The sequence below is a fragment of the Miniopterus natalensis genome, chromosome 5 (genome assembly GCF_054644295.1).
Source record: "Miniopterus natalensis isolate mMinNat1 chromosome 5, mMinNat1.hap1, whole genome shotgun sequence".
NCBI lineage: Eukaryota > Metazoa > Chordata > Mammalia > Chiroptera > Miniopteridae > Miniopterus > Miniopterus natalensis.
In genome coordinates, this window is record NC_142085.1 from 76,953,051 (window position 1) to 77,097,229 (window position 144,179).

A 144,179-nucleotide genomic window follows, 5' to 3' on the forward strand; every position below is an offset into this window, starting at 1 on the left:
TATAATCCAAGACGAGATCGTTGTTTTTCTTATGGATCAAGCAGTTGCACTTTTAGCCAGAGGAAGCTTTTTCCAGTTGGCTCCTTTCTGGATTATTTCCTTTCCTTCTTCTCTGTCTCCCAATCTCCTTCTCTTCCTACTGTTCTGCTTATTATTCCTGTTGCTACTATTATTTTTATGTTCAATTTTTAAAATATGTTTTTATTGATTTCAGAGAGAGAGGAAGGGAGAGGGAGAGAGAGAGAAACATCAATGATGAGAGAGTCATTGACGGGCTGCCTCCCAAGCCCCCTGCTGGGGATCCAGCCGAAACCTGGGCATGTGCCCTGACCTAGAATCGAACCCCGATCTCCTGGATCCTAGGTAGATTCTCAACTGCTGAGCCACGCCGGAGGATTATTTTTAATACTATTTTACCTTCTGCCACTGTAAGTTATTCCAGGATCATCTTGTATTTTCCCTGCCACAGGAATTTCTCCAAGAAGCCCTGGTTCCTTTCATTGCAGAATCGTATTTAGAAATCAGATTAAGTGTGGTGTTTTCTTTGCTAGAGTAGAGGCCTCTCATAGGTTCTCTTGGGATACAAGATTAGGAAATGTATGTATGTATATTAAGCCATATATACACACATATCTATATTCATCTCTGTATCCATATATAAATATATATACATATTATAATAAAAATTCGCCCTCACTGATATCTCCAAGTTCAATCCAATACCACCTCTACCATTCTCCCTTTGCTTATTATGTACAACTCCTTCCTTTTACAGTGAGAAACTTGGCTCACATTATATATAGTATATTTAATAATTTGTTCAAAAATAATATGTTGAATTGCTAAACCTTCCAAGCATTTTTTACTGAAGCATAGTGTTTGGGTTCAATTATGCTGTCTGTTGTCTTACAGTATCAAGTCAAAACAACATTCTATGAGTTACTTAAGGCAGTTCTTTTGTCTCTCAATTGTTTTGTTATGGTTATGTCACATATTAGTAATATAGTTAGATATATTAGCTAAAGTTGCCATTTCATATTGGAGCTCCCCCTCCTGTCAATGTGGTTGATTTTTTTTCAAAAACTTGCATACATAAAATTTACTTTTTGTGGTCTACGGTTCTCTGGGTTCGACAAATGCATTGACCCATGTATCTATCACCACAAAACTGTTTCCCAAATTTCCCAAAATTTCCTTCTGCCACATCTTTCTAGTCAACTCTTCTCCCCACACCCATCCATAGCAATTATTGACACTTAGCAAAATGCATTGAAAATTTATCCATATTGTCCACCAAATCCATAGTTATTTACTTTTTATTGCTGAGTAATAGTCCACTGTGCAGTTGTATCTAAGTGTGTTTATCATCATTTGTTGAAGACTATTTTGTGTTGTTTCCAGTTTTTTTCAATTATATATGAAACTGTTATAAACCTTTGAATACAGACTTTCGAGTAAATACAATTTTTCAATTCACTGGGTAAATACCTACAGGTGAACTTACTAAGCCTAAAGGTAAGGGTATGTTTAACTTTAAAAAAAGGTAAAGAAGATTCAATTTGGCTGTAATATTTTTGCTTTCCTCTTAGAAATATATGAGAGTCCCTGTTTCTCATAATCTCCAAGGGCTCTTAATATTTCCAGGTTTGTTTTTTCTTTGCTTTTAGCCATTATAATATATGTACAGTGATATCACATTATGAATTTAATTTGCATTTTTATGAAAATTAATGATGTTGAACATCTTTTTATATGCTTGTTTGCTATCTATATATGTTGTTTTTTGAAGTGTCTGTTCAGATCTCTGCATATATATATATTTTATGGGAATTGTTTTATAATAGTGAGTTAATTTTTATATATTGTAGATATAATTCTTTCATCACACATATGGGTTGCAAATATTTCAACCCGAGCTTTGACTAGTCTTTTCATTTTTTTAACAACCTCTATCACAGAGCAAAAGTTTCTAATGTTTCTAAATCCTGACTTATTTTTCTTTTAAGAATCCTTCTTTTCATTTCATATCTAAAATATCTTTGCCAAATTCAAGATCATAAAGATTCCTTCTAATGTCAGCTTCTAACAATTTTATAGTCTTACATTTAGACCTATGACACATGTGTAATTAATTTTATATAGAAGATGAAATAAGTATTAAAGTATTTTTTCTCCACTGAATTGTCTTTAGAACTTTCTCAAAAATTAGTTGATTATATTTGTATAAGTCTGTTTTTGGACTCTATGTTTTTTACTTTTGATAATACTACTGTCTTTATTACTGTGGCTTTAATTGCTTGAAACAAGGTAATACAAAACTTTCAATTTTTTTCTTTTTTAGTAATTTTTTACATATGCCTTTACAAATAGTCTCTACATTTTGAATTTGAAATCAGAAGTCTGAAGATCTATTTTTAGTGATAGTGTTTGCTACTTGAATTCTTGAGATTAAGTTCCTTTTATTTTACTTGAACTATAAACAGAAAATGCCAACCATATAAGAAATCATATAATTTCAGTTCCAGTTATATATAATGATATGTGGTCTATTTCAGAATTAATCAGGTATGTACAAACTTTTTTTTCTTTTGTGAATGACATAAAAATATCTGCATAAGCTTATGGATGTAATTCTTTCTTTTTAAAAAATATATCTTTATTTCAGAGAGAGGAAGGGAGAGGGAGAGAGAGATATAGAAACATCAATGATGAGAGAGTCATTGATGGGCTGCCTCCTGCACGCCCCCTGCTGGAGATCGAGCCAGCAACCCGGGCACTTGCCCTGACCGGGAATCCAAAAGAGATCTCCTGGATCATAAGTCAATGCTCAACTGCTGAGCCACACTGGCTGGGCATACATATATTTCTGAATGATATATTTAGTGCCTTTGGATGTGTTCTAAAGTACTTATGAAATTTTTCAAAAGTTCTTCAAAAATTTACTTATTATTGAGATATCTGAAATAATCAAATTCAACCTACTGTACTTTAGTTACACAAATGTACCAAAAATTTAACTATTATACTTTATATTATTATCCTTTATTCTAGTAGATCATCTGGCTACTTACAATCCATGTACTAAAATAAAATATTTGAATGTAAACAAATATTTTAAATCAAAAATCCAAAATACAAGAAAGCAAAATGTTATTTTACTTAAAATAGCCGAATTTATTATTATTGTAGTAGTCCGAGAGTAACAGCTTATATCTAGTATGTCACTTTTGAATAAATTCTTGTTGTATTTTAAAAATTAATCTTACTCTTTGGAAAATACAATATTCAACTTATATCTTTGACTATGAAAATTATTTCCCTAAGTTTGTTATCTTTCAACAGTTTGATTTAATAACTGTTGTTTAATGTCTCCTAGGAGTGCTGTTAGAGAGTAACAGGAATTAAAAACAAATCATCTTCAGCATAGAATATTCATACAAATAACATTAGCATACTTCATATTTTAATTTTTCCTGCTAGATTTTGGTGATCTGTGCCACTGAATCTGAATCTAGGTCACAGTCTAATAAACTCTGGATATAAAAGCCAGAGGTGGAAATCATTGAACTAATGTTTATTTAGATATCCCAAACTTTCAATTCTGTATATAATAAATGAGTTATCCAAAAGGGAGCAATTACTGATATAAAGATAATCCAACCTGGTTTATGTTTTCCTTCATGACTGATAACCCCCACCACTAACACAGTATACCCTATATTTTGTATTGCCTTTAAAAAAGAAGGCTTAATATTATTATGCTATGTTTTTATACTAACTACCAACAGTTTAGGCTGATTGGCAGGTATGGTAATACAAATGAGAATACTCTGCACAGTCCACAGAACATTCTTTGCAAAGTACACTAACCTGTTTTTGGAGCAATAGCTTTAGGCTAATTTTTTCCAAGTTGAAGTTCATTTTCAATCCGTCTATTCTCCTGGGTGCATTTAAATAATATAATACTACAGATACTACTACTACTACTAATAATAATAATAAATTTAATAACCCTCAGATTAAAAACAAATCCTTAGCCCCAAACAATAAACCTTCACTGATGCAATTGCATATATCTTGCAATATAGAGATATCTGAAAGAGGAGTCTCTACAGAGATGATGGCTCTACCTCTAGTCAGTGGCATTGGAGCTATGTTAATCCTGGACTACCACAGAACACCTGTGAAGTCATTTCAAATTAGCTTAGAACACAGAAGTTGTGACAACCAAAACAACCCATGTTTTAACACCTTGTAGATATCTGCCTACAAAAGAGTTTATTTAAACAAAAACATATGTGTTGACACATACATGTATACAGTTTGAGTCAAAAATGATGAAAACATAGTATAGAAGTATTGAAACCTTGGCATAGCAAACTAGTGAAGTCCATTGGGTACATTGTAGGGCTTTAAAAAAGTAGTATCAGAATAATAATTTTTTAAAAGCAACGTTTTTCCAGCAAAAATGAATAATAATTATAATTAACATTTGTCATCTGTGTTTGTCAGAACTTCAGGTAAGACTGAGCTGATCTCTGAACAACAACAACAACACACACATACATACACACACACAACTGGACAGGCCTTCAGCAGATGAGTAATAGATGGAAGAGAATGGCACTGATAATACAGAAGGGGATGCTGTTCTAAATCCAAAGTATCTGTGTCCTGATCTGAATGCAGAGATCAGAGCCGTACTACAGTTGACCAAAGGCACTCAACGCCATCAGCGTGTAAGTCATTGTTCTGGGCGCTGGGAGAGAGGGATGGAGAAGACAGACAGCAAACTTGCTTTTAATGAACTTGCATCCTACTGGCAAAAGACTGAAAATTATCACAGAAACCATTCAGTTAGTCATTCTAGGTACAGTGGACTATGATAGACAAAAAGAATAATATGTTAGAATGAATGGGAGGCGGCTTTGGTCAGGAATAGAAAACCTTTCAGGAGTCGATACTTGAGTTGATCTAAAGATGATCTAAAAATTTAAAGGAGAAAGCACCCATGAGATGAGTGGAAGGAGCGTTCTGAGCATAAAGAAGGAAAGTGAAAATATAAAATAATTCCCTTATCACTACATGTTCATGTGAACATATTTGCCAAGTGAAGATATCAGGTGTTACCTTGGCTTAGTTTAAAGCTTGATATTTATGTCCTTAGAAACATCTAAGGATTTGTCACAGAAATATTTTCTTATGCAAATAATTGATTATCATTAATAGCTCCATAACCTAGTGAACTCTAACTCTGTCGGGGGAACCTAGACTTAAAATGTCCGTGCTTACTTCTACCATGAAATCAGCATTGCTTTTCAGCTTAATCTCCCCGGATCTTATACAGTGAGTGACATTCATAATTCAGCTTGACTGATTTTTCTACTGACCCATGCTTTACTTTACTCTCTACATATATTCCTAAATGTATCCAGCACTATATGCTTGATTGATATTTTCCACTAACCAAAATGTACCTTCTCTACAAGGTAAAATCTGGGTGGCTATTTTTGCAGAGAAATCTTGGAGAGTTACTCATGAAGATCTTATAGATTCCACTCCAGTATTGTCTTTGTCCATTTGTTTGATAAGTATTTTTGTCCCCTGAGTTACCAATAAATTTAGATTTGGGGGTAGTAAAGTCAAGATAAACTCTAATTTCAAATACACAACTCTATATTCCTAGAGAAAATATAATTAGTCAGTAGGAACAGAGTTTTTAAATGACACCATGAAATCCTTCATAATAAATAGACACAGAATAAGAAAGTACCTAGAATAGTATTTTTTTCATTCTATCACCATTTAATTTCTTTAGATATCTGGTGAGAATATTAATAAAAGCCAACTGTAAATGAATCATCTAAAAGTATTATTTTTGTCAATAAGTTCCTTATATATTTACTAACAAAGACCAATTTATTTTCATTGACATCAGCTCCACCTGTCCTTCAACTCCTTCAGAACGTTAATACGTGACCACTTACTTTTGCTGGTAACATGGATATAGCCATATTTTATACAAGAAATAGATGAAATTTAGCTTTGCTACTGGGATAATTCTACTCATTCCTGTCAAGATTTTAACACCATTATTTTACATTAATATTTTATTTTCAAGAATATATCTGTGAAATATGATTATATTATGAGTAAAATAATAATCATTATCAAGAGTGCCTTTGAGGTTTAGTCTTTGTTTGGTGACTTGTTCCCACACCATTATTATAAATTTCTAGCCTGAAATTCTGACCAAAATTAGTAATCACCAATATAAAGCAAAAGACCCTTTTTCTTGAGCTTCAAATAAAATTTCACCATATTTCATGATCTTAACAGTTGAAGAGTAAACATTACCTGGCCAGCCATAATGGCCTTATGCCTTATTTGTTAAATCCATATGGTTGACTAGTTATCAAATTTTCCTGGATTCAATCTATGTATTAATAATGGTCATAACTGCATCAGTTTTTTCTAAAAGCCTTCAAGGGCTTCAGATGTGTTACACCATTCATTCTATGTGGCAACCCACTCTTTGATGGTTTTCTTATGAGGTATAATATCTGTATTTTAAGTTTCAGTAGTTGACAAGAGTTCAGTTTATGTAGATTCACAGTAAAATGCCAATGGAAATTAAGGAGCCTTGCTTTCCAGTCTATCATTGTTTCTCTATGTTACCTAAAGCAATTTTTTTTCTGGACTTTTTCCAACACTGTAATAGCTTGCCCTCTTATCATTGTGGCTAGTAGATGGTCATCCAAGTTTCTACCTAAGTCTGCTATGCAGCAATTTGATTACTATGCAGATGACAGTTTAAAGGTCTTAGCCAGAGGAATGGGATTTAGTAATTATTTGCTCAGGGGTTTCCAGTGTTTATAGCACTTTTCACCTATTTCTTCAAGAAATATTTGTCATATCAAGATAATATTCCAATCATATTCTCTGTTATCAGGGCCACCAACTTACAGTCATCATTTGAAAAGACATTTAAAAATAAATTTGTGAGCCACATTTCATCATATGTCTCCTGAGGAAAAATAAGCAGCTAAGATAGCTAAATTGAATAACTTCATTAACTAAACTCACCACTGTTGACATTAAATAATAGTTTATGTCTCCATCCACATGTACTAAGGCTCTATTTTTATAACATGTTTTTCATAGCTATGACTTTTCATATATGTGAAGATCTATTAACAGAGGCATCTTACGAGTTATTCTGATGGAAGCCATAGCCAAACCTATACAATAAACTATTCTAAAGCAAATTTAAAAGCCACTCCATATACTAAGTCTGGTGAAATATTACAATATTAAAATTAAGAAACTTTCTTACCAAAGGCTCTTGAGGAAAGTAAAAAGACAAATCATGCACGGAGAAGATATGTTTTCATTGTATACCAAATAAAAAAGTTTAGTATAGAGAATATATTATAATAACACATTGGTGAAAAACATGAAGAGAAAACAGTTCTACATAAAAAAATGGAACAATCAATAGCCTCTAAGCAAATAAAAGCTGCTTGTTCTCATTAGCACTGAAAGGCATCTAAATTCTGTGATTTTCACAAATAAAAAACTGATAATACTAAGTATGGGGAAGAAGAAATAACTTTTCATACACTATGAATAGGACTATAAATTGGTTAAGCCACATTTGAAAGTACTTGTCATGATTTAATAAAGTTAAAGGTATGTACATATCCTATGACCTAGCTATCTTACTTTGTATATTTAGAAAAATTACAAGAATATTCACAGCATAACATCTATATAGATAATCCAAAAGTATCAGAAAAAATAATAAGAAGAAAAACCTCCTGGAACCAAGAAGTGATTATAACAAGTTTGTAGGACACAAGGTTGATATACAAAAGTCAATCACTTTTCTTTATTCCAAAAATGAACAAGTGGAATTTGAAATTAAAACAATGAAATACCACCACACACCTATTAGAATGACCAAAGCCTGGAACACTGAAAACACCAATGCTGGAAAGAATATGGAAAAAGAAAACTCTCAATCATTGTGGGTAGAAATGAAAAATGGTACAGCAACTTTATAAGCCAGTTTGGAAGTAAAACTAATATACTCTTATTATGTAAGTCAGCAATCATTCTCCTTAATATTTATCCAAACGAGTTTAAAACTAATGTCCACACAACATTCTGCACACAGACACTTAGCAGCATCTCACTGATGACATATGACATGGAGAATTTTTTTATATGCTAATTTGACATTTCTATATCTTCTTTGGCAAGGTGTCTGTTAATTCATTGGCCAGATTTTTAATCAGGCTGTTTTCTCATTGTTGAGTTATAAGAGTTCTATGGATGCATTGGGTAACATTCCTTTATTTGGTGTATCTTTTGCATATATTTTATCCCAGTTGGCTTGTTTTCTTATTCTCTTGATAATGTCTTTTGCAGAGCAGAAGCTTTGAATTTTAATAAAGTCCAGTTTACCAATTGTTTCTTTCATGAATTGTACCTTTAGTATTGTGCCTTAAAAAGCTATTGCCATGGGTTTTCTATGTTATATTTCTAAGAGTTTTATAGTTTTGTATTTTAAATTTATTTCTATGACCCATTTTACATCAGTTTTCATTAGGAGTCAAGATCTCTGTCTAAATTTTTTTTGTTTTGTTTTGCTTGAGATGCTTGGTTGTTCCAGCACCATTTGTTGAAGAAATAGTATCTACTCCATTGCATTACCTTTGCACCTTTGTCCAAAATCAGTTGACTATATTTATGGGGGTCTGTTTCTAGGCTCTCTATTATGTTCCATTGATCTATTTGTCTATTTTTTTCCACTAATACCATACTGTCTTGGTTGTTGTAATTTTATAATAAGTCTTAAAGTTGGGTAGCATCAGTCATCCAATTTTGTTCCTGTCCTGCAATGTTGTGTTGGATATTCTGGGTCTTTCACTTGTCCATATATACTTTAGAATCAGTTTACTAATATCCATAAAATAGCTTGCTGAGATTTTGATTTGGAGTGAACTAAATCTATAGGTCTAGTTGGAAACCACCAATATCTTGGCAATATTGAATCTTTCTATCCATGAATATGGAATATCTAATTATTTAGTTCTTTGATTTCATTTACCTGAAATTTTTAATTTTTCTCATAGAAATTTTCTACATATTTTGTTAGATTTTGTATCTAGGTATTTTTTAGAGTACTAATATGTTATTATGTTATTAATTTCAAATTCCATTTGTTCATTGCTGGAATATAGAAAAGTGATTGACTTTTGTATGTTAACTTTGTATCCTGCAAACTTGCTATAATTACTTCTTGGTTCCAGGAGGTGTTTTTGTTGTTGTTGTTGTTGTTTTCTAATACTTTTGGATTATCTCTATAGATGATCATATCATCTGCAAACAAAGAATTTTGTTGTGTTCCTTTCTAATTTATATACCCTTTATTTTCTTCTCTTGTCTTATTGCATTAGCTAGAACTTTCAGCATAATGTTGAAAAGGAGTAATGAGAGGACATCCTTGCTTTGTATCTTAGTAAAAAAGCTCTGAGTTTCTCACTATTAAGCATTAATGGTAGGGTTTTTGAAGATATTTTTTATTAAGTTGAAAAAGTTCCCCCTCTATAATAGTTTACTGACCGTTTTTATGACAAAAGGGTGTTGGATTTTGTCACGTGCTATTTTTTGCATTTATTGATACGATCATATGATTTTATTTTCTAGCCTGTTGTTATGATGGATAACACTAGCTGGTTTTTGAAAGTTAAATCAGCCTTGGATACCTGGGATAAACCCCTTTTGGTTGTGCCTAATAATCCCTTTCATAAAATGTTAATTTGATTTTCTAATATTTTGTTGATGATTTTTGCATCTATGTTCATGAGAGATATTGGTCTATAGTTTTCTTTTGTTGTATTGTCTTTGTCTGGCTTTGGTATTAGCATAATGCTGGCCTTATAAGGTGAGTTAGGAAATATTCCCTCTTTTTCTATCCTCTGACAGCAATGTAGAGACTATACATCTAAAAGTGGTTAAGATGGTAAATTTATGTTATGTGTATTTTATCTTAATTCAAAAAAATAAGATAGAATTTTAAAATGTGTGGTATTGGTATTCATTTTTATTATTTGTAATCTAACAAAATATATAAATAAGTCACAAAGTAGGAAATAATAGCATATCTGTCCTATAAAATAACATAGTCCTATAAAAATGATGTCAAGAAATGTTGCTTATGTAAACAAAAAGGTAAATTGTATTCAGTTGTTTTTGTTTAATGTTAGATCATTTTAAATTCAACTTTCTAGTTGGTAATTGTTTTTATGTGACATTAACTGACTTTAATTAACATCTAATTACATATTATATACCCGACAATGAGATGTAAATTGACTATCTTTTGAGGTGAAATGTTCTGTATAAAATTCACAACAGTAAAATCAGCAGAAAGATTAAATTAAGATGTTGATTTTAAGAGTTTATGGTTTTTTTAAAATTAATTATTTTTTTTACTTAGAGAATTATTTAGAATGGAATGAAAGCATTTCAATTATTTTCTAATGGAAAGATTTTTGCCTCATAGTTGATAAAAATGTGGATTTAGAAGATTGACTCACAGGCAATTAGAAAAAAAAATCTCTATTTTAATAATATGTAATTTCTAATTATGAGGGAAATTGCATTAAATTATATTATGTTATGAAAGTTTATTATGTTAGTATATGAAAAGTGATTACAATGACCATTTTGAGTATCATAAGCACTCTTTTTCTGACCTTATTTCTCATCAGAGACAGGATTCTCAATGGGAGTCTCAGCAGATTAATTAGTTGCATTTGTGCTCAGGATATTAATGAGGATTTGAGGCTGTTGAAAGTGAAACTGATATTGTAGAAATAAATGGGGCAAGGCATAACATTTTTCTATGTTATAAATGTAAATTAAATTTACTATTAGGTTTATTTCTCTTTTTGTGACTTCTAGAACATGCAGATTTTATGTTAACTGTTGGTATTTTCAATGAAACTACAAATTCAAATACATTATTATTTTCTTTCTTTTTTTTTTTTTTTTTTGGTTAAGCCTCACCTGAGGATATTTTTTCCATTGATTTTTAGAGCAGGTGGAAAGGAGGAAGGGGGAGAGAGAAACAGAGAGAAAGAGAAAGAGAGAGGAACATCAGTGTGAGAGAGACACACCAACTGAGCACTGGACCAGGGCCTGGGATCTAACCCGCAGCCCAGGCACGTGCCTTTGTTTTCCCTCTGCCTCTCCTTCCTTTTCTTCTTTTCCTTCTTCCTTCCCTCCTTCTTTCTATCATTATCTAATATTTAACAGCAACTCACTCAAATATTATGTTAAAAGCTGGAAAAATATAGATAGGTTACCACGCTCATTCTTTTTTATTTATTCTAAGCTTGAGCTTTTGCAGACTTTCAAATCCAAAAGTCAGCCTCCACTAACATATTTTGGAAAGGGAGAGTTTTATTACGTGTCTTCTTGAGTTAGCAACATCACAGTTTCTCTTAGCTCCCAACTTTTTCAGGGGGCAGTGACCACATGGCCTGCCCAGCCGTAGCTCTGTACCACAGACCCGGGGGCCAAGTCCAGCGCTGCACGCTCCAGCCTCAGGCAGCGACACAGCATCCTCCCAGGTGCGCTGTGTGAATGCAAGTCCTGTCCCCAGACGGGCTGCGAGGACACATCTACTAACTACTGTTGGTCGGTAATAAGCAACGCTTGCATCAAACAACAACTACACACACACACACTCATGCACACTCAAAACCCCTGAGAACAAACACAAATTACTAGGTGGCGAAGTCTAACTCTGCGTGTGAAGAGAAGAGGCGATGGAACTACATCAAAATCAGCACCGTGGCCGTGACCAGGGAGGAAGTGCCCACCACCCTGCGCAGCAGCTGCCATGCGTGGGACCCTTAATGCTTTCACATCATGGTTTGGTTCTTTGGTGGACCCACTGGAAAGTCACACGTACCTGGAGGATTATTTACTTCATAACTTGGAGCCAAGAGAAGATGTAAAATGGAAGCTTACTTTTATTTTTCAGGTCAGGTGACTCATATGTACTGATAATGTATAAACTACCACTAATTCACACATGTTAATTATGTAGCACAGTGCTGCAACCACGAGGAACAATGCCCTTTCCACCACAGAGGAGATAAAATGAGCTCTTCCCGAAAGAGACATTTCGGGGATTACATGTCGACCTGGAAAGAAGGGTAGAAACTTAACTGCCTCTAAAATGGGAGAGGAGAACATATCATGGGGCAGAGTATGAATCGAGGCACAGAGATAGCATCTTTGGGGACAAGCAAGGAGTCAACAACAGTGGCTCAAATACAAGCTTAGGGGCAGGGGGCAGTGATAATAGCATAGCAGCCCCCCCTTAGTCGCAGCTTTGCTTTGCGTGGTTTCGGTTCCGGTGATCAACCACAGTCTAAAAATATTAAATGGAAAATTACAGATATGTTGGTATATATAGAGATACTACATTCACGTAATTTTGATTACAGTATACTGTTATAATTATTTTATTTTACTATTAGTTATTATTAATCTCTTACTGTGCCTAATTTATAAGTTAAACTTTATCATAGATATCAATGTATAAAAAATAGTATCTATAGGGTTCTGTACTACCTGTGGTTTCAGGCATCCACTGGGGGTCTTAAGAAGGCATCCCCCATGGATAAGGGGGACCAATATACTAAGAGATTAAGTTGTAAGGATAGAGTGTGACCTCTTCCAAATTAGGAGTTTTCTCTTTTAATGATTAGCATTCATATTGGTCAAAATAAATTCACCATTATCTATAGCTTTCCAATAATTTAGTCATACAGAGCTTGATATCTTTTTAAATGACTTGTTGTGAACATATAACTACATTTTTCTTGCACTTTAGAGAAGACATCATTGACAACAGGTTTATATTTTTCTTACTTTATATCTTCATTTGCATTTGCTTTCTTTAAATTCGTCTTTCAGAAGAAATAGAAATAACTTACTGAGCTGCAGTTGAATTCCATAACAGACTACCTCAAAGGAATTTCTCTTATTACACAAAATTGCTTTGGGTAAAATGGTGCAAAGGTCTCATTTATTTCAATGAGCTTTTGCTTATTAAAAATAATATGCATTTATAATATGAACTTTTGCCTTTTTACACAAGAAGCTTTTCAACTAAAATTTCCAGAAATTATAACACTTATGTGCAAATTACATTTACTATTCTTAAACAACCTTACTTTCCTCTTTTACTTTAAATTCAAATGTTACTTTGAATTTTATTTACTAAATTTTCTCCTTCAATAAGTGTAATGAAGAGGTTGATGAATCACTTGTACATTACACCACAATTTTTTCAGAAACAAATTATCCTGATCAGTGTCAAATCAAGGGTGCATGAGCAGGACCACGTGGATAGTGCTACCTTGTTTGCAGGGAATAAGGGGGTGCATTTTAGGGAGAAAATGTAAAAACAGTAATAAAACTGGCTAAAAATGGGTTTGTTTATGTTAATACATTGTACTGCTAATTCAAAATGCTGTCCATGATAAAAATACTGCCCTCCCAAATCTTGTTGTTCTAGGTTAATATATTTGCTTTTATTATTGAATTTAAAGAAAGTAAAGAAGAGAAGATTTGTAAAAGGTAGGAAATACTTGAAGAAATAATGACTGAGAATTTCTAAAAATTGAAGAAATATGGCCATCCTCAGGTTGTAAAGACCCAGAAGATGCTAAACAGAAAAGACTGGAATAACAGATTTAAACAGATCAGTGAAATTGAAAAATCAAAGGCAAAGTGAAGTTTATAAATGTCTAGAGAGGACAAGCAGAAAACCTTCAAAGAGAAATATTTGATTGAATAAATTTAGAATTTCCAATTGCAACAATAACTGCAAAAAGGCATGGATGGACTTATCTATTTTATATGGAGTAAATTATAAATTTTATATCCAGAAAGAATAGAATTTAATGTAAATGAAAATATTCATAGCTGTATTTTCACACATTGACTTTTCTCTGAAAGACCATGTGAATGACTGACTCCAGTCAAAAGAATATTGAAGATTTATCAGATAATTTAATAAGAAATAATAGTGATTATATAGAAATTATTCTATTTATTGCTAGTATTACTGAGTGTTTATTATGTGCAAGATAGAGGTCAAAATAATATATGACATAGGTACATTCTAACCTCACAACACCCCTGTGAGATAAATACTATTATCATTTCCACATCAATTATGCAATCTGGAATTAAAATTCCAGATTACATAATATAGGTTAAAATGAAAGGGGAAAAAGAAGGATAAATTATTATTTGGCATTTTACAAAGGTATGTGTTTGTCTGAGAATAAGATATAGATATTGTTCACTTTTAGGCACCAATGAGAAAATTAAGCATAAAGATAGATAAAATATTAAAGAAAGAAATACAGGAAAATATAGAATTATAACTCTAAAACAATAGGGAAAATTTATTTCCCAAGCGAAGTTAAGAAAAGAGACATTCAAGGAAAAAGGAAGACTTAAAAACAGTTGTAAGTTAGGAGACATATGTCTTGATAGAAAAGTAATTGCAATCATTTTAAATGGGCTAAACTTACTAGCCAAAAGAGATTTATGCAGATCAGCAACTCCTCCCTGCACAAATTCAGCAGCGTATTTTCTACAAGGTGTACTTAAGAAATAATGATGCAGAAATAAAAGGAGAGAAAAAAGTTATGTGATGCATGTGCAAACCAACAAATGCTCGACTGGCAAGAACATCAGGTAAAATAGGTTTTATAGGAAAAAATCAATAAACATTGAAATTGCATACCACCAATGGAACAATAGATCAATTCTTATTATAACAGTGACATTATATAGCCTTAATCTAGCCTTGAAATCGACAAAGTGATGAAAAGAAGAAATAGATAAATCAACAACTGAAGTCATAAATTTTAATATACCATTCTTGAAATAGACCAATAGAGCAAATTTACAGAAAATAAACACAAGTGTGAGCTGTGAACATGGGATTAATAAACCTGATGTAATACATACAACTTTATATACCGAAAAAAGACACTATCTTTTTAAGCATACAGGTAATGTTTGCCCCCCAAAAATCACATCATCTCCTAGCTCCCAAGAGAATCATCAATAAGTTCAGAAGAATCCATTTCTTAAAGGCTATGTTCTAAATTAAATTTCTATATGTGTTACCTTTTTAAATGTGACATTTAGAATGTCATTGATTAAATAATTGAAAGAGATGACTGAGGGAGTCTGCTACCTCACATGTTGCAAAACAAAGCATGCCCTTCGAAGCTCTTTCTTCCTCTATTCTTAAAATACAGTAAGAAAAAAAACACCTGCAATTGTATCTAGCTGAGAATTTATATATTAGCCATTGTTTACAGACTGTGTAAGAAAAAATATATATTTACAGATGCACATAATTAGATTGTATTGTCTACGCAAACTCATCTATTTATTAAATGCTTTATGAGCACACAAAGCTTTCTTTTCATTCATAATTGATTAAATTTGTTAGTTGGAGACAGATTATTTCTGAAGTTACTACTGGCATTTTATAAAGCTCCAAAGGAGCATTCACATATCTTTTTATTAAGAAAATCTATACTTTACGCAATATCAATCTTTAAAAGGCAACAACAGTAAGGATTCCAGGGTTATTATTTCTTGCTTATTTGTCTGAAGCGTCTGAGTCCCATATGAAAATGAACAGGGCCATAAAGCATATCTTTTCCTTACTTTTCACTCCCTTCAATATCTAACACACCGTGCAGTGAAAATGCTGCCTCTCTGTAAACAGAATATGGGATTCTTTTGTGAGTAGCGCTTCGGCTCTGTGTAGTACTAGTGATAGAAACATTTGGTTTGAAGCCAAAAGATACTATTTTAGGCTGAGTACAATTTTCCAGCTGTTGTTGGGGAAAGCATGTTACAGTTCCCCACTCATTACACTGACACACTCATCTATACATTTATATTTTGCTGCTCTTTCAAATCAGTGATGCAGCTGCCGCGATAGGCCTCCTCCTTCCAGCAGGTGGTAAATGATTCTCTGCATAAAATGACATCATTCCCTATTTTGCAGAAAACATGCCCTATGAGCTGAGGAAAGGGCAGAGTCATTATGGAAAACAAAATTTAGATACATTTAACATATTGTATTTATTAAAACTACATCATATTTTTCAACATTTAACCACTAAAGGCAATCAAATCAACTGATTAATAACATTTGAAAAAGAATCAGTAAAATATTTTGCCTTCTTTGGAATCAGTGCTAGGGTAAACATAACGTGTTTGTGTGGGCTTACGCCTGTCCTATCTTTCCCCCAAAGGAAAGAAAGTCATTTGTATTATACTTAACATAATTTCTCTGATTATGAGGTTACATTTTACTGATGATTTTACAAAATGTTCTATTAAGCAAAACCATAATAAAGATTTCCACTGGAGTTACACTGGCTTAAAACATTTTCCTCTCAAAAAGAAATCTTTTTAGTAGCTAGTAAAAAAAAAGTGGTTTTGGGCTGACATTCAATTTTAAAATGAATAGGTAGTATTTTGGTTCTTTCCAACCAAGATAGAGTAGGAAATGATGTCAGAATATCAGAACCAATTGGACTATCCGGTAACTGACTACAGAGATGTGAATTTATAAATAAGCAAGTGACATCATAATATTTAACATAAATTGATAATTGCTTTAGTAGATATTTTACATTATCTGATGTAGATGAATCATTATATTTATACATTATATTTAATATCTTTTATAAATACCCACAAATAAAATCATGTTAGGTATACTTATCAGTATTTTCCTTCATAAATATGCTCATCTCTTAGTTATCTTTTAACGTCATAAAAAGCATAGAATAAGAGCTCAGTAGTTCTAGCCTTTACTTTTGGAAAGGCTACCTCATAATACTTTTGTAGGTTTTAGAAGGAGCTGGGCTTTCAACAAAGTTTGGTGATCGCCTGTATGCATTACTTCATATACAAGAGAAGTATACATGTGTTAGGAAAAAATACATTTTTTCAGAGGCAAAGAGATCAGTTTCAAAATCATACAGTGTTAGGAGAAACCAAATGTCCCTAATAATAAACATCAATGAAGATGACTGGCAAGCCCACTAAAGCTAAGAAACATTCTATGTTCAGGGTCTATAGATTACTCAATAACGTTGAGGTTGTTATAGTAACGCATAATATAACACTGAAGCCTAAACCTTACCAATAGTGTATCTAATTTGAATTTCTAGGGAAAAACAATTTATAAAATATTTCAAGGAGCTAGAATTTTAATTTAGATGAATATTGTTCAACAAGATAAATCAAACTTATCTCTCTGGCTAATTTGATTTTAATTGCTTTTTAGTTACCATTTTCTGTCTTTGGTTCATCAAGAAGATCTATACCTGCACTCAATTTTTTGTAAAATCATTATTACTTGCATAAAAACATTTCTAAATTATGATCATGTTATATTACCATTTAAATATATTTTAGGTAAAATGTTAATGAGGTGAACATGCTTACCACTGTGCTACCGAATGAAAAAATTTAAACATAAAGTGCTATATCCAAGATTAGAGAGAAGGAAACCGTATCATTAATAAATTTCAGAAATTATTCAAGATAGAAACTCACACTAAAATTGGCATAAAAAGAAATATCTTTACCCAGATAAAAGTAGCTAAAAAAAACACTCAGTAAATTATTTATTTGATAGTAAGTCAGAAGCAATTCAGAAATAAATGTCCAGTTTTAAAACATTGATTCCACCTATTATGAGAGGTGTTAGCTTTTATATTTACACAAGGAAAAAAATAACTGTAATGATTAGAAAAAACTATCAGTATTTACAAATAATGACTGTCTTCATAGAAATTTAACAGAAAATGTCACCTAGATTTCTATGCAATGACAAACATAATTTTGAAGATCGCATTTATGACAGAACCAATAGGAGGTAATTATGACTAAACGTTTAAAAAAAGATGCATATAAGCTTTATGGAAAATGTTTTTTAAATATATTGAAAGGTATTAAGAAAGTTCTAAACACATGAAAGAAAAAATGCTCAGGGATAGAAGCTCACTTCATAAGGATATTTATTCTGTTCAAATTAATCTATAGATTTAACAGAATTCCAAACAAAATACCAAAACAAAAAGTACAAATAGACAAGCAGATTTTAAAATGAAGGAGAGACGAATCAACGATAGTTAAGGCATAAGAAAGAAGAATGACAAGATTGGGGCGGGGGTCGTTTTTATATGGGGACATATTATAAAAATCATAATAACAGAGGATCTGCTTTGGGTCAGGGACAGATAAACAGAACAGCAGAAAGGAATGGAGAGGTAATAAACAGACCTACCCACCCACACGGCGATTTGATTGATAATTAATGTGATACTGTTTATTAGTCAGAATATTTTGAGCATCTCAACTAATGGTGCTGTGAATTTTAGTAATTCACATTTTTAGAAAAGAAAATTTTATATTCATAATGCCTAAAGTCAAGTCCAGAGGAGTGTTAGAATGTAGAATATCTGTATTCTCTCAGATAGGAATTTCTCAAAAAATTCCCAAAACACAAAAAATGTCTTAAGGGAGTTTAATGAACTTGCCAACTGCAATAAAATTAAGATGTGTATAAAAAAAAGATACAATAAAAGATAAGCTACACACTAGCAGAAGATATTTGCAATATAGAGCACAGAAAAAATATTATTTTCTAAACTATATAAGCATTTATAGACCAATAAGAAAAAGACCTAACCAATAAAAAATGAACATATATGTAAATAGAAAGGGAAATATCTGCAGATATGTTTCATTTTATTTCTTACAGGAAAATGCAAATTAAACTCATAATGAGATATATTACAAAACTAGATGGGCAAAAATTAAAATAAGACTGATGACACTAAATGTTTCCGTGGATACAGAATAGCAGGAACTCTAATAAAGTGCTGGTGGGTTTGTAAATTATTATAAATATTCTGAAAAACCATTTGACAATATCTAATGGAAGTAAAGATATGTACATTTTAAGGCAAAATAATTGTATCCTTAGGTGTGTACTATAAATAAAAACTTTCATATGTAATACAGAATATATCTATCTTCTATCTCCATAGAGCAACTCTTGTAATATTTAAAATGGATAGAAATCTGAATATCTTTGGACAATATAATGAACAGACATATTGTGATATATTCATACAACGGAATATCAAAATTGATGCATTCCAACATAATAAAGGGTGAAAAAAGCATGTCTAGGAAGGCATGCATAGTGTGATTTATATAATTTTAAGAAAAAATGTTGAGTAATATATTATTTAGTGATAAGACAGGTAATAAACTATGCTTTTATTAAATAATATTATTGAGAGGTAAATTGCAATTTGTCACTGCTCAGTAACTAGTAAAAATATTTTTGATAAAGGGAATTATAAAAGCTATACGCTATATTTTTAAAAAAAATTTTCCCATCCTTTGTTCATTTGGCTGAAACTAGAAGAGAGGACAATCTCTCTTCTATCTTTTATATTAGAAATCTGAGATGTATGGAGCTGTTTGCTAGGGGAAAAAGATAAAGGTAGGTTAATGACTTTTGTATTGGGGTTTTTGAAGCTGAGATAATAGAGATTTCCACAGGCTCAGCGGGAAAGTTTGGCTTAAAGTTTAAGAGCTACTGTGATCTACACCCTCCCTCTTCCTGAACTGTGGAATTGGAGTTGGGGCTTCGGGGACGAATGACTGTAATGACTGTAATGTCAAATAGGAAGACAGAGCCTTGGGCACCGAGGACCCCAGTCTGTAACAGAATGCAAAGCCTCAACGTTGAACCTCAGCGTTCCCTGCCTGCAGGGTGCCCCTGGGCTAGGATAACACGTGCCTGCAGCTACTCACCTGGGCTAAGCACCAAGCCCCCGAGTGCCCTCTCCTCTCTGTACCCCAAACTCAGAACTTTGTTCAAGTCTTGGTCATTGTAGAAGAAATACTAGTAATGGTAAAATTGACTTTCCTTCCAATTGAATGGGAAAATAGGATCTTAAATTCAAATTTAATATTATGTTGGAAATATGAATCATTTCTTACACGTCTGAATTTGAGCATGTGTACTTAGAGTTATATCCGTGTACTTAGAATTATGTTTATTTTACTAAATCATGCTCCCCTATTTGCATTATAGAAATATTTAAAAATTTTTTTCAAATTTGTTGTGTATTTACCTTCCTTCTCTTAATTTCATTTACAAGAAGCAAGGCCCACTTCATATTCAGTATAACATGAAAGAAAACTGTTAGGAACAGTAATTTGGCATCATGGATATAACTCTTGGACTAACACCAACTTTTCCCTCCTCTGTTACTAAATTCAGTGATTCCAATCTCTTTCAGACACTGCTTGCAGCTTTTTGGAAGGAAGATACATGTTCTCATATGTTTTATATAATTTTCATTCAGAGAAGATTAAAAAAGTAATTGAGTACAGCTTCATGAAAAAGTTTATATATATATATATATATATATATATATATATAAAAGTATAGTCAGAGAAAGTGTCTCTCTGCTAGCAATTTAGAGAAAATCATGTGAGTTATGCTTTTAAAACCGAATTTAATGAAACTGTGCTAGGATATGTTTTATCTAAAGTATTCTGCATAATTTTAAGCCCATGAATACATAAACACAATGATGATTCCAAGTTAAAATGTTCTAGTGTCAAACTTGGTGCTACTGCCAAAATATTAACGGAAAACAGAATACTTGGCACACAGAATCTATCAGTATTTTTGAATAATGCTGAAAATTATGGGAAATAGACAATATTTCTCATCGTGTAGTAATGTTGATATGCAGTTGTTGAGATAACAGAGAATTATAAAATGAAAATGAGTTATCATAAGCTTTTCTTTGCTGACATTTTAGTAAAAAGAACACAGAGAGAATACCCCATATCAAAAGTACTCCGAAAGCCTCAGTTCTTTAACACACTGCTTAACTCAGAAATAAAATGTCTGGCACAGAGACCTTGACTTTTTAAGAGATTTCTTGGTTTCTTTTATAAATTCTACTGACTCACATTTAAAACATTAAGTTCACACATTTTACTTTTTGTTTTTGTTTTTCAGAACCAAGTTTATAATTACAGTAGAAGAAGAAACTAAAAAGTAGAATTAGTTGACTTTTTTTGCTATAACTGTGGACTCTAACTGCAAATGACAATGAGAAATGAGAAGTGACAAACAGCTGTGAAGGATTAAAAAAAAGAAAAGGCAAACACCGATGTAGGGTTACAAATGCACAATAACATTTTTTATTTAAAGTAAAAAGAAATGACTTAATTCTTTGCAAGAACACACATTAACATATCACCTTATAATAGTGTAAAATAAATAATCTTCATAACCCTAATTTATGTCATGTAGACAATTTTAGGAAAAGTTGACATTTCCAAGGAAAATAACACATGAACCTTCAAAATCGCAATTAAAGAACATACATACTCTTCTGATTTTGGGGAATCATATTTTTTCAGAGTCAAATGTGACGTGTTTACTTATACTATGAAAAGGTTTTGGACTTGCATTCTATTATATATCTCTTAATAGGAACTTTACGATGCCCAATGATTTTTTTGTGTGTGTTTTCATTTAAAGATCAAAAAAGAACAAAGCCCAATAGAGATGCTGATGTTGGAGATAATGCTGGAGGCTCATTCACTAGATAATTGACCCATTCCCATTTATAGAGTTCTTTCCATTAATTTTATATATATTACGTTTTATGGGACATTACTTAAAAATCAAGAATATATGGAAACTTTACTACATTTTGAAGGATAGTGAACAAAAGCCATGTGGTAAGCAGAAGGGCCTTCATAAACTATCCACACCATACTTCCTGGAATCTGTGACTTATAATAGGTTAAATGGCAAAAGATTTTGAAAAAGCATTTGGGGTTATACGCTGAAAAATAGGGAGATTATCCTGGATTATTCTGTTACAATCTAATCACATAAGCTTTTAAAAGTAGACAGTTTCTTGAGCTGTGGTAAGAGAGATAGGGCAGGAAAAGTCAGAGAGAGTCAAAGCAAGACAGACTGCACCACCACTGAGAGAGAGAGATGATAGGGGGGCAGTAAGACCGAGAACACAGGTGGCCTTACATTGCTGAGAGTGGCTTCTGGCTGACAGCCAGCTAGGAAATGGGGACATCAGTCCTACAACCAAAACAAACAATTCTGCCAAAGACCCGAATGAGTTTGGAAGCTGAATATCCCCTGAGCCACCAGTTAACAGCCCAGGCCAACGTACACATTGATTTTGGCCATGAGTGACCTAAAGCAGAGGAGCTAGTTGAGTCTACCTCAACCTCTGACCGACGGGACTATGAGAGAACATTAAATTTTGGTTGTTTAAAGCCACTGAATTTGTGGTAATCAGTTAGAGCAGCAATAGAAAACAAAGGCAAACTGTTAACTATTTATAGGTTCTTAAATTTTTTTATTTTCAGGCAGTTACGTGTCATTTTTCTGGAAACTTAAACTATTTGCAGTGTTTAATTCCTTCATAATGTCAGAAAAATCACTTTGCTCATCATATTGTGGGACTTAAGGACTTGATAGGGGTTTTTTCAGAGATTCTGTATTGCATCTATTTCTATAAATGAGAAGAAGTGAAATATTTGCCACAATAAATACCTTGTAGGTAAACTCAGGGAAGATAAAGAAGACACAAAGAAAACCATAAGTTAATATTTAGAGAGCTACTGGGTTAAATATCTGCAGGTATTATATTGACATAACCCTGTATTTATAGTTGAGGATATTGTTATCAAATGATAGAAGATAAAAGAAATACTTTAGTTTAGACTTAAAAATTCTGGCGAATGTGAATATTAATAAAAATGAAGTCTTAAAAGAAAACAATTAAATAAATTGTATTTTAGAATACATGTGAGTAAAACACACATTCCTCCTGAATTTCCAAAGGCATATATTTATTTACATATCTCTCTGTAGTGTTCTCTTCCTCTCCCTCACATACACACAATCACTAGATTTGCCTTTCAATTTTATTCAGGCCTGTGTAGAAAGGAACATTCATATACTTTGAAAAAATATGCATAAACTGAAATCCCTTATTTCTTAGAAAAAAATACGCTTTTTCATGGATCATGGAAAAGATAATTTTCGTTTTGATTCCCTTATTCATTCTAGTCTAGATAAAGTTTTAAAAAATACTAGATAAATTATATCTATTATATTTTCTAGATCCTTCAGTCATATTCATTCATATCAAAATATGGGATTAAATTGTGTATTGTGGGACTGTTTCCATATTTTTCCTACTATTAATTGCTCATTCCATGTCAAACACTGTGCTCTTTTCACTTTGTTACATTTAATCATCATAACAATAATATATAAATGGCTTTATTACATGCTTCCTACAGATGATGAAAAAGTTTAAAAATTTTAAGACACTTGCATGGGGTCTGTATTTAATAAGTGGCTACATTCACATTGCACCCAAGATTTTCTTATTTCAGGATATACACCTTCTTATCTATGTCTTTTATATGTCTCATAGGGTAGTCTTAGGTAATTCAAGTTATATTATGCTTCACCTTTATAATGTTAAATTTTCAAAGCAATGCAAGTTGTTTTGTGTATTAATTCTAGTCAACTGAATAGAAAACTATGGGAATACATCACCTGATGTTATTTATGGTAAATGAGTTATGTTGCCTTTTCTAGAACCCTGAAAAATAAAATAATCTCATTAGTACTTAGGTCATTTAAAATCCTGGTAAATAAATCCATTAAGGCATTATAAAATCTCTATAAATAAATATTAATGAGTCTGCATAACTTTAACATCTTCATAATCCAATTTATCTTTATATGTACAGTCATGCTCTGGCTTAAAGATCAGAATGCATTCTGAGAATTGCATCATTAGGAGAATTCCTCGTTGTGCAAACAACATAGAGTGCATTTACCAAAACCTGGGTGGTATAGCCCACTACACACCTATACTACATGGCATAGTCTATTGCTCATAGGCTACGAATCTGTACAGCATGTTACTGTATAAAACAGTGGGAGATTATATCACGCACAAGAGAAAATGATGCAATCAAGAGAGGAGGTAAACAGGAAATGTATGAGGCTGCTGCAGGCACACTCTTTTATAGCAAATTTTTTATAAGTAGAAAGAGTACATTCTAAAATAATGATAAAATGTATAGTATAGTAAACACATAAACCAGCAACAAAGCACTTGTTATTATCAAGTATTATGACTTTACATAATTGTATGTGCTATACTTTTATAAGACTCGCAGGGCAGGAGGTTTGCTTACACCAGCATCACCGCAGACATGTGAGTAATATGTTGTGCTACAATGTTAGGGCAGCTAACACACTAGGCAACAGGAATTTTCAATGTTATTCTAATCTTATGGGACCACCATGGTATAAACTGTCTGTCACTGCCTGAAACATTATTATGTACCATATGACTGTGTTAAGTGAAAGGAGAGAGTAAAAATTTGTTTCAGGATTTACTGATCCATTTTTAATATTTTTGTGGAAAACTTACGACGAACCAGTTGTTGACATGCTAGAACTAAAGTATAATTAAGCAATGGATTCTATTTAGATATACAGTATTTCCACATCTAGATTTAGCTATTTTTCTTAAAATCTGTTTTCCATAAAGAGGAACCAGCAAAACACTCAGAGTGAAACTCAAAACAAAAACTCAGAGCAAAGAAATAATGTTTTCTATAAAAAGAAATGAGCAAAAACTCAGGGCAAAAGAACTCAGAGCAAAAATCAGAGTGAAACAGTGCTGTTCTGGAAGCAAAGAAACCAACTACATCAAAGAGAAAGGTGTTGTCAACATTTCAAGTGTCATTAACATCGCAGATAACAAGGTCAAAGAAACAGTCATTATAGTGAGCTACCTGGTGCTCATAGGTTGCTTTGACAAACCAACAATGAAGGATACTGAGAGATGTATATTTATAGTACATTTAAACCTAAGAAGATAACACTACAGTAATTCAAGCCTTACTCACAATGTTCACAATGTAAACACCACCTCCCATACAACTTAATGCAAATTTTTACATAATTGAAACAAATTTGAATTATATAGTTATATGTGTGTGTGTGTGTGTGTGTGTGTGTACACATTTTTTCAGCCCAAGCCTCCAGTATACGACTTTCCTGATTATAACAGGTCTAAATCATCAAAAAACTCAGAGCAAAAAAAATGTTTTCTATTTCATTTTAGTTAGGGGATAAATTTAGTACATAGTAATTGCAATGTTGGTAAAAATATTAAAAGTGCTTTGGGGTAAAAGTGAATGTTTTTAGTCCAAACTAATAAACTGAAGGGGATGTTATCTGTTTTCTTATCTGAATGCTGAAAGTATAAGATTTCAAAATGCTGAGATGAGCAAAGACAACACAGTAAAGAACATGGTAAGTGAAAGTTCAGGAGTTCATTGAAACTACAATGTGTTTATAGACTACTTACAATTTGGTTTGAGCATTTGTTGGAAAGGAATAGAAAATAAAATTAGAAAAAGAAGCTGGGAATAATACTGTGGAAGAGCTTGACTGTCAAAGTGATTCATTGCGTAACACTTTTCTAAGTACCAATGGATAGAGTTAATATATTTCCAACATATTAATCAAAATTTACATTTGTTAAATGTTCACTGAAAAGAAATGTTATTCTCTGTATTAATGTATTCATATCAGAGTTTATATCCATTATTTTATTATGTACTATATCTTAGTATACTATATGTCAGATTTATCTTATTTCTAGGTTCAGAAAGATATCTTTTTTAAGTAAAATATTTTATCCCCTGCTTAGCTAAAATAATATTTGGATCACAGACTTCATCTTCTTTTTTTTCTTCTACATCATGGCTTTTATTCAAGCTTTTGCCCAGAGAAGGAAAGAATAAATTATAACTCAATCCAGCTCTTGAAATTTTCTCTACTTCTTTAACAACATAAAAATTATGACACAAGAGTTCTTCTCTTTGAAATATAAGTTAGCTAGTTGTTCTGCTGCTGTTGTCTTATCATATCACATCCACCCACCACAGTCTTTACAGAAACAAAATCTGAAATACTGTATGCTTAATTCTCCTTCAAACTAAGGAAAAACACTTTGGCTTTAAATTTACAGAGCACTCTACTGAATTATAAACATTTTTCCTTTCGATGCATAACTCCAAAAAATGGAAGTAAATGTGATTCAGAATCAAAACTATCTTTTAAGTGATGTTATATAAATAAATATTTCTTCAAAAGTATAAAAAATATTAAACAATCTGAAAATTCTGAGAGTAATTTTAACACATAAATGAAATCAGTATTTTTCCATAAAAACATGATATGCAAAATTAAAGCAAAACTGGAATAGAATAATAAAACAACACTTTTAAAAATGAATGAATTGGTTGCCAAAATGCCCACTTCTTAATCTTCCTACCATCAAAATTCCTGGACAAGACAGATTTTTTAGATTAGTTTTACCAACCTTTAAGTACAGCACCTGGATTTTATTCAGGATGCTTCAGAGAACAGAAAGAAGAGAGAAATCTCTCCATATCATTTGTAAAACCATTGTAATGTAACACATTTGAACTGTTTACACCCATGAAATAGTCAAGCTAATGAACAAGCCCATCGGCCCAAAGCACACTTGTCCACCTTGTCATTTCTCCTTGTATCCACTTTCTGATCTGTCTCTAGGCAACTACTGATGTTCCTTCTGACAATAAGATTAGGTTTAATTTACAAAGTTTAAAATAAATGAAATCATGTAGTAGGCACTCTTTTTTGAGTCTGACTTCTGAAATGCTGTACAACATTTTTTTTTTAGATTCCTCTCTGTTGTAGTCTTATAGTTAATTAAGTTTATTGCTGAGGAGCATTCTAATGTAAGGATAGCCCACAATTGTGTTTTGTTTTCAATTCATTCATCTGTTGATGGACATTTGGGGCTGTTTCCAGTTAGGGAAAATCAAGCATAAGCCTCTTTATGGACATAGGTTATCTTTCTTCCAGTAAAATCCTAGAAGAGGAATTGCTGTGTATTCTGGTACATGTCTGTTTAATTTTTAAAGAAATTGCCAAACTGCTTTCCAAAATGGTTTTCCCATTTTGCATTCTCATCAGGAGTGTATAAAAATTCAAGTCTTCCCACATATTTCATAACATTTGATAGGGTTAGACTTTTAGGTTTTAGTTTGAAGCCTAGTTTATCATTTTGATATATTCTGTTTCTTTTAATTTAAATGAAATAACTTTAACTTGCCTTTTAAAACTTCTTTAATTTATGAGTTCTTTAGTTTACAAATATTGGGGGAATTTCTAGAGATCTTTCTGTTTTTGATCTCTTCACATATTTCCATTCAAATAAGAACACATCTTTTGCCTGATTTTCTTCTTCCCAGTTTTTTGAGAAATGTTTTATGACCCAGGATTTGTTCTATCTTAATAAATGCTCTGTGTGCTTTTGAAATGAGTGTGTATTCTGATGTTGTGTGGAGTGTTCTATAAATGTCAATTAAGTCAGATTGGTTAATAGTGCTGTACAAATCTTCTGTATCATTTCTGATTTTCTGCTACTTGTATTATTATTTAGATGATGTAGTGATATGTCATAAAATAATTCTGTGTTGGTCTATTTGTCCCTGAAGTTCTAGCAATTTTACTTCATATGATTTGAATTTCTATCTTTAGGCACATAAATATTTGAGATTGTTATGTCCCATTCATAAACTATTTTATCATTATGAAAAAAACTCAATGTTTTTTGCTCTGAAATCCACTTTTGTGACATTAATAGAATCACTCTAGCATTATTTTAATTAATGTTGGCATAGTATATATTTTTACATTATTTATCTTAATTTGTTTTTACATTTAAAGAGTGTTTCATATAGGTAGAATATAATTAGGTTTTACTCTTTTATCGAATCCAATATTGATTTTTTTTCTCATTATTTATTATCAGTTCTATTTTTCTGCTTTCTTGCATGTCTGATAATTATTTCTTGGGTGCCAAGTATTATTAATTTTAACTTGTTGACGGCTGGAAATTTGTATATTTATACAATATTCTTGAGCTTTGTTCTGGAGTATAGTTAATTCATTTAGAAAGAGTTAGATCCTTTCTGATCTTGCTTTAAAGACTTCAGTTTAGGGGACCTGGAAGAGTCTTTGCTTAGGGCAAATTATTCACCCACCAAAAAAATAATTTAGTCTTATGGACTGAATTGTGTTCCCCCAAAATCCTTGTTAAAGTCCTAACCCCCAACATGACTATATTTTGAGACAGGGCCCTTAGAGAGGCAATTAAATTTACATGAGGTCATAAGGGGGGAACCCTAATCCATCAGGGCTTTGCCCTTGTAAAATAAGAAGAGACAGGAGTAGACCATGCTCAGAGAAAAGGCCACATGAGGACATCAGAAGGAGGCCATCTGCAAGCCAAAAAGAGAGATTTCACCAAACACCAGTGCTGATGGCACCTGGATCTTGGAATTGCAGCTTCAAGAACTGTGACAAAACTAATTATGTTTGTTAATCTACTTAGTCTGTGGTATTGTAATGGCAGCCTAAGCAGACTAATAACCTGATGCTCTGTAAATATGTGTGTTCCAGTCTGGGTGGTAGGAACGGGCATTACTGCCAACCCTGAGAGAGCCCCGAGCACTGTTATTTCTAATCCTTCTACGTGTTTCTTTTACCAGCCAGGGGTATTTTCCTTATGGGTATGGACTAGTTAGTATTCCACTGAAAACTCACTGGGAACTTTTTCAAATCCCTGGAGTTCTCTTTCTGTGCAAGTCTCCACCATTAGGTATTCTGTTATCCTGTGAACTCTAGCAGCTTTGATCTTCTGAACCCTCAACTTCTTAATTCAAGTGAACCATGAGGCCTCCACAGAGATTACCTTGTCTTTGTGTCTTTTAGGCACCACACTGCTTCATAGCCTGATGTCCAGTGATTTGAAAAGCATTTTTATACATTTTCTCCAATTTTAGCTGTTAGCCTGGGGAGTAAATCTATTCCCTAGAAAGGAATATTTTCCACTTGAAAGAGTGGGTGACAAAGTTTTGTGGAACATTATGTTTAAAAACAACAATATCATAAAACTAAAGATGAGGATAATGGACTTAAACAATTTTAAAATTCTTTCATTATTTAAGGATCTTACATTGTTTGATATATACTGCAATTATTAATATGCATATTGTAATATCAAGAATAATCTTATAAAGAGTAACACGAGAGATTAAAACTAAAAACTCAAACAAGAGAAAAACAAAACTGTCAATTAAGAAAAAGAAATTGAAGCAGAATGGTGGTGTGAGGATATTGGCTGATTTCATTTCCCCCAAAATAACCATTTGACTGTTGAAAAGTATCTTAAAATACAATCATTTAAGTCTCTGGAAAGAACATGCATCATATGGAGAAATATTTTAAAACACAAATAAATGCCTATGTCACCTAACGTCATGTTCAAGAATATCCACAGAAGTGTTATTTGCGGAAGCCAACATTCTGAAATTACCCAATCACTATCAAAATTGGAATGAAAATATATTTTGGTATATTCATGAAGTGAAATAACCCAAAGCAATGAAAAAACAACTTAATGCTGCATGTAATAACATGGCTGGAGCTCACAGAAATGACATTGGGTGAAAGAAGTCAGACACAAAAGCATACATACTATATGATGCCATTTATGTTAGTTCAAGAACTGGTGATATCAATTAGAGTAGGAAAATTATTGACCAGAAATGGGAATAAAGGAGCTTCTGGATGGTAGGAAATGTCCTCTATCCTGATCTGGGTTGACTATGTGGATGTTGAAATAAGATTATTGAGATTTATCCTTGAGGTGTGAGGACTTTATTTCTAATTCTTCTGTAAATAAAGAGTTAAGTTTAGTCTTTGAGTTGTTTAATCATGCTTAGCTCAGGTGAGTGGTAACTCTCGGTGAGATTCTCAAGAAAGAAAATATACAGAAAAATAGTATGAGGCTTAATACTGAATCCTACAGGACCTCAATATTTAGGGAAAGAACAGCCAACTACTACCAGATGTCACGGAGAGCTCTGGTGAAGTGAGGGCAACTATGTCTTCATCACGTTTGGCAACATGGTTGGGCAGAACCATACCTGAATGGGTGTAATAGTGATATTTTTTAATACTATACATTTCTAGGTGTATTTTATCCAAATATATATTTATTGCATATTAGAATAAAATTAAAAAGTCTAATACAATCTTACCTTTAAAAGTATCTATTTATCTTAAGAATATTAGTCATTTAAAATATTCAGGAACTATTTACCAAAGATTATGTACTTATTACAATTACTTTACAAAACTATCCTTTGAGGGTTGTATGTGTTTGTGTGTGTCTATACTTTGTAGATGAGGAATTAAGTCTCAATATATAACCCAAAACTATTCAGCTAATAAGTTAGTAAGAAGTGATTCAAACTCAGGTCTATATAACTCCAAGAAACAGCCTTCAATATTCATATTCATTAGCCAGTAAGAAGGAATTACCCAATACCTTATAATTTGCAAAGTTTAGTCAGGTCATGGTTCTGCAAGGAACGGAAGCACACCATTTGAACCACGGTTATTTTTTACTTCTGAGAGAGATTAATTTGTCACAGCTCCCAGGCTTCCCGTTATTAAACACAGCATGAAAAATATGTCAGTATTATAGTTTAAACAAAGTTTTAAGTGCAAGAAATTGTACCAAATGAATATGTCATGAAGTCCCATCATTTAGCCTCATAAACAATAGTACATTCAGAGTGAATTAAATAAAAATGACAGATGTTTACACTGTAGACATGTAAGAATAAAGAATAAATAAAAGTGAGAGACAGTATAAAAAAAGAACTACACATTTTGCATGTTTGTGTATAAAAATTTCCAACAATTTCAGGCTGCAGATTTTAATGTGACTGTAATAGATGTGTTTTACATATATATTTCTCCTAACAACATGCTACATTTCAGGTACATTTGCAATTTGGGAGTGTGAAAGATTGTGTAATTATTGAAAGAATAAAGAATAATGAAAGTGTAAACATATACATTGAGGTTTTATCTTGTTTTGTTTTACAATTACTCTATTCTTTCATTTTTGATTGTATTCTGTTTGCAGATACATTTTTTTTCTCTTTGAGTAAATATACAAAATAGAGAGACAGACCTTTTTCTGAGATAATATAGTCACCTTTCAGGACAATAGCTTTGGTCACATTGGAATAAAATAAGAAGTTTGTTTAGAAAAGACAAGAAGAAAACCTTTTAGCTCTCAAAAAATTAATCACAACTAAGGATGCTCATATAAATGAAAGAATTTAAAGAGAGTTACTAAACAGAATTTTCTCCCTGAGATTAAGTCTTGGTAGAATAAAGTACAATAAACAAATATTAGAAATCAGGGTTCAGACTTTCTCTCCAAGAATGAGAGGGGGTCAGTCAAAGTGGATAATATTAGAGACATCTGACAGCAGGGAATAGAAATTAGACTTTTGGACCATAAAAAGTTGTTAGAGGTTGGGCATAAAGCCAAACATTGACATTGATGTAAAATAAATAAATAAATAAATAAATAAATAAATAAATAAATAAATAAATAAATAAATAATAGAAAGTTTCAGAAAAAGGTCAAGAAACTGGAAAAGTACTAGTACCACAGGACATGCAAATTCCATTTCAGTGTATCCAAGGTCGGAGGCAGAAATTCAGTTCCAAGCATTTAGGGGATGAGACCACTATCCAAGGACTAGAGGCTCAAGGTCAGAGTCGGGCTAGGAGTAAACTGATCGAATATTGAATGAATGAGTGATCCTGACTTGTATTTTATCTGGCTAAAAAGAGTGACAATCCTTAGGGTTTGAATCAGCACTGAATTTCTAAGAAAAATATAATTGGGACAACTGTGAAGTATAAACACTACAGAGACAAGGGTCCAATCTGTCTATTACATGCAAAGTCCTATGCAGAATAAAAGAAGTTTTAGATATGTCTGGTGTTTCCAGGCTCAATTATTCACTGAGTCAAATAGAACTAATGCAGCTATATTGAGATGATCACACAGGTTCTGGTCTTGCACAAAATCTTCTTTACCAATTTAGATATACAGAAGTTCAACATTTGAAATTATATTGTCATATCACATCTCTAAGGATCACATTGCTTACACAAATAAGAGAATCCATGATGGAAGTCTGCATTTTGTAAGATAACTAAATAAGGAAAAGAAATAGAAAAAATACGAAGCTAGGAAATTTCCATTTTAGGTAATAAAATCTAAAAGGCTTGTAGGATTTTTTTCTCTCATATAAAGTACTAAAGGAAGGGGGAAATGGGTAGAGAGGCCAATATATACTGCATGATTTTTATGAGCCATATAGTTCAATATGCAGTTATTTCATTTGTTTCTCACAAAAGCCATGGTAAATATTGCCATTTTACAGAGGAGTGCCCTGAGGAAGGCATTAAGGTAACAAGGGATACAGATCTGTTTTAAACTGCACTGTAGCTTTCCAAAGATTGTCTTCTTTAAAATATTTCAGACTTCTTGCCTACTTATAAAATTAAATCTAATAAAATCATTTGGCCATTTATATTATTTATATAACAGGGCTTATAACAATGACTTTGAATATGTCTTTGAATGATCAGATGCAGAATGTGGTCCTACGTGTAGTTAATATGTTTATGCATCTTTAATTTAGTGCTAAGAGTTTCCTTACTACTCAGTTCTTTGCTTGATTTCTTATTAGTGGTTTTAAACAGGCTATAATTTCATTTGATTAAATATTAAGCTCTTTTATAGTAAGACTGTAGGCAATTTATTAATAGTTTACACAGCTTAAGAAATACATTTTCAGTTATATTCTTCTGAACACATTCCAGTTTCCCCTTTTCAGTATTGTTTTGCCCCTTTTCTGATTGGTATTATGAAGTGGTATTTCCCTTAATTAATGTTTTTATATAGATTGTAAAATTGGCTTCACCACAGATTAACATAGTCAATTTTATGAATAAGAAATATCAACATTAGCTATGTACATGTGACAATCTTTAATTCATGATTCCATATATATTTGTGGACACAAAGTCTCCCTAAAACACACACTCGCGTGCATGCAGAGACTAAGAAGTGACTAGCTAAAACATATACTATATTTGAGTTCAATTTAGAATAAGGAAGCTTGTGAATTTATATGACTAGTAAATTAATATTACTCTACTTCTTATGTTTTTATGAAATATGACCTAAAATTGAGGAACTAATTTCTGTTACATATTCAGTCTCATCTTGAGAGAGTCTTTGACTACTCTGTGAGGATGTTTTCTTCTTCTGCCCTTAGGTTTACAAAGGCAAGTTTGCCAACTTGTAGGGGAGAAATAGAATCATACTACTATTTAAACATGCATAAATATTTATTATTAGCAGCATTTAAAAAAGTGATTTATGTTCAAATATTCCTAATGGTAGTTTTGCTAATTAATGAGCTTGCTCATAAAAATAATGTATTGTATATGTGTGTGTATATGTTTTGCTATCTAAAACTTTACCTAAATTAGTATGTTCAAAAAACCCAAGTGTTTTCTATGTACAAAAAGCATTCTTTGCATATTAATATGGTTCCTTAAGCATTTATAACTTTGAAAGTGATATTTTTATAGTTTTTTAAAATATTAGTCTTAATTCAATTTAAAGCAAACTCTATTGTTTGCATGGTTCTAAGGCATGGAATTATTATTATTATTATTATTTAAATATATCTTTATTGATTTCAGAGAGAGGAAATGAGAGGGACAGAGAGAGACAGAAACATCAATGATGAGAGAGTCATTGATCGAGCCCGCAACCCGGGCATGTGCCCTGACCGGAAATCGAACCCCGATCGCCTGGATCCCATGACGCTCAACCGCTGAGCCACGCCTGGCTGGGTGATTTTTAAGGTAATTTTTCAACCACCATGACAACATTGACTCTTAAAAATCTACTTAAGTACCTGTGTAACTATAGAAAAAATTGATATTAAAGTCTAAAATGCATGCCTTAAAACTGATTATTTGTATTGAGAGAAAACACTAAAATGTACTTGGAGTGAAAATTACCAAAGGTGTTTTGCTATTTTAAAAATACAGTTTGTGAAAAATATAGAGGTTGAGTTCCTATGTTGATACCACAGGTAAAGCAAACGTTACATGATACCATATAAAGGAAGAACGCACTTTGTATTTCACACAAACCCCCCTTGAGATACAGTGGATCCTGAAAGACATAGAGTTTCGTCACTTAAGGGGGAAAAACTAGTCTTGAAGAATTAGCTTGTTGTAGGTGAGTTTTTGAGAGTTTGGTATGACAAACAGGAATGAGTTTAGAAGAAGTGGTTGCTGAAGACACTGAGAAAACAGATAATGCAGAAAGGTTCTGGTACCATCAAAGTTCTATGTATACACGTTTTGAACGGCAGCATATCTCTTTTATTTAAGGGCAAAGCAAAATCGCACATACTAAAATCTACAGTCCATTCATTACTGATCTCCAGGAAAATGGTTGAACCTCATTAATTTTTTGGATGGCTGCTCTGTCATAGAGATGAACTGAAAAAGGAAGACAGAAATTCTCATTAAATCCTCACAGACCAACAGAAGAGGGTACGTTTTAGTTTTGAGGCTACTTATAGATATTTTACTGGGGGGGGAAATATTCAACTTCTGAAGGTTGCCTTGTACTTGGAAAATGATAACAACGACAAATTTATTGGGTGGGTTAGTCTCCCCAAATCTCTTTTAGTATGCAATAATATCTACATAAAATTTAGAGACAAGGTTCTGTGCCTTAAATCCAGGGAGTGTAAGAGTATTTAAATATGCCAAATCTATTTTTATTGCTGAGGGTTTGATTAAAGCTACTTGCCACCTTTGCAGATATGTTCATCCTGGGAAAGTAAAGCGAGGCACTGCTCCCATTGTCTTTTTTCTTTTTCTTTTTTTAATATTACAGATATTGTTTCAAGCTCCAGTTCATTTTATCAGGCGCATTTCTTCATCGACTCAGGTGGAGATCGCAATCCCAATGCCAGCCTTAATTTTTCAAATATTCACTTGGCACTGGGAGCCGAACGCTTTCGAATCATTTTCCAGATAGATTGATCATTTTATTCTGGTGACCTAACCCATTCTAACTTGTTTGCAATGCAGCAGAGCACAGGATTTGGATTCAATACTATTTTCCAAGGAAAGTAAGAAAATCTGCTTTGCATTTAAGACTATGATGTAATGTCTCACATTTGCAGATTATTTAAAATGAAAAACAGGTTTTCACCACTTGGAAGCCTATATTTTCATTGGTGTTCATGACAGGCAGAGTACATTTGAGAATATATATATATATATATATATATATACATATATATATATATGTATATTACTTTCAACTGGTGGGCCTGATCAGAGCAAGTGACATTAAATAATTAATAAGTTATATTTCCAAACTACACTCCATGCTTCAATTAATAATGTTCCTTAAAATAAGAAGTTGTTTACCAATGCTGCTTCAAAAAAACCAAAAACTCCTCTGAGACATGAGTATGCCCAAGGGATTGCTTTCACTTCATTGTTTATAATAACTACAAACAAAGAACTGCAAAAGCTCATCTTGCCATGAGACATCCTGACAATCTGCCAGTTTAGTCACCAATACTAATGAGACTGGCACCAGCCCTCAGCTCAGTGCTAATCTAACGAGGGCCTGTTTCATTCACCCACTGATATTACAGCAGCTGCTAAGCACCCGATGTTTAGGACGCACAAACAAGAGGTGTGTCTCCAACCAGTTGAAAGATAATTATCCCCACAATATGGCCTTGATAGCACAGGGAAGCAGCAGCATTTTATTTTTGTGAGATTTCCTAGAGATAGACTATCTTGTCAAGATTACAAAATTAATGAGGTCATCTGCCTGTGCTAAGCTTGGAAAAGGCTCAGTTAGTTGTTATTGCTGCTGATGGGTTTTGCTGTTGTTTTGCTTTGCTTTTCCCCCAGTTATACATGCAGATGAGAACGCACATGTGATTTACGGACTTGTGGGTATAAGGACCATGTGATGTCACTTCCTTCACTTAGTTCCTGGGGTGAATGCAATTAGGAACAGATGGGCAAATGACATGATTCCACCGCTAATGAACTTCCCCACCGAGGAGGAGGACAGTGCATTACCCTTTTGTACTTCAGAATCTTAATTATCACTTTTTTCCCCCCAGTGTGATTATTACACATGCAAGCATCTTTGAATTTAAGTCATGTTGATGGAGCATTATGGACATCATTAACAGCCTCTGTTCTGGCTAGGAAGCAACACATGCTTATGAAGGCTGTAGAATAAGACATTTAGCACAGGCAGAACTGTCACACTGGATTCTAAATAAAGCATCTACAAAGGAGGGGAGATCTTAGCAAACATGGCATTTGTTTGTTACGAACAAATGCCAGAAAGATCTAAGAATCTGTTCAAGCTATTAAAATTTTGTGCACGCTTGAAACCATGTGTTAGAAGCTAAAGGATCCTTTTTTTTTTTTTTTTTTTTTTTGGTAAAAGAAAACACAGAGAGAAATAACTCACGGACACAGACAAAAGTGTGGTGACTGCAGGGTGTGGGGTGTGGGTGAAGGTAGAGGTGGAGGAGGGGATGGGGGGATAAATGGTGATGGATAAAATATAAAATAATAAAATTAAAATAAAATAAGAAAATAAAATAAGAAAAAAATAAAAGCTAAAGGATCTTTTAATTTAACCATAGCCATAATCTGGTACTGTTATTATTAGAAATTATCCATAATGCACTGATATACTCTCTACCAAGTATAAAATATTTTCAGTCAAGATTCATAATTTCCCTGTCAGTAGGTCCAATGCACTGATATACTCTCTACCAAGTATAAAATATTGTCAGTCAAGATTCATAATTTCCCTGTCAGTAGGTCCAGAGAACCTGGTTATTTCCATAGCAAACGGAGAGGTGTGTTACAAAAACTGGGTCATACTCTAATCCTAAACTCATAGGTCTGTTCATGAAAATTCTTGATATAACTAAGAAAATCAGAATATTGGTCCATTTTAAACAACATAGACATGAAATCCATTTGATATCAGGGTTGGATTGCCTGAATTAAAATAGAGTCAACCTCAGATCTAAAGCCTTAAATATTTGAAGCACTGGGATGAAATTCTGTGGCCCTATATCTTAGTGACAAGCTAAACTTAATGTTCCTCAGAATTAGGGCTGCCATTCATCAAAAATAATATATTAAATGCAGTTAAATTTGAATATCAGATAAACAAAAACTAATTTTAATATAAAATTTATTGTTAGTAGAATAGCTTATTTCTCTAAGTTTTAAGATTTTAGCCCGGCCAGGCGTGGCTCAGCGGTTGAGCGTCGACCTAGGATCCAGACGATCGGGGTTCGATTCCCGGTCAGGGCACATGCCCAGGTGGTGGGCTCGATCAATGACTCATCATTGATGTTTCTGTCTCTCTCTCTCCCTCTCTTTTCCTCTCTCTGAAATCAATAAAGATATATTAAAAAAAAAAAAAAAAATTTTAGTTTGTCTAAGATGGTATTTTTAATTATATTAAATCTAGCGAAACAGCATTATCTTGTACCTCTAGAGGCCAGAAATTCAAAATGAATTTCACTAGGCTAAATGCAAATATCTAAAGGGCTGGTTCTTTCCAGAGACTCTATGGGAAAACCTGTTTTCTTTCCTTTCCCAGCTCCTAGAGGCCACCTGTATCCTGTGGCTTGTGGCTTTTTCCTTCACCTTCAAATCTAGCTGTGTGGTATCTTCAAATCTCTGATTCTGACACTTGTCTCACTTATAAGGACCTCTGTGATTACATTGGGCCTACATGGATAATCCAGAACAATCTTCCCATCACAAAATTCTGAATCACATCTACAGAGCCCCTTTGGCAATATTAAGTAATATATTAACAGGTTTTGGAAATCAGAATTTAGTAATCTTGGCGGGACATTTTTCTACTTATCATGGGCATTTTTCACAAATTTAGTCACTCCATCAATTATTTATTTAATTCATAATTACTAAATCCACATTCTTTTCCAGACAATGGACTTGACCCTAGGGAGACATAGATAATGTATGCAGCCTGTGCCCTCAAGAATCTCTGTGAAAGAGACTTATAGAGAAGCTCACAAATTATAGACTATAAGGGCCAGTTAGCACATAACCACATTTAAGGGCACCTAACTCAATCAGAAAGCTGGAATGTTGAAATAAATATTTTTTATTTATTTATAAACATCTGAGATAAGTTATGAAAGATATTTAAGAGTGGGTTTGGTGGAAAAGAGAGGGATTCCATAAGAAAGAAGAGAGTGTGCCAAGGAAAGGAGACAAGGTTTCTTAAGACAACAGTAAGTCATTAGATACCGACATGTACACTGGGGAGGGGGCAGTGGGGAGGGGTGACCCATGAAGCTGACGCTGAAACAGAAGCCTAGATCATGGAGGACTTTATATGACAACTAAGGAGAAGGAAAGACAGGCATTAAGATATTTTAAACTGGAAAATTATGTGATCAAATATGCACGTAGGGAAAGGTTAATGGTATAATTATGAATGTTGTGTGAGAATGAGTCATCCTGATTTGCTAGGCTACTTGTGACTTAAATATTTCTATAGATCACATATGAGATTGTCATTATTACAAGTAGTGGTAATGAATCTGGAAAGAAGGTGGGCATCAGTGAGGCAGATAAAAATCATATTTCAGGAACAACTACCTTTGAAGATTATAAGATTTTAACTACAAGTTTTCCATATTGTCTTTTTAGGTGAAAAAGAGTTACCTTTCACTGAAATATAAAATACACAAGGAATTAATTGTGATACAAAGATGAAGGGTTTAGTTTTTGACAATAAATTTAGGATACTAGTACAATTATGTCGCACCGTTGAACATATGCTGTCTGAGGCTCCATGTAGAAGTCAGGATTACAGAGATAGATTTAAAATGTATCTAAATACCCATGACAGAAGCCATAACAATAGATGAGCTATTCCACGAAACATATCTAGAATACATCAAGAAGGCTAGGTGGAGGAACCGGATGAAAACCAGTTGTCTAAAAGGACAGACAGAGGGAAATCCCACAAAGCAGACTAGGGCCAGAGGGATAGAGGGAGCACAAATGGAAACCATGTAAGAAAGCTACAGGAGGAAAGAGTTTTAAGAATTAGATGTAGGTCAAAATTATATATGATAATAGCTATTAAAGATTTAATTTAATTTAGAAACTAGAGGTCATTATTTGCCTTATCAAAAATAAGAGCCTATAAGCCTATAACATAATAGAAGACATGATATATAAAGAAAACATTATATACAGGCACACACAAATAAATATAAAATCACACAAATTTGGATCAGCCTGTAAGCGAAATAGCTCCTTATTCCTTTCCTGATACCTTTGTCTGCCCTTTCTAGTGTCAGCTTTGTGTTTCATTTATCACGTGGCTCGGTGCACACAGACTTAACTGAGCTGTGTCTTCTCTTCCCCTGTCATTTCAGGATATGGCCAATTATATCCCCATTTCTGGAAGTCATAGGCATATATTTTCCTAGGAAGAACATGAAAAATATGATGTTCTTGCTACTTCAAAAATATTCATTTTAGTAGAAAGTAAGCACTTAGACTCAGGACAGACATGAAGTTTCGGTCAAAATTTCATCTCTGTCTTTTGACTCAAGGATTCTCTAAACCTGACACTATTCTAATAGTCTCCTCTCCTTTCTAGAGTGAAATTTGGTATAACTAGCTTGAGATGAATAGATGGTGCTTTTTAAGATTTGATCCAAGTTTATATAGAGTTCTGAGCTTTGGGACTTGGGCCCATGCATGGTTAACAAGGTATTAATAAAGATTTCCTCTGACACACACACATAATTTTCAGCCATCTCTCAGAGACATAGGGAGGCATTTAAATTTGGTTTGTAATACAGCACAGGTTTAGGCATCTGTTGAATATCAATGGCAAATATAACTTTAAAGTACCCACATATCACCCAAAATTCTAAAATAGACTTATGAACTATTAAGAGCATAACTTCCATTCAAACTATCACAAATGCATTGTGATTTTAGCAGGATTCCTAGGTCCCATTTCATCATAACTAATTTCTTTCTGAAATTTTAGTATTCTAGTCTCTCTTTTCGACATTTTGCTCAGAAATTTCTTGTCCTCACAGAATTATTTTCATATTGGGGCTGATACTTTAATTATTGATAAAAGTTCTCTTAATAAATTATTACTTTCTCTTAAAAATAAAAACAAAATTATACTTCATCCATTTGAGATTTCTTGGATCATTATTACCATATAGTATTACAACAAGCCTAGTGCCTTTTCAGCAGGCAGAACTTCCTGCTGGCTAGACAAACGATACACAACCAGAATGAAAGGTTCTCTTCAAGAAATGTGTGGATTTGCTACAGCCTTGCTAACCTCTTATGTCTTGTCTGTTTTTACATTAGCTGCCTAATGAGTGGATGGGAACCACTGGCCCTAATAAGCTGAAGAAGGAAAAGCACCTCAATAGCCCACCCTAATCAATTCCGACTCTTAGTTTGTTCCTTCTGTACCTCGTTTTAAGCAACAGAATTATTACTGAATTTCTCAGCATAATAAAAAATATCTCTCTTTTACTCTGTTATTCGAAGTAGATAGAATAGTTCTATGCCTGATAAAAACCTGATTCAGATATACACACGCACATATACATATACACACATATGTACATCAGAATATATAATATGCAATACTGCATATTTATATAAAATAAATTAATTCATGAAAAGAATTTAGAACAGTGCTTGGCACATAGTAACACTAAAATTATGTTAGGAATTATTATAACTATTACTATTTGTATTTTAAAAGGTTTTTGATTGCCCTTGTCCTTCACCTGTCTTAGGACATCAGCGCTTTGCTATCTTGAGATATGCCTATCCAAATTCATGTCCAGGAAATTGGCGTTTATACATTAATAGTAGCTAAATACACTTTGGTAAAAGATTAAAATACCCAGGAAAGAATTCATATAAAAATACACATGCATATGCAAAGCCAGTATCATTTAGTTAAAGTTAATGTTTTATCATTTAGTTTTTTTATACCTAGAATCTAATTTTTGACATATCTTACATAATTATTTTCTGGCACTTAGTGTAATGAACTCAAAACAGAACTCTAAATTCAGGAACTGTGTCCATGCTGTATATAATGCTTTCCCTCCTCCTTTCTAAATAAACACATGTTAAATAAGTAAATAAATGTCTGTGTGTCAGAAAGTAAAGAAATGTTCAAGAAATGAAGGGACATGACCAAAAGACACAGGCACTGCCTGAAAGAGTTTCTACTGGCCATACCTTGGACATTCTGTAAATTAAAATAGAGAGTGATATTTCAATATCACTATTTTGAATAAAAGAGTATAATCTACTGGAACCTGTGAGCCCTTAGTAATGTAAATCCATAAGTATATAAGTATACAGAACAGGAAGAAAGGCTCTTCTGTATGGTAGAATGCCAACTAGTAAATGTAAAAGGAATGATAAAAAAATCACCATCTGACAAACATACTAGTAATTGATTCAGGTAGGGATAATCAATGGGTGCTAATTACTGAGTGAAAATTTTATAAGGGCCAGGATATTTGCTTATTTCTTAAAGTATTGCACGGTGACAGAAGGAGACTTGACTTGGGGTGATAAACACACAATACAATACATAGATGATGTATTATAGAGTGGTGCACTTGAATCCTATGTAATTTTATTAACCAATGTAACCCAAAAAATTCAATAAAAATGAAAAAAAGAAGAAAGTTTTCAAAAAGGGAAAACTATTAACTTTTCTATAGAGAAATATAGCTGACCTCACTAACCAAGTTACCAGAGTAATTACCAGTAATGGAACAAAGCAAAATCATTTACACAAATTCTATTTAATCAAAAGGAAACATCGGTTAAATACAGAGAGAAATTTCTCAAAATAACTGGCCTTGTAATCTTTAAATTTATCAAGGTCATGATTGGTAAAGAATGACCAAGAAACAGTGGGTAGGTTGATTGCAGAAAGATTAGATAGGTATCAAAGCTAAGTGCAAAATGTGATTTTGAATTGCATCATGGCCCATTTTTCTTTCTTTGTAAAGGACATTATTGAGACAATTGCCATTTAGTTCTGTAAAGAAGATAATTAAATTTAATCAATTATAAAATTATAATATTGTACAATTAAGCAATTATATAAACATAATAATTATATATATAAATGTTTTGCTAGTAGAAAATATGCACAGGCATCATGTCTGCAACTTACTCTCAAACTGTTCAGAAAAATATAAAATATATTTATATAGACAAAAAATATAAAGCAAATACGATTAATATTAACAATTGAGGAACCTGGTTTTAAGGTATACAGTAGTTTTATGTGTTACTTGTGCAACTTTTCCCTAAACCTGAAATTTTTCAGAATAGAAAGTTAGAAAAAGTGAACATATTTTGTTCTAAAATATAAACATTTAAGTCTTGACATCCAATGTTAAGGCTGGGCAGCATAGCTTAAATTTCATGAGACAAATTGCTCTAGAGGTACAAGGCCGGTTCTTACACTTATCAGCTGTAATATCTTGTGCAAGTTATTTCACTAGCTTGTCTCAGTTTCCTTGTCTTTAAAGTAAAATGTTTCACAGGGGGCTATTATAAAAATTGAAAAGTTACATATTGAATCACTATATCTATAAAGCACTTGGACAGAGGCTGGCACATAATGCTATATAAATGCTTGTTAAAAGAAATAAAATTTATTTCTTTTGCCATCTGTACTGAATCAAAGCACAAAATTTTTTCTTATACTTACTATCTATGATCAATGTGTACAATATAGGAACCATGGTATATTTTGTTGAGAAATGAATTCCTGCTGAAGATAGGGCACACTGCATTAATTTTAAAAGCAGGAACAAAACTAATGAGAGCTATGACAAATTAAGTAATAGCAACTCAGAAGCAGACCATCTGGTCCAATCAAGACGCAATATTAGTGCAATTCAAATTAAAAATCAGAACCTCTTAGTTTTCTGATTAAAAATAAAACAATCTATGTACCAGTTTAAATTTGGACCATGGTTTTGACACTAAAAGGTAAGGAATGGAGGGCTACCAAAGATAGATTAAAGCAGACAGATGAAATTTTGTCAGGTATAACAGATGAATATAAAACCACCATTCATATTGAAAATGTCATATAAAAGCTAAAAAAAAAAAAAAAAAAAAAAAAAGTTCCAGAAAATAAGCATGAAATCTGTGTATTGTGTTGTTTGCTATAAATGTTCTGGAGGTCGAATGCATAGTTTAGTCTGGATGTAATTTGTTTATAGATGTTTAGAAACTCTGTATAGCTGTATGTATTTAGCAGCAATACTCATGTGTGTGTATGTATATATGTATATGTATGTTTACATATTTATATTTAGGTACAATTTCAGTTTTACATGGAATGAACAAAATAGACAAGTAGGGGCCGGCCATTAAAAGGAGGAAAAGGAAACATTAGCTACAGTAGGGGAAAGTTTAAGCACAGATGAAAGGAATGCTTTTGAAACTCCATCGCTTGAAAGGGAAGGAAAAAATAGAAAAGGTATGACATGGTTAGAAGGATTCTGGGGAAAGCGCCCAAAGAATGAATGTTGGAATTGGGTCTCAGAGAGCCAGTGGACCTGGGCAAGAGGCAGACATGTAAATGGAGGCACATCTGCATTCAATCAGTGCTTTTTTTCATGAACACTCTGTTTCTCCTCTCTTTCTCTGAAATCACTCTTCCAAGAGCCCTGAGGCTGTTGGAACATGTGTGCTTCCTTCTTACAAAGTTCTCTTGGCATTGGGAGACTTGTCTCTGTTAATTTAATACAAAACTTAAAGTGTACATAGAAAACATTTTCCTCAACTTAGTTCAAGGGCTTAATAACATTGATCTGAAGTCTTGTCCTAAAATGCTGGGTTTGAAATCTGCCCCAGTCAATAGACTCTCTAGCTTCAGCCAATGGGTAAATGTAAAATTTATTTAATCTCACTCATGGTTGATGAGACCTTCTATATTTTCTCCCCACCTGTTTTTATTTGGATTTATTAAACTTTTGAACATTAGATCATGGTTAGAGTTTTTCTCTCTTGTCTCTTATATTTCTGCATTCTTTGGGTTCAAATGTAGGCATGGTGTTAATGACGCTGAAGTAATAAACTGCTTTCAAATGCATGGTCTTCTTATTTAATTTTTCTTTTATTCTTATAAAACAGCTTACAATAGTCCCCATCTAATCCAAAATAGCTATTTTCATTGAGGTTGTGAGTCCTAAAAATAATTATAGTTCCTATTCTTATCACTCCTTATCCTTATAATCCAATAAAGTCAATATTTTTTTCCTATCTCTTTTACTTACGCTTTTATTATTACCTTTGTTTTCTTTCACCTACTCTCCTTTAAAACGCTTGCTAGTTTGGTATGTATAATTTTTTTCCCCTTGTGATATCCTTTCATGGACAACTTATCGTAGTTCTAAATAAGATAATCCTTATTTGATTCACTTCTATTTTATTTTCTGCTGTATTTGTTGAAAATTCTAAAAAATAGGTGGTCACTTATGATTTTTATATGACCATGTTGTTTATTCCCAATGGGCACATTCTATTTATGCAACAAATACTCTTGAGCATGATCCCCTCAGCCACATGCTCCAGACAGTGATAGGGATTTGTGATACACAAATGAAAAATATGTTCCAGAACTGCTCTCCAAGAGAGAGAAAAAGACAAATAAAAATAGTGAATAAAAATGTGATGAGTGTCATAGGAGAAGTTTTAACAAGAAATTCATGTGCAACAACAACAAAAAGAATAATCTACTATGTCTTTGGGCATAAAAGTTAGTAACATCTTCAGAGATAGTGACAGAAAAATAGGGGTCAAGGAGCATTTAGGAATTGAGGATAGACAATGGACCGAAAGGTGGATGCGTGAAATAGTACACAGAGGACACATCAAGGGAAACACGTATTTTTAGCATTGCTGGGAGTAGAGAATGCAAATGGAGATGAGAGGAGATGACAATGAAAGATAGTTTTCTAAGTATCTCAGAAAAGATCTCCAGTGTATCTTGAGTCATTGAGAGACTCTAAGAATTGGCATGGCTCTAGTCATATTGTAGAAAGACTGATATAAATTAAATAAAGAAAATTGATTGAACATGAAGAAGAAGGTGTCAGTGTGAAGACCACTGAACTGTTAAGTCAGACTTCACAGAAACATGAACTTAAAAAGCAGTAATAACAATTAAGAGAAGGGCACAGATGTGAAATCTAACAAGATACAGCAACAAAATTGCGTGGCCAATTGAAAATGGATAATCAGAAGTCAAATATATGTTTTCCATGTCTTTGTATTTAGCGAATAGGTTGACAATTGCTTCAGTAAAGATTAAAAAAAAAAATAAAAAAAAATCAAGTAGAGGTGCAGAGAGGTTGTGGGGACTGACAGTTCAAATTTGAGTTTGTACTTCCTTTGAGCCTGTGGAGGCAAAAGCTATTGACAGAGGTCTGAATTAGAGATTGAGTTTCGACATTTCTAGCACATGTATAGTGACGTGTTGGTCATGGATGAGATGGCCCAGGCTAAGAGATTCATGAGTGACAGTAATATTCGAAATAGGAAGAAGATAGTAAGAGTGGGGTGCAAGAGAGTTTCCTGAGACATAACAGAAAAAAAAACACACACAAAAAAACCAGTGAGGTCCAGAAATATAAGGGCTAAAATAGGCTTACTGGATCTGGCAGTTACAAGTCCTTTATGAGATCATCGGGGTAATCTTTAGTGGAACTAAATGGAGGAGCAGAAACCGGATTACAGGGATGTAGGAAATAAAGAAATGGAGACAGAGATCTCCTTCCAAGAAGCTGAGACTTGATAGAAGAAAGAAATTGGGAGTGTGCTGTAAGAGAATAAAACATTGAGAGAGAAATTCTTAACGTTAGAAATACTTAAACGCGTTTCTAGGTATAAGGACATTGCCAGAGGGGAGAGAGCTTGAGTGTTACTGCTGCTGCTACTTCTGTTAGTAAGGGGAGAATTAGCAGCTCCATTTTAGAGAACATCAAGCAAAGAGGGGGGTCGGCGGGGGAAGCCCTGGCTTAGATCCTTGAACCAGCTCATGCTACTATCCTGCACGTGCGCATTTTTACAGGGTTCTAGGGCAACGTCTACACCCAAGTAATGGCTAACGCTAGAACATTTAGGGTCATAACTGACAAAAACAGAAGAATAACTTGGCAAGCAAGGCCTACTTATAATATCAGTTGTTTATTCCAATAATTCCAGACATATCTTTGTGCCAGGAATCAGCACCCTCCTAAGTCTTTATTACTTTATCCATCTAACTTTCAAGGACTAGCTCTCTCCTATAATCAAGCCAATTTTTCCCCTGATTACTTTTCTCTGCAATCCCACATCACTTTTTTACTACATCTTTGTACTTTTATCTTTATTTCCAACCCTCTTCCCTCTCCGGTTTTTAGAATTCTTTCCCTCCTTTGCCAGCGATTTCTGAAGTTTTACTAGATAAATTCAATTCTATTCCAAATAATTATATTCTAAATAATTAAGAAATAATTCTTCTAGAATAATCCAATCCTAAATAATGAAGAATGTGTTGTATAGTTATTCATCCTAATCATCTCATGTGGTGTTTTCAAAATACTGATAGGAGCTTGTATTTCCTTCTGAGCAGCGACAGGGCCTTAAGCTTCTTTTTACCAGCCCTTTACAGTACATGACTAAATGCTAGGGATTTACTGGTTACTTAATTAGGTGATTATTTATTGAAAATGCAATATTCAGATTATGTAAGTAGTTTTCTACTTGCCTACTAATAAAGTTAGGTATTTCTTGTTCATTTTGTATGAATATGGTTTATTTCCTGAGTTCTGTAAACTCTTAGCTCACACGATATTTTCTTAGTAACATCTCCCTGATTATCCCATGTGTAATCACACGCTCCACATATGTATTGCTACATTCCTATCTCCTCTAAATTTCCTCCCTAGTGTTTGATAGCATATGTAATTTTCTTATTGGTTTATGTGCTAACACCCTGAGTTAAAATTTTAATTACATGAAGGTCAAGATTTCCACTTGTTTTTTTGAGTGATGTATCTTCCAATACCTTGAATGAAGTGTGGCATGGCATAGGAACTGAATAAATATAAATAAATGGAAAAATCTATAATGAAACTATTATTAGCATTTATTTCCTCCTTTAAAGCTTTACACTCTCTTTTTCATCCTTTATATCCTACACTTCCACAAGTGCTCAAGGCACCACTTCAACTTAATATAGTTACATATCATGCTATTATTTGTCAGTATTTTATCAATGTTCCAAAAGCTATGTCGGAATCTCTATTAATTCAACAAATAGTATAAGAGAGGTTTAAACTACAAGTAAACTGGGACTACACTTCTGAAAACTCTTCTCTAAATGAGCCTTGAAGTAAGGAAACAACTTTAATTCTTTTGAGCTACCACTCTGGTTCTATTTAGTGTGTTACAAGTTCAGTGGTTAAATAGTTCCTTAGTTGAAGGAAACTGAAACAACTCTATTAGACTAATGACAAGGGCTGATTTTTTTTTCTCTTTAGAAGCAAGAACAAATTAGGTCATAGTAATAGATTAAATCCAAACATAATGTCTTGGCTTTACATAGAAGAAAGGTTCTGGTCCAGAATTACACAGCATCTATACTGTTAATGCTACATTTGTGATTATGCAGATTGAGAGACTTGTAGAAAAGTAAAAAGTAAATGAAATAAGAAATGAGTCCCTTAGGAAAGCTAATGAGGGACAATTATTTTTCTAATGTTTGTAAGTTAGGGTTTATTTGAAGCCAAACAGTTACACCTTCTGCAGAGTCACTGAGCAAGTTGTGAGAGAACATGAGCTCATGCCCTGCGCGGAGCTTGCACTGATAAGCACCAAGCTCGTCATATGGAGAAGTATCTTTGACTTCCATTAAGTTCAATGGAACCTGACTGACTGTCCCAGAAAACTGAATGTTGCAGCATTCTGAATTGATCACTAAAGCGGATGCTGGCACACTGCCCTGGCTGGCTCTGTCTTTTGTCTCATTTCAGACAGATTTCCATAGGTCATGTGTTGCTGAGGACTAGAGTCCTCAAGGTTTGTGACCTGGTCCCACCCTGGAACCAGAAACCATGGCATTCGCGGGAAGCTGACCTTCCATTCTCCCCCTTGAGCAATGAACTCTCAGGAAAGCGCTGGGGTTGCTCTGAACCAGGTATTGCGCTTGGTTAGCAGGCGGGCATGTAGCCACCGCTTCAGAAAAGGCTCGCATAATAAAAAGGGCCGGAGAGCATGAAAACCCTGAGACTGGCAAATGGCGTTTCTCACACCCGGTAGAAACCTGTTCTAGGCGGGCACTGTCTGCAGCTGGGGCCTCCTCGAGGGGTTTGGCTACCTGGTGGGCTGCCACCGCTGACGGAGGTGCACTGCGCCTCCTGCTTCCCACGCCTGTCTCCAAGCACAAAGGCTGCCATTTCCTCTGCCACTGAGGGAATTTAAAGGAAAATATTTCACGCAGCCAGTTGGCATCTTTCTATTAGCCAATTCACGTTCCACTGTTTTCCGCACACACATCCAGGGACATATACAAATGAAAGGCGAGGTCAAGTATATTGTTGAAGTTTAGTTTTATGAAACCCAAAACACTTCTTGTCCTTCACCCTATACCCCTCATTCCTGTCTTCTCCAAGTCCCAAAACAAACCAACCAAAATTATGTTTAAATAACTGTAGTTTCAAACAGGACCTAAAAATTTAATTTTGTATTAATTGGACCTATCTTTTGAGGTATGAATATCAGCTATGGCCTAAATAACTGAAGGCTCGTAAAGACCTATGTGCTCCTAGTGGGTGAACAAAACCTTCCTCAGGCAGGCCTCTGGCTGCCTGTGGAGAGACTGAAGCTGAGGCATTCGCAGACCTTTTGAGCTTCACGGAACGTTGGGGAATGTTTTTGACAACAGAATTAAGTTTGATAAAAATAACTAGAAAAACCCAAAATGTTTGGAAATGTAACAACTGATTCTATAGCAGATCAATAAAGATATAATTCCCACATCATAAAAATATGCCTTTTAAAAAATGATATGCAACAACTAAATTTTAAATAACCCATATGTCTAAGAAAAGAATCACAAGGATAACTAAAGCATATTTCAAACTGAATGACAATGAAAACAAAATATATAAACTGGAGCTACACAACTAAAGAAGCATTTAGAGGAAAATTTATAATTTTAAAGCCTTGTATTAGGAAAAAGAGAAATGTCTACTATTAGCTCTCACGTTTCACCTTAAGAACCTAGGGGGAAAAAGGAAATTGAACTTACATAACCATAAAGTCACCAACAATGAATGTAAGAGAAATCAGTGACAGAACAGAAAAACAGGGGTGTAAGTTAACAAAGCTAAAAGTTGTTTTACTGAAAAAGTTAATAGCCCTAGCTGGTTTTCCTCAGTGGTTAGAGCTTTGGCCTGTGGATTGAAGGGTTCTGGGTTCGGGTCTGACCACGGGCACGTACTCTGGCTGCAGGATCCCCGCCCCTGTTGTGGAACGTGCAGGAGGCAACCAGTCAATGTGTCTCTCTCACATGTTTCTCTCTCTCTCTCTATCTCTCTCCCTCCCTTCCACTCTCTCGGAAAAGTAATGGAAAAAATATCCTCAGGTGAGGATTGAAAAAGAAAAAAGTTAATAAAATAGAAAAAATGACTAGATATTTATTACAAAATTGTCACTTATACTTCGAAAAAAAAGTAAAAATAAAAAGAACACACATAAACACTAAAGAAGTCCGAATAAAAGATGGACTTTTTAGTTAATTAAAAAAATAACAATAGATGACAAACCAGATTTAGCCTGGGCCAGCCCGGGTTAATTGCTCTATTACCTATAGACCATGGTGGTCTCCACAGCAGAGCTCAAAACACAGATATAGATGACAGAATGCGAGCAGGGTCTTCAGAGAATTTCCAGTCTAGCACCTTATTTTACACCTGAGGAAAGAGGAGCAGAGAGGCTGAGTGTGTTGCCCAAAGGCAGCCAGCCTATAGCTGGTAATTAAAGCTGGAATTTGGGGGTCTGATTTCTGGGCTAATGCTCTTTATCTACCCTGTGCTCCTGCCATTTCCTCTAACCCTATGTACGTAATTCCAAGTCACTGCGAAAACAAAAGAGCCCTTTGGCAACGGTGTTACATGCCCTCCAAAAAAGAACATCCCACTGCGCTTCCCGTTTTCTTCCCTGGTAAGATTCGTTTCCCAAGACCCTGCAGCTGAAAGCTGGATCCCAGGAAGCACCAGAGCCCAGAAAGGCCGACTCCTCGCTGCCTTCCACCTCCCAGTCTCGTTTGCATGTGGTTGTCTGTAGATGTTTGAATGGAATAAGAGAAAACAAGTGTTTCAATTTCCCACCTCTGCTTTGAAAACCACTATACGTTTCTGAAAGAAATTAACAATTAAATGGTGAGCTATAACAAGAGTATTACCTAGAAATCCAGTGTTGTTAAAATGCCAATTTTACTAAATTAACCTATGGATTCAGTGTAATCTCAATCAAAGTCCTAATGGATAACTTAGTTGAAATCAAGAAGATAAATCTAAAATTACATGGATCTAAAAGGCCTAAAATAAAAAAATCTGAAAGAAAATAGAGAACTTAGTCTATTTGCTATTGAGGCTCAGTGCAGAAGTATATTAATCCAGACAGTAGTGTAAAACTGGTGTAAGGTTAGATACGTGAGACAGAATGTGCCCTGAAATAGACAATGTCAATGGGTTTTTGACAAAAGCACACTGGGGAAAGGAGAGTCTTTTAAACAAACGGTGTGGGGAAAACAGGGTAAGTGCATCAAGGGGGTTAAAAAACAACGTTGGCCTCTACATTTTCAACAACTTTTCATTTGAGACAGATGATGGATATAAACAAGCAAAACCTCTAAAGCTACTAGAGTAGAATAATTTTTTGACCTTGGATTAGTTAATTAATGGAGTATTGACAAATTACATTTCATCAAAATTAATAACTTCTGATTATCAAAAGTTAACATTAAGGAAATGCAGTGACAAGCCGCAGGTAGGAAAAGAATATTCACGAACCATATTTATCACAAACTGCTATCAAACATGTATAGAAAACTCCCACAAACCAGTAATAAAAAGCCAACCCAATAGTGAATGATCAGACGTCTAACACAGCCACTTCACAAAGAGTGTATTCATGTGTATATGTGAGTGTCTCCGCATGTGGAGCCATAAGAACACCATTATTAGGGAAACGTGTATTAAAAATGAAATACCATTTCACATCCAGCACACTAAACATAAAAAAATAAAAACTGACAACATTTTATTTTGGCTTTGTCACAGAACTCCTATGCATTAACATGGGAATACAAAATTTCACAACCACTTTGGAAACAGTTTGGCAGTTTCCTATAAAGCAAAGAACTCACCTACCATATAACCTAGCAAATTCACTCCTAGTAATTATCAAAAAGAAATCAAGCATGTGTCCATACAAAGACTTACAAAGTCATGTTTACAGGAGCTTTATAGATAATTGCCTTCTACTGGCAAAATCCCAGTTATTTGTTAACAGAATAAAAAACGTATCTATGTTTATAGCAGGAAATAATGTCAAGAAATAAAACAGGATCTACTGACTTGTACAATAACATGGATGACCCTTAAAAATATTTTGCTGCTTTTGAAAAGATAAACAAAATTGGTGTACCTTTAACTAAACTCACCAAGCAAAAAAGAGAGAGGGCTCAAATAAAATCAGAAATAAAAGAGGAGCATTTACAACTAAAACCACAAAAATAAAAAGGATCGTGAGATAACTATGTACAATATCACAAAAAATTGAAAACCTAAAAGAAATGGATAAATTTCTAGAAACGTTCAACCTTCCAAGACCAAAGCATGAAGAAATAGAAAATCCGAATAGACCAATTACTAGTAAGGAGATAAGTAAGTCATTACAAATCTCTCAACAAACAAAATTCTACTAAACATTCAAAGACGGATTAATATCTATCTTTCTCAGACTCAAAAAGCATTTGGTAAAGTTCAACATACATTTATAATAAAACCTCTCAACAAAGTGGGTATAGACAAAACGTATCTCAACATAACAAAGGTGTCTATCACAAACCCACAGCTAAAATCATTCACATGCAACAGTGGAAAGCTTAACTCTCTTCCCCTAAGATCAGGAACAAGACAAGGATGCCCACTCTCACCACTTTTATTGAACATAATATTGGAAGTCTCAGCCTTAGCAAATAGGCAATAAAAGTAAACAAAGGCTTCCAAATTTAAAAGGAAGAAGTAAAACTGCCACTATTTGAAGATGATATGACATATTTAGAAAACCCTAAAGACTCCATCAAAACAACTGTTAGAAATAAACAAATTCAGTAAAGTTGCAGGATACATAATCAACATAAAAGATAAATTAAGAAAACAATACCATTTACAACAGAATCAAAGAGAATAAAATACCTAAAAATAAATTTTACCAAGGAAGTGAAAGATCTGTACACTGAAAACTATAAAACATTGATGAAAGAAATGAAAAAGACAAACATAAATTGAAAGAAATTCTGTGCCCATGGATTGGAAGTATTAATATTATTAAAATACCTATACTACACAAAGAAATCTAAAGATTCAATACCACCCCTATAAAATTCCAATGGCATTTGTCACAGATAAAGAAAAATCAATCATAAAATTTATATGGAACAGAAGACCTTAAACAACCAAAGCAATCTTGAGAAAGAACAGAGTTGAAGGTGTAAAGGGAGGCAACCATGGATGTTTCTCTCCCTCTCTTTCTCTCTCTCTCCCCTCCTCTCTCTCTAAAATCAATTCATGTCCTTGGGTGAGTATTTAAAAATAAATTACAATTTATAATTAAAGTTTGATTTTGTATCCAAAATCAGCTCATCTTTTTTTTTTTTTTTTTTTTTAAGCTACATTTACTCTCTTTCTAATTTCCTCTGCATTACCGTTTGACCACACTCCCTTTCTGAAGCATTAAACCATTCACTTAAAAAGGGGATGAGTCTACCCACTACCAGGTATAGACACATGACAAAACCGTGGAAAGTCAGTTAATTCTATTTCCTTGTGTTCAGTAATTGTTTCCAGGATGGTACATAACTAAAGCCAAGCCAATGAATTAACATTGTTGGCATTTTACCATGGCTAGCAAGAAAGGCACATTCTATGTTTATGAGGATTACTGGCTGTAAGGGTGATGTAAACCTATAACTCTTAATAGTCATTTTTGTCACCAGGTAGGAACACATTCCTGAGAAGTAAGTCAAAAAGAGTAAGCAAGCTAATAGGGATGTTGAAAATACACTTACCTGATGACATTGATTGAAGCCATGACTCAACCATGCTGGAATTTATTTCATTCCTTGAGTTTCCAAGTTTCATAGACCAATATTTATTTCTGAACTTTTTTAACTGGAAAAAGGAAAAGAAAAAAACACCAAAAAAAAACTACGTTAAAAAAATGCTGGAAATACCTTCCTGTGACTCTAAGTGTACAATTGAGTGCTTGGCATTTTCTGTAAGAGGCCTAATTTGGTGAAATGGCTAATAAACTCATTAGAATGCAAACAAAGACCTGGGAGAGGGTTTTCTATTGATAGTGTAATTGATTATGCCAAGAAAAATACTTTTCTAGTTAGTAATTATTATTTTTAATAATAATATTCATATATTATAATTATTACATTGGAGAGAGGCAATTCTTTGGGCAGTCTACACATAGATCTTGGAGTGTTCTTGTGCTAGGTAAAGAAGAAGATGAGACAGCAGTTCATTAAAAGAAAAAATAACATAAATATGTACATATATATACATATATATAAAACAGACGCATGGAATCAATGCAAATTAATCTGAGTATTTTTTTTAAGTTCTGTAAAATTTTTACAAAAGGAGCCATTTCTATAAGAAATTAAAAAACTATCCAGCCGGGCGGGGCGTGGCTCAGCGGTTGAGCATCGACCTAGGATCCAGGCGATCGGGGTTTGATTCCCGGTCAGGGCACATGCCCGGGTTGCGGGCTCGATCAATGACTCTCTCATCATTGATGTTTCTATCTCTGTCTCTCCCTCTCTCTTCCTCTCTCTGAAGTCAATAAAGATATATTTTAAAAAAATAATAATAAATGATTAAAGATTTTAAAAAAAAACACAAAAAAACAAAACAAAACAAAAAAACAAAAAACTATCCAATAGTAATCAGAAATTGCACTATAAATGTAAGTTTTTATCTAAAAGTATTTACATGTATTTTTCCACTGCTAAAGGACATCTGGGAAGCCTAATCAATATGTAGTTTCAATGTTGAAAAATGACACAATGTCTACTGAGCAGGTCATATGTCTTCTTTTAAGAGGACATAATTTTAATGCATTTTTCTGTTTCAACAAAAAGTATTCAACTAATTGTTTCCTTGTATCTTTAATCTATTGCATCCAGACATTTTCTTTCCTTTGCTATATACAAATGGTTTCTCTTGTTACCAGCAATGCAATATTTTTTTCTCATTGTTTTCTGAAGACCACATTACTTTTTACATTTTATTTTTAAATAACCATTGATTCACAAGAATGTTCAAATATAGTACAGAGATCCTATGTACTATTTACCCAGTTTCCTCCAATTTTCCCTAAGTCAATACATCTTACATATTAATTGTACCATATTAAAGTCAGGAATTTGACATTGGGGATGGTACATGTGTATAATTGTGTCATTTTATCACAAGATTTGTGTAACTTCCCCCACAGTCAAGATACAAAACTATTCCATTATCACAAAGATCTCCCATGTGCTACTGCTATATACTTATGCACACTTCCTCCCCCATCACTATTCCTAACTCCTGAAAATCACTAATCTGTTTTCTGTCTTTATAATTTATTATTCTGAGAATGTTACATATGTGCAATCACATAGTATGTGACCTTTGGAGTTTGGCTCTTTTCACTCAGAATAATACTTGAGATCCACTCAAGGTGTTGCATGTACCAGTAGCTTGTTCTTTTTTCCCGGAGCAGTGTTCCGTGTCATGGGTGTGCGTAGTTTAACCATTCAGTTATTGGGGGACACTTTCATTGCTTCCCTTTGTTGGTGAGGATGCAGAGAAACCAGGTCTCTCATATATTCTTGTTGGGGATGTAAAATGGCACAGTCACTCTGGAAAGTAGTCTGGCAGTTTCTTAGAAACAAGACAAAACTAAGCATGTACTTCCCCTATGATACAGCAACTGCACTTCTAGAAATATTGCATTCCAGAGAAATAAAAACTTAGGTCCTTATGAAAGTACTACATAGGATTGTTCACAGTAACAGTCAGTAACCTCTTTTTCTTTTTATTTCCATTGTATCTTTAGAGTGACAATTATTTCAAAACATATGCATCTAATATCTGTTCTATGCTGTTTGTAATTTCATAAGGCACTTGTCTTCTCAAATACATGGGCTCTGTACATAGGCCTCACTACTCGAGCATGCGTGCAAAGCTGCTCGCTGCATCTAACCAGGCAACACCCAATCTCCATGAGCTGCCTGACCACCCACATGCCTGTCTTCAACGAAACCCCCTCTGACCTCATCTGTGCATGCAAAAACTGATCCTTCCCTCAGGGATGCCATGTAATATAGTGACCTCTGTGAATGTCCAGGGCACTTATTTTTCCACATGCCCCTTTCTTTCTATTAGCTGTCTAAAGGGAGTGCTTGGCATAATTTCTCCCTCAGAACAGACACGAAATACTCATTGAAAAAATAGAGAAGTTAATCTGTCAACTAACTGTGATTGAAATTTTCATATTTAATCCTCACAGCCACACTTTGAGTAGATAGTATCTCCAGTTTATGAAGAGGGCCTCAAAGGTGATAAAAAATTAACTAAAATTCAAGCTCAATATGGAGTTGATGAAATGTAAGTACCCTGATCTAAAAGCGTTCTTTGTTCTACCGGTAGGTCAAGATGGCCCTGATGTCTTTTAAAATCTATTCACAATGTTTTTCAATTACGGAGTAAATTTTCTTCAAAACAAAATAAGAAAATAATAAAGGGAAGGGGATCTCAGGAACTCATAGGTGACTTCACGGTCAGCTGACCCATGTAGGCTGCAGGCCATTCCCTATGGGACATGGTGGCTACAGACAACTTGAGAGGTTTTCCAATCCTGCACTTATCTGAGAACAAACCTTAAGAGATTTCATTGCAAACATTTGTTTTAAATTTTCATTCTAAAACTCTTACAGCTCATTTTTGTTAATATAGTTCTAACAAGGCCCTTAAACTTCATCTTTTTGCAAAATTGTTTTATTAAAAAATGAGAAAGATCCCTTTTCTACTTTATTTAAATATTTATTTTCATTAATGGAAATAGAATTGCCAGCTTGCCACTGTTCTCCTTTTCATTCTGTGTTTTTCCCTTCTTTACTCAAGAAATAGATAAATTGTGCCATGGAACTACCTCAGAGACTTTTCTACATAATCATTTAACTGTTCTGCTCTGTTTTGCCTTAGACTAGCTTACAGCATGTCTCTGAGTGCTTTGAAATTAGTTACCTTATAGACTTTTCTAGATATTTGTTATTCATAGATCTTTTAGAAAATTAAAATATTCAAGTAGATTATCTCTCTTTCAAATCATGTATCTGTACTGCATGTATCCCTACCAACCGACACACACAAGTCATATTTCAGCTTAGACCTTTTACCTTCAGCATTACAGCTCCCCACAGATTACTGTCTAATTTCACAGGCAGTTAAGCCACACATTCAGTCTTACACACCTTTAGCTAAATAGAAATCAGTAGTATCTAAGAACTAGAGACTTAAGCCTCAACCACAAAATTGATTAATTTTCTTATTTCCTTCACTATGTGGAAGCATTCAATGTTTTGTTTCTGAGTTTGATTTTCTGATAGAAAACTTAACTGCAGGTTTTTAGAGTGTGCCCAAATGGGACAGAAGCTGTGCTCATACTCAAGGCCTTCCATTTAAACTTCCGTTGTTTTTCTGTATCATACTACCTGACTCTGGTGTGGGCACTTACATTGTTTTCCCACCACTGCTACAATATAAAAGGATCACCTGCACGGCAGAAGTCTTTAAAACCGTACATATTTAGGATCCTAACGCAGCAGTGGTATTGAAGGCCACTGAAGCATTTCAAATGAATAATGCTTAGCAATGGGAACAGGACTGACCACAGAGACAGGCAAAACTCACTCACTTGATATGAAACACCGTAAGTTGCCTGATAGGACCAAAAAAGAAGATTTCTGCTGTAAGGTTCATTGACTCCATTTTAAGAAAGAATATATCCATTCAAAATACCAGAATAAATTTTCCTAGAATTTTTTTTTTCTGTTTTTTATGACTCGGTTTCTGGGTTTTACTCTTCATGTTTCCATTTTTTCAAATTTTTACTTTAGTGTTTTTGTCTACCAATGTCAAGAAAAACAATTAAACAGGAAAATCATTTGTCAGATAATGATTAGGGTTACTAAAAAAAGTAAACATATTCTGTATTTCAGGAGACAGGCAGCAAAAATTGATATAGTGATACACAGAGTCAAGTAGGTCAAGTAGAAATTAAGCAAAATCTGTCAGATTTAGAAGGCACTTGAAGTGAGGTGATTGTGGGGAGAAAAAATACACAGATTATGAGGGAAAGTGATGGCAGAACTGTCTCTGGGCACAGACATATTTTAAGTTAAGGAATGCACATATATATATATATATATGGACTCAGAAGGATCTGAGTAGAAAGATTAAGGATTCCTTGAGAGATGAAGAATTGAGGGTGGAAGAAAAGTGAGAGAATGAGAGTAAATAAATGTGATCGAGAAATAACAACTCTAGTTTACAAGATAGATTGTGGTCGGCTTTCTCTTGGGAAACAGCAGCTGCTCCTCCATCTTTTAAATTTGGCTTTATTGTGCTTTGTATAGCAAATTTAATTTATAATCTTGCTAACATTAAATTGGGGGGACGAGTTCTAAAATCCTCTAATGGGCTATTTTCTTGATAAGATTTAACATTTGCTTATCTAACTTAAAGACTGTTCTCCATTTAAAGTGAGTATAATTTGGTGACTGGACCTTAGCCAGTAAACAAACTTACCGCTAACCTCCCTCTCCATGAAAAGCTTTATATATCCAGTTTCTAGCTCAGTAATAACAATGGGGAATTCTGACTTAATCCTGGTATAAAGTATAGCTTGTATGTGCTATTAAAAATGGCTTATCCTGGATGCTGAATTATTTTGGGTAGTATGTTCAGGAATAGAAGTGTTATGCTGTCTAGTCGTACTTTGAAGGGGCTGAAACTTTTGGAAAAGCAATATTCAAACTTAGAGTTTATCGTCTCCTCAGAGAGAAGCATGGGTATGAATGAATCTCTTAATCTTGTCAACATCAACAGCAGCATGACTAACTCAATAATGTAAATAAACTCATAATGTGAAATATAATCTTTGCTTTCTTATCTGTAATATCTCTTAATAAATTGTACATATGTAATATTATTATTCCAGATTTTACCAGAATTATATATTTAATAGTAAATGCATATGTAAACTAATTTACACCGAAATTATCCCAAACCTGAATGAGTGAAAAATAATTTCAACATCACTCCCTATGTGCCCCTGTGCCTTCTCCATCGCCTTAAAACCCTGTGTCCTTCTGTTGAATGCCTCACTTTACAGATTTATTCCAATACTTTGCACACCCAGGTTACCTGGCTAATCACTTACATGTATAGATATACCCATGTATCCATGATAAACCTATATCTATTCTTCTACTTTGGCCCTGGTCACAGAAATAAATACATTGTGTTCGATACAGTCAATCTATATTCTAGATAATCATTAAAGAATGACAAAGCCTTACAATGTTCTAATATATGTGTTGAATAAACAACATTTATATTTTAACAACTGTCTCCAGGTTTGAATGCAAAGCCATAAATATAATAACCCTGTGTCAAGGACCAATGGGCTACATTGCTAACATTAGACTTTTCTCAGATTCACCCTAATCATACTACTCCAGAATCTTGATCATGGTGGCAGAAGTTGCTTGAATTCTAAATACATATAAATGCCTATTCTTTAGGAATGCGTCAAGACAGCTATGTGAGTAAAATCCCTACTTACTCAAGAAAGGCTTCTACTTATTCAGGGATGTTTGATAACTGCGCATACTAAATTTGGTTAGAGAGATTAATGGAACATCATGGCAAAAGGCACAGGGATTAGAAATAAAATATAGAAAGAAATAAAAACAAGCAAGTACATCAGATTAGACAGTATATATAATCATGGATAAAGGAAAATACTATTTGAATTTGGGGGATGAAGGAGATGAGGCATTTAATTAAATCCTCAAAACCCTTACCAAGGAGTTTTCCTCCTTACCTCTATTACAGACACTTTATGGATTTGTGGTAAAGTACTTGTAAATTTTATAACCACCCTTAGATGGATACTGATAGAAAGATTTAATGGCAGGGAAGGAAGTAATGCACAGCTATTTTAAATCAGTATTTCTATTCTGAAATTTCAGTTGACCTCGTTTCCTGCTACAAATGCTTATATAATTTTATATAACCATTGTATTTATAGCTAAGTGGGGTGATAAAGCATAGTATAGGGTTTGCTATAATAAAAAGAGTGAGCAGCAAGTCCTACTGTTTATGTAGGACAAGTGCAGTGGCAGTGACATTGCCTGCTGTGGCAGTGACATTGGAAGAAAGCATTGCATTGGAAAAACACGCACAACAAAACTATTCAGAGCCTCTTCAGTCTTTTCTAATGAGATGCTGCTGCATAAACAAGGAACTAAGGGGGCAGTAGAGGTTCTCCTTTATTCCATTATAAATATTGATGATGGCTGGCGATGAGTGTTAGGGCATATGGAAAAAGATAAAATGGGAAATGAAATCAGCTTTAATTTCAACAAGCCAGAGCTCTGGAATTAAATATCAAAAGATAAGCTTCCAATTTGGGGAATTATTTTTTTTAATAAAGAAGGAAAGGTAAGGTTTAAGACAAGCACCTGAAGTTTTTCCATCTTATTTCCCCCCCCTTATAGTTGTGTTAGATACATGAGTGCCATTATTCTATAATATAAGCATTACAGATCTATGCAAAATTATCTACTTGTAAAATTATACGGATACTTCAAAAACTATTGTTTTAAAGTTTCAAAATATTCCTAATTTTGCTAGTACTAATCTAAATCAAATGAGCTTGTAGGCTAAATTGTAATACCTAACACACCAAGTGTGCTTCTACATATATTATTTCATCCGTGTGATTGCTATCAATGTATAGTTGACGAAATTTGGCTTAGTGAGAATAATACGTTAACTATTATCACAAAGCAAGTGAGTAGAACATTGAGCCTGGTACCCCTTCCAAATCACCATACCACTGAAAACCAATTTAAGGTAAAAATCTAGAACAGGTCTGATATAGAAGAAGGTAGGGGTATGTGGTAACAGCAGTCGACTTTGATGATACTACAGAAAAATACAGTAGTATAGTTATAATGAGTTAGGGCTAAGGTGTTAGTATTGTAAATAAAGTATATTGAGCCCTGGCTGGTGTGCTGGTGTGGCTAAGTTGGTTGGGCGTTGTCATGTGCACCAGAAGGTTGCCGGTTTGATTCTGGGTCAGAGCACATGCCTAGGCTGCTGGCTTGATCCCCTGTAGGGATGTGCAGGGGGCAGCTGACTGATGTTTCACTCCCACATCAATGTTTCTCTCTCCCTCTCCCTCTCCCTCTCTCTCTCCCTCCCCCTCTCCCTCTAAATATTAATTAAAATCTTTATATATACATATACTGCGTCCATTAGGTTGGGTCTGGGTTGGTTTCAACACTATAAGCACTGAGTTGCTGTTCTTGATCCCAATGGCTCAGTTACATTCAGCAGGCATAATATGAAAAAACTGACACATGGTAACAGTAACAGTCAATCAAATGTGAAGTTCTCAAATAAAGAAGGCATTGTTTCTCACATCAGAAGATTAAAATGACAAGGCTCTCAAAGGAAGGAGATTACTGACCATGGTAACACCCACACAAATATTTTATTACATTTGTTTTCCAATTACATAAGATTTTAATGAGCTGTGGAAAATCACAAGGTGTAGATTACCTATATTAGGCTTACATTCAGCAGCTGTCTCTGGCCTTGAATCACATTTTGTTCCAAACAAAATCTTTCAAAGCATATGAACACATGCATGAACCTGCTGATTTTGAAAATGCCAATCAAAATACTATATTTGTCATTGCTCTAATAACTCTGAAATTTATTGACCTTAAAACTACAAGGAAAATAGATTTTTTTGAGGCAATGAAAAGCCTTCATTCTGAGAAAAATAAGAACCTGTTAAAAAAAACAGTTGATAATATCTAGGATGCTGAAGGTATTTTTATGGCAATATGTTTTCTCAATCTAATTAATTAAGCAAATAATAATAAAAGCATTGTGTCATTTTCTTTCTTCTTATTTTATCTGACAAAGGACTTGCAAAATGTTTTTAGAATAAAAAAAAGTTCACAAAATAAAATATCCTATGTTATTTTTAGAAAAACACAAATCACATTCCTTGTTAAAAGCACATTTTATTTACATGAATCTGACTAAATGTCTTTCAGCTCAATTCTAAAGTAACCATTGTCATACTTATATTTCTATTTTATTAAAGAACATTGTTTAAATTTATGCTTTAGAAAAGAAGACGACTGAAGTTTTCAGTTAATTCCATTAGTCTACATTAGGAAAATGAAAGAACTATTATGGAATATAATATATATATCCATATTTAAAAATATGCTGTAATGGTTTCCATAACTTGGGGAGATATATGTAAAATTAGAAAATTAGATCAAGTTCTTTGTGCTGTATTATAATACCAGTCCTCCCACAATCAAAGATTCTTAATGAATCTTTGAAGTGTAGATAATAAAAATCATTGATAACCATACTCCTTAAAGATTTTCTAAATCATTTGAACAAAAAAGGTCAGTTCATTTTGAGAAAATCTAATGGGATGTGATACTTATGGAAAACAAGCATCACAAATACCTTAAAGGAAATAAACATTTTTCTGCATGTAGAGTCCATACCTTAAGGAAAAGAAAGAGCAGTAAATAATTTTTAGTCTATTATATTCCAAGACTGGACACTACACCATTAGTTTACATTTTATGCTTCACGAACATTCACAAACATTTTTTTTATTATATAAAAAAAGATATTTAAGTAATTCCAGACCAGAAATACTATTTTTCACATAATCATATAAAAAAACTTAATTATTTCTCTTTCTATGTTTGTCATGAACAAACAAAGCAGAGATCTGCCTAATTTTATTAAAAGGTAGAGATTTAGAGTTTCAAAGTAACTCAAGAAATGAAAAGAATAAATAAGTAAATAAAAAGAAGTTAAAATTCAAATAAACAGAAGGAGGAATATACTAAAGATAAGAATAGAAGTCACGAAATTGAAAACAAAACAAAAATAATAGAGATTATAAATTACTCTAAAACTTAGTCTTTGAAAAGACCATATGAATAGAATTTTAAAAACACCAAACTGTCCAGCTGGTGTTGCTCAATGGTTGAGTGTTGACCTAGAAACCAAGAGGTCATGGTTCTATTCCTGGTCAGGGTACATGCCCAGGTTTTGGGCTCCATCCCTAGTAGGGGGTGTGCAGGAGGCAGCCGATCAATGCTGTTTGTTTCTCTCTCATCCATGTTTCTATTGCTCTTTCCCTTTCCCTTCCTCTTTCTGTAAAAATCAGTCAAAACATATTTAAAAAACAAATGAACAAACAAAACACCAAACTGACCATGAAATTGGCAGAAGATATAATTTACCAATATCAGGAATGAAAGGGGTACTCTAAGTTCGGATTTTACAGACATTAAAAGACAATAAGGGAAAGATAGCAATTTATGTGAATAAATTTGGTAATTTAGATGGAATTGATAAATACCTTGAAAAATATAAATTATCCAAACCACAAAATGAAATAGAAAAACTAATATCCTTATACATGGAAACGAAACATGTAGATAAAAACCTTCTCAAAGGAAAAACTCAAATATTAGGTAGCTTTATTTTAAATATTTTTTCAAATATTTAAGAAGAAAATAATACTAATTCTACAAAATCTGTTGTAGTAATTATAAAAAAAGAAAGACTCCCCACCTCATTTTATGAAGTGAGCCTTGCATTGATGAAACAACTACACAAAAACTTTTCTGGGGGAAAAAATACAAATCGACACTTTTTTATGATTATAGAGGCAAAAATCCCATAGCAGGAGATTGGCAAATTTAATCCAGCAATACATAAAAAGAATGATACATCACAATGAAGTGGAATCTATTCCAGAAATACAAGGTTGGCTTAATATTTTTAAAACAATCAATTCAATTCACCAGATAAGAAGAAAAATTATATTATCATTTTAATAAATGAATTTGACAAAACCCAATGCTAATTTAAAAAAATATATATTTTATTGTTGGGAATATTAAAGATATCCCCCACTTCTCCCCTTTGCTCCCCAACCCAACTCCCACCCCAAAGCAATCTATAGGTTCAACACAATTCCTATTAAAATACCAACAGCATATTTCACAGCACTAGAACAAATATTGCAAAAATGTATATGGGACCAAAAAAAAGACCCCAAATAGCCACAGCAATCTTGAGAAAGAAGAACAGAGTTGGAGGGATCACAATACTAGATATAAAACTATGCTACAAAGCCATTGTAATCAAAACAGCCTGGTACTGGTACAACAGGCATATAGATCAATGGAACAGAACGGAGACCCTGGAAATTGACCCATGCCATTATGGCCAATTAACATTTGACAAAGGAGGCAAGTGCATACAATGGAGTAAAGACAGTCTTTCCAATAAATGGTGCTGGGAAAAATGAACAAGTACATGCAAAAAAATGAAACTAGACCACCAAATTACACTTTATACACAAGAATAAATTCAAAATGAATAAAAGACTTAAATGTAAGTTGTGAAACCATAAAAATCCTCAAAGAAAACATAGGCAGTAAAATCACAGACATCTCACATAGCGGAATTTTCACTGATACATCTCCTTGGGCAAGAGAAACAAAGGAAAAAATAAACAAATGGGACTACATCAAACTAAAAAGCTTCTATACAGCAAAAGAAAACAGCCTCAAAATGGAAAGGGACCCCACCATATGGGAGAACATATTGTGCTATAAGACAGGTCCATTGCTACCACACAGGTATGATTTATTTAAATGGGGAATGTTGGTTAAACTACGTCCCCTCAAAATAGAAATATTAAAATCTTAACTCCCAGTACCTCAGAATGTGATTTATTTGGAAATAGAGTTATTGCAGAAGTAATTAGATAAGAAGAGAACATACTGGGATAGGGTGGGCCCCGAATCCAATATGAATGCTCTCGTTATAAAAAGGGGAGAGATATTAAGATAGACCTTCAAACACAAAGAATACTATGTGGAGATGAAAGCAGAAAGTGGGGTGATGAGAAGAAGCCAAGCAATGCTGAAGATCACCAGCAACCAGTAGAAACTAGGAAAGACATGCAACACATTCTCTCTCACAGTCCTCAGAAGAAAATAACTCTGCTACATGTTAACCTTGGACTTCTAGCCTCTGGAACCATGAAAAAATAAATTTCTGTTGTTCAAGCCACCCAGTTTGCAGAACTTTGTTACGGAGGCCCTAGGAAACCAACACAGTGACTCAGGAAGTTGCACAGGGCTCAAAGTGCCCAGACATGGTCAGGTCTTCTAGCAGGTCGCCAAGGGACAGGCCTTGGGCATGGATACGATCTTGGGAAACCCTTAAACTCTTCTTGAGAGAAAAAATTTACTTTGAAAATCAAAATAAAATGTGTTTACATTATATCTTGAATAACATTGTTTTCTCATAAATATATTGTGTGTCTTGAACTGTGGATCCTTTTAAAAAATGCTTTCCCTTTCCAGGGTGAAATTTATTTTAGTATTTTTCCTTCCCTGTCTTTAGCATTAATATGTCTGTGGAAAAATAAACAACTCTCTGATGTCATATGGCATAATTCCCAAATGTATCAATTTCACAAGTTTCAACTTACTTACTAAAAAGTATGGTGATGACTTCACAAACACATGGTTCATGTAATTTCATGAATATTTGAACTACTGGAAGAACTCCAGGTGCTATTATCTATTTTCCTAATTCACATGTTTTGGCATTTAGCTCTAGGACACAAGATTAATGCTTCAATAGCAGTTTATTATAATTGTTATTGCTTACTCTTAACTACATACTTAGATGCTTGGTTACTTTAATTTGTTTATTTCGCTAAGCAATTTCACTACATAAAATCTGATTTTCTTTAGCTTATTTACATAGAATAGTTCATTTTTGTGTAGGTCTGAGCAGCTTTGTTAGTCTTCCTTTTGAATATCCCCACGTGCACCTGTGTAACTCAGAAGATGAATTAGGTTTGGTGTAGGTCCGAATATCATTTCAGGCCGGGGAGTGGGTAGAGCAGAGGATGACTGATGAAAGCTCTGCAGGACTGAAAGGTCTGGTGGGTATAACGCCCCAGCAGAAGTCACTGAAGAGGGACAATTAAAGTTTCCCAGGCGAGCTCTGCTTGGGGTAAGCAGGAGCGTGAAAGCAGGCCTGACCTGAAGCACGGCGCTTGCGCAGTAAGTAATGTGGACAATGCCACCTTTGCTAATTCACTCTCACTTCTTAGTAATGACTCAAGTGTACAGATAACATTGTAAAACTACAAGAATAAATCTTCTGCCTTAAAGAGATTGGGATATAAAATAGAAGATAGCCACAGGTATGGAACAGGGCCTACAGATACTTTCGTTTATACATGAAAATGGCACCGCTCCCTCTCAGCCCAATTTAATTTCAGGAGGAAGATATAGGCAGCACTTCATAACTACACCCTTATCATTTTTTGCTGTTGCTGGCCACTGAAAGGACGAATTGACTTTGCTACCAGGTAACACAGCACGTGTGTTTGAAATAAAAATAGTCAATAACTCTATCACCATTAAATCTTGGCTTCATTAGTGCCACACAAACCAACTGAACTACAGAATGGAAAGACACCAGGTGACAACTGAAAACCTAGGAAGTACTGTATCTTACTAGTGACGAGGGTCTTACAAGTTAATTGTTGATGCTATAGCTTTTCATACTCCAGAGGGACTGGAATGAAGATCTTTAAAACTTTACATCTTTAGAATGAGATTAGAATTGTCCAAAGATGAACTTTAATGCATATTTCAAGCCTACCCTTCTCTAATATTTCTCATCTGCCTATGTTAGATCCCACTGGTGTCTTTGTTTCATCTAGACAGACAATTAATTTATAACATTTGACTTTTAATCAGATACTTCCCAGTTGAAAATTTTAATGTTTCCATACATGTTAGGTGCCTCTTCTTATCCAACCTGTAAGGATCTAGAGTGGACACTGTATTACGCTTCTTTTGTCACCTCTGACTGTTTCAGTTCATTTCTGGGCATATGCAAATCTGCTACAATACCACAGAGAAATGGGCACATATTATTACTGTACAGTTTGGTTAACTTTCCTAAGTCGAACTCACTCCTGTAACATGTTCCCAGGTCAAGAAAGAGAACATTATCAGCGCCCTCAGAAACTTCTTAGTAGCTTTTCAAGTCAAGATCCTAACCTCAAGGTAAATCAAAATCCTGACAACCAATTGGGTTATTTTTATTCTTTTTAAAAATGAAAGGATGCAATTTAGCTATTTTTGTCTAGCTTCTCTCATTATGCTTGCAGGAATAATCCATATAGTTCTGTTTAGTTTTAGACTGTCCACTCACATTAACATATACTGTTCCATATCTTAACTATCCATTCTGTTGTTGATGTGAGTCTAATTTCCAGTTGAGAACTATTTACCTTAAATAGAGAGCTAAAGTATTCCTATTTGTTCATTGGTATCTGATTAGATTATTTTACATTCACCTAACTTTAAGATTTGGAAAGCATGTAATAAATTATTTATATTACATATGTGTCATTAATACAAATTGCTTTTTCTTATAAAAATATATTTTGAAAATCTTAAGGTGAATTATTTCAGTTACTCTCTTAAAAAGCCACTTTCATTTAGCTCAAGATTTTAAGGCTTCAATTAAAGTCTAATCTTGCATCTTAGAGCAAAGAAGATACTACTTTTCATAAAAAGCATTTGAGAATTGGTATAGGTGTTCCCAGTTGATTAAATTTAAGAACCAAACAAACCAACAAAAGAAACAATGAACAAGTTTCTCATAACATACCACCTAATCTACTCCCCCAAAATATCTTAACATAATTGTGAAATATGTGTCTATATATTCATATAGACATATAAAAATATATGTGTGTATGTCTATTTTTAATATAGACAGGAAATTAAGGCATGGTCTTCCTCTTAAAAATAGGATTGCTTAACTGGTGGTAACATTTAGAAATTTTAAAACCCTTTAGGATGTACATTTTTTCAGGTGATTTTTATGCTATTGTATAATTCATTGAGTTATAAAAATCCAGAACTTGCTGAGAAATGAAATACATTCAGCAACTTAAATTTCTTTTACTGTAGCATCTTATATTTGCACAAATGTTAAGTAAAGCAATTTCAATTCCGTTGAATAAAGGGTTGAAAATCCATAGTTACATCCCATAACAATAGATCTTGTTACAACTTCTACTTTCTATTCCTAAGGAGAGAATGCTCAACAATGTTTGTCATAACAGAAATCATTGACTATACATTCACTTCTGTGTATAGCACATGGATAAGAAAACTAAAGACCTAACAATGAAAGGATTGATGCTCATTCCCAGAGTCTTGTTTTTGGAGTATTATTTTATCTTGCCAAGATTAGCCTATCAATCTGTCTAACCATTCAAGCACCCATTTATTTAATAAAAGGTAGTATAATAGTATGACTGTCCATGTGTGTTTTTTTTTGGTATATTTTTATGATACTCAACATATTAAATACTGTAACTATATGCATGATTATATGTTGAACACTTTGGCTGGAGTTATATATTAAAAATAAATCTACATTTTTGCTTTGAGAAGGAAATAGGGTTTAAAGTTAAAAAAAAAAAAAGACTATTAAATGTTAATGCTGGGTGAGGTTTTGATAGTAAATTAATCCCTTCTAATCTCTAGTCATTTTACCTACCTCTAGAGTTATATCTTATGTCTCCTTGACAGACACACAATATGGAAAAATTAAGTGAAATGAATCAAATTCTTCAGTGTCGAAATAATGTCCACTTAAACAAATATAAACTTAGTGGAATATCACTAATGAATATGTTATGTTACTTTTCCACTAACAAACCTGTGTTCTCAACTAGGATTCTCAGAAAATATACATGGTATCTTACTTTACTTTAATTTATATTTTTTTCTAAGCATGTTTTAAGTCTGTCACAAAACAAAATGTGTGACTTTCCCCCCATCTTTTACAAATAATCTCAACAGACTAATTTCCTAGGTCTCATTAACAAAGCATTATAAATCTTATGAAAATACATACTCCACTTACTTTATGACACTAAGGTTCATATTCTCAGAAGGATCTCCCATGCCTATTACTTTTCTCAGCCTTTATTTTGAACAAATATGAGCAAAGATAAAACCAGTGCAATGCACTTAGCTTCAGTCTTGGTTTTTCTCTCTGCTTCATTACAATCCTGATAAGCCTTAAAAACTGTCAACACTGATTTCCTAATAAATAAGAAAAGAGTCAAGCTTTATTATTCTAAGGAAAATTCAGTTCTAAAATTGTTACATAGGCTATATTTCTGTAAGATAGCATATCTTTTACATATTTTCTGTATTTTCCTAAATACTTAATCATTTTAGTTTTTTCCAAGTAGTATTTATGCAATAAAATTCAATACATTATTTCAGACATGCTAGAGCCAGAGAGAACATAGGCGTGTACATGGGAAAAAAAAAACAATAGTTACTCTTAAACTATGGGTTTACTTGTCAGTTATTTCCAAACTTTTTTCTTTACTTTAGAAAAATATCATTTTATGCATGAAATGACATCTCTGATTTCAAGAGAACATGGTATCATAATGCTATCCACCCAAGAACTTAACAATTTCCTCACCTAAAAAAGTAATAGGCATATGTATCTCTCTACTTCCCTATCAGTTGATTAAAATTCTTAACAGTATTTGACCTATGTTAGGTAGCATTACACTCATTTGTTGTTCTTTTTTTAAAATATATCTTTATTGATTTCAGAGAGAGGAAGTGAGAGGGAGAGAGACAGAAACATCAATGATGAGAAAGTCATTGATCGGCTGCCTCCTGCACACCTCCACCGGGGATCAAGCCCACGACCCGGGCATGTGCCCTGACCGGGAATCTAACCGCGATCTCCCGGATCCTAGGTCAATGCTCAACCACTGAGTCATGCCTGGCCGGACTCATTTGGTATTTTTTTTATGTGATTTTATACAACTATTGTTCATTTCAGTAACTCATTGTCTTATTCACAGGATTTATCTCCACTTAAACTTGCACTGCATCTGACTTTTATAGTGAAACTAAAAATCCCTTTAATAAAATTTCACTGATGTGAAAATCCATATTATTTACCTATAAAACATATTCCACTACTGTCTAAACTTTTATTTTCCCACTACCCTATATTTTACAAAAAGAAACAAATTCCACAGTATTCAAGGTTAATTTTAGTAATAAACAAAATATACTACATTTTAAATTTATAGCAGCAATATAGGAGATATCTGGAGGGGAAATACAATGTTTAGTTCCTAACATGGGTAAAATTTAAACAGTCTTTATTATTATAAAGGAAGACACCATTTCCAAAGCGTGCATGTAAGGGCCTGGAGGTAGAAGGGGGAGAAGAAATAAGCAGGGAGGAAATTCTTCTGTAAAAATTTTGAAGAAAATTGGTATTTTGCTACTCACAGAGTAATTGCACCCATTCACTTATGATTCCTGGTGAATTTCTAGGATCCGAGTTCATATACATATCGAATCCTAATTGTGTGGGTCAGGGTCATTCCAGAAACTGAACTCCAACAGCAGCTGCTTCTTCTTGTCCTAAGAATTCCTGAGTTTCCTGACTTTCTCTGAGTTTATTCATGATCTTCCTGAGAGATGGATAACCTCCTTTAGACATCCAAAGGTGGACAGCATAATACTGCTGAGCATATCAACTGGTATTTCCAGTTCCCCTCAATGTGTAACAGGAATGTTAACCTTTAAAAATCTCTAGTAATACGTGATTTTATTGTATGCATTAAAGCATCTAGTTTAACATCATGAAATTATAATTTATACAGGCTCCCTGTATTCCTTGTTTAGCTAGGATATAGTAGTGAACATCTTTTCTTGGATCAACTTGATGGACAGATAAGGATTTTAACCAGATATTTTCTTGAAGTCAGTAATTTGTCATTCCTGAACTGAAGGCTGAAAGCAAAGCAAAGGCGACTGCCCAGGAGACTGCTCCACCAGCTGCACCTTGCTCCTACTACCATCTTGCTAAGGTGCCTGAGCTCCTGCTGCTGGAAGACGTGTGGTAAAATATAAGACCTTGTAGCAGGCTGGTTTGTATACGGATGAGAATAATGCATGAACTACTACAAACATGGATAATATAAAAGTGTGAAGGAAATTGCTGGAGCTATATCTTTGATTAGGCAAGAAAAGAGATCACATAGAGGAATAAATTTTAGAACAATGGTACGTCTGTGGATATATAACAGAGGGAGGGTAAATTTGTGGATGAAAGTGGATATTCATGGCAGGTAGAATTTGTCAAGATTATTACTTGACGATTTCAATTTTTCATTGAGTTAGGAGCTCTCTCATTAGCTGAGTGAGGGGACTGGAAATGAGAGATGAGAGACGATATGAAATAGTCATTTCAAATGAGAGAATAGATGGACCAGGGAAATATGGCACAATGGCCCAGACTCATTACCAACCCACTTGGGATTCCTGGTCATTAATTAAATGTGAAACCACTCTCCATGGCTGTATAAGTCTGTGTTTGAGTGTGTGCGTGTTCCAGGCAAATACATCATCAGAATGTAGATTAAACAGGATTTATATTTTACCAAATAAGTATAAAAACAGAAAAATATGGTAGCATGGCATGTACCAATATAGCAGAGTCACAAAGATAAACATTTAAGATGTCAAAACTCACAACTGTACCTTGTAATCTAATTTGTGTGGATGCAAAATGAATGTTAAAAATCTGAAACCATGGCTTTAGATAGCTGAGATGTTGCCAAAGTTCACTATTGTTTTGGTAAAGCCAAGGTGGTGGCTCCCCAACCCCCACTGAGCTCTGAGACAAATCAAATTACCACCACACCCTGAGAACAGGGATTTTCCACAGATCTGCAAGTACAGACAAAATATTTACTGTGCTATGGGGATGATACTCTTAACACAGTTCTGAAAGACTGTGGCTAACTCTTGTGCAATGCTGCCAACTTTTAGCTACTAGGATCCTGAACTGGGGAAGGAGGATTGGTGCAGTACCTCGAGGTCAAGACTTCAGAGACCCCACTATGTTAATGAGGTTCCATAGGTTCTCTTGCATAGAGGATGCTTTTAGCTCATTCTGTGGCTTTGGTGAGTTGCCAGAGTTCAGACATGACTGGATTGAGTTGTGTTCTTCATACTTCCATTTTTTAGAGGAAGAGTAAGTTCACCAGATCCTCATTCTGCCATTCCAGAAAGCAATCAGGAGATGACTGGATTTTTAAAAAAATCCTCAACAGAGGATACGTTTTTCATTGATTTTAGAGAGGGGGAAGGAGAGAGAGAGAAACATCAATCAGCTGCCTCCTGCATGTGTGTTGTTGACCAAGGATCGAACCAGCAACCTGGCTATGTGCCATGACTGGGAATCGACCCACCACCTTTCAGTGTACAGACCGATGCTCCAGCCAAATGAGCCACACTGGCCAGTGCAATGATTGGATTTTTTTACCAAAACCTTATGGTCCTGTGGGTATAGTAATAGATTTGGAAAACTTTAATCCACAATGTGCTACTACTTATCTAAGTGCTCTGAAGTAAGTTTGCCAACCTCATCAGAACCTTGTTTCTTCATATCCAGTTCCAATATTTGGAGACCAAGGTATCTTCTCTGATTCAAGCATTATATGATGATTTTTAATTATTATTTAAAATGTTAACAGGTTTCCTGGAAGTCAAAAGGATTCTATTCCCCTTTTTCTGTCTTCATTTTGTAACTATTTAAGAATCATATATTTAAGCAAGTAGTATTTTTAGTATGACTTGGCTTCCATAGTTTTTAATGTATCTCATTTTCCACATTGAGTTTTTCCACAAGAAATCACCTGTTTATACACTCGGCCTGTGAGATCTTTCCTGCCTTCATACAGGTTTTATGTTCACTACAGAAAAGAATGAATCAACTCAAGTCATTTAAAATTAGTTTTTTACAGAATCAACCATCAGAATGGAAATAAAAATGATTATTCATTTTATCTCCCTCTTTGGACAATAAAAGAATGTCGGTGGGTAAGGATTCCATTTTAAAAGGTTTGTGGAACAGATAATTCTAGCATCTTGCTAAAAGAGAACAACAACAAAAATGTCTTGGGAAATAAAGTAATTTCTAAAATTTTTTTCTATACTGCAAAATATTTGCTTATTTTATTTAAAAGCTGACATTTGGGCCAGGACCAAGGTTTTCTTCCAAAATAACTAGGCAGATTAGGAAGAAAAAAAATCCCACAAGAAATCAATCTGCTTTTGATCCAAAAAGGCTTTTACTGGATAGTCAAGTAGAGCAGCTCTGTTTTCTAACAATTATGTTTTGCCAACCATGTGGATGGAATAACGAAGGAGATGTTATTTCAGTTTTCTTACTCCTTTGGAAGTGGTTCTTAAGTAGAAAAAAAGAGCAGTGCAGATGTTTACTAACTATTGAGCTTCATTTCTGAAGAATGTCAGAGAAGATTTATATCCATTATATTTCCTACTAAAACTGTTCTCTGAAACATCCAGCTGTTATCGATGGGGTCTCCTCTGTGTTCTCACCTGTCACGGGTGAAAGTGGAGCTCTTGGGGTGCTGTGGGAACAAGAATTTCCTGAGGCCCCCGTGCATGATGGGGTATCGTGGAAGGCTTTATTTCTGTGGAATTAAACTCCTGGGTTTCCAAGGTCCCATCTCCCTCAGTTTCATCACGGAAAAAGTCCCATTTGGTCTTTAGCAGGGCTAAGGTGTCCAGTCCAGGGGAGCCCCTGGCTAGGCTGGCCTGTGTGTCCAGCTGGAGCCTTGGCATGCGGGGCCCCGCGGTGGGCTAGCCAGCAGGCTCGCAGCCAGCGAGAACAGGGGTGCAGCAGCAGAAGAGAGGATCCTTTGGGAATCATGTGCTGCACTGGGGTCCGCCTTCCTAGCCAGGGCTCTTGGTCCCCAGGTTAGACAGATAGGCAAGCACCTTCTCTACGTGCCCCCGGCTTCCCAGAGCATGTGCCCATCTTCCTCTTTGCTGAACCCCTCTCCCCAGGGGCTTGCAGGGAATATACCGATGGTTCCCTGGGGAATATAAATTCCCAGCTTCCTCATGAAGCCGCCCAGATGGCCATGCTTCTAATGCCTGGCATTTCCCTTTGCTCCTTTCCCATCATTTACATTAATTAGCTTGTTACAGTGGTAACACAACTGTTTGAATGGCTTGAAGAATGCATATTCAAGGAAGGGATACTCTCACAGGTAATGGTTATATATTTTTCAGTAATTTTCCTAAGAATAGGTTCCTGTGAGCATGTTGGCATAATAACTGGGCTAAGAGGCTTAAGCAGCCTTATTTTCTTCTACACTTCATTTGTGAGAACACATACATACAACTGAATCTTGTACCTGTAAAAGCCTCCCCCCACCCAAAAAAGAGAAAGAAAATGATGTTCTACTATCAATTTTCACAATGATGCAAAAATCCGTAATTTGCAAAATATCTCTCTTTTCTCCTTGAAAGAATTTAGGTTCTTGGCAAAAAGAAAGAAATAGATAACATAATAAAATTCTCAAATTTAAAACATTTAATGCCTCATTTGACAATACTGAGAAATTCTCTTAATCTAAAACAAATGAGAAACAAGTGGGAGTAGGTGCGAAGAAAAGTTACAGCCTCCGCTCTGTGTGAAAATGAGCGACACTGACTCCTTTTTTACACTCGAAAACTACATAATCTTAGAAACCATAGTCACCCCAATAAATTCAATTTAAAGTAAAATAAAATGAGAAAATATCAACGAGTAAATGCGATTACCATTCCAGACCATGTGGATGTTTTTGGTCTTTGAAGAGTTTGCATGCTTCTTGCACGTCAGGGGCTGGTGTAAGGGACACACGGTGAAGATTACTACTAAGGTATGTGCCCTTGTGGAAATTAAACATGAATCACATAAGTAATTATAATTGTTGTAAGAGGGAAAAGTATGCAATATCTCTATCAGTTCAGCAAGAGCTTAGGTTAGATTCTTGAAAAAGTAACACCATTAAAAAAAATAATGAGAAGGGAAAAAAGTAACCGAGGGGCCGAGTCAAATATTATGACACCGATATGTCTGATAAAAAACAGCCGAAACAACCAACAACAAACCTATGGTATCACCAGAGGAGCAACTGACCCATTAAGTTGTTTGCCATCTGTTCCCTCCATGAAATAAGGCTTCGCTCAAGAGAAATCTCAGACCCCGATTCAGTTACTGGTGCAAACGGACTCAGGCAATGTTGGCCTGTCATGCTGCGCGCAAAGCAAAAAGCAACCTGCTTGGGTAATAGTTCCTTTCGCTCCCTATTCCTTCGCCAACAGCACTTGTTCTTGCACATTCTGACACTATATTTTTTGTGATTTTACGTTCCATTCTTGATTACTCACATCAAGGCAGTACTTCTGTATTACAGTGAAAATACCAACTACATTCATTGCACTGCTTTGCATGGACTACATCAGGAAGGGAAATTCACCTGTGAGAATAAAATGCTCTAAATAAATCAAATCTGTTGAAACAAAACATTTATATATAAAAGCCTTAATTTCACCTGCAACAAAAAATATGGCTATGTGTGCATAAATGATATGAAAGTAAGAAGAGAGAAACACACAACAGTGTTTTCTCCAAACTTGGTTCATTAGTTTTCTATTATTTAATTAAAAAGACGATATTGATTTTTGGTAGGATTTTTTATGACCACTTAACTGAGCTTCCCTTATGTATGTAAAATAACAGTTAAATTTTAACAATAAGTAGCAAAAGTAAAGCTAAAATAATTTCTTTATTTTAAATATAAAAAGCATTCTGTACTATTCTGATGTTGAACAAAACTGGAATATTTTATTTGAAAATTTTCAGTTTGGGGGAAAATTCAAAATACCAAAGTAAGGCTTTTGTACTTTGAGTTTTATAATATCAACATTTCTAACAAATCAAAATTTCATTTGGTTGAATGACTCTTGGGTACCATTATAAAATACTTGTAATGTGCCAAGAATATGAGTGTTTCACTCTAAAGGAAATTCAAAGAACTCAATGTATTCTAGGGAAAGCTTAGAATTTTAAATTGGCACTCCTGACAATATAATGACTCTTGTGTTTTTGTTTCTTTTCCCCCACTGTCTCTGGCAACATGATTATCATACTAGCATATTTAGCCCAAGTCTCTTGTCAAAACCAGCCCTATAAAATGCCTACTGGAAATTCTTAATCTACTTGCATTCTGTCCAGCCCAATTTGTCATATTTTTCTCCAGCAACTGATTTAAATGCTGTAGCCAATTGTAATAAACTATTCTCTTTCTTTGAAGACTGCTGTAAGCTCTTCTTATTTACAACACCCATGCTTGAAAACTATGCAATGGTTTTTGGATCCTGCTTTTATTTTAATAGGACTCTATATTTCTAATTTTCATTGTTGTGTTTTTATGTCTAGATTTCTCTAGGATTCAAATTGAATTGTCCCTTCAATTTCAAAAACCAGTTTATTTTTTAAGAAAATTCTGAGGTTAAGGGCAAATAAAAGCTTTTATATAAAAATTATTTGGAAGAGAAGATATAAATTATTCCTTTACGCATTTTATGATAGAGATAGGCATTTTTCATTATGATGTTAGTATCTATAGATGCTATAGCAAGAAATTTATGGTAGAGACTCAAGACAAAAAGAATTTATTAGTTTTGTTATTTAGAAGTTATAAAAAACTGAGTTATTTATATAAAGAACTAAATAATTTCTACTACTAGTTTCATCTTGTAGTTTTTATGAGATAAAAATTATTAGAATAAAAATTTAATTTTCAAAGGAATGTCAGCTTATAAAATTTAATTATAAATATTTCATTGTTTTTCTGAAAGACCTGGAAGATTGTATATTCTTGTAAATTAGGAAAATTTTCAACATAGTATAATGGAATCTCATTTGGTAAATAAAATCAAATAACCTTATTCAAGCCCAGTTTTTTTCACCTGAAAATATGTGGAAGGGGCGGAAACAAAAGCTCATAAACAAAGGTACTTAGAGTTTATTTTACTAAACTCTATTTCATAACATTATTTATAAAGTTTAATATCTAATAGTATTAACCTCATTAGTAATATTGTGGATGTGAGGAATGTACAACAGGGCACTGTATAAAATTGAAGGAGAAATTAAGCCAAAATTAAATTTAAAATTTTCCTATGAAAATCTCTGGAAGGAACATGATTTTTATTATTGAATAGTTTTCTAACTTTTTCTGCTCTTTTTCTCTTCCCTCAAAGCAGAATAACACTGTCAAGTCTAAGGCAATGGTACCTAAAATAGCAAAGCAGACCCATGTGTCACATGCCATATAACACAAAGTCACACAGCAAAGCTTACACAAGCAGAAATAGGCCTTCTTCAGAGGCAAAAAAATCTCAAGTGTAGATTTCAGAGCTGCCTACCCTCGCTACCAATATTTGGCAGTAGAGGCAACTAATACATATTTGGACCAGTTATAAACATTTACTAAATATATACCAAAAATGGAAATCAAAATTCCTGCTCTTAAATTCCGCAACATATACTAATTTTTATACCATTCAGTTGGCATTTGTCCTGTGACTTGTTGTTTAACTGTAGTCATAAACATGTTTGATATTCCTGGCTAAGCTGAGGCAAGAGATCATCTTTTCTACTTTATACCTACCTTAGTTACTATCTTTACATCCATCATATGCTCCATTATATACTCATATTTCTTTCCCTAATTTGTCTTCTCTGTTTGCTTTACATGGGGAAGTCCAGAGAATGTGGGGATTTACTCCTAGTTTATAAACCAGTGCAAAGACAAGGCAAATTGAAAGATTTAATATAAAAATATTTCCATACCAAGAAGAGATTGGAAATTAGAGAACACGAAACAAAAGAAAAATTAAAAGAAAACCTAGTAACATTGGGTATTAAAGAGGAATCTGACTCACAATGACTGGGCTATAATTTTTTCAAGAATTCTGGGTCCTTGGTGAAAACAAACAAATAAACAAACAAACAAATAAAGCCAGCAAGCAAGAGCACTTTTACAAGGTGTTAAACTTTTATGCCTGGTGTCAAACTTTTAGGTTGTTCTTTGAATCTTTTCTGTTGCTAGCATGCCTCATTTCTATATTTGGGAGTTTCATACATAGCATGGCATTGAAATTAAAACTGGTTATGAATTCTTTCTTCTCCTGTTCAGAGGAAAAGTTATTCTTCATTAAAAAGTACATAAATAAATAAGTAGATAGATAGATGACAGACAGATAAAATAAGATAAATAAGATAGATGAATGGAAGAGGGCAGAAAGAAGCACTTGCTAAAGATCATAAAATCAATAACCATCAAGGTTACTGTGTTCACCTTATTCTATTTTTTTTATATCTAACATAATAACTAACGTTAATTAAGTGCTTACCAGCAGGCAATGTTACACTCCTATTACGTGTATCACCTCTCTTAACCTTATTAACCTTCTGTAAGTTAGGCATTGTTAATTACGCTTATTTTATAAATGAACAATGACTCTAACAGAAAGGTTAAGTATCTTGCCCAAGGTGTAGCCAGGACATGATCCCATGCTAAGTAGATCACTGCAAACTGTCTCAAATTTTTGTTTGAAGTAAAGAAAACATAATCCAATTCAATGCACTCATATTTATCACTCTAAAAGTGAGATTTATGTTATGCACCAATAATGTATTTGCAAGAGATGTCAAATCAAGAACATGCCAAGAACTCAGGTCATTGATGTTCAATATCCCCATTATTTCATCTGAAACTGAACATTAGGAATGTTGAACATAGGAACCAGTGGATTTCTATTGTGCTGACATTCAGGGAGAGCAGAAAATATTGAGGGAAAGCAGAAAATAGGATTATGAGTCTGAATTCATGAATGCTTAATTTAGTACCATCATTAATATAAATATTTAAAAGCATATTTCTATGAGCATCCCAAAGACATGATAATGGGAGTCTCATGGCAGATTGTGCAAAATCCCCATGAATCTCAGTTATCACCACAAACTTAATTTTAGTAAAAGTAAACTTTTCCAGCCCAGCTGGGTGTGGATCAGTGGTTGAGCATCGACCTAGGATCCAGGAGATTGTTCGATTCCTGGTCAAGGCACATGCCTGGGTTGTAGGCTCGATCCCCAGTGGGGGACATGCAGGAAGCAGCTGATCGATGACTCTCAGCATTGATATTTCTGCCTCTCTCTCTCCCCCTCTCCTTCCTCTCTCTGAAATCAATAAAGATATATTTTTTAAAAAAAGTAAACTTTCCCATCCAACAAAAAGATCTTATCTGTAGAACAAAGCAAGAATATAGGTTTAAATTCCTACAATTGCAGCACTGGTACATTTGGCATATAATTATTGAGGGATTAGGTTCAAAAGAGTATGAAAGATAGTTTTATAACAAGTTCTGAAACTCTAAAAAGGAAAAGAGAAGAGGAAGGAAAGATTTTTCTATGAACTGAAAATAAAATTCACTGAAATGATGATGAAATCATTGCCATTCTTCAAAGTACCTGGCAACCACAACAATTATTGTTCACCTCCTGTCATCATAAGAATAAAAGACTGGTAGTTTTATACAATCGTAAAAATGAGTGTTCGACAAAGAACCTACTCACTCATGCTACTTATTTGGTTTCTTTTCTCTCTAAACTGGAAAAAAATATTTTCTTTGTCAGTTATTTTTATACATAAAAATGTCTAGCAATATTTACCTGAGAATTATAGATGACAAATTTAATAAATTTTGGTAGATGTATACGCTAAATTTCACCACTATAAGACTTTTGAAATGAAATTAAGCTATATGGTTTAGTTACTTTTTTGGCTAAACCTTGAAGTTCGAAAAGAAGACTCACTATTTTTGTGCTTACTTGAACATTATAAATGCAGCTGTAATTAGTCAATGATGTAAATTCAAGTCAGTAATTCTTATTTGTACTGGAATATGTTGCTTTACACAGTTGTATAATACAAAATGAAGTTGAAATATAGCATAAAGTAATTGCAATTAATGAATAAATTTGTAACATAGATAAAAGAGAGAATAATACTTAACAGTTAGTGTTTCAAAAATTTATCTTCAAAATGCATATGAAAGTCTAGTGTATGTCTATGAATTCAAATGCACTAGCTTGTGTTATAAAATATTGTAGCAGTCATGTGATAGGCTCCTGAATAAATGTTAACATTTATTTACACTTTAAAAACTTTTTAAATCAGCATTAAAAGAAACCATTTTCCTAGAATATCTAATTATTATTTTATAATTTATATTTCAAAGTGTGATTTAACAATATAGAGTGTTCTAAAGAACGTAATAAACTGATGAACAAAATAGATTCAGTGACATAAAAGCATGGAACAGACTGATGAATCTCAGAGGGAAGGTGGGGGTGGGTGGGTGAGATTAACCAAAGAATTCATATGCATATATGCATAACCCATGGACACAGTCAACAGTGTGGTGAAGGCCTTGGGTGGGGAGTGAGTGGGGGTGGGAGGGGATAATGGGGGGGGGGGAGAGACATCTGTAATATTTTCAACAATAAAGATAAATTTACAAAAAAGAATTTGGTAATGAGATTAGAAAAAAATATGGAGTGTTACATACGTTTATATTAAACCTTGAAAGGGCTTGATATAATGGCTAATAGTTTGAAACAAATGATCACAGTGCACTTCTGTAGACATTTTCTTGTTATTTCACAAAGTTAATATATATATACGTGGCCAGGCAGTTTAACTAACTCAATTTGATAAGTAGAAAAAATGTTTAGTGAATCTTATAGTGTTCTCATTAAATATGTCTTACTTGTGAAATAATACAAAACTAAATTTTAAAATATAAGAAAATAAATTTAGCCATATTTAACTGTTATTTAAAGAGTTTATGTAATTGAAAACAAATGTATCTTTTTAAAGATGAATTTCCTGTAGGTATGTGTAATTTTATTTTAGGGCATTATTTCTCTGATCTTTTCCCTTCTTTTAGGGTGGAGACACTCATTTCTTTCATGCTGGAAATATGAGCCATTCTTACCCAAACGGAATACATTTTAATATATTGTCAAAATGATGAGGGAAATAAAGGAATGGAATAAGCACTCATAGTTATTTACTGAGCCACAGAAAAATATGTTCTTCCAATGGGTACACAGAAACAAGTGTGAACTGTTCCAGCTTTGCTTATAACAATATGAGATGAAAAAAATCTTGAATTAGTTATTTAGTTATCAGGTTTTTTTTATTTCTTAAAATTTCTACTAAAGGCATCCAAATTTTAAAACCATTTGATAAATTTCAGGACATTGTATTTCTCAGTGATATCTACAATTGCCTTTAGAAAAAAAATGATAATGATAAAAGAGAAAAGAAACAAACAAAACAAAAGCAAAGTAGTGTCCAAGGTCACAGATATTGATAGAGATCCCAGAAATCAAAACAAAGGCAAAACAAAGACATCTCTGAATTTAGAGGATACTCTCTTTTCTTCTTGGGAGGTCAGAACCTTGTCCTTGAAAAGAAAAACAAATTTGAATTCTACATAAATATATAATAGTAACCTGTCTGAAAAACAAATCAAAGCTAGTTAAAAAGGGGAAAATAATATGGGGGGAAATCACTACAGTAGTTAAATCCATGCGTAGCTCATTGACTATTACTCTGTATGGTTCTATTTTCAGATTTTCTAAATCTGTGTTAATATACTAAAATCTTGAAGCGACATAACAGTTTACTGCACTGCATGTTATTTCTGGCAGAGGGGCCCATTGCCGAGCGCCTTGTATTTTCCTTTTGCTCTGGCAACATCTCATTGTCCTGCCCGCTCAGAGCGAAGGTGCACCGCTGAGCGCTGACTTCCAAACGCTGGGCAGCTGGCCGCGGCCCGGAGAGGCCCAGGCAGGCTTCTGCAGGACTGCGTGCTCGATTGCATTCGGCCAGGCTTCGGACGGTTGCGAATATATACCCTGCCACATCTCCCTGCTCAGCTAATTCCTCTCTGGCTGCCGCTGCTCAAGCTCTCTATGCCAGTGGGGCTCGGAGCTGAAAGCCTCTATGTGTGAAAAAAGCACGGGCCACACGTGATACTTGTGATAATGGGCTAATTCTTTACATCTAGCTTTGAATTTAATGACCAGAGCCCTCTGAGGAAGATATTGTCATTCTTACTTTACACAGGCTACCAAATAACACTCCCAAGTTTACGCAGCTATTAGGTGACTGAGCTGTGACTTGTAGGTAAATCTGCCTGACGCCTAAGCCAAGGCCGTGTCACCACACATATTGCTTTTCCACAGGCGCTGTTATTTCTCTGATGCGTGATGACCACCTAGATTAGGGGTGAGCAAGCTATTCTTTTTCTATAAAGGACTGGATAGTAAGAATTTTTCGGCTTTGCAGACTACCTAAGACACTCATATATGTTTATTATTCTTTTTTGTTTGTTTTATATAAATCTTTCAGGATGGTCGTATCAAAAAGATAAATAACAAGTGCTTACAAAGATGTAGAGAAAAGGGAACCCTCGTGTACTAACACCTTTTCCCCTAGATTATCAAATTAAAAAAATGACAACAGCCCACACAACAATAGGTGGCTGGTTGTGAATGAATCAAAATTATACCTATTTATTTTGTCAAATCAGCAAAAAATACATTCTTTGGTTTGCTGCAGAATTTTAGTAATTAGTTTATGCGTGCCATGAGATGAGAAAGGTTGAAAATTGCTGATAGAATATTCAAGCTGCTTTCAGGAAATGGTACATTATTTACTCTAGAGTGCTTAAAAACCTCACCTCTCCCCCTGAGAAAGAAAAGGAAAGAAATAATTGTTCCGTGTGCCATCCTGAGCCAGAATGCCACTTCTAAAAAATTTCTGCTGTTTCTTTTTCAAGATTTTTCAATTTCTCAAGTGTTTGTTAGATTTATTTCTTTGTTGAAAGAAATTATTTCTTTATTTCTCATATAGTTGGATGAATGATTGCCGGATTCAGAGGTATATAAATTCAATAAAGAGTTTTATTAAATTCACATTAGCTCTCATGAACTATCTGGTGTTTTTTTTTGGTATAACTAACACCTCCTTCACAGGTTCCTTTATTTTTTTCATTTTCCTTTTTTCATTAATATATTTCTATAACAATAATCTTGTATTCTTTTAATTCTAGTGATTTGGAAACACGCTTTGTGTTTAAATGTAACATCTTTTTATTATAGTGAACAAAAATTATTCATTGACTAACCCCTACCTTATTTGAAATAAAATTGCACATACTTGTATAAGTTTTTAAACCCATAATGCAGGGTTTTAATGACTACATTCTGGTATTTAAAGCTAATTTATTAATAACAGAGTATAATTTTGTTTTAAAGAATGCATATATTTCAATAATTATTTTTTATTAACTATATTTTACAGCTCAATGACCAATGATCTAAAATATTCATTATGTTTAACTGATTTTATTTCTCATCACATTTTTAAAAAATATGTTTTAATTGATTTCAGAGAGAAGGGAGCGGGGAGATAGAGATAAAAACATCAATGATGAGAGTAGTTGATCAGCTGCCTCCTGCACACCCTCTACTAGGGATTGAGACCTCAACCATTGAGCAACATAGGCCAGGCATCACATTTCTTTTGTACCAACAATCAATCATTATATTTAATATTTTCAACCAACAGAAAAGTTAATTGTAAGAACAGTACAATTATTTGTGAATCATATTTAACAATTTATTAAATTTGCACTTTCTTGGTGTTCTTGAAGTGTTCGAAAGTAGGATATTGCTTCTCCTCTAAATTCTTTGGCATATATTTACTAATAAAAGTGATACTTTTTGATATGGTGATATTGCCATGTTCAGTAAATTTAATATTCTTAAATACTACAATATAATAATATTTAAATTTTTCTAACTGCTCTATTAATGTCTTTTACAGCTCTATGTTTTTTTGGTTATTCTTGTTTAATCCTGGAACCAACTGAGAACTGTCCTGCATTTGATGACTTGGGTTGACAACTCTTTTTATTTAATTATTTATTTTCATATTTCATGGTATTAGTACTTTTATATATCCAGGTCAATTGTTTTGTAGAATACCCTCAATTTGTACCTGTCCAGTTGTATTCTAATGAATAAACTCAAGTGGAAGTACAATTGTCTGCACTCAGCAGCACCCTTAGTTATCTCCTTTTGGAATTATGTTTACCTTCTCTCTAGACTTTGCAGACTTAGAAGTTCTCACTCTTAGAGGGGCAATACTTCAGCCAGGAGATACAGAAGAAAGTTTAAATGGACAAGAGTATATATTAGAATCCTGCACCAGAGCTATATTAATTTTCCCACCTTCTGTCATGATATATTCATCCCATAGAGGCCTGAGTTAGTTGGACATCCTGTGGAACATGACACTATTACATTCTATCAATAAGTCTGTATGCAAAGGACTAGGTGGGCAAGACGTGGGAGATAATTGGAGACATTTCTAGTATTCATACTCAAGAGGGTGGGAAACAAACTCTAAAATAAATATCAAACTCTCCAATGTAAAATTATCTGGGACATGCTGTGAGATTCTCTCCATAATAATTGACAAATTATTTAATCTTGTACCTCCAAACATGAAGGAAAAAGATAACATATGATAGGATTTTTCAGGGAAGATATTCCACACATATGAATACTTCTCTGATCTATCTACCAGGTGACATCGATGGCTGACACTATTGATTGGGTACAAAGACAGAAAAGGGCTTAGCAGGTTGAGGTTGTGCTAGTAAGTGGCTGTTATACTTGGACCATATGATCTAGGAGACACAATACTATTAGAGGTAATGTTGGTAACAAAACATGCCTTGTGAGTTTTTGGTAAGACCCAATGGAATACTAACAAGGCAGACCTTCAGGGCTCCTGAGCAAGACTGCCATCTGTAGTAGAGATTTCTGGAAAACACAGATGCCATATAGGCACACAATATATCCATGAGTTCATGTTCATTATGATACTATAAAAATTATTAGTCCCTGTTGGAATTTTTTAGTGATGAACTCATTACTCTAAAAGTTAATAAAGGGAAAAGTAAAGTATTTATCCTGACTTTCCTACTGAAATTTGATTGCAAGAAAGCCAAATAAATAATAAGGCAGTTTTATTTTACTTTTAGGAGAAGATTTCTAGTTAATAATTGGATAAATTTATTGAAATAAAATATACCATTTGGCAATACCTAATAAAATAATAACAACAAAGGATTTTAGGCAAAAAAACTATCAATGGATGCTAAAATCATGATATGAAATGTTGATAGAGAAACTTATCATGGTATAATCTGGTTAAAAAGCACCTTAATATCATTAAAAGTGGGGCAAACAGATTTTATATACATCATGTGACTTGATTTGGTAGGGAGGAAACAGCAGCAACTAAAAAAAATATTCTTGCCAGAAAAAAATTAAACAAGATTCTAGGTCAAATCAAACATCCACTTTATAAAAAAAGAACAACACATAGGATTACAGGAATAAGTTAACACAGCATGCCAAACCAACTAGCCATATCCAGAATGTGGAATGTTCTACAGTCTGGGTGACCTGGTTTCTCAGTTAAATTATGCGTGTGTACACGTACATACACATACACACACAGCCTGCTGTAAAGTACCAAAGAGACAGATGGAATAATATCAAAGACAGTGTGACAATGTATGGAATTTGAATGATGTGTATGATCTGAGCAAATTAACTGAAATTCATCTTTGAGACAGTTGAGTAATTTTTAATATGGACTAGGTATTAGAGTTATTTGTTATCCAGTTATTTGGAAATGATAATGATATTTTTATTTAGAAATAGTTATAATCATTAGAAAACAGATATAAATGATTATGAATAATATGACTTGACTTGTTTCAACATACTCTCCCCAAAAAACAGGTGTATGTGAAAGGAAAAGTTTAGAGAAGGTGAAAAATCATGGAGGCTGTGAGAATGGCATATGGGCCCTTCTGCATACTTTCCTTCTATTTATGTACACATTTAACAATTTCTCAAATGGAAAAAAAATAGCTCTTGCTGATTTGAAAGACGAACACATAAAAAATTATAAACAACACTTTTAAAGTATAAAATAGGTTTGTCTTCGCTAACATTTATAGAAGACTGACCATCTCGTTTGTTAATGGTAAGAATCAATGGTGTGGGTGTCAAGCACATAAATAAGTGCAGGAACACATGTATATATTTGCTTTACAAATGCAAGTGCATTTTCTTATAGCATGTCTTCTACAGGCAAAAAATCTATGAACTTTGCTACATGGTTAAGTGGAAGAGCCTTCCCTGTGCACCAGTCAGAGAGTTATCAGTTTTGAAATTGCATGGTCTTCACATCTCCTATCTTATACATCCCTCAGTTCAATCTTGCATTTAACTTTAAAGTCTGGGTTTTTACTGAAATTAACTAGATAGTGTATCTGCCTTGTTATCCACTCTTCTCACTCCCACCCATGGGTTTTCACATCCTCTTGTCTCCTAATCTACCATCAGCAAATCCTGTAAATAAGTGTCAGCAAAAACTGCAGGAGTGATTTCTCACCATCCCTGCTGATTAGGCCAAAATCAGCCTGATTCGTAAATCGTTCTTATCAAAATGAGAAAGGTCATACAAAACACTCTCAGCTTAAAAGTCTTGAGTCAAACTGGAATTGTAGGCCACACTCTCAGAAATGTGTAAGTAGTTTCCACACAGTTGTGTAGATTTAAATTGTGTTGAATCTAGCTCTGACAAACTACTAAATGGTATCTTAAAAATTCTGTTCACCTATTGAATGGCCCAGGCCTTAAGAGTTCCCGGGTGCCCTAAGGCTGACAGGCTTCTTTCCAACCCGCATCCTTTGCAGCCTTTGGTTTGTACACACAGAAGTCTAACTATCCAAATTTCTCCCACTGTTTCTGCTCAGCCAATGAATTTAATGGGACCTGAGCTCCTGGAAGACTTCTTTGGCTATACTATGCCTACTAGTTCTTTACCTACTCCCATGGTATTTCCTTTCACCAAGAAACTGAATTGTAATACACAGACTACAGCTTTGTTTGAGCCTATGATCTGCTCTATTATCATTTGAATGCCTTTGTCACCTCAATATCCCTCACTGCATAGGAAAATGCACATATCTAGCCTACTGCATAAACAGAGCAGTGTTGATCATGTTCGCATAGGGTATGGTAATTACTCTAAAACATGACTGTTTTTGTAGTTTTTGGATTAACATGATTGCTTTACATTCTGGTGCAAACTGTGGTCTGAATGAAGCAGATCTTATCTTTCCATGGATTTAGGATGCCCAATAAAAAGCAGAATGTACACAGGGGCTCAAGCTCATGAAAATAGATCTACAAAATGTTCATAATAAATGAATTTGTGAGAAGCAGCAGCTCTTTACCTTATCCAAGTTTTTAGCCAGGATCTGTTTATCTTGAACCAAACTTCCACTGTCAAAGCAACTGACACAAAGTTCTAGACATGTCTCCACTAAATCAGTCCTTTATTCCACTTAGTCCTCAACATTTTGAAATTTGCTTTAATTTTCCTTCATGTAATATATACCTGTGCCTATCCTACTGAAGTATTCATAACCATTTCCCAAGGAGTTGTGTCAAGCCATCAACAAGATAAAAAATGGCAAACTATGTTGAAGCATTAAATTTATGTGAAAATGTTTTCTAGGGGAAGGTCATTTTAATTGGGTAGGTGTAGTGGGTTGAATAGTGCGACTCATGCCGCCCACAAGATCCACGTCTAACCACAACCTCAGAACTGACTTTGAATTTTGGGTTTTTGTAGATGTAATTCAGTTAAGATTAGGTCCTACCAGATTAGGACAAACCCTAAATACATAAACCCAATGACCATGGAGACAAAGATAAGAAGTCTATACAAAGATGGAAACAGAAATTGGAGTGATGCCTCTATAAACCAAGGAATGCCAAGGATTGCCAGCGACTGCCAGAAGCTGGGGGAGAAGCATGGGATGGTTTCTCCCTATGATTGTCTAGAAGGAAACAACGCTGCCAACACCTTGATTTCACACTGATTACTCCCAGAAATGTGAGGCAATATATTTCTGCTGAATTAAGCCACCAAGATTATGATAATCTATTATGGATGATGCCCTAGAAAACAAACATTTTAGTTTTAAAAACACATATATGGCTTTCACATAAAACAAACAACATATATTTTGAAGTGGAAATTATTTTCCAGAATTATTTTTATAAAAATAAGGTAATATGATAAGGTATAAAATAATATTACAACTTTTACCCTTACCCCCAGGCCCTCACAGCTTCATTTTCCTTTGCTATAGGGGTACTTCAGTAGAAAAACTGAGTAGTACTATTGTTTGAAGACTTACAAGCATCACTAGCTGCTACATTCGAAAGCCTCTTGTTTTGTTTTGTTTTTATATTCTCAAAATTTTAACATTGAAAACTGAAGACCAATTTATTAAACAAATAAAATTTTTCTTTTTTATCCTTTCTGACATGGCATTATCTCCCCTCACTTTCCACCCTTCACTGTGTATATAGACTCTTAATTTTCTCCTAAATACTCCAAACATGGCATTATTTTATGTTTATATTTGGTTTTTTAAAAATTATTTACAGACCCTCATCTATTATTTCTCTGAGTTAATACCAAATATGCATTTCAACAAACCACTTCTCCCCACTGTGTTTCCAACAGCCTATCAGGCCTTGCCAGCTGCATGTTATAGGTAAACTTCTTGTGTGTCATACGTCTCCCATTTGTCATCATGTCCCTCCTTGGACTTACTATCCCACCTTTCTTATATTTCTAACAAACTAGGTATTGCTCTTATTCCTGTTATGGCACCAGAGTTCTAAAGTACCCAGGCTCAAAGCTTTACATCCTTTCTTACTCTTCTCTCTTGTTGCCTCTTTCCTCTCTCACACATACAATAATATAACAAATAATTTTTTAAAAAATATAACATGTATTGATTGTTCTTTTCATGGTAGAAATTTAGCTCAGTGCTACTGCATTAGTCGTGGTCCCTACAGCAAACCCTGTGTACACTCAAAAAGAGTAATTGAAACAAAGAAAACAAGGGACATCGGAAGGATTAAAGAAATTCAACAAGAAAGAGTGTAGCACCCTGGGTATAGAGGAAAAGTTGGGAGGTGGCTGTTAATACCCTAAGCCAAGAGGGAAGAGCAAAGAGATGTTCTCAGAAGCCAGAGCAGTGTAATAAGAGATGGATTATGAAACAGAAATGTCACCTTTTATAAAAGGTTCAGCCAGGGGACACTTGAAAAATCAAATATTCCGACATTACCCTCCTCACATCAACTCCAACTCTTTTCTCTTATAGTACCTCCTATTGCCGAAACCCAACCAGGAACCAGAATGCAAGGAAGCGGGCTTCCTGGCACATCCCAAAGAAGTCAGCTTCTAGGGGCATGTAATCAGATTAAAAAGGGCAGAGTTATCAATATGTGGGACAGTACACATTTTATTTTCAGAAACCTCTAACTTACGTTTTTAAAATATTTGCATAGTTTTTATTTGTTTGAAACAGAAGTATCCTATACTTAATCTCCAATTCATACCTTTTCCTTTCCACCAGAACCAAAGTCCTGAACTGTTCCTGTCTAGGATTTCTCTATTCCCTTCTTTTTGGTTTTCTTATTTTGTTACCAATAGAAAAATCAAAATTATGATTGGAAGGCACAATAGCATCATATTAATGTTATCTTCAAGGTCAAGCAAAGAACTTGTTAAATATAGACAACGTAAATATAGATTTTAGATGGTACAGAAGAAATAATTTAGGGAGCTTAGTAACTTTGAGAAACTACCATTAACGAACATATACAGGAACAATGATTATATTGTAAAATGAAAAAGTAAGGTATTCTGGTATTTTCTGCATTTGTGAAATTGGTAATATTCAGGGAGGATGGCTTTGAAAGATATTTTAGATACTTAAATCTACAGGACTTGGTTATTAATTGGACATTGGGTTAAGGAAGGGGAAGAAGCCAAGAGGATTTCCAAGTTTTTACTTGGGCGACTGAGATGGGAATACTAAAAGGGGAATAAGGGAAAGGAGGGATGTTTGATTATGAGACTGACCTTGAACATGCTGAAGATGTCTGTGACTCATCCATGTGGAGATGTCAACAAAACCGTTTATTGACATCAGGACTGTAGGCAAGTCCAAGGATCTGGGGATGAGAGATGAAAAAGCACCAGAATGGTACCTTTTACTTTCTTTGGAAAGCAAGAAAAGAATCATCTTTGGAGAATACTACAAGGAGAAGGGGGAACGGGAAGTGAGGAGAGCTAAAGCAGTTTGAAGTTTATGTTCTTCAAAGGAGTGAGGAATAAAGTTAATCAGGAAACAAAAAGGTTGACAGAGTTGAGAGTTCATTTGGGGTTGGTGAGTGATCATGAACATATAGTGACCTGGATCTGCTGCTTTGCAAAAGTTTCTCCAGCTATGCTTGCCAGTTCAAGGGCAAGAGCCCAGAAAGCAGACAGTAGGATCTTTGTTATTAGGTGTATAAAGAGAACAGAGATTAAAGTATTAAAAAGAGTTTCATTGATACCATGAAGATTAAAACCGCAGCTATATAAAGAGGGAGGTGGGTACATGAGAAGGGTGTTTTTACTGTGGCAAAATAAAGGGAACATTGCATATAACAACAAATATGTTAGTTCTATGAAATTTCTGCACCATTCCCTCCTTGGTACGTTAATAATTCAGATCTCTATTTGATTTTAACAACCCCACAAAAGAAGAAAAATAAAATCTTCTCAGGTACATGGAGGATTTTTGCCAAGGGGAGAATAAGACTGTAACAATTTTGGCTAAGTGAATGTGAGTCTAAAAGCTAAAAGAAATAAAATGCAAAGGAAATGAAACTAAATAATTGGGATGAAAAGATATCATGAATTGTAAATGAGATTTGCTTTGAAGAGCTGACTCACAAATGCAAAGCTTTCTATGAAAGCTTGGAATAAAATAGACCATAATTTTACTTATGAAGAAAAAAAAAGTCTCATTTTTTTTCTAGTGCCATTTGGATAATTATGAAAAGGAAAGAGTGATTTTTATATGATTCTTTGAATTGTAAGACTTTGATATTAGAACAAAAATTTGCTTTTGGAAACAATCATGCATTTTAATTTCCTCTCTCATAATAAAGGCAAAGGCAATGGGTTTAAGGAGAATATCAGATAGAAAAGAAAAAGAAGTTGATTTATAATCTACATATATATGGGAAGCAAGCTCTCATTTTCAGCAAATAAAAATATTCCATTTCAGTTTTATTCTTTATTCTGGAAAAGAGCAGATTTATCTAATAGAGTCTCTGTATACCAGAAAGAATCCCTAATCACAGAAAGTGGAGACTGTCTTCTTTTCACTTCACCCGCTCCAATTTCTCAGGTCCTGTATATACACACATACATCTATGTCCACATATGTATTTAGGTAAATGCATTTGCACAGACACATAACAGATCAGAGCAGAGAAGCAACTAGGAAAATTAATGAAGCTCCTAACTTTAAATAAAATGTAGGTTAAATGCCAACCTTGCAATTAGGTGGACATGAAGAGACCTTCTAGCTCTTAAAATATTAACCCATAAGTATGTATAATGTGCACACACTTGTTTACCACCATTTACCCATCACTCTATTTAGAAACACATGATTTTTAAATGAAATTTCAACTATTTTCCTCTTGGTGTGTATGTGCACGTGTCAGGGATTTGTGTGTTTGCTATAGGGATAATATGTTTTCTTCATCGTTCTTGAATGACTATTATTGGCATTTATGAAGAAAGACACTATGTAAATAGAACATTGACATTCTAATAAATAAGTACCAAACCATGCCAGAAATACTGCAATATATGTTTCCCTGATGTTCCTGAGAGACCTAACATTTTATAAAATAGTTTTTGAATATACACTTTAACAAAGTTCTATTAAATTGAATTGTTGAAATATAGCCATTTGAAATGGCTTAAATCCTCAGAATCCTTCCTATACCCACCTTCTTTTCATTCTCTATGGCTGCGCTAGAACACAGAACTGAACACTTCCTACTAAAATCAGATCACTTTATAACAGGCATGAGTATTTATTATCTGTTCAGTTGCCCTCTCCCTTATGAAATCCCTGCCAACTCTTTTTTCCTTCTTCTGCTTGATTTACTTATTAATGACCTTCATGCAACAGTCCTAATAATTAGAAATCAAAATATCACTCTTACAAATACAGACCTTTTAATAATATCCATAATTTGGTGCCCAGTCTTGTATTCTAGATCCATACAGAACAGAGCCAACCCCTCATCTGGAAAAGAAACATATCTCATCAGTATGGGGAGGCGTTAGAATCATGTGCCTCCTAACATGATACAGCAAGAGACACACCCCTTCATGCCCGCTGTGCGCATGCAGAATTGACTAACTAAATGTAACCTTATGGAAAAAATAGTTAAAAGCAGCTGGAGGAACAATTTACAGAATAACTTGATCTCACAATATTAAGGTGAAGAAAGACAAAGAAAAAGAAGAAATGTTTCCCACTTTAAGGGAACTAAACCCAGATGAAAACAAAATGTCATGTATCACTATGAACTGTATCCAGAACTGGGGGGAAATATTCACAAGAAGTATCAGAATAATTGAAAAAAATGTAATGCTGATCGTGGATTTGGTTGTTAAATTTCTTAGTCTTTATAACTGAATTATGTTTAAGTAATGATATATTTTTTCTTAGAAAAGACAAGTGATTTTAGGCATACAGGTCATAATTTTTTTACCTTACTCTCAAATTATTTCAAAATATATAGTATACACAAAAATATGTTTATAAGGAAAATGTAAACAAGTGCTGAACACTGAAAAGAGGATATATGACAGTTATTCTTAAACCTTTATTAAGTTAAAACATACATGAAAATAAAATTTAAGATAAAAAGATAATGAATAAATAATAAATATTCATGTGGCAGGAAGGGAAGTTTATTTAAAATACCAAATAAGGATAAACAAGGGGCATCCTCTAACACAGCCACATTCTGATTATACACATACACATAACTTTCTTAAAGCATTTTTATATAGCAACCCATCAGAAATGCCTAAAAGTTCTTCCAATGGAGAGTAGATTAAATGACATTTTTTTCCTTTAAATGTTAGAATTCACCAGTCAAGAGTTAGTTATAAGATAGATGTCTAATAGAGTTCATTGCCGTAAATGGAAATGGTTCATAATCTAGTCATATTTGTTCAGTTACCTTTAGTTTATATGCCTGTTACTTCACATTATTTGTTTAATAAGGAGAAACTGTCATAATTTTTCTAATTGTGTATTATCTACCATGATCATTTTTATTTACTTGAAAACTTTTTTCTATCACACTGAATGACATTTTTGTGACATACTTGGGACAGAACATTAGTATTAGAATCGCATTTGCCATGCGATCACATTTCATAAAGCCCTTGAGTTCTACACCTTGAGTTTGGTCCCTCCCCTTACCTCATTCTAAACATCCTTTGGTTTAAGTGGTATTTATGTTTCTTTAACTCAAAATTTAAGGAAATGGGTATTAAATTAAGAATAGAAAATATAACTTACACTTTCTTTGAAGGCAGAAAATAATGTATTCCATTGAACAGCTGGGGAACTTTCATGCTCTATGCAAATGAGCTCCAAAGTAACAAAAGTAGAGAAAATGTGAGTGGATGACTATTTTAAGGCGCAAATGAATGCAAATTTTCTGCACATTAAAAATGTGTGCATGCACTTATTTTTTAAAAACTCACTACATAATCTTTAACGGAAAAGAGGGTTTTTATTGTTTTGCTGTAAAACTATAAGAGATCCAAATATGATATATAATATATTCACCTGGAAACAGAATAAAAATAATATAAACTACATCACTGTAATGTACAAAATAAAGAGAAATATGGGACCATAACAGAAACAAAAATTGGATTTATGGATCCCACTTAATGTTTTAATTTTCAAGAAAACACCAATAGCATTTATTTTTCACTTGAATATCTGATCCTCTCTCCAACTAGCATCTCTCTCCAAAATGAAATACTCCTGAGAGTTGCATTCATCACTATCACTTTAGTTTGTGGAATAAATGTTAAATTCCTACTGCCTTAATTGCGTCTTATACATTATCTTTCCCTATTATTCTATAAATATTATAACAATACAATGATGAGGTATTTCAAATAACTTTTAAACTGAGATCTCCGATTGAAATCCAATATTGATATTCTAATTTATCCACATTTTTGTATTATGAGATATATACATATCACAACCAGGCAACTTCCATACATTAGGTCTTTATGTTGTAATCTTAAAGTTCACTTTAATTGCTTTAGGACTTATAGTTTCCTATGTTGAGTTTTCTTGGAGTAGGCATTTATAAAAAGCTAGACTATTAGCTTGAAAATGTCAAGAAAAGTATAATTTTGTTTCAACATATAATATTTCTACCATCACATATTGAAATTCATGGTAATTATTAATGTGGAATCAGATAAGCAAAGTAGAGAGTATAAAAAATCAATGTTGTATATAATTTATGCCCCAACAATAGACACTACCATCTCATATATCCCCATATATCCATATTTGTTCTACTTATTTTAAAACAACTAATGTTTTTAAAATAAACAAATGGCGAGGCAACCGTGCCTTTGCTTTTCTGAATACTTTTTGGTATTTCAAAATAATGTGAATTTCATTTTATGTTATCAAATATGCAATGCTGAGTCCATTAGTTATGTTTTTGTTACTCAACTGTTTCAAATATGCTTTAAAGCAATTTGAGGAAGTAGGATAGCTAAACCCATACCATCAAAATAAAAATGACTAGGTTCATAACAAAACATCAAATTATGTCACCACAGAATATTAATATTTTTATCTTCCTGCTCCCTAACAACTTGATATAAGATTTCTATTTTATTCCCACAGTGGTAAAATGGTAGCTCACCAACTACATGTACATGTCCTAGATTAAATGTCATTTTGCCTGTGATGTTTTTCTTAGCTGAGTCTGCCACTCTGCCCTTTGCTTCTAAATGCTTTAATACTGTTCCTTCTGTTGTAATTTGTCTGTTTACATATCTGTCTGTGTCACTAGATAGTGAGCTCTTCCAGCCCTGGGACCAGAAACAATTTACCAGAGACCAGTGATCATGTTTACATTGCCTTTAAATTCAATATCCCCTGCCAAATGATCTTTCCAAACACAAATCTAATTATTTCGTCCTACTGAATGTGTTCGGTGATCGCCCATCTATCCACAGCCTTTAGCATGAAAACCTTTATTCTCTGACTCTAACCTCACCCCTACACCTCTGCCCACAGTAACTGCCAAATTTAGCTCTCGAGGACTAGTATTAGCATATCAGAACTCTCACTCTGTTTCACACTTTGACACAGGATGTCTGATGTCTAATTATCAAAAGACCCTCAAACTTTATCTGATACAAGAATCTCTTCAGCCCACAAGGTTCAGTTAGTATGGAGGAAACATCAAGATCTCTTTCCACACCTGCCCCTTAGCCTTTCTTCCTTCCTCAGAGGTCATCGATATTGAGAGTTTGATATCATGTCACGTCCTTTTAATATTTGTTAAATGAGAAAAGATATTTAAGCTCATGGAAACTATTTTTGTATTCTGCTTATAAAAGCTTACCTGTTAAATATAAGGCAAATATGTCTATCAATTCGCTTCTGTTTTTACACTTTATTTAATGTGCATTTTACAGTATAAAAGTTAAGGATCTACTATGTAAATCTGTTTATTGCTACAGAGAATAGTCTACTAAATTAGGTAGACCCTTTAACTCACAAGTTTATTTAATGTTTTGCTACATAGTTTTCTACCATAGTCATATTCTTTTTTGAACATTTACAATTTGAATCTCTTGAGCTTTTTGTTGTGTAAGAATTTAATCATTTTTAATAGATACCTAATTGCACCCTAAATTTCATATCTAAATTCATAAACCCATGTATGAATAATTTATCCTTCCCTTTACTGTCATAAAATGTAAACCTTTTTCATAAACTACATTCTCACAATTTATTAGTCTTTTCTGTACATACAACTTCATTGTGTAAATTTACTGTAGCATAAAATATACTTTCTCACTATTAGAATTTGCCTCTCCTCACTATTTTCTAGTTTTTTATTTTTTTCTCTCTTCCATAAGAACTTTAAAATCAATATGTCAAGTTCTGTTTAAAAAATCCTCTTATAATTTTTACTAGGATTGCATGAATAACCTTGATGAAAATTGTTATTTTTGCAATACTGGGCTTCTGCTTAAAGAACATGGTTTAAGTGCTTCTTAAGATGTCTTTTTTTTTCCCATTTAACAAATTATTTTTTATTATTTTATTTTAAAATTAAATTTATTGGGGTGGCATTGCTTAATAAGATTGTATAGGTTTCAAGTATACAATTCTATGATGCATGATCTGTATACTGCATTGTGGGCCCACCACCCAAAGTCAAATCTTTCACCACATATTTGGCCCCCTTTACCCTTTACTACCCCCCTCACCCCCCTTCCCTCTGATAACCACCATATGTTGTCTGTGTCAGTTTTATATCCCACATGAGTGAAGTCATATGGTTGTTAGTTTTTCCCAACTGACTTATTTTGCTTCGCATAATGTTCCCAGGGTCCATCCATTTTGTCACAAATGGCATATTTCCTCCTTTCTCATGGCTGAGTAGTGTTCCATTGTGTACATGCACCAACTCTCCCTGATCCAGTCATCTGCTGAAGGACACTTTGGTTGTGTCCATGTCTTGGCCACTGTGAATAATGCTGCAATGAACATAGGGCTGCATATCTTAAATAAAAGTGCTAAGCCAAAATAAAATTATTGATAAATTTGATTACATAATAAAAACAAAAAATGAATGTACCTATCACTCTATATATGACATTTAAATATATAATTGAATATAGACATTATGTGTGTACAGAAATAGAAACTACAAAATTAAATATATATAAACACATAATATGGTTTTCTTTCAAGGTTATAGTGATTTATATAAGATAAGAAATATCCTCCTCAATCTCCAGAAAGTTTTATACAAGATTATAATGAGTTATCCTTTGAAAGTTTGCTGGAAATTCCCTCAAAAGCATCTAGAGCCCGGCTGGTGTGGCTCTGTGGTTGAGTGTCGACCCATGAAACAGGAGATCATGGTTCTATTCCAGTTCAGGGCACATGCCCAGTTTTTGGGCTTGGTCCTCAGTACAGGGCATGCAGCTGATCAATGATTCTCTCTCATCATTGATGTTTCTCTCTCTCTAAAATCAATAAAAACATATTTATTAAAAAAAAAAAAATCTAGACATGGTACCTTCTTTATACTCTGATTTTAACTACTGCTTCAATTTCTTAAATATACAATTATTTAGGATTTAGATTTCTTCTTGAGTCAGTTTCAACATTTATCTTTTAGGGCTTGGGTCTCTGTAGCTAAGCACTAAACTTAATAGTAAAATATCATTTACCTTTGAAATATTTGTAGTTAAGTTCAAATTTTCATTTATGATATGTTTGCTCATTTCTCTTTTTTTTGGCCAATCTTACAAAGGTCATCTGTTTTGTAAATCTTTTCAAATTTATATTTGGTTTTAACTCCATATTATTTTTGTTTTCTCTATAATTAATCTCTGTTGTAATTTTGATGATATTTTTCCTTTTTTCCTTTTGCCTTCATTTTATTGTAGTGTATCTTTATAAAACTTCTTAAAATGTTCCTCAAGCTAATCATTTTCAGCTCTTTCTTCAATAGGACAGTTTGAAGATTTCAATTGCACTTGAAATTCTGCTTTATCATTCTGTCCTAAGATTTTTACATTTATAATTTTTTCCTTGATCCATGGGTATTGTTTCCAAACATGACATTTTTAAATTTAGTGTTTAAACTTCAACTTATTGTGAAAGAATGTGGTCTGTGTGGTATTTATTATTTGATATTTGTAAACTATTTATGATTTGATGTGCTATTGAATTTTGTGAATACTTAAGTGAATGGGAATAATATCGCATGCAGATATGTACGTACGGCCATTAAACAGAATTCATAAGCAACGCTCAAGTTTTCTATAACTTTGTTGAGGTTCTATCCCCCACACTGATCAATAATTAGGAAAGATGTGTTTTTTTCTTCTTGTAGTTCTATGAATTTCTTTACATATTTTGTGTCTATTTTGTTTGTTGGATATATGTTCAGAAGTGTTATAACTTGTATTCTGAAATGAACTCATATCACCATGAATGATTTTCTCTATTCTCGAGGATTGTTTCAAGTATTATTTATCTGAAATTTGTATAACTACAGAAGCTTTCAGTTTGTGATATATTTTTCTGGAGTTTTACTTTCATTCTTTTCAGTTCTTTTTGCTTTAGATGAGTCTTTTACAAATAACATTTAGTTACTTTTCAAAATTTGTATAATTTTAACCCATTTAAACAATATTTTCTCTCTGCTAGTTTAGTCCAGTTACATTAAATATTTTAATGTAGCCTAATGTAAGAAATGACAGTAATAAATCTACTAAACTGAAACTGTCCTTAATTTCTGGAATATATTGAACATTATGATGCCTTTTTATTTTAATTACTGATTAATTTACAAACATTATAATTCTAAAATTTGCATGTTTATAAAATATTTTATTCTCTTTTTTTCCTTCTGTTATGGGCTGAATCATTTCATTTCAAAATTCATATGTTGAAATCCTAATCTCCAGTATCTCGCAATGTGACTGTATTTAAGAGAGAGAGCCTTTAAAGAATTAAGTTAAAATGAGGTCATTAGGTTGGACTCTAATCCAATTTGACCATTTTCCTTATAATGATATTGTTAACTTTATAAGAAACTTGTAAATCTGTTTTCTCCGTTGCTTTTCATAGGCTTTGTTCTTCTGTCCCACATTCCTGGAAGATACACTTTCAATAAAATCAAGCGTCCCATCTAGCCATGTTATTGAGCCTACTGTGAGGTAATATCTCTTTGAATATGTAGAAGATTTTATTATTTGAGGAGTTTTACACTCACCTAATTCAAAATTCAGAAGTTGGAAAAACTGTAAAGTGTAGAGAATGAAAACTCTCCTAGATCTGATCTCCATACACCTGGGTTCCTGAACCTGAGGCAATCAATGTTATCAGTTAATTTTGTATTACCCAGTAGAATCCTATATTCACATACATATTTCCCCAAGCTTTTTAACCCTTACGATAATATCCCACAATTAGAGTCTTCAGGAACATATTTTTAATAAGTGTAATAGTTGGATATTTTCTCTTAGCATTTAAGATCTATTTTTCCTATTGTTTATGAAGACACTACTCCCTCATATAAATAAATTGTCAAGCCTTGTCTTGCTGGACTTTGAGATACGTCTAACTTATTGAATACAAAACTGCAATAAGTAAACTTGGACATATATGATTCTAACATTGATGAGCAAATCTATGATACTTTTTGAGATGTGCAATCACCGTCAGAGGATATGTTCATTTTTAATTATTCAAGGTATTGGAAAGCCTTGCTAAGACAATTTAGGTAAATTAGGTTTTTCTACAAGTAAATCCTATCATTGAACTATTAAGCATAATTAGAGCAATGCTAAATCTAATCTAATGTAATTATAAACTGAACGGGTATAGACCTTGTCATTTTTGCATAATAAAATGCCTCGTATGTAGTACCACTTAACCAATATTTTTGAAAAAAATAAATACATGGTACAATGTGCATTTGTTGATTTTGCTATTGCACTCATTTTCTTTCTCTCAATGACACACTCTCCTATCCTGGTGGAAGTCACCCATTCTTCAGCCTCAAAGTGTTAGCAGTTGCTTCCAAACCCAGCTCTGGGAGTGAGTTGTGTGTCTGAAATATTAACAATGGAAACTTGTCATTACATTGGGCCCCGTAACTGATTCAATGATGGGTACTTGACCAAATCTCATCCAGTGGGAGATGGTTAGACCTTTTCTTGGACTGCAGGGAAAGCAGCAGATACTCTTGTAAATTAATTTGAACATGGGATGATATAAGGCTAAGGCTGCTACAGCTCCTTTGGCAGACTCTGACGATGAAATATATGGGAGGAGGTTTGTGTAGCTGAAAGAATGAGAAACAGCAGACTCTAAAAACATTAATCCTATGACCCAAAAACGCCTGGAATTAACTCAATCCTGGTATTTTTCAATTATGGGTGCTAATAGATACTTTTCTTAAGCCAGTTTGGGATAAATTTCCTGTCATTTCCAATCAAAACACTTTAACCGATTCCTATGTTCTTTAATGCACTATTTATCTCGGTTTGATTTCAGTTGTATTCTCCTATACATTGTTAATACATTTTCTTTTATCTTTTTTACTTTGTTCTCAATTAATAATGCAAGGTTTATCAGCATATTAGCCTTTTCAAAAGTGCTTTAATCTTTAGTAATTCTCTCTACTTGCTTCCCTGAGAATAATTTTAGTATTTTTCATTTCTTGATATGAATATTTAGGTCTTTTTTACTTTTTTTAATAATAAATTTTAAATTTGAATACTTGCAATGGAAAATCTTGCAAATCTATTTCATTCATTTTGATACAAAATTATGCATCGGCCATTATTTCCTAAATAATCTTCTTATTTGAATTTTTTTGAGTCTTTAATGCTTATTTAGGACACTTACTTTTTAAAAAATATTATTGGCATATATTTTATTGTACAGAGGTCAGTAGTTCACACATAGATTTTGGGCTTTTAATATATTAAAGTTTTCTTTGTATCATTGAATGTGATAAAGTTTACTATTGCTTATGGCCATTTAAAAAGACAATATTTACTTATAAGTCATGTCATTTATGTGTTTTCATCAAACTAATTAAGCATAATTTTCATTATATTAAAATTATAGAAATGAAACATTGTGCTCAGTATTCTACAAAATTTTTACTGTAGCAAATACAAAATTATTAGAAAAAAAGTGTTATTGTATTGGTGGTAAACAAAGGTTCCCCCAGCTTTAAATTTCTCAACTATACATTCTCCTTAAATGCTGGTTTCATAAATCTTTCTGGTTTACATAAACCTTTTATCAGTGGATTATAATTAAATATAAGTTAAATAAAATTTTATAAAGCATCAGCTTTGAGAATAATATATGTAACATATTCATCTCTTACATGAAGTTTGATGTGTAAACTTAAAGTTTTAAAGAATAGATTTTTTGCTGATTGAAATTTTAATTTCCCTCAAGTTTTAAGCTGAACTAAAGTTATTTAAAGCCTATACTTTATAGTTGACTTACTATTTGTCTATAAGTAATATTTTCCAAGACATGTTTTTCATTGCAAAAATTACCTTAAAATTTTTACATATGTAGAAATTTATCTCTGTCTAATATGGTACTTATACAAGTATCGAAAGACCATAATTTCGAAAACGGACTCAATTTTGTAGCTCATGTAGCCTAACCTTCTTATTAGACAATACCATAACTTATTGAGATACCAATAATGATGAAGGCAAAGAAAGGGGGGCAGATAAAATGGCTTGAATGGAAGTGCAGAGGTAGTATTGATAAAGAAAAATGAGTGAGTTTTTCCAGCAATTACAGTAGATGACATAACAATCATAACTGAATGCACGCCACCCTGTAAATGGAAAGCAGCTATGGGCTATTTCAGTTTTGATTCTAGGAAAAATGAGTGATAGTCCTAGAGCTAACAGGGCACTCACTGACTCATGGAAGTTTAGTAACCAACTGCTCATTCAGTACCCAAACCACTGTGCAGTGCTGCTTGTGGCTAAATTAAGCCATCCATCCGTGGGGCTCAAATAAGATTTAATATTGACTTTACTATATACTATCCAAAAACATCCAGGTGAATTGCGGCCTAGTGCTTCTTATAAGGAAAGCTACGGGAATCTTAACAGAAGGAGCTAGCAAGGCAAACTGATTATATCTTACACACGTGAAGATTTTCAAATATGTAAAATTAGGCTAAATTATTTAAAAAGTATAACCTGTACTATTTATTGAAATCCAGCCCCTCTTCCTAATTTTTCTGCAACAGATATGTGCGTTGTCTTCCTACCTTCCTTCTTCCATCATTGCATCTATAAAAAAAGCTCTGACATCAGCTACTCTCCCTACTCAGAATGGATGTATGTGCTGGAACCACCTTGCCTCCAGCTGGGGCTGGCTCCTCATGGTAAACAGGGCTTCAGCAGCCACGGGCAATATTGAATATCTTTGCTGGTCACATCTTCAGCAAAACGTACAAATCCCAGGATTCCATTTATCAAAATGCTCTATTTGGGCTAAAATGTGCTTCCATTTCTTCCTATGGTTCTATGTAATTCAATTGTCATCCAAGCCAGAAGCCTTAGCAACTCCTGCCTTTTCTCAGCAGTATCGGATACTAATGTCTCTGTAAAGTCCTTTGTCTTCACTTCAGCAAACAAACAGTAAATAATAATGACCATCTAGTATATGTTTAGTTGCTACGTACAGAGTAATTGAAAACGTAACCAATTATTCAACCAATAAATGTTATTTCATATACAGGTCCACAGAGTTTTTTCCCCTTTCTTATATAGTTGATCTGACAGTTACTAAGGGAGTTGGAGAAAATAAATTATTAAAACAAATTTATAACATATTTGAAGAGACAAAATGAAAATATACATGAACAACACAAGACCTTACCACAGCAGCACGTATTTATAATCCTGTCTGCTGCAGAGGATGTGTGAATAAACATAAGCTGGTGAAGGCCAAAAATACCCTTAAGGATTGACTGGGACTTTTCTGAGCTATGAAAGGTGCATGAAGTCAGGTTTCTGGTAGACTATGAAACAGGTGAAGAAAACTATATGAATATATATATATTTGTATATAGAAAGAAAGCCACTATGAAAGGACTATCAAAATAATGCCATTACAATACAAAATAGAGATATATTTTTTGACAATGTTGTGGTTGCAGTAAGAATTGCAGTGAGTACCTGGATTCCAGGAGATCAAATATCAGATATGTTGTGAGCCTCTATTAATATGATCCTGTTTTAAAATGATGTAGGTCTGGATGAAGTGATGGGATGGGGAAATGGAAGAGCTAAAGTTAACTTTATGGCCTGCAGTACTGTCATTAGAATAATATGGTATTATTAAAAAACTAAATAAAGACATTTAGATTAGGTTAGTTTTGGAAGAAAGGTACTGAGAAAGAATGTAGTTATTTCATCAAATATGTCTCAAAACTCTAAGTTTATTCACATTTCAGAAGCCATGTGTAGAATTATTTGAAAAAATACAAAAGTCTCAATTTTAAATCTCAGCATGAGCTCCACTGGTGACTCTTGTGTGCAAAAAGGGAAATCAGGTCTTGTGAGCTCTCCTTCAGCCAGTAACCAGCCCATGTCTCAGCCCCTTCATTTACCTGCAGGGCAACACTCAAATTTAGCACATTCTGTTTCTACTTATGAAGTCTTCATGAATATAAACATTATTTTTCTTAAACTTTCATTCATAAATCCATTTGATGGAATACAGTGAATGAATATCTATCAACAATTTGATGAGTATTTCTCTATGGGATAAGTTTCTATATCAAGTAACAATGATGCCATATTTAAAAAACTAAGAGTGCTGTGAACAAAAATGAAATGTAGTAAGTTAAGAAAGATACTATTTTCATTTACAACCTAAGAAATAAGGATAATAAAGCATCCAATAAATATGCAGAACAAGCTATTTATGTAAATACAAGATTATATCCTGCAGGCAAAAGTATTTTTATAGTAAATATCCCATTACATTACTTTTTAATCGATTTTATTTATAAGAAACTTTATTAGTATTTTTTTTCTAAGGGAGAAACTTTTGAAATTATTTTATTTTTTTTGTATTGAATTACTAGTGGATCTTTAAATTTTAAGGCTATGGAGAATTCATTTTCCTTCCAATAAATATATCAAGCAATTGGTACTTTATATCTTTGAAACAGCACATTTATTGCCAAGAAGAATAAAGGAAAAGACAACCCATAAAAAATAGAAAGAAGTACGAAAAGACAGGAAATTGCATAAGGCTAATCTGAGAAATTCAAATCCTCATTAGAACAGTGTTCCAAATATGCCCACATATCCGATTACTATGTAGTAAGTATTGAAAGACATGAATATCCTCAAGAGAAAACAAAATTAAATGAAAAAGAAAAGAAAAAAACCCCATAAAAACCTGAGGCTTTGGGCCAAATTTTTCTTTTTTATAAGGATAAAGGCACACTTAATTAGGGATTCATCCTACTCCAGTGTGATCTCAACTTAACTAATTATATTTGCAAGGACCTTATTTTGAAAAGGGGCCACATTCTGAGGTGATGGGGGTTAGGACTTCAATATATGAATGTGTAGCAGCCCCAAAGCAACCCTAACACTTCTCATTGTGCCTCTCATTCCTTTTTCTCAAAATGTGCAGTTGTTAATACTTTTTCTCAAGATACTACCTATTAAACTTTTATTTTCCATAATGTTCCTGAATCAGTCTATCATTCCAAATCCCCATTTTAAAACGTCATCTGTTGTTGCTCTTCTCCTCCCCACCCCCTTCTTTTTCTGCTGTGGTGCTTTTTTCCCCTTTTTCTCATTTTAATGGGCTTTAAAAATAGCATTCATTAGGTTTTGGAGGGGCATATTTTGGCAATTGACTTTAAATCCACCGTTTTTGCACCAAATGTCCAATTTTGGTGATGCCATTTAAAAATGTTTTGAATACTTTATTAATGCTCACTAGTAGGAATGAATGGAATCAGAAATTGCTTAAGTGAAATCAGTAATTGATTACCAAAACATTAGTTATTTTAGAACTTTAAAAGATTTTAAATCATAAATTTGTTGGCTTATTTTTAAATGAGCACAGTGTGTTTGATAATTAACTTTTTATGTTAAGAAAATATCTAGATAGAGATATCTTTATCTTTGAAATATTTGACTAATAATGGAGAATCTATTTAAAATTTTATAATGTTCGCTAATTAGAATTCACCTTCCATGAAAATAGATATAGATTTCACCCCACTTTCTTTTACTTTTCATATTTCACTACAGAAAGCAGGCAATTCTGACCTTGAATTTAATTATTTTCTTTGTAGATGTTCTCCAACAGTTGGAAATAACTACCTATTTATTTTTTGAGTAATCTAACATATGATGCCTTTGAGTAATCTAACATATGATATGAGTTAAATGATATAGGAGTGAATGTGAATGTGAGTCTTTTAAGGGAAGCACTAGTATGTCTAAGTCTGCATTTCTTTTATAAAATAGACCAAGATAAAAAGCTGTGGTGAGCTCAAATTATGTGAAAAGATACTGAATATTTCACACACTTTATCAATGCATATTATTCTCATTGTTTAGCATTCTTAGGAGTATCTCATCTATGAACATTGGTAGTAATCACTTAAATGTATAATATTCATAGTAACTTATAAAACAACTGTCTTTGATGGGGGGGTGCGTGTGCACCCACACATGCATGCGATGTCCTTTTGAGAAATTTTAGAATGCTGCTAAGCTTTGTTCTCGATTTACTTTAATATCCTCTCAGAAGTTTCTGTCAAATTCTTAGTAAGATTTTTCCCCCCAGAAATGCATAGTGGAATTAGTTTCTAAGATACACAGAAGCTTGACTCTTCAAGTGATTTTAGGTTTTATCATGGGATTGCAGTCAGACTTTCTTGCTCAAGTTCTCTGCTTCCCCTCTATTAACCTCTCCCAATAATCAGCTAACACATAGCAAAGCTTTAATAATTTCCTGTTGGCTTTCATCTTGTGCTCTATAATTGTTAGCTTTTAAAATGTTTAATCAATATTGAATCTCTGTGAAATGTTCCCCATGAGTTGCTATTGCTGAGGAAATTAATCAGAGTCCCTCCACTATCACCCCGATCCAAAGGTATGTGAAGAAATGGAGGACAACCACTGAAAGGGATCCAGCTCATTAAAATGAAATATCATTAGGGACAAGGACTGGCACGAAGTAAAAAAGATGGATTTACTTAGCTTATGTCATCATAATACTTCCTCTTGACTATTAAACATCTTCTAATGGGTTTTATACCAAAGTTAACACATAGGAACATACATATATTTATCAAATATTCTGGTATTTATAAATAATGCTATAATATTTTGTTAAACAATTAAGCTAAAACTGTATCGGATGCTTTTTAATATACATTTGATTTTTCCCACATCTTCTTACTTTGCTTTGTTTTTGTTTAGAGGGCACCATCCATTGTTGGATAAGTAGTAAAGATCAGAATATGGCATGAAATCTAGATACTATAAAAAATATTAGGATACAATACTCATGTGGATCAAGGGAATTATACTTTAAACAATGGTTTTAGTGACAGCTGTTGACAGGGCTTTTAGTTTCAAAGAAATACAAGCTAAGACTATAAACAGATACCACTATAGTCAATGAAAATGGCTAAAAGTCAAGTCTTCTAACACCAAGGGTAAGGGTAAGGGTAAGGGTAAGGGTAAGGGTAAGGGTAAGGGTAAGGGTAAGGGTAAGGGTAAGGGTAAGGGTAAGGGTAAGGGTAATCTCGTACTCTTGCAGACTGTTAAAATGTGTAAGTTGATATGGCCACTTTGGAAAACTGTTCAGTGTTTTCTACTGAATGTGAGTAAATCCATGCCTTATAAGCAAGCAATTCCATATATATTATGCACGCATGTATGCAACAAGAGATATGCACAAAACATTCTTAAAAACATACATAGCAACACATATAACACAAGTTAACATCTATCAACACTGGAGTAACTACAAATTGATAAACAAATTTCAGTATATTCATAACAAAGAATACTCTAAATATTGAAATAATGATATATAACTATTTGTAATAGTATGAATAATTCTTACAATATTGAGGAACATACGCTAGATACAGAAGAAAACATACTATATAATAGCACTTACATAAAGATTAACACCTGTTAAAGTTAATCTATGCTGCTAGAAATCAGAATTACCTTTAGGAAGGGGTAGGTAGTAATAATTTTGTGGGTCATAAGGGTTTCTGGCATGCTAGTTTACTTCTTTCTCTTGACTCAGATAGTGGATATAGAGGCTGGTTTACCTTATGATGATTGTTTTGGCTGTACATTTATGATTTATGCACTTTTCTATACTTACGTTAATTTGATTTTTAAAAATTTACATGTTCCCACAAAGCTATCTTGGGTAATCTTTAACTTTTCTAATTATTTTTTATATAACTGCCCACATGTCAACTAAAGAACTTTCAGTTAAATTTAAGTTTTATAAAGATATTTCAAAGGACTATTTGTAATTTTTAAGCAACTGGTTTTAAATATAAAAATAAATTAAATACAACTTTGGATAATTGGAAAAATTTTCTTTGATATCATTTTCTTTGATATCATTTCTCACAACAGAAATTCCTTAATCATTGAGAAAGCAAGATAGCACATTATGATGAAGCCATGAAACAACATATGCTTGGTGTTACATAACTTCATAAATGTTCAGTAGAAAACCAGCATCAAAAACAAATAAGTTATCTAAGTCAACTTTTGATAAATATACATTTTTAGTAAAACTGCCAACCAGCTAAATGTAAGTACATATAACCGTGCACATAAATATTCATAAATAACTCCATTCGTACATTATTTCATGCAGGTTGTCCTAATTTATGTAGTTAATTTAAATATAAGTATTAATCCTGAAAAAAAGCTTTGACTCTAAGGGTAACTTATAATCATTAGACTACTGATACAGAATGGAAGCACCTATAATTATCCTCCATGTGTAAATATGATCACAAGGTCTTTCTTTTCTTTTCCATATATTTGCTATTCAAATGTATGTGTGTTCACCCTAGGCAGCATGAGCATATATTTTAGTCTGCTTTTTCCTACTCGTAATTTTCTAGTAAGGCCTTTACTATGTCATTAAAAATGCACATATGCATAGCCCATGGACAGATAACAGTGTGGTGAAGGCCAGGGAGGGGGAGGGGGAAGGCTGGGTGGAGAGGGGCAAAGGGGGAAAATGGGGGGCATCTGTAACAATAAAAAATGCATGGTAAACATAAACTTTGATGGCTGCCTTTGTCACCGCCTAAATAGAACACATAACTATGCAATTGTGTTGGGCACTTAAAGTTTTTGCTAATTTTGAATAGTGTTTTTAAAAAGTACTTGAATATAATCTTAGGATATCTGCTAATTTCTAGTGGAAATATTGAGCTAAATATATAGTTTATAAATTCTGATAGATACCTTTTGTTAAATTACTTAATTGCTAGAGAAAATATTTTGGAGTTCATAAAACTTATTCTATTATCAGGATTGACTTTTAAAATTTACTAAAGCTTGCTTCTATATCCTAAAAATGGAATATCATAATGGCCATTAATTTCTATTATTTGATAATTAACTTTAAAATGCTTGTACTACATTTTAATGAAAAAATAACCATTTCAAACACTATTTAAGGGGCTACAATAACTTACCCCCTTCTATACCAAACCCTCCATTACTTATGGCCAGTTGAAAAATTATAAAGTCATTAGTATCTTAATTCTTGAGATAACTACTTTATAAAAACACGCAGGCCAGTAGTTTTTAAAATAACAAATTTTTCAATTTCTTCCAAAGTAACTTCTCTATTTAGAGAACCCTTCATTTTAGGGGTCATTTTTGATAGTTTATATTTTGCTAGAAAATTCATGTTTTAATTAAAAGTTATTTTGTTTAAGGTTGAACAGATTGGATTAATTTTATTTAGATATCATAAACTTATGGCATTTTCCCACTTAAATTTCTAATTTTGTGGTGTATTATGCTTTTGGTCTTTTTCCTTTATAAAGTAATACATGTTTAGTAAACTATTGTTGCTTTTATTTTTTGAGGGACCAGTTTCAATTGTAAAGTTTTGCCTATTGTATATATAGGGTGTCCCCCCCAAAATGTATACACACCCTTTGAATAATTAATAATAAAGGCAGTGTTTGTTAAAATATATTTCATTTTCTAAATTGAGTTATCAGCTGTTAAAGTGGGTATACATTTTTGGGGGACACCCTGTATTTTAGTTTTCATCTAATTTTCTCTTTTACTATTTTATTATCTTATTATTCTGCTTTTCCTTTCTCAATATTTTGAAAAATATCAGTTGTTAAAATGTCTTGTTTTGCTGCAATTATCACTAGATGAAAATGTACATTCTTTTTTATTTGCCAGTATTTTGAATGATGGCATGAAAATTACTTGAAAGCTGGACTGGGAAATAGATACTTGTAAAATGAATAATTAATTTGCCATTTACTTTCTAAATATTTTTTTAGTACTGATTCTACATGAGGCACGCAGATGTTCTAATGGGTCAGATGATTTTATGAATGAGCAAGAATTTTTAAGCCCAAATGAACCTACTTATGATTTTACTAATTTCCAGCAACAAAGATTTATGTTTGTGCATTTCAATTTTGTTTCTATACTTGAAGAAAAGACCTGCAAGATCTAATACAGATTAGAAATCACTTAAGAAAACTTTCCCCCCAAAATGTGACTTGTTAAAATTATTCATTGTAAATTATGCCTAAAATAATTTTTAAATGTTTATTGATAATGAGTGTAAATATTTAGGAAAAAAGGATTAGGGCTGTGAGATAACTCAATATATTAAATGCATGAGTACACAATTGTTTTTATTTCCACATTAAAATATTCTAGATAAAAATATAAATTTTGAAAAAATGAAACATAAAATGATATTTGCATTTTTCCATCAGACGATTTGCTGTTTTTATTTACTGAAAAGGTATCAATAAACACATAGCAATCTCCAGCACACACAAAACAGTTCTCATTTCCCCTGTTTCCTTAATGCACTTCAAAATTTATATCTGGGTAATTATCTCTCATTGTTTTGATACTTTTAGTACAGAAAGAAATAAGAATGTTATGGTTACTCTTTTCATTAGTCATAAGTTTCAGAAAGGTAGAGTATTTTAAAAGATTAAGCTTCAGAGAAAAAGTAGGCTTTTCACCAAGGTGGAAACTATCCTGCAGTACAGATTTACTTCATATATGGCAGGATTTCAGTGTTCTTTCCTAAAGGAGTTGTCTTATATAAAATATTAATTTGGTTGTATGCCATACGCTTCTAGGTTTCTTGTAATCAAATCTTTAACAATCATATTCTTTAATATGATTCTTTTTCTCAAAGATGAGAAAGTATTTTTTTGGCAGCATGAACAAGTTCTAGGAATGAATTTTTTAGATAGGCTGCCAAGAATTTGATATATAAGAGATGTATCCAAGTAAGGCAGTCAAGACAGTGTCTCTTGTTTTAGTTTTTTTTTCATTTTCTTAGGAATTGAACATTAATAACAATATTATTTTAAATTAAGTATCCCACTAGTAGGAAATTTCCAAGTTATGTCTCCAGTAGAAATTTTGATATGTCAAAGTTACATAATTCAGGGACTGAATATAAATCAACAGCTATGAAACAGTAATATTTGAGTGTGTATATTTAATAAAATCACTGGTTAGGTATATATCTCTGGTGTGTAACTCAGGAAATGTCAACATTATCTGTATACGTTTCTGATTAGTTTCTTAAATTCAATATTTCATTTTACCACATAACTACATAATATGCTAACATGCAATGTGAGTTCAAATGGGATTTTACTCTTGTAAGTCTGTTACATTTTGAAAAAATGTGCACGTTGTCACCCATAATTAATTTATAGTAAGTTAATATTTGAGAACAAGTACTAAATATGTACAAAATATATAGATAAAATGGCAAATGAGGAGGTAAGATGGAATACCAGAAAATACTAAATTAATCCAAAATAAGTAGGCAAAGAAAAATAGTGGAGGGAAAGGGGGAGATGAGAAAACTAGGTTACAAATAGATTATAAACTAAAACACAGCCATATTAATAATTACTGTATATGTAAACAGACTAAACAGTTCACTTAAGAAGGCAGTGATTATAAGACAGTATAATAAATAGGTGATAAACAACTCTATGATGCCTATTAAAAATATAGTTTAAATGTTAAAGCAAGAAGGTAGGAAAAGGTTTATGCCAAAATTAAGCACATAGAAGGTACTCCCACTTTTCAGGCATACTAGCAAATCTCACATCTGTCTTGATACTGAAAGGAGAAGAAATATTTCTGAACTAATCCACACCATTTTTATCATTAATCCCTGTATTTTTTCCTTTTTTTTTTTTTTAAATCATATTACTTTATCTTTTAGTTATGATAAAATACGCGTAACACAAAATTGACCATCTTAATCATTTTTAGCTGTACAGTTCAGTGGTATTAAGTATATTCACATTGTGATGCAACCATCAACACCATCCATCTCCAGAACCCTTTCATCTTCTAAAACAGAAACTCTATATCCATTTATCAATTCTTCAACTCCTGCCCCCACCGTACCCTGGCAACCACCATTCTATTTTCTGTCTCTATGAATTTGACCATTTTAAGTACCATAAATAAATAAAATTTTACAGTATTTGTCTTGTTGCAGCTGGCTTATTTCACTTAGCATAATCTTCTCAAGGTTTATCCATGTTGTAGTATATGTCAGATTTTTTTTTCTTTTTATAGCCAAATAATATTCCATTGTATGTCTATGCCATATTTTGCTTATCTTTTTATCTGCTGAAAAAAATTGGGTCACTAACTCCTTTTGGCTCTTGTGAATAATGCTGCTATGAGCATGAGTTTACAAATATCTCTTCATGTCCCTGCTTTCAATTATTTTGGGTATATACCCACAAGTAGAATTGCTGGACCATATAGTAATTCTATGTTTAATTTTTTGAGGACGTACCACACTGTTTTTCAAAGCGCCACACCATTTTACATTCCCACTAACAATGTACAATAGTTGAAATTTCTCCAGTTGCTTGCCAGCACTTACTATTTTCTGGGTTATTTGTTTTGTAGCAATGGGTGTGAAGTATTTTTGATTCACATTTCCCTAATGATTAGTGATGTTCAGCTTCTTTTCACATGTTATTGGGCATGTATATCTTCTTTAGAAAAATATTCAAGTAATCTGCCCTTTTTTTTTTTTTTTTTTGCAGGTTGTCTGTCTTTTAAGAGTTATAGGAATCATCCATGTATCCTGGATATCGATCCCCTATCAGATTTGTGATTTGGAAATATTTTTTCCCATTCAGTGAATAGCCTTCTTACTCATTTGATAGTGGCCCTTTGATGCGCAAAGGTTCTTAATTTGCATGAGGATCAATTTGTCTTTTTTCTTCATGGAAGTATCCACAGTGGGATTTCATTTAAACAACAAGAAATTTTTAAGTGATTTTGAAAACATTTGAGGTCATAATAGCAATTTATTTTTGGTCAAGGAAGGATTGCCATTTAAAATAAAAAAGAAGGTTGAGCGTGTCTGTACCTCTTAGATTATTGGATACTTAGGAGTCTTCAAAAGGACTTCAGCAGAACAAGTCCCCTCTTCCCTCAACTAACTCCAAAAGAGTCTACTGAAATTTCTGTGGAAGCAATCAATCTTCAATATATGCCTACACCAAGTTCCTTTCTGGGGGCAGTCCTCTCACACTGCAAACCTGGATCTAAGAGTCTGTCTGACTTTGTGCCAAGATCTCTGTCTTCTCCTCTTGGAGAGGCAAGCCTAACCTGAGATTTCACCAGCCTATCTAGACATTTGTCTTGGGACTTGAGATGAACCCTCTCTCGAGTCATTTCTAAAATGCTATTTAAACAAAATTGGGTTTCATAACAATTTACTCATATTGTGGTTTCTGTATATATCCTTGGGGAAAAAAATAGATGTTCTCAACACTAAAACATTGGGTATGATTAATGTCATCACTTGATTTCAAGGGAAATCATCTATAACACTGTCTCAGAAAGCATAGCTATCAGGTTAATTTTTCAATTACAAATGTGGCAACAACTATATATTTGTAAAGTGTAAATAATAATGTAATGAATTATCTATGATAAACTATGCATTAAAGAGCATCGATTATGTTATGGGAATGAGTTTTCTGATGAAAGTATTCTGTTTCTCAGTTCAGAATGCAGAGTATGTGTCAGATCATCTTTTCTATGATCAAGAGTTTGATAACCTTTGAAAGAAAATGCTGAGAAACAATTTTTGATTTATAGTGAAATAAATAGAGCTGTAACAGACATTTTTCAGGTTTAGAAATTTTCTACTCAACGACATGGCTCCATAAAGACAGAGCCTCATAAATTATTGGGATAATTTCATTCAGAGTTCAGCTTTATTACACTGAGGCCAACATACTGGAAATAATCCTTAGAAAAACAATAGCAATCTGGCCTGTCATGAATAGATGGGAAAGCGGGTCAGGAGCAATTTACTAATTCACTCAGCAGTAAAGATAATTACTGTTTTTAATAATAATGTACTACAGGCCAATCTAATTGGTTCATGCCTCATGTTTAAACTGTTTTAGCTTAATAAGTGCAAGAACATTATATTTACTTTGCTGGGTCTAAAAGCCCATGATACTGAAAATTGACCTTTAAATGATCCCCTGTGCAGTTTTGTACTATTTGTTTTGGATTATTGGAAGTCCTGGATATTTTTGGCTAAAATGTGTACTTGTATGTTTTCATAGGTCCTCATTTCCTCTCTGTTGAGTTTATTAGGACACACAGAATACATTATGAGAAGTATGGTTGCAAAAAGCACACACCAGAAAATTAAAAGGAGAAGACAGTTTAAATTATGTGAATTAGAGAAACAGGGTCAGAAAGAACTTTAAGCTTCTTCATTCAGTTAGACCTCTTTCTGCAGAAGAAATAAATTTCCATAAACTGCTGTTATTAATGGCATCAAAAATGTCATGCTGAGCATATGTTTACTCTCAACTAAAAATAGGTAATCTTTTAAATTTCTTCAGTGCCCTGTTATGTAAATGACTTATCCTTTACAGGCAATAATTTTGCACTGGCATTTCATTAATACTCGAGTGCCAGCCAGGGGGTGCTGAGAGCAATACTAAGATCCTCCCTCCCACCACCCACCTAGTTGCAGGACTGATACTCTTACATTCCTAGCCTTTGGGTCTATTGTCACATAACACCTTACATCTCAGCTCACTTCATGAAGAATGTCCTCAGCTGAAGAAAGTTGCATCACCCAAGGTCATGTCACCTTCCTGATGTCGTATACATCCATTGACTGATCTATATTCATGATGTGGCCTGTGCAGACTACTGGCCTCAATTCAGTACAGTTGTGTGGAGCCATCTGAGAATCATACTCAGAGGATTTGTTTTTAAGGACTGTATGATGGACCATGTACCCTCTTCCCAACTTTTCATTTTTCACTTCCAGACTGTATCGAAAGCTAGAACACTCCCAAATTAACTTTCTGCATGCACATCCCCTCTGAGTAAATATTCCAGGTATGGACATGTCAATATCCCAGATATCCTAACCTGTGAAACTACTTGATTTTTGGCCTTTCTCAGCTTTACAGATCAGCTTTCTAGATTTGTTTTTTATTTGGTTTGTTATTTACTTGGTTGGGTGATTGTTGTTAACCAAACTAATGTCTCCAATACATATATCTTATTCAACATTTATAGCAGTGGTTTGGACACAATATGAACAAGTTATAAATTTTTATGTCAACAGTTGACAAATGTCCTTTAAGTAAAACCTAAAACATATTAACTCAAATTTGAATTTGTATATATCTTTTCTTTACCTCAATCATACCACTAAGGAGATTTTTGGAAAATATCAATTTTTATTTATATTCTCAAGTAACTAGGATACATGATTTATACGCAGAATTTTAATTTAGGGTTTTTCCTAGAGAAAACAATCAAGCTTTGAGTTAATAATAACAAAGTAAAGAAGAGAATGAAGCTCTTACTAAAATTAGAACATAGGGTCAGAGGGCAGGTTTGAGGTTTTAAGAATGGGCCAGCTCTTAAGAACAGTTCTAAAGGAGAGCAAAGAGGAAACTTTGCTACTATCTTATGTTCCTTCTCCTGACTTAACCCACCAAATGAAGCAGAGCATGACTTATACAAATTTTTTATAACATGACTCACAACTGCATTTTCCAACTCTGCCAATTTTATCATTTTCTAGAATGCTACTTGAAATTCTATTGCTTATCAGGAGTAAAAAGTGCTGAGAGACTTCTGGTTCTGCAGGTAGGTAAGAAACTTAGAAACCACCACTCCATCCTAATAACAAGTAAAAAGCTGAATTGAAAAAATCAACAGCTCCTCTAGGAGCTGTAAGAGAGCTTAGGAACTAGGACAAATGGGAGCTCCCAAAACTGGAGAGACCAACAGGAAAATACAGAGAGTAACAACTTACCTGAGCAGAGAGCAGGATCAGAAACCGCCAGGGGAGCCAGTGGTAGGGTAAGAAAACAAAAGCTGTAATTGAGGAAGAGCTGGAGGCTCAGCGTAGATAAGTCTGAGAGTTAAAAATTCCAGGGAACCTAGTAATAGGGCAGGTTCAACAATTTTATGAGATTTACCTCCAAGAGCTAGACCAGGTCCTCATGGGGAATATTAACCTCAGAGAAAAATACTCTCCTGCTTCTAGCTGGAGGAGAAGAACGGTTTTGAGTACACCAGTGCACTCTGTTCTTAACAAGGCCTACCCTCAGAAGAAAGGAATTAAGTAGAACCTAATTTGCTGGGGCATTATCAGAGCTTAACTGACCTTGGGGGTGGGAAATACCCAACTCTAGTCAGCTGTAGCCTTCCAGCTCACAGAAGGGAAATACAGTTGACCCTTGAACAATACAGGTGGGCCCACTTATATGTGATTTTTTTTCCAATAAATACAGTCGGCCCTTGCTATTCATGAGTTTTGCATCTACAGATTCAACCAACTGCACAACAAAAACAGTATTTTTGCATTCATAGCTGCAGATTCCCAAATGCAGATTCCCAATTGCAAATCAAAAAATACTGTTTTCAATCTGCAGTTGATTGAATTCAGAGATGCAAAGAGCCAACTTTAGAGTCAAAAGTTACACTTAGCTATTTGACCATATGGGGGTTAATACCTCTACCCCCTCAATGTTTGAGGGTCAACTATACTCAACTCTAGCTCTACCTAACTATCCTCTCCCACTAAATGGGAGAGGGGGAAATAAAACAACTATTGTGAAATTCACAGTCCAGAGGCACTAAAAACACTGAAACCTACTTGCAGGACAATAGAAAACTTCCCCTCCCCCAACACCTTTCCATTGTATTACTAAAAGCCTATTTAGGGCTATTCCTTTTACCCCCACATATCATGTCCAGCTATGGGGGAAAAAATTACAAGCCAATACAAAGGCAAATGTCACAACAAGTCAAAGCAAGCATCAGAACCAGACATTGCAGGGATTTTCAGAATTATCAACTGGGACATTAAAAACAGCTATGATTAATATACTAAGGGCTCTAATGGATAAAATAGACCACATGCAAGGACAGATGGGCAGTATCAGCAGAGGGATGGAAATCCTAAGAAAGAACCAGAAAGAAATGCTAGAGATAAAAATGAAGAGTGCTTTTCACAAAGAGATCAGAGACAAAAAATAAAATATCAAAGAACAGTTGCACAACTACAAAAGGGTAACATATGTATAATGTAGAACTGGAATAGCAGAAGGAGAAAAAAGAGAGAAAGGAACAAAAGACCTGTTTGAAACAATGAGATTTCCTCAAATTAATGTCAGATATTATACCCCAGACCCAAAAAGTTGAGAGGATATCTGGCAGAATTAATGCCCCAAACTATAGCTTAGCATATCATTTTCAAATTACAAACACATCAAACATAAAGAAAAATCCTAAAAGAAAACAGAAGAAAATAAATTTACCTATAAGAAATAAAGACAACAATATATTCTGACTTCTCTTCAGAAACCATGCAAGCAAGAAGAGAGTGGAGTGAATATTTAGTGTTGAGAGAAATACACCCACCACACTATAATTTTGTCCCCTGAAAAATTATACAACAAAAGTGAAGGAAAAACAATATTCTCAAACAAACAATAATTGAGAGAAAATGTTGAGAGTAGACCTGTAAAAAGAAGTTCTCTAGAGAGAAGGAAAATAATATAGGTCAGGGAAATTTGTTCCTTTTGACCCCTTTTATCCATTTTGCCTACCCTCCACCTCTGGCAACCACCAACCTGTTCTTTGTTATCTGTGAGGTCATTTGGGGGGTTGTTTTGTTTCTGTAAATTCCAAATATAAGATCAGACAATATCTGTCTTTCTAGGACTTATTTCACTTAGCATAGTGCCCTCAAAGTCCACTTATACTGTCACAAATGGCAAGATTTCATTCCTTGATATGGCTTAATACATTCCAAATACACACACATACCACATTTCCCTTTTTCACTCACCTATAGGTGAACACCCTAGTGGCTTCCATGTATTGGCTATTAAACACAATGCTGTAGTGAGCATGGGTGCTTATATCCTTTTATATTAGTGTTTTCATGTTCTTCATATAAGTGCCTGAAGTGAAATTGCTGGATCTTGCGTTAGTTCTATTTTTAATTTTTTTGAGGAACGTCCATGTTGTTTGCCACAGTGGCTGTACCATGCATATTCCCACCAGGAGTGCACAGGAATTTCCTTTTCTACACATCCTTGTCAGCACTTATGTGTGTGTGTGTGTGTGTGTGTGTGTGTGTGTGTGTGTGTGTGTGTGTGTGTGTGTGTGTTTGAGAATCATTTTAACAGGTGTGAGGTGATCTCTTCTGTGGTTTTAATTTGCATTTCCCTCATGATTAGTGATGTGGAGCATCTTTTAATGTACCCGTTGGCCATCTGTAGGACTTATTTGGAAAAAAATGTTTATTTAGATATTCTGCCCGTTCTTTAATCATATCATTTGTGGTTTTGTTTTTGCTATTAAGTTTTATGAGATTTTTACGTATTTTAGATAATAGTCCTTTATTGCACACACACGCACAATTTGCAAATATTATTTCCCATTCAATGGGTCACTTTTTAATTTTGTTGTTTTCTTTGCTGTGCAGCTTTTTAGTTTGAGGTTGTCCCACTTGTTTATTTTTGTGTTTTCCTATTCTTTATTGTTCTAATAGATAAGAGTTTGTTCAAAATAATTATGGCAATAATATATTCTATTGTATAGACCTTACGAATATTCTTATTATTCTTGTGTATATAACTTATAAGTATGTATATGCTTATGTAAGCTTATATGTAAATGATATGAGTGATAGCAAGGATAAAAGGGGAGAGAGGAATCGAGTTATTTCCTTATTATAAGGCACTAAGCTACCTGTAAAAGGGCACAGTGTTATTTGAAAATGTTCTTGGATTAGTTGCAAATTTACATTGCAAACACAAGAAAAACCACTAAAAAAAGTAAAAAATAATAAAAAATAGAACTGTTAAGCATGATGAGAAAACTCTATATTGACAACATTTTTAAAATTTGTATAATTATGCAAAATTCCGTATTTAAAAAATTCTACAATGACTATGTATTATAATTTTTTAACCAGAAGAATTGATCATGAAATATACAGACACTATAAAAACTAATTAGTCATTATTTCCTGATGAAACTGTTTAATATATTTCTATAGACAAACCTTATTAACTACATGGTTTCTATTCTCCATATTTTCTGCACAATTTAATATTGATTAGTTAATTATCCTATTTGGTACTTCATTTGTCTCATTAATTTGTTTACTGAGATTTTATAATGCATCAGGTAACAAGCATGAATTCAATACTTGATCTGTGAAATTTAGACCAGCTGAGACAATACAGAGAGAGTTTAGGACAATCAAAGGTTGACATAAATCCCGAGAACCTGAAGGAAGGGTGATCCAAAAGAATTAATTCTTTCACCTAAATGACCCAAGTCACCCAGCTCTCCAAGTCCTCAATTTTCTATAATAAGAAATTCTTAGAAATCATTACAATCAAATACATATATAAAAGTTGTAATATGCCCTATACCTATTTTCATTTTTATTAACATCTTATTGAGGTTGGCATTTTTGTTTCAAATAATGAACCAATGTTGATACATTATTATTAACTAACACACATATTTTAATGAGGTTTCCTTAATTTTTTTCCTAATGTCCTTTTTTTAGTTTCAGAATCTAATCCAGGAAACCGTATTGCATTTATTCTCCCTCTCTCCTTAGGCTATTTTATCTAATATCCCTTAGTGGGTATTTGCCTGTTGTCTGCTCATGATTCGACTGGACTTAACGGCTTTGGGGATACTTATTAAAATTTGCATTCCTACAAATTTTTATTTGATTTAACAGATTCTGGTTCTCTGGTGAAAATCTCTAACTTGTATACTTTCCTGGCCATATTACTAAAATCCAGTTTAGCCCTAGCCAGTTTGGCTCAGTGATTAGAGCACCAGTCCTATGGACTGAAGGGTCCCTGGTTCAATTCTGGCCAAGGGCATGTACCTCAGTTGAAGGCTCCATCTCTGGCCAGGTGGGGGCATGTGCAAGAGGCAACCTTTCAACGTGAGCCTCTCACATCGATGTTTCTCTCCCTCTCTCTGTCCCTTCCACTCTGTCTAAAAGCAATGGAAAAAATATCCTCAGTGAGGATTAAAAAATAAAAAAAATAAATAAAATCCTTATAGCTTAAAGTTTATGGATAATAATGCTATCATCCTGACAGAGTTCACTGTCTCCTCTGGAAGATGCATAGACTGGAGGCAGATCACTTTAATCCAGTCAGGCACTGGTCTGAACTGGTGCTGGATTGCAGTCTTTTTACAGCCCAGTCTACAGTTTACCTTTGTTTCACCCTGTGGTTAGGTGCAGTCCTTTAAAGATCCCCATTGAAATCTTTGTGTATTTATAAAGACTTCATCTTCATGCCAAGTCCTGAACTATACATTATTTTTTTTGTACTGTGAAACTGTAGAACACTCTGTCCTGTGTTCCGGCAGCTTCCTGACTAGCTTCTTATTGTTCTTCCCTTAGCAATTCAAACATCCAGCATATGTCTCAAGGGTGAATCGGCAGTTTCTGGATCAATTCCTTGCACTTCCATTCTCACCAAGATCTTGGCTCCTGTCCACTCCTGGCTCCTGTGGCATCCCTAAACTCCACTTCTGTCTCTCCAGACCTGTGAGATTGCCAAAAACGGTGCTGATTTCTTCCCTGTTAGCAGAGACCTTCGTTCTTTGTCCTTGGCTGGGATTTGTGCCAAGAATTGGCAAATGCCCTGAGGACAGAATCAGCTGCAGATTTCTCTCTTTTGGGGATCTTGGCCCCTAGAGTCCTGTTTACTTCAGAAGTTTTCTAATATCTTAAAAAAACATGTTTTGGGAATTTAATCTTTTTTTTTTCTGGTTGTTATTGTAAGGAGCATTGTTTTGTTACAAGAGATATCAGACGTTCAAAATTCCCATGTTCTTAACTGTATTTTAAATAAATATAACACACTGTTTAAACTTTTTAAATAATAAATGTGAATTTAGTAAAGAAAATAAAAACAAATTATTTCAGTTTGTTTAAAAACAAGAAAAAAAATCATATAAAATCTTGAGCTCATGTGCCCTGGCTGGTGTGATTCAGTTGGTTGAGCAATATCCCCTGTGCTGGAAGGTCACTGGTTAGATTCTGGGTCAGGGCACATACCCAGGTTGCCGGTTGGATCCCCTGCTGGGTTGCACCCTGGTGCATGCAGGAGGCAACTGATCAACGTTCCTCTCACATTGATGTCTCTCTCTCTCTCCCTCTTCCTTCCTCTCTCTCTAAAAATCAATAAAAATATATATTTTTAAAAATCTTGAGTTCTTTTCTCCTGAAATATATCACACCAAAAAAACACAGTAACACAAGTGCTTTGAACATTTAATGATGAACAAAGGCATTTAAGAAAATGCATTATAGGGAATATTTTTTTCAGAAGGAATTGAATTCAAGATAAAATTTCATTTGGGAAAAATAAGAATATTTTATGTCACTGAATTTATTCTTCAACATTCATCTAGAGGTCCTACATAATGAAATAAAAAATTAAAAACTAAATCTTGAAAGCTAAGTAGAAAATACTTTAAACTGTTAATATTTACATTGTATAGCTCTTTATCTTAGTAAATTCAAGACATTATTCTGGAAACTTGAAGTTACATCAATTTGCCTTCCTGCCAGAGAGTTATTCATAGATTAGACCAGTGATTTTCAACCTTTTTCATCTTGTGGCACACATAAACTAATTACTAAATTAGTTACTTTAAACCTTAATTTAATGTAGTGACATAGTGAAAAAGAATCTAACTAGAACTAAGATTCAATCATTTTATTTTGTTTGTCAGTGTGGTCAGCGATGACTGTTAAATATAACTCCTTGATATTTTTCCAACTGGATTCAATGCTATTTACGACTATTTATTTACACTCTGGAACACAGTGCTTTCTTTTCCTCCATAATGACTGATCTTCAGTGCTATAAGGTTCCACTTTTATTCTGTCTAAAATGTACCCTGCAGTTATCTCTGATTAGTGAAACTGATTATATTCTCCCAGGACTATCAGAAATAAATGATGGCATATGGTGGATGTCCTATCAGAAGAAAAAAACAAAACAAAATAAAAACAGACCAAATACAAAGGAAACAAGGAAGGAAGATAAGAAGGAAGGAAGGAAGGAGAGAGGGAGGAAGAGAGGAAGAGAGGAAGGAGGGAGAGAGAAAGAAAGAAAAATAAAGAAAAGGGAAAGCTAATGAGTTTTGAATTGATTCCATTAGCAATAGTCATGATTGCTTGTACAGGGGGGGAACATTGTTATAAAATAGTCTATTAAAATGCCAGGAAATTCCTCAGTAGTTTAAATACTCTTAAATTTTTAAATGCTATACTAGCAAGCAGAACTGTAGTAGATTGAATTAAGCATCATTATTGATTTCCCAAGGCTTTGTTGGTGTATTGCCCATTTAAACACATTATCAGATACTTAAAGAGTAATTTCTAATGTTTGAAGAACATTTACTTTATTTAAAATAGCTAATAACATCATTCAAATGAGAGAAGGTGTCAGGACTTAATAAATGAAAATGCTGGTTGCACACATAATGTCCATTAGAACAGAAGCCAAACAGATTTTTATGACTTCTTGAATAAAATATTTCAAACATAAAACTCTTTTAATAATAGAACTGCATTCTAAACTATAATTATGAACAGTCAATTAAATAATTATAGTTAAGAACACCCATGACATTATGGAGATATAGTAGAAAATCATCTTGGAACTATAAGGTTTCAATTCATATGTAACCATGAAATGGTTTTCTGTTTGAATAAGCATTTTAATTTGTTTATTGAAATTTTTACATTTGAATATTAATATTGCATATACAGTTCAGCTTTCTATAAAAATGAATCACTGGCAATCTTTTTTGTTTTATATTTTACAGCAAGCAATGTCTAGTCAGAATTTCAATGTTTCTCCTCTTCTTAAAGAGGAGAAATATTTACTTAATATGCATATTAATAATATATTAATGTGAGGCATTAGCAAAACTTCCTCCTTACTTCTTTTGTTAATAGGTTAAGTTTGTATTATACAAAGATAAATTAAGAGAGCTAAATTTGATTTGAAAATCTTAGTTTATCTTAGTTTACACTCATATTTCATTGGCCAAATAGACTGACTTGATCACAGTCAAGTTGTTAATCTATACTTGTTATCATCTAGTTTCATCAAAGAATCTAGTATTTAAATGGAGAAATTAATTCTAAGTGTTAAACATTAGTATTTTACCACTTTTTTCTGAACTAAGTATTTTTAACATATGAGCCAACCACAAGTCAGTTACAATAAATAATTTCCTTGGGTCAAAGCCAGCTATTTTAGATTCCATCATATAGATGTTCTATTATATCAGTGAAGCATAATAAGAATTACTAGTTAACCATGTGAACATTCAAAAATACAGAAACATATTACAATATTATTTATTGACTATTGTCCCTTTCACATTTTTTCAATCATTCCCCAACCCCATCCCTCTGGTAACTATCCCTTTGGTCTCTGTTTCCCTGAGTCTGTTTTTCTTTTTTTGTTTTGTTTCTCTCTTTTTATTTGCATTTCAGTTTGGATGATTTCTAGTGTCTTATCTTCAATGATTCTTTTCACTGCCATATTAAGTGTGTCAGTCTATCAAAAGAATTCTTCATCCTTAATACTGTACTTTTTTCCTACCATTTACATTGTACTTACTAAAAATATTTTTCCTGTCTCTCTGATGAAATCCCTATCTGTTTATACATGCTGCACATATTTTCCACTAGATCCTCTGACATATTTACCAGTCATTTCATAGTCCCTGTCAGATATTTCCAACACCTAGATAATCACTGTTTTGGTTCTGTTGTCTGCTTTTATCTCTTGTTAATAAGTGTTTTCCCCACTTGCTTTTTTGTGTATCTCATCAGTTTTGATGCATGATGGATACTGGGTATAAAAAAGAGTTGAAAAGGAGGTAAATAGTATTTATGCCCAGAATGGGTCAATTTATATTTCCAGTTTATTTATTTGGTGCCTTTAAAATTATTTTATCAATTTTTTATATTTTGATGCATTTTTTATGTCTATGATCATTTTAAGCTTATTCATTTATGATTTTATTAATGGATATTCTTTGGTGTCTTGTTCTAATGTTTATGGTTACTGCTGAGTCTTGCTTGTGATGGATCGTTTCTATATGTGTTTTGTAATTCTAAAATGTGATTTCATATTTCTTACAGTTTTAACTATGGGAATCCTGTCTGGTTGAAAATGAGAGAGTGTCCTTCCAGATTTATATTTGCTTATTACCAGGTACCTTAGAGGCATATGTAACTAGAGATGAATTTTATGTTATATTTTTTTCTTCACACAACCTAGGCTGGGTAGATAACACAATTTGAAAAACAAGCTTATAGTTCTTTTTTTTCTGATATATTTTTGGTGGTTGAGTTTTTAAATATAAACATACTAGTAAAAGATGTGTTCCTTAAGCGAATTAAAAATACCTAATCCTGGCATTCCTACTCCCCATTGTTCCTTTTTCTTCATAAAGCTCTTCACCATCCACAGGCTTTAAGCTGTACTGATTGTTTGTTGTCTACTATTAGAATAAAATTTCCATGAGGACAAAGGTTTTGTTTGTTTTGTTCACTATTAGTACAGAGGAAGCTCCAAAGCCCATCATTATTTGATTAATTCACCTTTTATGTCAAATCACTTTCACCAAGAAAGTGAGGAAGCCTGATTAGTCCACATGGAATCATACATTAACTGGGGCATTAGGAGAATTTTTACTATAAATTCCAGATTAGGAAGAGGGACAAGATCTGACTCATCCTTCTTGGACAAGTAAGAGAATTCAGTTTATAAAGTGGCAGAGAATGATTAGGTTAAATAAATTCATTGGCTATTCTGTCTTAAAGAGATGTCTTTTCAATTTTTTTTTTTATTTTTATAAATCCAGCTACATTTATATTAAAACTGTAACTAAATCAATAAACTATTTGATATCATAAATCCCTTTTACTATGCAATATGGTAAATTTTGGGTATAAATGGAAGCCAGAGAGATGTCTTCCTGAGAGAAAAGCACAAAGTTTTCAATACTTTGAAAACATTTCAGACTTATTAATTTCAATTATATGTATTATGTCAAAACATAAATCATATTTAAGAAAATAAAGATAAAAGTGAGGTGATATTTGAAAAGTTTAGTAGACTTAGATTATTTGGCAATACAACAAAAATATTCAATGTATAACTTTTTGGGGAAACATTTAATATTTTGAATTAACAAATTTGAAATGATGTATACTAAGTATACCACATCAATAACATTTTAAAATTAAGGCCTTGTTTTTACTTTGTGCTCTTTTGCCTGTCGGACATTATTTCTAATCGATCTACTCTTCTGGCCACATATATTAAAATTTTGTCAGAGACTCTGAATACTCACTCATCTTTGACGAACAGCTGATGAGATAGAAGAAATGAAGACCAGGAAGAGCTGCATATAGTTGGATTAGAAAAAAAAGACATTCAATAAATCTATAATGACTAGCCAATTTTATATTTTGCTTGCTGTTAAAATTCTGCAACTTCTGTATATGAGGTAAAATGTTAGTTGATGAATGAAGGTAAATTATTACTAAAAAAATGAGTGTCTGAAATATTCAAGTCATAAGGAGTTATCCTGAAGGCTCTCAGCATGCATGGTCCTTAGGACCACTCATTGATGTCTTGCCAAAAAATAGATACATTTTGAAAATGTCAATCTAGAATTCTGAATGTAGAAAAGGAAAACTGACCTTGGCTTTGGACACCCATGACTATGTATTCATTTTTATATAATGCAAGGTGTCCAGAGTTTCACTGTAAAGTGGTATTGAGGTTTTGCTTCAGTGGTGAGAAGATTCAAGGATATGAAGTGAAAAACACATTTGATAGTGGATATAGCTAACAATGTAGTTATATACACAATCCACCCCCAATTACATAAGATCGCATGAAGTCATTAGGCTATCTTTTCTATATCAATATAGAAATATCTATATCAATATCTTTCCTATGTTAATATTGGTGAACTATGCTTTCTATGTAGAAATTTGCTGCATGCATTCAGTTATTTATAAGAAAGTCACAGATATTATCATCTTTCCTAAAATAGCATCAAACAAACAAAATTTAAAAATGTTTTGTGGTTTACTTTTGAGAAGCTAATCACTTGACATTAGAGCTAGAGCAATCTGCCCGATTTTGCGAATAAAAAAATAGTGAGTATCTTTGAACATATACTTGACATAGTTACTAGAAACAAAAAGAGTAATACATACAGTGTTGCCTTTAGCCAGTGTTTGGATTCCCATCTTATCTATTTGTTCTATCTAGAGTTGAAGAAATCTTCTTGCATGGTAACTGTGAGTGAAATCACTTGGGGACAACCTAAAATGTACCATCCGTGTCTGAGGCAGCAGGAAAGTTCCAGTTTACTGAATTTTGCCTGTAGCCAAGTGAAGATAGAACAGGCTTGTGTTTTGTGTTCCAAACATAAACACAGCAGTTATCCCTGTCAACAGCTGCTATTCCGATACATGTATGGTCTTTCTCTTAAAACTCAAAGCAATTTGTCATGCTATCTTTAAGCATTTTTATGCATTAACATTTGGAATATCCACAATGTTAAACCCAGAGTTAATGTTGTGATCTATTTATTTTGTGAATGTTAAAATTATCCTTCAAAATGATCTCTGCCTATCAAAGTCAAAATAGTGGTTACCTTGAGGAGGGGGTGGAGAGTGCATGGAAGAGGCCCTAGGGCTTCTGTTGCAGGTTGCAGTTCATTCCTCGCTCTGGATCTGCAAATACAGATATATTCAGGTTGAGAACATTAATCAATCTGTGCGAATATGTTCTGTTCATTTACTTTACTCATAAGTTTACCCCCCAAAGTAGCCATGTTCTTTTGCAGCTATTTTCTGAAACAAAAGTTAAGATAGTACAGAAAATTAGCTTTCTTACTCACATTAGATCATTCTAGGATATTTTTATAATACAAAGGCAATAAGAGAGATAAAGTGATATGGATGACACAATATTAAATGTCAACTGAACTGCTGCATTATCTTTTTAATTTTTAAAAAGGCTAAGCCTGGCATGAAAATAAGCAATGCTTGTAACTTTATAATTTATGACCTTATGCAACATTATTGTCTGATAAATCTTCATTAAAAGAGTTGCAAATACAATTTATAATATTATTGTAAATAATTAGATATATCATAATTTTATAACATATAACATAATATATAATTATAATTAAATCTATATTATAATAATTATATCTATTATAAATAATTAGAATAATTTATTATTATTTGTGGACAAAGCTAATTTTTACAAAAATTTTTAATTTATTAATTGATTTTAGAGAAAGAGGAAGGGAGAAAGAGAAACATCGACTTGTTCCAAAAATATCCTAGAATGATCTAATGTGAATAAGAATCTAATCTAATTTTCTGTACTATCTTAACTTTTGTTTCAGAAAATAGCTGCAAAAGAACATGGCTATTTTGTGGGGTAAACTTATGAGTGAAGTAAATGATACCTACGAAAGAGTGAACAGAACAAATTCGCACAGATCAATTAACGTTCTCAATCTTACGCATTCCTTGGTTGATTCTTGTATGTGCCCTGAGCAGGGGACTGAACCTGCAACCATGGGGTATCCAGACAATGCTCTAACCAACTGAGCACCAGGCCAGGGCCAAGGCTGAATTTTGAAGATTCTATTTTCTTTAATAATAATGACAGAATACCCTTTGTACTAATTAAGATTTAATACATTTATTATTTTTGAAGTCTACTTTTGTAACCACATTAAGCCCCCACACTGAAAATACTTAAAAACATTAAGTCGATAATTTTATAGGTACTCAATTAACTTGGTGACAAATCTATTCCCTTTCTATCTCTAATATGAGAAAGTAAAAATGCATAAACGGTGACTTGTTTGGGGTCAGTCTGATAAAAGAACAAATTAACGCCTTTCATCTGATCATGGTTTCTGCTCATTGATCAACAATATTAACATTGTAAGGGTAGAACCAGCTTTTCCTGGAGAAAGTTCTAGATAGAAATAGCAGAAGTTTTACATGCTGAAAAAAAGGTATGTACTCTCTGTTCTGCCATTTATTTATTTCTTGCCATAAATACACCGTGAACAATTTTTTCCAAACCGAAGTCCTGCCATTACTTATCTACACCAAAATCCCTGAGTCAGGGCTCCGCACAGGGACTCCCTGGGCAGATGAAATCGCAGTGCATGCTGCTCCCCACCGTGTTAACAAACCCTTGCAGGAGAGCAAATGAAGAGATGGAGTCATTCCAGTGAAGTGGGATTGTGAGCAAACGTCTCAATTGTTCAGTCCCAGATCTGGGCTCAGAGGAATTGGCCACGAAGCCCGCTGCCTGATCCCTCTGCGGGGCCCTTCGGTGCATCTGCGCAGCTCTCAGCCTCCCCTGCGCTGGGCGAGCGGGTTTCAGGGCAGCAGCCGCTGCAGTGCATCCTGCAGAGCCCCTCCAGGGGCGTCACCCCGACCTGCTGCAAAGCAGGGCTGAACTGGAATTGGAAGCTTGAACCTCCTATCCTGAGAAGTAAACAGTACATAGCCCCGAAGTTTTTTTTCCTCTCCATTTAAAAATAGAGATGAAATTTAGCTGCTGGAGCATTGCTCAATCCCCCACCATCTCAATGAGTTCATACTGTGTAAATATTGTGATCTTCATAAATAAATACTGAGGCACAGCTGGCGCCGGCAAGATAGCGCTGGTAGGTTGCTGTGGCCCTGTTATCACCAGTGGGTGTTGCTAATTACTCTGAGAACTCAGGCTCTGGCATAGGAGGGGAATGGAATGCAGAGGAAAGTCAACAGAGGTTGAAACAAAAATAAAACATTGTTTGTTTCAGTCCATAGCAAGGACATTCCACCCTTGTGAAAACCAGAGATACATAGAGCAGAGGTATGTGAGTTGCTTTTCTCTGTGAAGATGATTTAACAACACAATTTATTTCAGGCCTTGATTGCATTCCAGCTGATTAAAATTCACACCACTTGTTTGTAAGGGCAAGAGGAGGTAATTGGGGTGTTCAAAGGACAACGCTGTGAACCTAGATGTCTTAAAATGAATGAATTTACCAAAAGGAGGTGTTTTTCCCCCTCCCTCCCTCCTATCAGGCAGGTGTGTTAATGACCTAGCTTTGCACATAACACACAAAAGAGGTTCATTGTGTGTAAACTGTCTTGGCTTGAGAAAGCAGACGCTCTTTAGACATATTATCAAGCAGAAGAGAAGCTGCATATGGAATTGCTACGTTCTTTTTTGAAAATGCCAAGGTTAATTTTTAATTGCTGGCAGCAGGGTGGACCTGATGACCACAGCATTCTACTCAGGTAAAGCTTGTGCTGGCTCATCAAATTATTGCTGCCTCTCAAGTAATCTTTTTTGACTTTGAGCCCAATGGATAAGCAGAGAGTACTGTTAAAGGGCACTGTGTTGTGCTCTTATGTTAAAAAATCTACTCCCATTTACTACGCTCAGCATTTCATTATACAACAGGGAGGCATGACTACTGAGAATGCAAATAAGCAAAAGTCAGATTCTTTCTCCTAGTACCTTTTCTCACCTGGTCTTACTCTTGGCAACCCATCTTCTCCAGCCTGTTAACATCTTCTTTTGCCCCCCACTCACCATTGTCAAAGGATTTAGATCCTAAGAGATGATTTGGAACCAGCTGTTCTTGTGACTCTCACCAGGGCATCTCTGTCCCTTAAAATCTATTACAGGGCCGGAGACTGTTGGCAATCCCCTGCTGCTTTATCAACAATATCTCAACATGAAACAGTACATTCTGGGTTTTTTTTCCTAGCCTAGGGAAGAGAAATGTCCAGTACTTACTGAAACTGTAGGGAAGTTGTCACACAAAGTATGTTAGAAAAAATTGCAGTTTCATAGTTGTTACTCTTGCCTGGATTATGCAACCAAACCATTCTCCATGTTATTCTGTGTCCCAAATAAGTTTAAAAACCAGATAATAAAGCCTGAAAAAGATTCATGCGTTTTGACTACTCCTGTCTGACTGTTGTTTCTATAGTTGCCTGCCTGAGTCACTTTATTAGTAAATTGATATTTACTTCAATTAAACAGAGAACACATTTAACATCTTGCATAGTTCTCAGGCCTAACAATCATTGACACCAGGGGCACTGTTCAAAATAATAATTATTTACTAGTGAGATGTGTGCATGCATTGGGACTGCACAACTTCTCAAACTTTGTACAGCACCACTCTCATTTCCTGCAGTACTTGTTTTCAATAATTGCAACCATTTCAGTATCAGCTTTGTGAAGACGTGACATCATCAAAATGAATGTAGGACAATCTAGTGTTCTAGTAGTTCCTACAATATACCTGTTTTTCCCTTGAATATTTAAAAATCCTGTGGCCTCCCTCTGAGGTGCTTTGCACAGTTTAGGAACCATGGACTTAGAGGCTGTTTTTCGTTTAATATATGGCCTTGATCACTGTCAGTGGTCCTATGATGTGCATCAGAAATTTTTCATATGAAATCAAGAAGTACACTGTGTCAACTCAGATTTTTCATGGTTCTTAAATTGCTACCAAACCTAGTAGATCTTTTTCCATATTTTCCTCAGATTAAGTAATGTATATTAAAACCACATATACTCATTGTCTCCTATTCTATTACCGGTTAGTCACTAATAAACCGCAATGGGCTCGACCACAGCATTACCTATAATGATTTGAGGCAGGTATCATTCATGAGAGATGATTCTTTAAACAACATTTTTCATTTTTATCCAAATCAAAAGTAATACAATATCCTTTGCTAAATTAAAGGCTGGCACACTGTACTCTCAACTAATTTTAATGAATCAGGACTTCCAGGGCCTATGGCTTTGTTTCCCTCCTCTTTGCTTTGAATTTAGAAGCTAGAATGCACAAGTGTATCTCCTGGGGATTCCTTGCATCCTGTTAGGAGACAGTACTGCAGGCTGGAATCATTTGAGAATTGTCATGAGTGAAGTGTATTGTTAGCTATCAACTACTATACTTCTGAAGCATGGAAAAGACTCCCTCCAGCCACTAATGTGTTCAGAAGAGTTCATTAGTAAACACTATTCTCAGGTAAATTAACACAGAAGCTTTCTTTTCCCCAACTCACTCATCCCTTTGGAGTATTCCTGAGCCATATAAGCAGCAAGACTATGGCTGCTTTCTGCCAATTTTATAGAAGATGATTGTTTGTTTCCATGTGGCCCCTTCATCAAGGTTATACTCTAGTGGAAGAGTTTCCAAATGAGCTTAACATTGAGGCCCAAGGTTACTTTTTAATATCAGAGTTTTGTTTTCGTTCTTTTTTTAAAAAAAAAATCAGAATATTAAAAAGTCAGTCTAGGTAAACAGGACAACTCTAGCAAAGTAAAGTATTCTGTCTTATGACAAAAAATAAGATAAACACATTAACATGAACTATTTGCCCTAAATGATATAAAACCCCTTTGTGCTTTCACATGCTAAATAATTTTCTGGTATAGTTTTATATGAACATCAAAAAGATTTCAAAGGATGTTCATGTAGACCTGTTGTCTAGATCTTAATCTTAAATGTGTACCTCAAAACAATTCTAGCAGTTGATTTTACAAATCATGATCATAATCATCATCAGAGTTTTTAGATCATCCTAGAATGCAATACTTGGGCAATTTTATCTAGTGTAATGTTGTCATTTGGTATGAAGACCCTATCCTATAATATTAAGAATATGCTAATTCTTATTTTATGTAGATCAAATTTTCATTATAGAACAATCCACATATCATAGATCTGACACTATAAGGGTCACATTGCTTAGATCATAATGCATAGCTCTCACATTATAGCTCCCTAGCTCCCTTCCTCCCCACAAACCAGAATAAACAATACAAAAAAACCAAGATGATAAAACCTATCCATGTCCTTATTTGCCAATGCATACTTTCATATTTACAAGGACCTAATGTATACTTTTGAATAACCACAGTTCACATTTGGCACCATTTCTTATATCTTCTCAGAACTACATCACTCTCTACTCTCATGCAAATAGTGTGAAATTTCCTGGTTGTATAATTATTAGTCAGATTCCTTCTCAGTGCCCTAATCTATACAATAAAAAATAGACACAATAAAAATACAACAAAAATACTGCACAATAAAACAAAAATATTATGCAACGGCATATTACATGTATCCTGAGAGGAAAACATTCAGAACGAAGATTTAAATGCTCAATTGAACATTGTCAGAAAAATTTCCTTGGGAAAATGTTGGAAACACACTAAAAGGCAGAGAAGAAAGAAGGGATGTGTGAAGAGGAGTGAGTGGCAAGAGGGGTACTGGACAACATCATAAGCAAAACAATGGTGGCATGGAAACTGTTTTATGTGTTTATGGGACTTAATTCAGTTGGTATGAATGAGATCCTTGTTGAACTATGGGAGTGTGAATGTCTTGTGTGTTTGTGTGTATGTCAGGGGGAATGGGTTCTTGCTGGAGAAAAACTGGAGAGGTAAGCCAGGGCTAGTTCATTAAGAACTTTTAATCATACAAAGAACCTGAGTATGTTTGGGGTTTAATCACGCAGTAGCCTTATGCAGGATGGAAAGGACTGCTGGGAACCTAGGCAAAGAGATCAGATAGGCGATTAGGGAAGAGACTTTTAATTTCATAGTTTTCCCCCATCAGACATGTGCCAACTACTTAACAGCTGCATGGTGCAGGATGGATTACTTAACCTTCCTAAGCCTCATAATGAGGATAATCGAACAACTTACAGGTGGTAGGAATATAAATATGATAATTCATGGATGTTGATTAACCCGATGAATGTCACATAAGTGTTTAGGAAAGAGAGAAGATAATGGGTACACCTGTTTAGAGGTAGATTATTTAAAATAAGGTGTTGGTTAGATAAAGGAAGTGAAAAATAAAGAGTCTAGAAAAGAGGTCAGAAGATTATACCCTGCAGGCCAAATCTGGTTATCTCCTCATTTCTGTAAATGATATTTTATGGGAATAAGACATGCTCACTTATTTATACGTTATCTTTAGCTAGTTTCTCATTACAGTGGCAGAGTTCAAAACTCATGATGGAGACTTTATGACCTTCAAAGCCTAAAATATTTACTCTCTGACCTTTACAGAAAAAGTTTGTCAATCCTGGCCAAGAATTGCCATTTATCATATTGGCACTCATGTTTCCCACAATGCCAATTTGCACCTTACCCTCCCATGGCAAGTCTCCATAATCACTTGAAGTCTCAAATTTATCATTGTTTGTTTTTCTCCAGTCTGATTTTGCAGAGAAAGAAGTGTGATTTACGGGCTTCCAAGGCCAGGATAACCAAACAAATAAACACCTCCTCTGGCCAGTCTTCATAACTTAATTCTATCCCTGAAGGCCCACAAAGATATTGTCTTCAAATTTCTACTCAAAATAAAACAAGCTTGAATGTGCTAGTGTAAGTAAGCACATTGTGTAGACTCCTGACCTGGATAACAATATTTATGACTTAGAGGTGGGAAGGAAGAGAACAGAACGAAAGAAGGAGTGGGGAGGAGGCAGGAAGGAATTGTGGAAAGTGAGAGAGAGGAATGTGGGAGTGGGAGAAAGAAACTATGGGGACATAATTAGAGATCGGGGAGAAGAGCAGAGAAAGGGAAAATCGTGGGCGCTAGAGAAGGACCTAGGATAGAAAGCTTACCTATTCGTTTCCCATGCCTTAGTTTATAACCTCTCATTTCATAGCCACCAGTGACCCAGTTGTTGGAGAAGAGAACACTGAAATTTATTCTCATTCCCCTAGGAATAACTAGTATTTGCCTTTTCAAAGGAATGTCTAATACTCCAATTTATGCAATGTTTTTTATGAATTTTTAGAACCATGGCAGAAAAATTGGAGTCATCCTACCTTTCAAAATATCACATCCCCAGGCCAACACTTAAACATGATTAATACGTGCCAGCAGCATCTACTATTGAAGAGTGACAGTAATGACAGGGGAGAGTGGCATGATGGGCTTTGGATTCAGAGAAAGTTGAGTGTTTAAGTAGGTCCACCTTAAGCAAGTTACTCTTTTCTCCAGGCTTCCACATTTCCATACATACCTCATATGGTGGTTGTGAGAACATACATTAGATAATACATATAGAAACATGGAATTGGGTATCTGGTATGTAGTATATATTGAACAAAATACAGGTATTACTAACATTGTTGTACATATTATTAACAATAATCACGAAATGTGAAACAGAACAAAGGCTAGTGGTTCATTGCCAGGAGACTTGTATATTCTTTGAGTTTAGGGGGGGAAATCAGAGTGCAGGCTTTTGGAATTGAAAGGATGTGCATTGTTTAGTGTCCCCTTGGAATCAACACTGCCCTCTCCATCCCACGGGAGCCTGCCACTCCAGGAGACTGCACTTTTCTAAACCTGGCGGATATAAGAAATGATCAATTTTCTTATAGAAAACTTATGGAGCAGTGGTCTACTTAGGATCTATAGTAAGTACCCTACTGAGATATGTATTCTTGACAGGTATAGTACTCTGATAAGTAGTAAGAGATTCTGGTGCTCAGGAGGACAGGAGTTTGAGATGGCCAGGAGAGTAGAATTTTCTTTCCTCTGCAGGTCTTCCCATTTAAGCAGTTCATGTGACATCCTAGAAATGTACACCTCTGTAGAGATACAGCCAATGGAAAAATGTTAGTTTCCAAATCTGTCCTGCTCTGAGAACTCTCCTGCTGGGCTTAAGCTGACTGTTCATTTTAGGGCTCATTTACTATTTAGTTTTCAATATGTACAATGGCAAAGTTGCTTTAAATTTACCTGTTTTTAACCTATTCATGAATAAATACAATTTTTGAAAGCTGCAGGACCCAAAAATAGAATAAACACAAAGACTGGGTTACAGTTGGGTTACAGTTTCAATAAAGAATTTACATGTTTAGAAATTTAGTTCAGTAGAATGATAGACCTATTTCCAAATATCACCATGCGCTATTTTATCATTGCAAAGTATTAAAATCCATTAGTTCCACCTGACCAAATCCTTACTACATTATTAACCCTATTTACTTACGGAAGGATTTGATGTACCTGGAATTTGTGATTATCCTAGAATTTTGGCAAGTTAGTCAAAGAAAGGAAATTAAAAATCAAAGTCCTTGATTCCCAGGTGGTTGATTTGCTCCTAAGGCGGTATAACTTCTGTGAGAAGCACTGTTCAAACTTAGAAAGTTACTATCTAAAGAGCATAAAAAAATCATACAAATAGTACTAACAGGGCAAGACTGAAAGGTTTTTTAGGGGTAAAATATTTCAGGTCTATGGACATTTACTGAAGTGGAGGTAGGGCTAACTTAGCATCTGTTTCACTGTGTAGTTACTGTGATGTTTCTATCTCTTTCTCTCCCTTCCTCTCTCTGAAATCAATAAAAAACATTTTTTTAAAGAAATATAATTGATTTTTAAAAGCCAAAAAAATACAGATGTGTGTTGGAGTTTATAACAGATGTAGCAATAAAATGTATGCTAATAATAGCACAACAGATGAGAGGTAAAATTAAAGTGTATTGTCATAAAGATTTTACAATTTATGTAAAGAGGTATAAAGTTACTTGAAGCTAGTCTGCATATTGCATGAATCCATTTCTATGAAAAGTCCAGAAAAGCAATCCTACAGAGACAGAAAGCAAATCATGGTTGCTTTAACTAGAAGAGGGGAGTTGGAAGAAAGAATTGACTGCTAATGTGATTAAGGGGCCTTTTTGAGGCAATGGAGCTGTCTAAAACAAGACTATAGTGATTTAAGCTATTGGTAATATGTTGGACTTGTGAAGAAGTGGAATTATTAGCCTTTCTATGTATATATGTGGTTCTTCTCTTTTTGAGCACATTATAGGACCCCCCCTCCCCCGCCTCTTGCAATTAAGTGAGGCCATGTGACTTTCACTGGCCAGTGGCACAGTCTGTGCCACCCCAAGAGGGAAGCTTTAAGGGCCAGTGTGGATTCATCATTTCTCTTCTTCCTACTGGAGCAACCAGACACATTGCTGTATTGTTGAGCGAGGAGAGGAAGACTCACTGAGGGGGTGGAGGGCAGAACCACAGCCAGTCCTCAATGGGCAGGTGGCATAAACAAGAAACAAACTGCGCTATAAGAAGCTACTGTTCACTGCTGCAGCAGCATCTCACCTCTTTGAATATATAGTTGATATTTTCATGTGTGTTCATTAGATGATTAAAAACAAACAGATAAATAAGATAAAAATATTTGTATTAGTTTACCAGCCTGACATAATAAAATATCAGAAACTGAGTGGCTTAAACAACACAAATACATTGTCTCACAGTTTTAAAGGCAGAAGTTTGAGACCAAGGTGTCAGCAGGGAATGTTTTTGTCTTCTGAGAGCTGTGAGGAAAAATCTGGCCTCTGGGCATTCTGCTGCCCACCTTTGGCGTCCTTTAGCACAGAGAAGCATTTTCCAATCTCTGTCTTTATCTTCATATGGCATTTTTCTTGCATACATGTGTGTCTCCAAATTTCTCCATTTTATAAGGACATCAATCATATTGTACTAAGGGCCCACCTTACTCCATCCAGTATCTTAACTAATTCCATCTGCAATGACTATGTTCAGATAAGATCACATTCTGAGGTAGCGGTGGCTAAGGCTTCAACATATGACTTTTGGGGCAAAACAAATTCAGTCCATAACAAAATCCATAGAATACAATGTAGACATATATGGACCAATGAAAACAGGTCCTTGTCAACCAAGAGTTACGGTTACTCTGTTTTCTCTTTTTACCTTCTTCTCACAGATAGCATTAAGTTCCTTCTGTAGCTTATAGTTAAGAAAGAGAACATATGTACAATATTTAATATAGTTTGGAATGTAGAACTATTGATTCTTTGTCAGGTAGAACTCTATTAAGAGATTATACTTTGATTATAAACTTTAGAGACGTAGCATTTTGGGAACTTCCTTGTGTGTTCTATGGTTCTGGATCAAAGCCTGGCTTTATAATTTCTGCATGTGTGTTTTGAAAAACTGTGGAAAAGTGGTCCCTATGAGAGTTTGGGGATGGCGGAGGGGTTCTGAACAGGAATTCTGTCTTAGTGACACCACCAGCTGAGGGCCTCACAACTGCTCTTGCATATAATCCCTCTGATTTAAGTCAGAGTATGATGAGAATAAAAATGAGGGGAAATTTTAGAATTTAAGCTTTAAATTGATGTAATTACATGAGTGGAATGATTTCATTTTTCAACTTTCATTTGTCTCTGTCAAAGGCAAAGATTGGGGATGGGTGAGCTTGCTTGGACAACACCACTGAGCAGAATTCAAGAAGGAAAAGAGAATGTAGGATGATTATCAGTACAGTGTGTAATGTGGCCTTATTGGATTGCTTAGAACCACTCAGAAGTTCCATAGAGGTACCATAGAGGGGTGATCAAAAGGTCTGGAGTCCATGTTTGTCAGAATTACTATGAGAATGTCATAGAGGTGAAGCAACAAGGATCTGGGAAGTGGTATCAAAAGTTTGGGCAGTGCCCTGGCCTGTGTGGCACAGTGGTAGAGTGTCAGCCTGAGCACCCAAGGGTCTCAGGTTTGATTCCCCATCAAAGGCACGTACCTGGGTTGCAGGTTCGTTCCCTGGCCCCAGTTGGGGCACATGAGGGAAGCAGCCACTCAATGTGTCTCTCTCATATCAATGTTTCTCTCTCTCTCCCTCCCTCCCTCCCTCTCTCCCTCCCTCCCTCCCTCCCTCTCTCTCTAAAAAGCAATGGAAGAAATATCCTTGGGTGAGTATTAACAAAAATGAAAAATAAAATAATAATTTTTTTTTTTAAGTTTAGGCAGTGCTTTTCTGATTGCTTGCATTTTCCCCCTAAAATGGGCAATCACAGCTTTGATTCGCTAAAGATATCACAGTAACTACATGGTATTGACAGGCACTAAGAAGCTCTAAGACGAGGTCAAGAAATGTCCCTACCATCCCTTTCCCTCCCCACTGTACTGTTCAAAGGTAGCAGGTGTTCATCTAAATAAGTCCCATTAATGGACTCTGACTGGGCCTGTTTACTTCAAGGGTAATTTTGAAATAGCTTTAAAGATCCAGAAAACCACAAAAAAGGTAGCTAAAACCTGGTGTTTAGGCAGTCATTTACAAGATTAATTGGAGAAATCTTTCTAAACCTCTTCTCTTAAAAAAAGTAGAGAAGTATGGTATTATTTGGGAACTCTGTCCTTTCTTGTCAATTTGGCAGTGATCTTCAGGCTGCTGTGCTGGCCTAAGATAAACAATTGACTGTAGGTATTGGGCCAGATTACCTCTCTCAGGCTCTGTTCCCACACTTCCCTTCCCTTCTGCCTTGCCCCACCCAGATCCCAGGCAAGTAACCAACATTCCTCTCATCAGACTGGTGAGAGCCAAAGGTACACAATGGTTTTGGAAGTTCTATGGAAACAGATAAAACAAACTTTACAACTGTTATTATTTCAAGGATCTCTTGAGGCCACACTAGAAGAGATATTAACATTATTTAAATGGGGTCCACCTCGAGTTGTTCATGATCTAAATGGAATTTTGGACAAAAGTCAGTAAAATATTGAAGTATTACAGTGGTTGTCTTGATCCCCTGCACATGAACCTCCCTTAGGAGTCTGAGTGACAGATTTGCTTATTTTGGGCAGGATTCAGGCATTATTGCCTTATTAAGCCAATTACCACCGTTAAACTCACATTTAGCTCTTATTACCAAGTCAGTTTAGCCCCAATTTCTAATATTCACCTTTAAGTGTTTTAAAACTAATTTTAAAAATCTGATAGGTATTGGGCAATGATTTTTCTCAATTTTAGATGACAATTCCAGTAACAAAACTTTAACAAAATAAGTTCACTTACCATGTCCTCACTTCCTATAGTTCCAGGAAAGAATGTCCTTTAAAAATGAAACCAAGCCATCCCGGACAGCATGGCTAAGTGTTTGAGCATCGACCTATGATCCGGGAGATTGAGGTTGGATTCCTGGTCAGGGCACATGCCCGGGTTGCGGGCTCGATCCACATTCGGGGGCGTGCAGGAGGCAGCTGATCAATGACTCTCATCATTGATGTTTCTATCTCTCTCTCCCTCTCCCTTCCTCTTTCTGAAATCAATAAAGATATGTTTGAAAAAAAACAAACCAAAAAACCACACAATAAACAAAAAAACAAGCCAAAAGATAGAAAGGGAGAGCATTTTAGTATCTGTTTATTTTGCATTGCTATTACATGGGATATTATTTTTGTCCTTGTTACTAAAGAGTTACTACAAATTTAAAGGGAAATTAGCCATTACTTAATGCTCATTACTTCTTTATGGGCTTGTATTTTCATTTTAAATACAGAGCAACACATTCACACTGATATTATGAGTTACATGGAAGATATGATTTTCAGTGTATAAAATATTGATGATTATTGTCTTTTTGATTTTCAATTTCAAGATTTTTTGAGTGACTAAGATACAAATGCTGTATATACCTTAAAAACCCACAATGACTCATAAATTTGTGTCCACATATATTGAATTGGAAATAAACCACCAGTGAATTTCAAATGCAATATATATTTTTTTCTTTTGAAGCTACAAGAGATGGCAATTTCTAATCCTGTTATTCTTCAAATGCCACATAAGTGTTTCAAAATAGAATGCAAGATTATTTCTTTAAAATTTAAAATGCAACTTATATGTGACTTCTTTTCCCCAAAATATTTTATATATCTACTTTTGTGATGGTGTATCTAGTAAACAATCATAATATTGTATGTTTTTAGTTTCAAATGTTAAATTATAATGAAAAATAAAACATTTCAAAATTTAAGTTATATATATGTATATATTATATATAATTTTACATAAGAAAAATATCATCATATGAGAAATTAAAATGTGTATTCTCTCTCTCATCATTACTACATGTTTAAAATTGTGCAATTTGCCAAACCCAGAAATTCTTAACTTTTTGGTCTCAGGGACCATTCTATTTTCTTCAAAATTATAGATGATCCACATAAGCTTTTGTTAATTAAAATTAAGACTGAGAAATTAAGTATATGTGTTCTATTAATTAATTTTAGAAATAGAACTATGTTACAAATTAATGTAAAAATATTTTCATGAAAGTGATTATATTTAAAAAATAAAAATATATAGTGAGGAGAGGAACAGTGTTGCTTGTTTTCAAATAATTTGACTGTATGTATGCTTTAACACAAGAGAGTGGGATTCTCATCATCGTCTAACATTTCATAAGTCGTCATAGCGGTGGCTTCATCACACATTATGCATATTCTGAAACACTCCATTGTATATTCAGAGCAGAACCAATGGGAAAAATACAAATAATGTATTGCTATTATTATGGAATAGCTTGACCTCTCAGATCTCTTAACAGGACTTAAGGCCCGAAAGGCCCCTGGGCCCCACTTTGAAACTTTTTGCCCAAACCTGCTGTGTTAACATTTTTTTTCTTGCACGGAAGGCATTTAACATGTTGATAACAGAATTTCTTTTCTGTTCTCCTATGAAGTTAATGACTTTTCCTTAAGGTAAGTAAAATAGTTCCATTATTTCATTTACCTTTTTACTTGCTCTTCCTTGTATGTTTTGCAGGAACTGTGCTGGTTGCTGGGGATAAAAGGATGACTAAGCAAGTCATTGCACTTGTCCTAATGAGCTCAAAGTTTGGAGGCTTTGAACTCCCACAGCCATGCGTGGAAAGGATAGGACTAGAGGGGTCTAGTGCCCCCACAGTCGGGCTGCACAGTTTTCTTACTTGCCCTATGACTACCTCAGTCAGGAACCACTGCACAAATGCTGTGGTGACCAAGAATGGGGACTGGCAGATGTCAATTGACCATACCATTCTATTTGTGCAATGCGCCTTCTCCAGTGGGTGTTCTCCAGTAAAAACTTATCTTTGTACCTTATATTTTGTACCCATTCCCATAGATCCAACCATAGGCCTTATCCCAGACATCCTTATTTCTAATCTTCCAAACTTGTCCCTTCCAGGCCTATCTCAGTTATCAATTTATTGCACCACAGCTCCAGATCCCACCCATCTTTGCTCTTCTTTGTGATGTTCAAGCTGGATTCTATAAATATTTCCCCATTGTCAGCCTGAAATATGTTAGGGTTTATCAGTGGAGGGCGTTCTGGGACACTGCAAGAGGAAGTGGCTTCTCTTCCTGGTTCTGGTGTACTATCTTCTTTTTTGAGTCTGTGTCTCATGGTGGCCAGCAGCATGTAAAACACCCAGTGGTACTCACCTCCCCAGTGACACTCATTGGATTTTGCCAGCATCCTCGTGGACAGCTTCCCAGCTAGTTTCATCAGCAACCCACAGGGTGGCTTCCTAGCAAATTTGCCAGCATTCCAGAGGGTGTTTCAGCCACAGCCTGACATCCTGACCAGTTTCCCAATGAGTCTCATTGGCTTTCCAATGGGCAATTTCCTCTGTGGAAACAGAATTTCTGCACCATCCAGTGGGTCTTAGCTACATCCTTTCCAAAATCTCAGCCTTTCCATGAAGTTCTTCCAAGTTTAGGCCTTCCTTTGGTGTTCTACCTCAGCCCTAGAAGTAGCGGTTGCCCTTGGAATCTTCTGTTCCTCTATTTAGAGTTTAATTATACCTCTTAGCAGTTAATCCATTACTAGTGAATAATTATTTTCATCAAAATCCCCTATTCAAATTACTGGTGTACTTGCTGTCTTCTCTCTCTGACCATGATTGATACAAACCCCTGACTATTCAGCAAATTTATTCACTACTGCCAATAAGTCTGTATATCATTACCATGGGCCGTTTTTCTCTTTCGGCTAAGAGAATGATCAGATGCACTGCCTGAAGCTTGACACACTAAAAGGATTTCTCTTCACTGTTTCCTTTCAGAACCATCCCAAATGTAGCACAGTAGGAATCTACTTTTTACTCTAGTGGATCCACCCTTGATTGGATCAAGCTTGGGCTTTTTCTTCTTTCATCAACTCATAAGTGGCACCTATGTGACACTGGCATAGGTTTAATGAGAGACATTGATTCAAAAGTTATAGGTGGCATAGGAGACTCTAGACCAATTGTTTGTCCTTTATATCTTAGCTTTGCCCTTAAGCATTACCCAAGAGGTGACACTTCTATTGTATAATTGTTTGCTCTTGTGCCTGGTCAAACTTCTGATTTAACAGGCCTGACAGCACTGTAATGGTAATTATGGCCACATGGGTGCTTGAAGTGCCATGGTCTAAGGCTGTGTTTCTAGCAGGGCCCAGTCATTTGTTTTTGTAACTGAATCATTCTCTGTTGAAGATGACTTGGCCTTGGTCCAGAAATTCTGTGGTCTTTTGCCACGGGCTCTGAACATCTTTCTCAAACATGGATAACTTTAGTAACAAGGATCTACTGGTCTGTGTCCCATGACAGGCCTACTTGTACGATAGCTCAGACATGTAGCAGAAACATTTCAGGCTCTGGGCACACTCAAACGTAGCAGGTTTTTAGACTACCTGGCAAATGGGTGAAAGGAAGAGCCCGGGTGCGGAATAGGCTATTTCAGGCCTTCAAATCGGACAAGTTGTTCTGCCCTTTTTTTTTTTTTTTTTTTTTTATGGAAAGAGCTGCAAGGTAACTTAGAGTAGATGTCCCAGCATACCCCAGACAATGGGACTTCCAAGCATTTACTGATCTGGCAGGTCCCTGACTTTTGGAGTTTCCTTCCCCATCTCTCTAGAGCACATGCATCTTACCAAGCTATCCAGAATACTTAGCAATTCTTGATTATTAGTCATGATTATAAAAATATCATTAATATAGTAAACAGATATGATATTTTCAAATGTCTAGATTGTCCATTTCCTATCGGACTGCACTGTCTCAGGGCTTGGGACAAGGGTTTATGATTGTCTGTCCTGGTGAATGTGAACTCCTTATGATTCTTCTTCTTGAGGCTATAGCAAAGAATGTATTCTTATCAAGAGCTGTATACCATATATGAAAAGCTGTTTTAATCTACTCTGGAAAAGACACCATATCTGGAACTGAGACTCCACAATCTCTGCATCTTTGTGTCTTAGGGTAGCAGTGATCTCTCTCGTTCATAGCAGATATTGTTTTTGGTTATATATATGGATGAGCCTCATGGATATTTATATATCCTTTGCTACTACAATAGTTATTATTCTATAGGTCAAAGGACAGACGTGTAGGCCCTGCCAACTGCTACAAATATCCTTTTCACTTACACATATTGGACTAAAATATGACTACTAGATAGATCTGTATTTAGCTTTTCCTGTTTCCACTATGAGATAGGCAAATGCCTTTCTCCACTCATTATTTGATCTCCAGATAATAAAGGACTCTTACACGGTCATTAAGAGGATATCATGAAGCTCTGTATAAGCACCAATGTAGACCTCATATTCAATAACCTTTGAAAGATCTGGATATTCACCTTTCCCCTTTGCAGAATCACCTTATATATGGCTATAGGTTTGTTCAGAAAGGACTGAAGAAATCACTACCATGGTGTTGCAGGTCTATCCTTCCTTCTGCCAGTGAGTTTTCTTCTGGAGAATCACCTCATTTCTGGAAACTGGGTAAGGGATTAATATTTTCCATTGGGGAGGCTGACTTCAGCCTTCTCATAATTCCTTATGCTCAATAAGAGAGTGAGCCCCCTAAACTGGACAAGATTTGTATCTCAGAAAATACATAGTTCTCTGCTGGAGATGGCGCAGTCTTACTCCTGAACTTGAGGAAAACAAAGATTATCTTTAAGGTACCTGCTTCATTTGAAGACTGTATATTTTTCAAGCAAGGCCAGGGTTCAGCCTCAATCTTCCAGCGAGGGAGAGCATGACACTTTTGCTGGCCAAGAGTGTTCCAGATAATCTGAAGAATCAAAGCTCTAAAGACATACTCATCTCAAATTTCAGGGCTTCACCCTTTCTATCAGGGCCCAGATTTTGGCATAGATTTTTAGACTGAGAAGTCATCCTTCTTTGAGTTTGCCACTCATAGAATTAAATCCTGTGCAATGTCTGCAGCTCTGTATGTTCTCTGACTGCATGAGATTAGTTCCTCTTTAAGTGCTGGAAAAAAAGCTTGCCAATTCTTACATTTTT